The sequence below is a fragment of the Bos javanicus genome, chromosome 7 (genome assembly GCF_032452875.1).
Source record: "Bos javanicus breed banteng chromosome 7, ARS-OSU_banteng_1.0, whole genome shotgun sequence".
Taxonomy (NCBI): Eukaryota; Metazoa; Chordata; class Mammalia; order Artiodactyla; family Bovidae; genus Bos; species Bos javanicus.
The window spans coordinates 61,777,430-61,902,349 of NC_083874.1; the positions used below are offsets into that span (position 1 = coordinate 61,777,430).

At 46.8% G+C, this 124,920-nt stretch overlaps 3 protein-coding genes across 15 annotated transcripts; 1 reads left to right on the forward strand and 2 right to left on the reverse strand.

The window, feature by feature from the left end:
* Positions 1–1,435: 1,435 nt before the first annotated feature.
* ZNF300 (zinc finger protein 300) lies at positions 1,436–30,299 on the reverse strand. Of its 3 annotated transcripts, none has more exons than XM_061424078.1 (8): positions 28,132–30,299; positions 14,818–15,133; positions 10,642–10,906; positions 9,777–9,903; positions 9,098–9,141; positions 4,809–4,935; positions 4,443–4,565; positions 1,436–3,307 (listed from the first exon to the last, which is right to left on the reverse strand). In XM_061424078.1, exons 5-8 carry the CDS (start codon positions 9,107–9,109, stop codon positions 1,728–1,730), a joined length of 1,842 nt encoding a protein of 613 aa, XP_061280062.1. In that variant the 5' UTR covers positions 9,110–9,141; positions 9,777–9,903; positions 10,642–10,906; positions 14,818–15,133; positions 28,132–30,299; the 3' UTR covers positions 1,436–1,727. The 3 variants fall into 3 exon arrangements, with proteins under 3 accessions (XP_061280062.1, XP_061280061.1, XP_061280063.1); XM_061424077.1 differs by having other exon boundaries at positions 10,534–10,906; XM_061424079.1 differs by lacking the exons at positions 9,098–9,141; positions 9,777–9,903; positions 10,642–10,906; positions 14,818–15,133; positions 28,132–30,299 and adding an exon at positions 5,120–6,730.
* A 23,338-nt stretch (positions 30,300–53,637) lies between these two features.
* Positions 53,638–61,815, forward strand: GPX3 (glutathione peroxidase 3). The gene is made up of 5 exons (XM_061424080.1): positions 53,638–53,800; positions 58,319–58,472; positions 59,685–59,802; positions 60,249–60,348; positions 60,772–61,815. The coding sequence occupies exons 1-5, from the start codon at positions 53,714–53,716 to the stop codon at positions 60,991–60,993; spliced, it is 681 nt and encodes a 226-aa protein (XP_061280064.1). The 5' UTR covers positions 53,638–53,713; the 3' UTR covers positions 60,994–61,815.
* Positions 61,816–62,361: 546 nt separating this feature from the next.
* Positions 62,362–113,942, reverse strand: TNIP1 (TNFAIP3 interacting protein 1). Of its 11 annotated transcripts, none has more exons than XM_061424064.1 (19): positions 106,523–106,700; positions 90,787–90,958; positions 89,430–89,564; positions 87,934–88,019; positions 86,297–86,377; positions 83,147–83,338; positions 80,336–80,430; positions 78,711–78,831; positions 76,023–76,082; positions 74,826–74,915; positions 73,098–73,163; positions 72,805–72,936; positions 70,397–70,525; positions 67,850–67,978; positions 66,373–66,498; positions 65,771–65,836; positions 64,933–65,124; positions 64,062–64,152; positions 62,362–62,858 (listed from the first exon to the last, which is right to left on the reverse strand). In XM_061424064.1, the coding sequence occupies exons 2-19, from the start codon at positions 90,920–90,922 to the stop codon at positions 62,824–62,826; spliced, it is 1,962 nt and encodes a 653-aa protein (XP_061280048.1). In that variant the 5' UTR covers positions 90,923–90,958; positions 106,523–106,700; the 3' UTR covers positions 62,362–62,823. The 11 variants fall into 11 exon arrangements, with proteins under 11 accessions (XP_061280048.1, XP_061280049.1, XP_061280054.1 ...); XM_061424065.1 differs by having other exon boundaries at positions 90,787–90,954; positions 106,523–106,687; XM_061424070.1 differs by having other exon boundaries at positions 64,062–64,148; positions 106,523–106,687.
* Positions 113,943–124,920: the final 10,978 nt, after the last annotated feature.

Here is a 124,920-nt window from a genome sequence, read left to right on the forward strand (position 1 = left end):
ATTAAGAATGGCTATGGCTATGTTCAGGAAAAATATTGGCCACTAAGTATTTTCTTGTAATATCTCTGGCTTTAGCATCAAGATAATGGTAGTCTCATAAAGTATGTCAGGGATCCCTCCTCTTTTCTGGAATAGATAATATAGAATTGGCTTTTTTTCTTATTTAGTTGTATTCAAATCTTTTCAATAACTTTAAGTCTCTGTAGAACCTGAATATGCCTATGATTTCTTTTTCTTGCCTAACTGTACTGGCTAGCTCCTCTAGTAAAATGCTGGGGAGAAAAAGAACTGGTAAAGGTTAAACAAGAAGGCAAAATGCTAAATCTGAAATTAGATTTTATAGAAATCTATTATCAGATCAATGAGGCTGCCTGGGCGTTGTGATGGTGGAAGGATCAAACAGGAAGTCTATAAGGTAGGAACCATGCAACTGTTCAAACCTACATAAGGTCCAAAGCTGTCACTATACGAAACACTCTCCTCACCAAATTTCTCTATATTCTCAATATGATCCTTAGTTGTTCTCATGTCTCCATAAGAGCAGTTAGGACATGTTTCAAGAGGAAGTTTCAGAGTAGCTCAATCTTAGACCTTCTATCTAAGATACGAATGGTCAGTTATATCCGATGTCAGTGCTCTCAACTCAGTGCTCATAATGAGATCAGAAATTTGCCCACACAGGCTCCCACATCCCTCTCTGTCAGGCATGTCTTCTCCCCCTGCAGAAATTCTCATCCAGTTTTATAATAGATAATTCAGCCATGCAGGAAACAGATAAGGTGGGCATGAAATGTGAAGGAATCAAGTGGAAACTGACGGACAAAAGATAAAAAGAACTAATGTTAACCGAAAATGTGCTCTACACTGTACTTCTATTTACCAGTAAGAAAAAATATTCAGATAGGTAAAGCAGGCTTGCCTGAAGTCATACAATCTTTTGAGTAGTTGAGCCAGGATTAAAACCCAGACAACGTGGTTCAGTACCAAAGTCTTTCCATGATACCAAATTTTCAGTAAGGAAAAATAAATGTTTCAAGAGGACTAGGAGACATGGTCAAGAAGCATCCGTTTCAAAAGGATTCTTCCAAAGATACAGATCAACTTATATGCTTGAAATGGGAAAATGTGCAACTATCATCTTTGCTGGATCTGATCAACCTATCCTTCCATCTTCGTATAAGAATTTTACATGTATCTTTAGGGGTCATCCTAAGCCCCTCACCCCACTTTTTTTTGGTCGCACTGTGCAACTTGATCTTAGTTCCCTGACCAGGAACTGAACCTGGGCCACAGCAGTGAAATTGTTGAGTCCTATTATTAGGGAACTCCCAAGCCTTTCCTTGTTAATGCAGTTTCTTGGAAATGATTTTTTTTAATCAAGCTTTCTTCATGTCCTTTATAGGGAATTAATGTATATGACCAAAATGATGCCAAGTTAATATTAGCAATTTCACAATGTTTATTGTTATGGGGCATAATAAGGAATATATACTTTGCCAACATTCTATATACATAATTTGTTCTACTAACCATTCAATTCATAACTTTAAAAGCTCTACATGCTATGGTGAAATGGCCTTAATTTATGTAATTATTTTCCATCATGTCTGCTGAGTTAGGTATCACCACATTACAGATATGAATTCTCTTGTAAAATTTTCTCTATAAAGACGCTGTCAAGAAATTTATCAAATTCATCAAGTTCCTGTTATATATTAAGCCTTGAGCTAATACTGAAGGCTTGTCTGTGTTTTTAGTTCACTATGATTTTTACCACTGCTATGAATTCTCTGATGTACAGTGAGTTGTGATTTCTGGATGAAAGCTTTCCCACATACAGCACACCGATAGGGTCTTTCCCCAGTGTGAATTCTCCGATGTAAAACAAGATCTGACTTCTGAGAAAACGCCTTTCCACATTCAGAACATACATATGGTTTCTCTCCTGTATGAATCCTCTGATGACCTGGGAGGTGAGACTTTTGAGAGAAGGCTTTCCCACATTCAGTACAAACAAAAGGTTTTTCTCCTGTGTGTATCCTCTGATGTCCAATGAGATGTGATTTCTGACAGAAGGCTTTTCCACATTCATTGCATTTATAGGGTTTCTCTCCAGTATGCGTTCTCTGATGTATAATGAGCTGTGACTTTCGGGAGAAGGTCTTCCCACAAGCAGTACATTCATAAGGTTTCTCCCCAGTATGAATTAACTGGTGTGTAATGAGTTCTGTCTTTCTGCTGAAGGCTTCCTCACACTGAGCACATTTGTAGGGTTTCTCCCCAGTGTGAATTCTTTTATGTATAATGAGGTGGGACTTCTCACAGAAGGCTTTCCCACATTCAGTACACTCATAGGGCTTCTCTCCAGTATGAGCTCTATGATGTATAATCAGTTGTGACTTCTGGGAGAAGGCCTTACCACACTCTCTACATTCATAAGGTTTCTCTCCAGTGTGAATTCTCTGATGTATAATGAGGGGTGATTTCTGGGAGAAGGCTTTTCCACATTCACTACATTCGTATGGTTTTTCTCCAGTATGAACTCTCTGATGTATAATAAGGGATGATTTTTGAGAGAAGGCTTTTCCACATTCAGAACATTCATAAGGTTTCTCCCCAGTATGAGTTCTCTGATGTACAATGAGGTGAAACTTCTCACTGAAGGCTTTCCCACATGCACCACAATCATATGGTTTTTTCCCAGTATGAATTCGTTGATGTACAATGAGCTGTGACTTCTTAGCAAAGGCTTTTCCACATGTAATACACACACAGGTTTTCTCCTTGGTGTCAACATTCTGATAATGAATAATGGATTGTTTCTTGCTGAAAATATTTCCATGCTCATTACCATTATAGGGAATTACTCCATTGTGAAGCTTCTCAAGGTTAGAATTGGCCACATTGTGGATGAATGATTTTCCACATTCAAAACTTTCATCAAGGTTTGTTCTTGAATTGTTCTTGTTACAACTAGGTAGGTCAATATTAGATTTCGAGTTCTTTTTAAAGGAATCATAGTTATAGGGTCTGTTTCTTGAAGCATCTGACTCTATGCACTCTTTAAATATTTTCCTCAGTGCATCATATCTGTAGTCTGACTCTACAGTCATTGTTTTGTTGTTGATGACTGTTACTTGTCTGGAAAGTCTGTTTTTCTGACATCTCTGTAACTGGCCATCACTTTGACAGACTTTTAAAATGGAGTATAATGAACCATCCTTTATGACTCCTTTCAATATCTTATTATGGAAGGAAACAGACCCCAAAATACATGATTGGGGGTTGTCAAGGTTACTCTTCCTGTCTAAAAAAAAAGGAAAATTAAAAAGTCATAAAGAATAATTAACAGAACACAGAGGAGTATAAAAAATGATTGATCTAATAAAGGTGATGAACCCAAACAGGGACGAGATGCCATTTCAGAAGACAGTAAAACATACACTATGATCAGGGTAATAAATAGACAAAGATGTTAAAGAGAAATATTCATGAAAAAACTAGACCTGAAGGAGACAGAAAACTATCTGAGTTATTATCACTCTAATCTTGGATTACTCTTTTAGAATCTTTTCATTTCTCCTGCTTTCAGAATGTAAATGCTTTTCACCATTCAAATTCATTTATTTTATAAACCATCTGTTATATACTTGGCTAGTATTATCCTGCCACCTCTAGCTGAAGAAACAAGGTCTCTTCTGTACTCAAAATATTTAATCTCCTCTTATTCTACTTTCCTAATTAACAACTAATATAAACAAGAGAAAAACCCAAGATCATGCTGTGGATTCAGTACCAGAGTCACGCCAAGAATCCAAGCTTGAATTCCACTGTTCCTTCTATATATTATCAAATAAAACTAGCAAAGTTCTCCCAGAAAAGCCGTATTTCCCTATCTTCTAGGTTTTGTTCATATATTCTTCTTGCCCACCTTCACCAACAGTTTGCCTTCACCTCCCTTTCTCATCATCATCAATACTCAATTTATCTTTCAAAGCAGCTACAGCTGCATGCTCTGAAAAATGCCTTTTCAAATTCTGTTGTATTTCTTTAGACTCTAATTTTCTCTGAACTTTTAAAAACAGTAGCAGTATTTGACATTTAATTTTGTAATGCAACCTGTGTTTTTAGAAGAAATTTGCCTTCTATTGCCTATTAAGCCTTTTCATAAAATGCCTTAAATATATAAAACAATATACATTTAATACAAAAGATAGAATATATAGAATAGAATCAATAAGAATAGAATATAGAATCAATAAGAAATAGCTATCCCCTATAAAGGTTCACAATTATTTAATTGATTAATTATTTGTTGAGTGCCAACTAAATTTTCAGTACAGGAGCAAAGAGTAAGAGAATTCACTAAGGAGAGAAACATAAGCCTCAGGCATCAATCAACCAAAATAAAAACAAAACAAGCAAACTAATATTTCACTTACCTAGTCGCCCATCTGCCTGACCTTCATATGGACAGATCCAATTTGGTATGTCTCTTTTAATGATCCATGGATCTTCTCCTTGCTCCAACTTGGAAATGACATCTGGTTTGGAAACTGGATGCCCTATTAAATAGAAATCAGAGGAATTGGGATAGACTGCACAGAAGGCAAAAGAGAAGATGCAGTTTAAGGAGGTCTACAATGAAGTAGTTCATTTAACCTTCAGAAAGTAATGACCTCCATTGGGGAAGGTATTAAGATCATCAAAGTCATTATATACACATCAGGAACCACCTAACTATAGTGACTGGTAAGGAAAGGTACTTGACTGGTCAAGTCTGAGTTATATAGGGAAGTCACTCTTACCCATTGAGACTAGGTGGCTATAGTTCTCCAGCATCACATCCCTGTATAGGGTCTTCTGAGCAGAGTCTAGTTGCTGCCACTCCTCCTGGGTGAAATCCACAGCCACATCCTTGAAAGATACTAATCCCTGTAACAGTAATATTCCTGTTCAATCTAAAGTCATCATTCTTATCATTTCTACTATAGCATGCAAAATTATACCTACACTTAGTTTTGTATCAGAGTATTTGGGAGACTCAATGTCAAATCCTGCCTTTAACAAGAGCCAGACAGGACAGGAAAACAAAAGAGGTAAATCATAAAATGCCTACCTAATACAAATGGTAATTTAGTAAGTGATAAAGCAGCATTAAAATAGCTGAAAGAAAGATGTATTAGCCAATGAATAGTACCAAAACAACTGGAAAGTTAACAGGAAAAGAATAATGTTGAATTCGTATCCTAGAAACTGAATTCGTATCCTAGAAACTGAGCTGTATACCCTAGAAATTCATAAGGTGAAGTTCCAACCCCTAGAACATCAGAATGTGACCTTATTTGGAAACAGGGCCTTTGCAAATATAATTAGTTATATGAAGTCATTAGGGTGGACCCTAACCCAATATAACTGGTATCCATATAAAAAGGAGACGTTTGAACAGAGTCACACACACATAGAATGAAGACACCAGAGGAAAAGATAAGTTATCTATAAGCCAAACAGAGAGACTTAGAACAGATCCTTCCCTCGAGCCCTCAGAAGGAACCAACCCTGCTGATAAGCTGAATTTGACTTACAGCCTCCAGAACTGTGAGACAAAAAAATTTCTGTCATTTAATCCATGCAGTTTGTGGTACTCGGCAATGCCAGTTCTAGCTGTCATAACGAAGTATATCAATTATAATACAATGATATCTTATGTCTTAGAAAAAAGAAAAATATATATATTCTGAATGAGGAAAAATTTTAATTTTAAAAATACCCAAAACTATAAAATAATAACAAAACCTGACTGGGAGGATTTTTATTAATAATTATAGAGAAGGATTTTTAAAGTACAACACATAAAAATTTTTTGAGAAGAGCCACATTTAAAGAGTCAGAGAATGTCAGAGTTCTTGAAGACTCTAATCCAATCCCCTCATTTCAGAGCAAAGAAATCTTAGCTTCTTCTAAATCTAACAATTCTCCTACATATATGGAATAGCTAGGAATATAATGAAATACATCAATTATAATAGCAATATTGAAAAAGAATACACTTAAGAAATAAGCAGGAAACATTCATGAAAAAGCCAAAACAAATTATTGACATGACACTGAAATAAAGGACTTGGGTAACTGTAGAGCCATGGACATTTCTGGAGGGTAAACTAATGGTTTTAATCATGTCACCATTATGTATGTTCACAATAGTTGTCACCTAATAGTGGAATCTAAATGATTTGTATTATTTAAAACTATTTTTAAGGGTTTTCCCCTAATTATTCTATTATCAAATGCTTCTTTCAGAATGAAAAAAATTAAATATCAACATTCCCTTGCTTAAAAGATTCCTTTGGTTCCATCTATCTATCTACATATTTATTCTCATCTCAATCATCTCAATCTTAAGGTTTCTCTCATCCCACACCATCAACCTACCACACATTTAGTTTGTTCCCATAACAATCCCTTTAGTTTTCCCACTTTACATATGAGATAACTCTCATGAGAGATAACTCCCATAATACAGTGGTTAAGTCACTTTGTGCCAAAGGTTACACTAAATATATATGACTGGTCAACTGTCAGATTTAAAAGCAGGTATCCTGACTCAATACCTTGGTTTTTTGACCACTGTACTCCACAATGCCTTCCTTGATACTGTAATTAAGACTTTTTTTATTTTATTACATTAATATCACCTTTAGACAAACTTTCCACAAAACACCTCCACTTTATTATTTTTTTTTCCACTTTAGTTTTCCTCAAATTCTCAGCCTTTTCTACTTTTGCAAATGCTGTTACCCATCCTCATCCTACTTCCTTCATGATCCAAAGTTCAATCATTTTTTAAGCCTCTCATTCTTGCTTTCTCTATAAAGCTGGCTGCTCTTCCTTCACCACTATAAAATTTCCTTGCTCTCATGTCTATTATAGAGCTTTTATGTATTTTTGTTAGTTTCCACATCTATTTGCCCCATTTTTCTCTGTATTCTTCCCAAGAAAGAACCATGCCTAAATTTTGAGTTATTTCATAGCTAGCCAGCACCTGTGACATATACTGAATATTCAAGACATGTCTGCTAAAAAGGAAAGAATGAAAATTATAGAGAATAAAGCTCATATTTAATTAAAAATGGTTTTGCACACTTTGAATAATATTCCTGTGATCTAAAGGACAGCAACATGAGAAAGATAATAAATGTAGAAAATAGAGGAAATCCATTCTGATAAGAAAATTCATAAATGTAATGCTGACATTCTAATTTTGCTTTATCAATAACACTAGAATGCTTTAATATACTATATATGTATAAGCTTTGTTAATTTTGAATAAAATACAGCACATTATCAGTGGAAAATTATATTTTTTGTATCAGTTACAAGGAATATTTACAGCTTGAGTGACTGAGAGAATGGAAGAGATGGAGGAGAAGGAAGGGGAATAGGTGTTAGAGGGAGAAAAGATACATGTGTGTGAAAATGATGACTTCTACTTCAGGACTGTATGGAAAAAATACAAATCTTTAATCCTAAAGGAATAAGCAAGTTAATTAGCCATGGTAGTTGAATCTATTGGGCCAATAAAAAATCCATACTTATCTTCAGAACATCAGGAACCCCTGCTTTCCAAAGCTTTGCAAGACAATTATATATTTTTTAAAATTATTTATTTATTAATAGTAATTTTTTAGATTCCATCTATTCATATAAGAAGGTAACCTTCATGTAAGGTTATGATTATCTTTTTTATTGGAGTATAATTGCTTCACAATGTTGTGTCATTTTCTGCTGTACAATGAAGTAAATCAACTATATGTACACATATATTCCCTCCCTCATGAACCTCTTTCCCACTTTCCCCCAATCTGACTGCTCTAGGTCATCACAGAGCACGGAGCTAAGCTCTCTGTGCTATACAGCAACTTCCCACTAGCTGTCTATTTTACACAGTTGTGTATACGTCAATCCTACTCTACCAATTTGTTTCACCCTCCCCTTCCCACCCCATGTCCATTTTCTACATCTGCATCTTATTCCTGTCCTGCAAACAGGCTCATCTGTACCATCTTTCTATTAACAGATTCCATAAAGATGCATTAATATATGATATTTGTTTTTCTCTTTCTGACTTAGTCCTTCCTATGACGGACTCTAGGTCCATCCACATCACTACAAATGACTCAGCTGTGGATCTTAGTTCCTCAACTAGGGATTGAATCTGTGCCCCGTTCAGTGGAAGCCCAGAGCTCTAATCACTGCAAGGGAATTCCTGACAATTATATTTTAAGGACTACTTTTTGAAAGAAATAAATATTTTGGAAGACCATTCAAAACATATCTACTCTGTATTATCTAGACTTTGTTGATAGATAAAACTGGACAACAGGAAGCCTCTATAATCTGTCTAGTCCTTTAAAACAGAGGTCAACAAATTTTTTTCAGCAAAGTAGATATTTTCAGCATTTCAGGCCATATGGTGCTTGTCCAACTCTACCACTGCAGTACAAAAAAAGCCATAGACAATATGTAAACAAATGCCTGGCTTTACATGGCTGTGCTGCCAGTAAAACTTTATTTACAAAAACAGAAAACTGAATTTGCCCCACAGGCAATAGTCTGATGACTCCAGCTCTAAAGGATAAAGTTACAGAGTCAGGCTATGATGCTATGATAACTTGCTTCTAAAAGAAATCACTCTATGATACAGTTACAAATTTATTATTGCATTTACCACAGGAGTGTTGGTGAGAACACTGTATATCCCATTACTGAAAGGAAGATCCAAAACTAAAAGTTGTTTCAGTTTTATACGGCAAGAAATAATTTCTTCCTATGGGAAATGTATCTTCTTTCTCTTTAGAGGACTGCAAATCATGTTAACTGATGATGTCAGCAAAAAGATAAGAAAAACTGTACACCAACTTTTTAAAGTGGTTTCAAGCCAAATTATCTGCATAATTACCTAGCAATTTTTCTAGGTCTGGATCTTTATTTTGGCTATCTTTCCCTGATCTAAATTTTAGCTATCTTCACTTTTCCATTTGATTGTATTTAGAACCAAAAAAGGAAATTAAAAAAATTAAAAATTAAAGCAACTCACCTGGGACTTCATCTTTTTCTGCTCTCCTCTAAAATGGCAGATGCCTAAAAAGGCAAAATTGGTGATTAGAAGGGTATTTTCACAGATCGGATGCAAAATGCAGCTTCTATATTCACCAGTCTAGAAACAACGACCACAGAAGTTAGGGAGACGATAAGCAAACCTGTGAGAGAAGATAGTTTGGTCTTCATGGAAAAATTAGCAAGTATAATGTGAAGTAAGCTCTCTTGTAACTACATACTTTGATCATACAGAACTTGGACAAGGTTTTTTAATTGTATGGATGTGAAGATATGTTTCTTTTTGATTTATTAACAACTTATTTCCCCCCTGCCATTAACCAGCAATTCCATTCGCAGGAGTTCATAAGGCAACACACACACACACACACACATATATACACACACACAAACATACCAAGATAAGTTCCCCAACAGCTAATGAGCAAATCAAAAACTGAGAAATGTATTCCCTTATTCCCTAGAAAGGAATAAGCAGATAAAATCTAATCTCCCAAGAGCTCTTATATTTTCTTTGCAACTCAGCAGACACTTCTGCCAATCAATACGTTTAAACTTTTCTTGTTGATTCCAACAGTATGGATGTCTGCATATAAAAATATTAGTAAGTTGGGACCATTGATACAAGGGAATATACCCTAATACAGGAAGGTACATACCTGGTAAATCCTTCTCAGTCCCACAAGGAGTCAGATAGACAAGATTTAACTGGTTCAGAGGAACTGAGTACTCCAGCCACAGGGATACTGTTTTATATGGGGTATTCTAAGCTTTGTTAAAATAGATCTGTAAGGAAACAATTGGGAGAAATAGTCATACTTACCTCCAGGCACCCAGCAGTTGTTTAGTAAATGTTTCTTGAATAAAATACAAAATGATTTCAATAAATTTAGACAGAGGTAGGACAAAAATCATAATTTTCATAATAATCCTATCCTTTCTGATTTGTTTGTTACTGTTTCAAAATGATCATTTTTGTTAGGGGTACCAGGTTAAGGGCATAGTGATGGGTTGAGAAGGGATGTGACCTGAAAGGTTGCCTATGACCTGTGGAAATTTTAATTTATGTAAACGAAAACTAGGCTATCATCCAGGACACCCTGGTCATTACTTCCTCTTCCAAATCTCTGAATCCTGGGGCCTAGCAATCACATACTCCACAGAACTCCCCCATGCCCACCACATCACTGACTGCCACATGGACGCCCTCATCATTTAGTCCACAGCCTCCTTCATCAATCACTGATTCTTCAGAGTCCCCGAGATTCCTGACCCAGTCAACACCAGTCAGTCCCCCTATACACCATTTCTGATCCCACAGGTAATCCCATCACTGACACACCGTTATCCAATTACTAATCTTATAGCTAACCCCATCCCTGATTCCCAAATAAACCCAACGCTAATCCTACATACCTTCCCTACCAGTGACTTCATCAGTCTCCAATCACTGACACTCACGACCCCTCTTATCCCATTACCAATTCAAAAGACACTCATCACCACACATGTCCGCCTTCCGACCTGCAGTTCCAGAAACGCCCATCACGGCTTAACCCAAGACGGCTGAGTTCTCCCGCTTCCTGTCTGGGTGAGCAAAGCGCGGGGCTCCCCGGCGTGCGCTGTTCCGTACAGTGGAGTTTTGCCCACTCTGCACCCTGGGCGGCTTTGTTCAGGAGGCAATATGGCCACTCCCGTGCTATATGTCTCAATGGGAGCCGCCATCTTGCGAGACTGGTCAGTTCCGTACAAGCAGAGGAATCCAGTTTACTCAGCGCCTGTGTCTGGGCTGTACCACAGAGGCAGCAAGGGGAGGGGGGAAAGATAACATAAAAGCGGATTATACAAACCTGTAACGTAGAAAATTTTGCAGAGAGATTTTACAGGATTGGGTAAGAAGTCTGAGTGATAATGTCCCCCATTAGAAGGCTGCGTTTGGTAAAAGACAAATAATTTGCAATAGTAAAATATTCTCACTGGCGACTTTACTTAAAAGTGTTTGTAATTGGCGCAACCCTATACCAGGAGATTCTACTTGCTGAGAGGGGTGAAAATGTGGAATGGAAATTCCACTGTGCGGGAAATCCGCCAAAGTGGTGGAAGAGTTCACCGAGGAGCAAGGAAATAGGATATACATTAATAATGAAATTTACGTTAAGAACGATTATAAGGAGTTCTCTAGGGTACACTATTACTGCAGTAACTGCAAAGGCCGACTGAAGAAAATAAAAGTGAGAGAAGTTGAAGGGAGAGGAGGCCTCTGTCATAATGAAAAAATAAAAAAGCCATCAGATCAGATCAGATCAGTCACTCAGTCGTGTCCAACTCTTTGCGACCCCATGAATCGCAGCACGCCAGGCCTCCCTGTCCATCACCAACTCCCGGAGTTCACTCAGACTCACGTCCATTGAGTCAGTGATGCCATCCAGCCATCTCATCCTCTGTCATCCCCTTCTCCTCCTGCCCCCAATCCCTCCCAGCATCAGAGTCTTTTCCAATGAGTCAACTCTTCGCAAGAGGTGGCCAAAGTACTGGAGTTTCAGCTTTAGCATCATTCACCCAAAGAAATCCCAGGGCTGATGATCTTCAGAATGGACCGGTTGGATCTCCTTGCAGTCCAAGGGACTCTCAAGAGTCTTCTCCAACACCACAGTTCAAAAGCATCAATTCTTCGGCGCTCAGCCTTCTTCACAGTCCAACTCTCACATCCATACATGACCACAGGAAAAACCATAGCCTTGCCTAGCTGGACCTTTGTTGGCAAAGTAATGTCTCTGCTTTTCAATATGCTATCTAGGTTGGTCATAACTTTCCTTCCAAGGAGTAAGCATCTTTTAATTTCATGGCTGCAGTCACCATCTGTAGTGATTTTGGAGCCCAGAAAAATAAAGTCTGACACTGTTTCCACTGTTTCCCCATCTATTTCCCATGAAGTGGTGGGACTGGATGCCATGATCTTCGTTTTCTGAATGCTGAGCTTTAAGCCAACTTTTTCACTCTCTACTTTCACTTTCATCAAGAGGCTTTTTAGTTCCTCTTCACTTTCTGCCATAAGGGTGGTGTCATCTGCATATCTGAGGTTATTGATATTTCTCCCAGCAATCTTGATTCCAGCTTGTGTTTCTTCCAGTCCAGCGTTTCTCATGATGTACTCTGCATATAAGTTAAATAAACAGGGTGACAATATACAGCCTTGACGAACTCCTTTTCCTATTTGGAACCAGTCTGTTGTTCTATGTCCATAGCGAGATATTATTTCTCTTCTATTACCTTGTTTTTTAAAAACAGTATTTTAAGTTTGGAAATACAGAGTGTTAGTAACAATGCCATGGGAACTTGGAATTCTCATATATTACTAATGGGACAGAAAAATGACATAGCCCTATATAGAGCTGGGCTTCCCTTGTGGCTCAGCTGGTAAAGAATCTGCTCGCAATGCGGGAGACCTAGGTTAGGAGGATCCCCTGGAGAAGGACAAGGCTAACCACTCCAGTCGGAGAAGGCAATGGCACCCCACTCCAGTACTCTTGCCTGGAAAATCCCATGGATGGAGGAGCCTAGTGGGCTACAGTTCATGGGGTCACTAAGAGTCGGACACGACTGAGCGACTTCACTTTCATGCATTGGAGAAGGAAATGGCAACCCACTCCAATACTCTTGCCTGGCGAATCCCAGGGACAGGGGAGCCTGGTGGGCTGCCGTCTATGGGGTCGCACAGAGTCGGACACGACTGAAGCGACTTAGCAGCAGCAACCACTCCAGTATTCTGGTCTGGAAAATTCCATGGTCTGTATATTCTATGGGGTCACAAAGAGTCGGACACAACTGAGGAGTTTCACTTTCACTATATAGAAGACTTGGCAATAGGGTAGCAGCAGTGGTAACGAATCTGCCTGACAATGCAGGAGACCCCAGAGATGCAGGTTTGATTCCTAGGTCAGGAAGATTCCCTGGAGTAGTAAATGGCAACCCAGTCCAGTATTCTTGCCTGGAAAATTCCATAGACAGAGGAGCCTGGCGGGCTACAGTCCATGAGGTCGCAAAGAGTCAGACTGGACTCAACTCATAACTATATGTATTTGTTACCTATTGCTGTGTAACAAGTTACTAGAAAGTAGCAGTTTGAAACTATAAGTGTAGTTAACTGTTTCATTGCTTCTGTGAGTTGAGAATGTAGGAACAGCTGACCTGGGTGGTTCAGATCTAGTCTGTCAAAAGGTTGCTGCACTCAAGCTGTCGTCAGCCAGGGCTGTAGTTATTTCAAGGCTAAATAACTGTAGATGTTTAAACTAAATTTCAAGGTTATGCTTCTAAACTCAATGAAGAAGCTGGTGATAAGCCTCAGAATTTCCATTTCCAGGCTCAATTGCCCATCATAAGGGCATTTCCCTCAGCTACTCAATTATTCTCATGACATGGTGGGTCTTCCCTCTCTCAAGCCTGCCTCATAGTATATAAGCTGGCTTCTATGCAGACCAAATGAGTCAAGGGAAAGACAGTGAGAGAGCACACACAAGATAGATACCATAGTCTTCTTATAACCTATATTAGAAATGACATCTCATTACTTCTGTATCCTATGTGCTGAAAGTGAATCATTAAGGGTGCCCACAAACAAAAGAACGGGAATTAAGCTCTACCTCTTAAAAGGAGGAGTAACAAAGTCTAAAACCACAACACTACATGTAAGTTTTTGCTTCTGAACTCAGAAACTTCATTCCAGGAATATATCCCAAATATACATTGCCCTCCCCCCAAAAATAGGTTACTCATTGAAGTACTATTTTTTTTAATGGTGCAGTACTATTTTTAATACCAAATACAACAATCAACCCAAACATTTGCCAACAGGTCCAGCTATATAAATTATAGTATACATATAAAACGTTAGTATTCAGCTGTAAGAGAGAGACAGAAATATCTGTATGTATTGCTATGGAGGTAAAGAGGATATAATGTTCTATGAGGGGAAAAGGTAGAAAAAATGAGAATAGTTTGTTATTATCATTTAGTTTCTAAAATGTGAATATGTATATAGTTAATTCTTCTTATTCATGGTAGCTATGTTCAATTAAGTTGCTACAAACACAGAACTAGTGAATACTGAACCATACCTCCAAAGGGAAATAAATCAATATAAAACAGATTTCAATCTTAAATTACAACTTTGTATAATTACGATTATAACCTTAAAAAACAACTCATGTTGGTGGATTCTATTGTCTTTATTTTACCAGAAAAAGCAAAGTTCAAAAGAGTTAAGTGATTTGCCTGAGGTCCAATAACAAAGGCCAGAATTATATTCAAACCCTGTCTGGCTGGCCCCAGAGCTGGAGTTTCTTGCACCACATTGCATTGCCCCTACTATCTTCATCATCTGTTCACCTCTGTGTAAGAGCTGGAACAAGAATGCAGAGCATTCCCTTGTTTAAACTCAGCTGGGAATGTGTGCATGGGGCAACTCAAATTTTTGGTACTCTGGGCATGTCTGCCTATGACTGAAAAAACACTGAATTTGGTTTTTGAGGTTACAAATACATTTTAGCAAGTAGGTGAATTTGTAGATACAGAATCTGCGAATAATAAAGATCAACTGTATATGTGTTTACCTTAAAAAGCAAATGATGGAAAAATAAATCACCAAATAAAATATAATCTACAAAAGGTATTATTAGTTATCTTTTGAAATGAGCAACTTACCCCAAAACTTAATGGTTTTAAACAACACACATCTATTGTTTCAAAGCTTCTGTGGGTCAGGAATCTGGACATGGATTATCTGAATCGTCTGCTTTGAGGTCTTCTACAAATCTATAATCAAGGTATTGATCCAGGCTGGGGTCTCTCATCTGAAGACTCAAATGACTCATTTCCAAGCTCAATTACATGATTGTTGGTAGAATTTAATGCCTCAAAGATTGCTGGACTAAGGGCATTCACGTCCTTGCTGATTGTTGTGAGGAAGCCACCCTCAGTATCTTGCCATACAGGACTCTCCAACTTGCAACTTGCTTATCTAGGGAGTCAAGAGAGGAGTCTGTAAGCAAGATGGAAGTCACAATCTTTTATAACCTTATTATATATGTGACATCCCCTCAATGTTCCCATATGCCGTTGGTTAGAAGCTGCTTACTTATGCGGAGTATTTTATCAGGAGGTGGGACTCATTGGTGGCTATCTTAGATACTTCCTACCACGAGAGGAAGGAAATAAGATAGAAGGGACACAGATTGGATCTTATATTCTTTGAATATACCATAGTTCTGTTGATTTGACTATGTAACCATAAAAAAAATTTACATATTTATAAAACAAAATTAAATTTGATAAACCAATTCCAAATTCCTGCTTCTGACCAAAGTGAAGTAATATGGAATGGGTGGGAACATCCACCTGAACCAATGGAAAAACCAGACAAATGCATGAAATAATGATTTTAAAGGTATTAGACATCAGGCTGCGAAGGACAGTGATCCTCGAGAGATGGGAAACAAATTGAGGTGACCCTTCTGATTGCCCAGTTTACTGCCTTGAGAACATTTCCAGGTATGACATGAAAAGTGAGTCCAGGCAGGGGCCAATAGACTTCCAGAGTGGTAGAGAAAGAACTAACAGTACAGAGAGACCAAGGCAGCTATAGTCACAGAGCAGAGATCAAAGAGGAGAAAGCTGCACATAATGACAGCTCAAGAGATTTGCAGAGGGTCCACTTCAAGTATTCAGGAGAGTACTGGTCAGTGCATGTATATAAGGAAAATTAGTGTCTGGGAAAAGAGACACTGGAGAGGAAGGAGGAAACAGTAACTGGAGTTCAAGATTAAGCCAAGATTAATGCCTGTTCCCATCAGCCAGACTGGAAAATTTCACAATTCACTGGGAAGAACACATAGAAAGGTCTTGCCTCAATAGTGGGAAATCATTAGTTCAACCTTTAAATCTTACTCTGATGCCAGTTAACAACTGTTTCCAAGTAACTTAGCTGAAATACAGAAAAAAGCATCAAAATAGGCACTGGAACACTAAAGTATCTATCATCCAACATGATAAAATTTACACTGTCTGCCACCAAATCAAAAATCATCAGGTATGTATAGAAACTGGAAAATGATACTCATAATGAAGAGAAAAATAAACCAAAGGAAAAAAATACAGTTCAGAATTAAAAAGATGTTGGAAATTGTAGAACTAGATATTAAGTTACTATAGATCTTGCACTCATTGAAACAATAATGTGAGAATATTATGAACTTCAGCCTCATAAATTTGGCAAGGTAGAAGAAGTGGATCATTTCTTCAAACACCAAAACTCAACTAAGATTAAAGAGATCATTTGCATGGCTCCATAACTAGAATTCTACAAAAATCTCAGTATTCCAAACCATTTTATCAGGAAATTGTTACCAAAACCATACCAAGGCAGTACAAAAAAAAAAAAAAAAAAACAAACTACAGACCAATGTCTCCCATGAACTTAAAACATAAAAATACTCAATAAAATATTAGCAAACCAAATATAGTAATATAGCAAAAGAATTATACACTATAACCAAGTATAATGTATTTCAAGTATTCAAAGCTAGCTAAAAATTGAAAATTAACCAACAAGATACAAAGAAAAAGTAAATGGTTATGTCAGTTGACAGAGAACTGGCATTTGCTAAAAATCTAGTACACATGCATGATTAAAAACACAAAACAAAAAACCTCTCAGCAAAATAGTAACAGACAAAAATTTTCATAACTTAATAAAGAGCATCTACCAAAAAAAACCCCACAGAAAATATAATACTTAATGATGAAAGACTGAATGATTTCGCTCTTAGACCAGGAACAAGATAATGATGTTTGCTATCACCATTTTACTTCAACATAGTAGTGGAAATTCTACCCACTGAAATAACAAAAGAAAGCAAAATTAGAAGTGTACAGATCAGAAAGTAAAGAAATTAAACTGTCCCTACATAGAGATGACATAAATGATTGTTTATGTAGGCAATCCAAAGGAATTTACCAGTGTTATGCCTAAAACTAGTAAGTGAGTTCAGCAAAGGAACAGGATACAAGATACAAAAGTCAATCACATTTCTATATACTAATAATAAAAACATTAAAACAGAATAAAAACATTAATATCATTTTTAATCACTCCAAAGAAATAGAAACACTTAGACTTATACTTATCAAAACATGTAGAATCTTTGGGAATAAAATCACAAAATGTCGTTAAAAGAAATAAAATAAATAGACATACCATGGTCACTGATTTGAAGACTATAGATAGTAAAGATATTAATTATCCCCAAATTGATCTACAGATTTAAAGCAATTTGTCTTAAAAATTACAGCAAATTATTTTTTGTAGACTTAGACAAAACTATTTATATGGAATTCCTTAAAGAACTAAAAACAGAGTTACCACATGATGCAGCAATCCTACTCCTGGGCATATATCCAAAAAAGATGAAAACTCTAATTTGAAAAGATATATGGACCCTAATGCTCAGAGCAGCACTATTTGCAATAGCCAGTTCATGGAAGCAACCTAAATGTCTGTCAACAGATGAATGGATAAAGAATATATGGCGTGTGTGCGTGTGTGTGTGTGTGTGTGTGTGTGTGTGTAAAATGAATTGGAATATTACTCATCCATTAAAAAGAATGAAATAATGCCACTTGTGGCAACAAGGATGGACCTGGAGATTATCAACTAAGTGAAGTAAGTCAGAGACAAATATCATAGGATATCACTTTTATGTGGAATCTACAAAAAGATACAAATAAACTTATTTATAGAACAGAAAAACTCACAGACATAGAAAACAAACTTAGAGTTACCAAGGGGAAAGAGAGGAAGGAATAAATTAAGAGTTTAGTATTAACAGATAGACACAACTATATATTAAACAGATAAATGAGGACCTAGTGGGAACTAGATTGTCACAGGGAACTAGATTCAATATCATGTCATAACCTATAATGGAAAAGAATCTGAAAAAGAATATATTTAAATATACACATATATAAAAATTAATCACTTTGCTATACAACTGAAACTAACACAACACACAACACTCAACTATACTTCAATAAAAAGTTGGTTTTTGGAAAAAAAAAACTTACATGGACAGGAACAGGCCCTATTATAGCTAAAATAATCTTGAATAAAGTGGAAGGAATTACTCCCACAACTTCTATTAAACATTGTGTTGGAGGGTCTAGTTAGCACAATAAGGCAAAAAATATATTAAAACTATTTGGTTTGGAAAGGAAAGAGTAAAGCCACATTCATTTGTAGATAACATGATCTTCCATGTGGAAAATCTAATGCACTCTACAAAGAAAATGTTACTAGAACTAATCAGTAAACTTAGAAAGGTTGAATATACTAGATCAATATGCAATAATTAATTGTACTCCCATATATAATCAATAAATAATCAGAAATTGTGGGGGGAGGAGAGGGTGAGATGATGGGGACAGTAACATGGAAACTTACATTACCATATGTAAAATAGATAGCCAGTGGGAATCTGCTGTATGACTCAGGAACTCAAACAGGGGCTCTGTATCAACCTAGAAGGGTGGAATGGGGAGGGAAATGGGAAGGAGGTTCAAGAGGAAGCGGACTCATATATACCTACAGCTGATTCATGTTGGTGTTTGACAGAAAACAACAAAATTCTGTAAAGCAATTATCCTTCAATTAAAAAATTAATAAATTTTAAAAAATCAGATAATAACATTTTAAACATCTATGGCAAATTTTTAAATATGAATGATTTGGGGGCATATTTGACAAGAGATGTGAAACACCAATATACCAAAAACTATAAAACAATACTAATAGAAATTAAAGAAGACTTAAAGGAGCTATATGACATTCATGTGTCAGAGCCCCGGTGTTATGTCAAACTCTGCAAATTGAGTTATAGCTTCAGTGCAATCTATTCAAAATGGCAGCAAGCTTTTGAGAAGAAACTGACAAGGAAAGAAATAAAACTGTCCCTATATAAAAAGGACAGTTTTATATTCATATGGAAAGGAAAAGAACCAAGAATTGCCAAAACAGCTTTGAGGAAAAAATTAAGTTTGCAGCTTAACACTACCTGACCTCAAGAGTTATCATACACATGCTACAATAATCAAGAAAGTGTGGTATTGGTGTAAAGATTAAAAAATGTATAAATGAAACAGAGGCTAAAGGATGAAAACAGGGTCTTAATCAGTGATAAGCAAAATTTCCAAACTAAATAAAAAGCAGCAAGTGATGTAATTACACATATTCGGAACCCAGTGGACCATAACTAAAAGTCACTGGAAACTGGGAAGAATCCTTGGAGACTATCATTTTTTAGATATCCTGCCATGTTCTTCAGATATGTAATCAGTAAGCCTTGTTGTTGTTGTTCAGTCACTAAGTCATGTTGGACGCTTTGGGACCTCATGGACTGAAGCACGCCAGGCCTCCCTGTCCTTCACTATCTCCTGGAGCTTGCTCAAACTCATGTCCATTGAGTCAATGATGCCATCCAATCATTTTAACCTCTGTTGTCCCCTTCTTCTTCTGCCTTCAATCTTTCCCAGCATCAGTGTCTTTTCCAATAAGTAGGCTCTTCACATCAGATGTCCAAAGTATTGAAGTTTCAGCTTCAGCACCAGTCCTTCCAATAAGTATTTAGGGTTGATTTCCTTTAGGAGTGATTTGTTTGATCTCCTTGCTGTCCAAGGGACTCTCAAGAGTCTTCTCCAGCACAATTTGAAAGCATCAATTCTTTAGCCCTGTGCTTTCTTTATGGTCCAACTCTCACATCTATACACGACTACTGGAAAAACCATACCTTTGACTACACAGACCTTTGTCGGCAAAGTGATGCCTCTGCTTTTTAAGAGGCTTTTCAACTCTTTCTAGGTTTGTCATAGTTTTTCTTCCAAGGAGCAAGTGCCTTTTAATTTCGTGGTTGCAGTCACCATCCACATTGATTTTGGAGCCCAAGAAAATGAAATCTGACATTATTTCCACTTTTCCCCCATCTATTTGCCATGAAGTGATGGGACCAGATGCCATGATCTTCGTTTTTTGAATGTTGAATTTTAAGTCAGCTTTTTCACTCTCCTCATTCACTTTCATTAAGAGGCTGTTTAATTCCTCTTAACTTTCTGCCATTAGGGTGGTGTCATCTGCATATATGAGGTTATCGATAGTTCTCCCAGAAATCTTGATTTCAGCTTGGGATTCATTCAGCCCAGCATTTTGTATGATGTACTATCAGATCAGTCGCTCAGTCGTGTCCGACACTTCGAGACCCCATGAACCGCAGCACGCCAGGCCTCCCTGTCCGTCACCAACTCCCGGAGTTCACTCAGACTCACGTCCATCGAGTCAGTGATACCATCCAGCCATCTCCTCTGTCATCCCCTTCTCCTCCTGCCCCCAATCCCTCCCAGCATCAGAGTCTTTTCCAATGAGTCAACTCTTCGCAAGAGGTGGCCAAAGTACTGGAGTTTCAGCTTTAGCATCATTCACCCAAAGAAATCCCAGGGCTGATCTCCTTCAGAATGGACCCGTTGGATCGCCTTGCAGTCCAAGGGACTCTCAAGAGTCTTCTCCAACACCACAGTTCAAAAGCATCAATTCTTCGGCGCTCAGCCTTCTTCACAGTCCAACTCTCACATCCATACATGACCACAGGAAAAACCATAGCCTTGCCTAGCTGGACCTTTGTTGGCAAAGTAATGTCTCTGCTTTTCAATATGCTATCTAGGTTGGTCATAACTTTCCTTCCAAGGAGTAAGCGTCTTTTAATTTCATGGCTGCAGTTACCATCTGCAGTGATTTTGGAGCCCAGAAAAATAAAGTCTGACACTGTTTCCACTGTTTCCCCATCTATTTCCCATGAAGTGATGGGACCGGATGCCATGATCTTCGTTTTCTGAATGTTGAGCTTTAAGCCAACTTTTTCACTCTCCACTTTCACTTTCATCAAGAGGCTTTTTAGTTCCTCTTCACTTTCTGCCATAAGGGTGGTGTCATCTGCATATCTGAGGTTATTGATATTTCTCCCGGCAATCTTGATTCCAGTTTATGTTTCTTCCAGTCCGGCATTTCTCATGATGTACTCTGCATAAAATTTAGATAATCAGGGTGACAATATATAGCCTTTTCCAATTTTGAACCAGTCCATTGTTCTATGTCCAACTGCTGCTTCTTGTCCTGCCTACAGGACAAGATAATGTGGTCTGGTATTTCCATCTATTTAAGAATATTTCATGGTTTGTTATGATCCACACAGCCAAAGGCTTTATCATAGTCAATGAAACAGAAGTAGAGGTTTTTTGGAATTCCCTTGCTTTTTCTATGATCCAGCCTAAGCTGTCCATTTGATCTCTGGTTCTTCTGCCTTTTCTAAATCCAGCTTGTACATCTGAAAGTTCTTAGTTCACTTAATGCTGAAGCCTAGTCTGAAGGATTTTGAGCATAATCATGCTAGCCTGTGAAATGAGTGCAACTGTATGGTAATTTGAACATCCTTTGGCATTGCCTTTCTTTGGGATTGGAATGAAAACTGACCTTTTCCAGTCTGAGTTTACAAATTTGCTGGCATAATGAGTGCAGCACTTTAACAGCATCATTTTTTAGAAGGCATAGACTTAGATTACTGTGATGTTGAACAGTTTGCCTTGGAAATGAACTGAGATCATTCTGTCATTTTTGAGACTGCAACCAAGTACTGCATTTCAGACTCTTTTGTCGACTATAGGGTTACTCCATTCCTACTAAGGAATTCTTGCCCACAGAAGTAGATATACAAAATGCATAAGGTGGCCCAAGATATAAGACTGTAAGCAACACTGCTGTCCTCCCAGGTTGATAAGGCAAAGATTTTATGCCTTTCCTGGTCTTTACTATTGCTGTTTCTCCCCCTTGGCTGTTGATTTACAATTAACAAAAATGGCTTACCCATTGTTGCATCACTCTGGAGCAATATAATTTAAGTGTGCAACTTAAGCACACTGTAATCATAAGCTTTAATAATCAGTCTATGGCTTTGTCAGTGGATTAACTTGTGCTTTGTACTGATATAGTAGTAGTTTAATTTCAAACACTGAATATTATGACCATGTTTTCTAAGAGTTCAGATAATGAAAATTTATAATACCGATTTCAGCATGACCCAGACATCACTAAAAAAGACTTTTTATTGGGAGCATGGTTGCCTTATAATGTTGTGTTAGTTTCTGCTGTACAGCAAAGTGAGTCAGTTATACTTACACATATTTTAGTTTTCCTTTCTGATTAGGTCACCACAGATCATTGAGTAGAGTTCCCCATGATATACACAGGTTTTCATTAGCTGTCTATTTTATACATAGTAGTGTACGTATGTCCATCCCAACCTCCCAGTTTGTCCCAACTACCCGCCCTCCCCCACCCCCCACCCCCACCCTTCTCCCCTTGGTAACTATAAGTCTGTTCTCTGTAGCTATGATTCAAAGACTCTTATTTTAATATTTCAATATATAAAAACATATTCACATCTGGATTAGGGAAGTAAATAACTAAAACAGTGCAAACTGCAAAACACGTAAAAAAGAGAATTTGGGGTTGGATATGGTGGAAGAGAAGGAAAGCACATATGAAAAATTAAACTTAAAATTCAAGGATGAGACAGGGAAATACTTCTAAGTAAATAAAAGGATTTTTGGTTTTTGGGTTTTGTTTGTTTGTTTGTTCTGGTCTCCCAAAAAGACACCAATGCTGAGTTGAAAATAGTAGCTATTGAATTAGACAGATCACTCCTAAAAGTAACCTAGGTAGCAGTGAAGAAATCTGTCAATAGGCCCACAGTGTCCTCAACATTAGACACACCTCTCACCTGGTTGGGGTTGCCTACCAGGTGTTTAATAACCGAAATATAGAGGGTTAAAAGGCCCAGAGGCAAATCCACCTACCAGTTCTAAGGCAGAAAGTAGATGGGCCCCCTACCCACCAGGGTAAAGCGATTGGAGATTCATTCCCTATGGATGAAACTCCAAGAAGAGAATAGCAGGACAATCAAGGGAGAAGGCTTGGCCCTGCCCAGATCAATTACTTTCATTCTTGAAGTCAGGACATCTCCCTGACCACAAATGCACAGAAAGGCCCCTTGGGGGCCAAAGGGGAGTTATGTCAAGGGATGTTCTACCAGATGCCTTTCGGTAAAATCCATCTTGGTTAAAAGATGCATGCACACATGGGAGGATCCTGAGATATACCAAATATGGACTGTGAACCAGGCAAATCAAAATGATTGGTCAAAGGAGAACGAAAGAAATGCCCCATAAATATGATTCAAACTGTCACAAGGTCATGACTCAGCAACTCTCTCTCCCTGAGTCTGGCTTTGTGTCTGTCCACATGTACTGTACTCTTTCCTCTTAATAAATACTTCACTTGCTTTACTACTTTCCATTTTTGTAGGAATTCTTTTCTGCAAGGCTGAAGGCCAGGGCCCTTGTCACTGACCACTGATCTAGTGGTTAGGATCTGTTACTTTCACTGCTGCGACCCAGTTTCAATTTCCGGCTAGGAACCCAAGCCCCGCTCCAAGCCATTGCATGTCGAGGCCACCCGAGATCAGTTGTTGCCCTTCAGTGTTAACCAGGTGGGAAGGGAATCTGGACTAAGTGCCCATGGAGATTCTTAACATGGTGAGTAGCCCCCTCCGCCTCCATTAAGGGATAGCAAGTCAAGGAAACTAGTACATGATCAGTGCCACATGTAAACAAGAAGGACACTGGAAAGGAAAATCCCCTCAGCGCCCCCAAAGGGGGATAGAAATGGCAGATCCCAGCCACTACCCTCAAATGCAGGTGGTCCAAATATATGAAGAATGATGGGGCCAGGGGCTCCTAAGTCAGCACTCCAACTGACCCCTTAGAAGCTCCATCTGAGACTGGCCATAGAGGGAAAGTCTGTTGAATTCTTAGTCGATACTGGTGCCACCAGTGTTCTCATGTTTAAACACCAGATAAGGCAAACTCAGTTACAAGAGTTGTACAATTATCAGAGTATCAGGGAAGGCCCAAGAACAGGCTCCCACAGAGTCATTAAAATGCAAACTGGACAAATACACTCTCACCCATTTCTTCCTATACATCCCCAAATGTCCTATATCCCTGATAGGAAGGGAGGTTCACCTAATGGGAGACAAACTGGAGACTGGCATTCCCCTAGACAGTGGGCACAAGATGTAAATGTTAATGGCTGAGGACAAACTTCTCTGGACAGATCTAAACAATTAAATCAAACTGCTAAGGAATGGTCTCTTTGCCTATAGGCAGTAGCAGCTACTGGCTAAAGGAGGTTGAGAAGTTAAATGTTTTGACAGTCAATCATCATATGAAATCCACACTGGTTTCAAGCGTTAATAAGCCCCAAGGGAAAAGAATGGGCTTCCCAAATGGCTCAGTGGCAAAGAATCTACCTGCCAATGCAGGAGACACCCCTGGATCAGGAAGATCCCCTGGAGGAGGAAGTGGTAACCCACTCCAGTATTCATGCTGGTAAAATCCCATGCACAGAGAAGCCTGGTGGGCTACAGTCCATAGGGTTGCAAAAAGTTGAACATGACTGAAATTGTTATTACCCAGAAGGTCAATTCAAGTCCAGGCTACATTTTTGGACAACTCAGTGGTTACTATAAAAACTTGGGAATTCCTTGGCAATCCAGTGGTTACGACTCAGCACTTTCACTGAGGCATGGCGTGGCAGAAAGTAACAAAAATCTGTCAAACTTGCTGTACACTAAATCCTGTCATCTAACCACCTACAGAAATAGGGCCCTTGAACATGAGGCCCTTGAACAGTCTATCCCAATTGCCTTAACCTAGGAAGTGAGTCTCTCCTGAATGCTGAAGAGGATGGGTGTGGAGGGGAAAAGGCTAGTGGGATATGCGGTAACCTCCCAGACCCAAATCATAGAACCAAGAGACCTATGCCCAGGGACTTTGGCCCAAAAGGTGGAGCTGACAGCCCTTACCTAAAACTTAGAGATCAAGACAGAGAAGATCTTAAATATTTACCCAGATTCCTGATATGCATATGCCATCCTACCCAGACATGGAGCTATTTGGAGGAGAAGAGTTACGCTTACTGCAGAGAATAAACAGGCAGTACATGTCTTAAGCATATTAAAGCAGTGAAAAGTGAAAGTGAAAGTATAGTCACTCAGTCGTGTCCGACTCTTTGTGACCCTATCAACTGTAGCCTACAAGGCTCCTCCATCCATGGGATTTTCCAAGTAAGAGTACTGGAGTGGGTTGCCATTTCCTTCTCCAGAGGATCTTCGTGACCCAGGGATCGAACCCAGGTCTCCCACATTGTAGGCAGACGCTTTACTGTCTAAGCCACCAGGGAAGTCCCTATTGAAGCAGTACAGTTCTTATAAGTACAACTCTCATAAGTAGTACAGCTTCCAAAAAAGGTAGCAATGATTCATTGTTGGAGTCACCAAAAGGAGGATGCAGAGGTAATAATGGTGTATATAACAACATGGTAGACATAACTGCCAAAGTGAAAGTCGCTCAGTTGTCTGACTCTTTGTGACCCCATGGACTATACAGTCCATGGAATTCTCCAGACCAGAATACTAGAGTGGGTAGCCTTTCCCTTTTCCAGAACTGCCAAAAAGGGTGGACCTAGAACCAGCAACTTGGCAACTAACCCACATACTTTGAAGGTCAGATCCATTCAATTATTCCCCAATCTACACAGAAAAGAATTACACAAAGCCCCAAAACGGGGCTTCAGTAGGGATTTGGAGAGCCATGGGTGGCTAGTTAATGCCCTAAACTGTAGCTCGCCAAGCCATCAGGGAGGACCATTAAGGATCTCACTATGGGAAGGAAGTCCTGCAGCTGCTGCTGCTAAGTCGCTTCAGTCGTGTCCGACTCTGTGCGACCCCATAGACAGCAGTCCACCAGGCTCCCCCGTCCCTGGGATTCTCCAGGCAAGAACACTAGAGTGGGTTGCCATTTCCTTCAATGCATGAAAGTGAAAAGTGAAAGTGAACTCACTCAGTCGTGTCTGACTCAGCGACCCCATGGACTGCAGCCTACCAGGCTCCTCCGTCCATGGGATTCCCCAGGCAAGAGCACTAGAGTGGGGTCCCATCATCCTCTCCAGAAGGAAGTCCTATATATCAATTATTAGCTGGTTGACATCATGGAGACCCCAGCCATGAAAAACATAATCAGTTGGGTAGTTGACATTTGCCCCATTAGCACAATAAATAACTCCCACACCAGAGGCCCCAGAGGCCCCCAAAGAAGACCTGTTCAAACCAGAGGGACATACCCTAGAGAACACTGGCAGATTGATTTCATTGTCATGCTAAGAGTACCAGGCAATTTCAGATATAAGCATTCCTCTCTAGAACTGAAAGGAAAGCTGAAATGACTAAGGCATTACTAAAATAAAGAATCCCCAGGATTGGGCTCCTAGGAGCCCTACAAAATGATAATAATTCAGCATTTGTGTCTCAAGTGATGAAGGGGATAATGTGATAGTGGACCTTATACTCATCAGGGAAAGCAGAGAGATCCAATCAAACCTTGAAATGGTCCTTAGCAAGCAAACTATGCCAGCAAACTCAAGAAAACTGGATTAAGGCGCTTCTGATTGCTTTGCTCCACATATGGTTAGTTCCAGGTAGGGATAAGTTAAACAAGTGCATTTGAACTCATGTATGATGGACCCATTCCCCAAGTCCAAGAAGGGACACCTAACCCCCTTGGAATGAAACAACTCAAGTTCTCCAGGTAGAAGAAACCATGAAAGGTCTCACAGAATATGGTAACCAGGAGGACCACACACACTGACCTGGCCCTATACCCCTTTGGGCCAGGAAACTGGGTGTACATGGAAAACCAGAAGCCCACAAGAACAGCTCACTCCTAAGTGGAAGGGACCCCAGAGTGATCCTAACCATCCATTCTTCCTTGAAGTTGTAGGGGAATAACTTTGTGGGTACATCACACTTGAATGAAGACGGATCTTGAGCCCCAGCCTCCAGAGAAATAACCCAAGACAACAGAACCAACTGCCCCCACTCCCTCACCCCCAAAAATGACCCTTGTGAACCTCTCTCCAACCTGAAACTCCTTTTCTGAAAAATGGCAAAAGATAAGTTAATCCTATATGCCAAGCAACAGGGATTTTAGGACAACTGGATTGCCCTTGATTATCATTTAGCTGACCAAAGAGTCTGTGAGAGGGTCAAAATGTCATGTTGCTTTTACATCAATATAAGTGGCCTAATCGAAGAAAGTGTAGACAGGCTACTAGAAAACCAACTTGGCTAACAAAAGCCATAGGCTTCCTTGATGGTAAAGAATATGCCTGCTGATGCAGGAGATGAGGGTTCAGTCCCTGGGTTAGGAAGACTTCCTGAAAACCAAAATGGCAATGCACTCCAGTATTCATATCCTGGAAAATTCCATGGACAGGGAAGCTGGGCAGGGAGGGCGGGGAACGGGTGCATGGAGGGAGCTACAGTCCATGGGGTGGCGAAAGAATCAGAGATGACTTAGTGACCAAACAACAGCAACAAAACAAGCCCTCACCTACATTTCCTGGGCCTCTTAATAAACTGTCCTCTTGCTGACATTTGGGCCATCTATTTTAAATTGTCTGCTGTCCTCGGTCTCTAAAAGATTAGAATCTATAAAACTTCAACTGGCGGTCGCTCAGGAATACGAACAGTCAGGGCTGAAGCTCGTTAACAATATGACATATCTCAAGGCAGCACAGATGCTCTGCTCTTCCACACGGAAGACAAAAGCCAAACTCAGCAACAGTTACAGAAATCAGACCATCCATCGCCCCTTAGCTCCCCTCAAGCATGAGGAGAAAGTAAAAAGACAGAGAAGGAATTTACCACCAGTAAAGGCTGCTAGGGTCCCTGGGAAAAATAAAAGAGAATCTAAGCTGTAAGTTCTAACCTCTTCTTTTGTGCTTAATCTAGTTTCCGTTACCTGTATAGGACACTCTGCAGAGGCCTTGCACCGAACCCATCGCATTACAGCTCCTGGTGCGGAACCGCTATGCTGAACCCCAACTCCGCCTGTGGTGAGCAGAAGCCTGCACAGGTCCTGCAACTCAAGATGGCGGCAGCAGCATACAACAGGCCTGCACGTGTCCCCGGAGAACTGCTCCAGACTCGCGAGAACTCACCTAAGCTCCGAGAACACCGCTGGACTGCAGGCCGCCCCTCCCACCACTGACAAGAACCGCAGAAAGCAGCACCATTAATGGCCTTTCCTGGAGAACTGTGCTCCACGTGTGCCCTACAATACCAGGTTGAACCTCTCCATTCTTCCGTGAAAGAATGGAGCGGTGCAACCAGGTGCTTCCTTTACTTCTGAAGTGGACCTTCTTGCTGCTGTCTCCAAAGGACTGGTAACACATCTTGATTAATATTGAACTGCCCTGAAGAGGAAAACTTTCTCCAAGCATTCTCAAATTTTTCTCTTTAAATATTACTCAGGCGAGTTAGCGCTTGGTCATCATATTTGTGTAATCAATATAAATTTGTGTGTGTATGTTCTTAGCGATTATCCCACTCGCTCAGTACTAACTTCAACCATTGTTAGCTTCTATTTGCAGGCATTTTAAGGAAGCCTCTAAAATGTATCTCTCATTTTGTAACTTCATACTCACAGGCCCACAACGAAAGGCCTTGGACTCAAACTCAAATTCCAGAGTTAAGTCCTCAAATTTCTAGTGAAATGTGATCCTTCCGGGAGAATTCTTAAAATAGAGTAAGTCCGCGAGGTTGCCAGGGCACTGCGCGTGTGTCTTGTTCCGGGGAGACTCAGGCGCGGAAGCAGGCTGAAAAGAGACAGAACTAGCCGGGACCACCCCTCAGGCGCCCCCTGGCCTCTTGTTGCGCATGTGCAGCACGGCAGCGCGGGCATTCTGGGAGATGTAGTTTGCAATTGGAGGAAACTTGCTCTAGAGATCCCCGCGCGTGGCGGCTTCTTCTGTGCCTGTGTGCCCTCCAGGTCCTGATGATCGTGGCCCCCAGACAGGACTGAGTCAAGAGGGGTCAAGCTGCTCACTTAGCTGGCCTTCCTCGGGGCTGGAGGTTGAGCTGTGTGGAGAAAGATGGCATGGGTGTGAGGGAGCCGTGGTGAACAATGGGGCTCAGCCAGGCTTTGGGGTAGAGGCATGGACCTGTTGCAGGAAGGGGGACCCCTTCCAGGACCCAAAACTGGGCTCTTGTCTAACACTCGGAAATGAATTGTTCAAAGAGACACATAGGCTGACAAAGCAAGAGATTTTATTGAGAAAGGGCTCCCGGGTGGAGAGCAGTAGTTTAAGGGAACCCATGAGAACAGCTCTGCCATGTGACTCTGCAGTCTCAGGTTTTATGGTGATGGGATTAGTTTCCAGGTTGTCTTTAGCCAATCATTCTAACTCAGAGTCCTTCCTGGTGGTGCAAGCCTTGTTCAGCCAAGATGGGTGCCAGCAAGGATTCTGGGAGGTGGTCGGAACATATGTTGTCTCCTTTTGACCTTTCTTGAACTCTTCCGGTTGGTGGTGGCTTATTAGTTCAGTGTTCATTACCAGGACCTTTCCCAGCCCGAGTTCGTGAGTCCCAGGTGAGTGGGCTCCTGGGATTGGGAGATATGGGAGCTCTGCAGGTGTGGCACCCCAGAGAGCAACCTGTGGTAGCCAGGGCACACAAATGTTTGACTCCATGTTGAGAAGCGCACTCAGGGATGTGAAAAGAAAACCAAGCTTTACTGAATGTCTGAAATGTTGCTGGTGGAGTTGTTCAGTCAGTGAGTCCTACTGGCAAATTTGTCAGTAAGTTAAGACAAATTTGGCCTTGGAGTACAGAATGAAGCAGGGCAATGGCTAATAGAGTTTTGCCAAGAGAACACACTGGTCATAGCAAACACCCTCTTCCAACAACCCAAGAGAAGACTCTACACATGGACATCACCAGATGGTCAATATCAAAATCAGATTGATTATATTCTTTGCAGCCAAAGATGGAGAAGCTCTATACAGTTAGCAAAAATGAGACCGGGAGCTGACTGCGGCTCAGATCTTGAACTCCTTATTGCCAAATTCAGACTTAAATTGAAGAAAGTAGGGAAAACCACTAGACCATTCAGGTATGACCTAAATCAAATCCCTTATGATTATACAGTGGAAGTGACAAATAGATTCAAGGGATTAGATCTGATAGACAGTGCCTGATGAACTATGGACGGAGGTTCATGACATTGTACAGGAGACAGGGATCAAGACCATTCTCAAGAAAAAGAAATGCAAAAAAGCAAAATGGCTGTCTGAGGAGGCCTTCCAAATAGCTGTGAAAAGAAGTGAAGTGAAAAGCAAAGGAGAAAAGGAAATATATACCCATTTGAATGCAGAGTTCCAAAGAATAGCAAGGAGAGATAAGAAAACCTCCCTCAGTGATCAATGCAAAGAAATAGAGGAAAACAATAGAATGAGAAATACTAGAGATCGCTTCAAGAAAATCAGAGATACCATGGGAACATTTCAGGCAAAGATGGGCTGAATAAAGGACAGAAATGGTATGGACCTAACAGAAGCAGAAGATATTAAGAAGAGATGGCAAAAATACACAGAAGAACTATACAAAAAAGATCTTCACAACCCAGATAATCACGATGGTATAATCACTCACCTAGAGCCAGACATCATGGAATGCAAAGTCACGTGGGCCTTAGGAAGCATCACTACGAACAAAGCTAAGGGAGGGGATGGAATTCCAGTGTGCTATTTCAAATCCTGAAATATGATGCTGTGAAAGTGCTGTACTCAATATGCCAGCAAATTTGGAAAACTCAGCAGTGGCCACAGGATGGAAAAGGTCAGTTTTCATTCCAATCCCAAAGAAAGGCAATACCAAAGAATGCTCAGACTACCACACAATTGCATTCATCTCACACCCTAGTAAAATAATGCTTAAAATTCTCCAAGCCAGGCTTCAGCAGTACCTGAACTGTGAACTTCCACATGTTCAAGCTAGTTTTAGAAAAGGCAGAGGAACCAGAGATCAAATTGCCAATATCCACTAGATCATCAAAAAAGCAAGAAAGTTCCAGAAAAACATCTATTTCTGCTTTACTGACTATGCCAAAGCCTTTGACTGTGTGGATCACCACAAACTGTGGAAAATTCTGAAAGAGATGGGAATACCAGACCACCTGACCTGCCTCTTGAGAAATCTGTATGCAGGTTGGGAAGCAATAGTTAGAACTGGACATGGAACAATGGAACAACAGACTGTTTCCAAATAGGGAAAGGAGTACGTTAAGGCCGTATATTGTTACCTTGCTTATTTAACTTGTATGCAGAGTACATCAAGAGAAATGGTGGGCTGGATGAAGCACGAGCTGGAATCAAGATTGCTGGGAGAAATATCAATAACCTCAGATATGCAAATAATACCACCCTTATGGCAGAAAGCAAAAAACTAAAGAGCCTGTTGATGAAAGTGAAAGAGGAGAGTGAAAAAGTTGGCTTAAAGATCAACATTCAGAAAACTAAGACCACAACATCTGGTCCCATCACTTCATGGCAAATAGATGAGGAAACAATGGAAGCAGTGACAGACTTTATTTGGGGGGCAGCTCCAAAATCACTGCAGATGATGACTGCAACCATGAAATTAAAAGATGCTTACTGCTTGGAAGAAAAGCTATGACTGACCTAGACAGCATATTAAAAAGCAGAGACATTACTTTGCCAACAAAGGTCCATCTAGTCAAGGCTATGGTTTTTCCAGTAGTCATGTATGGATGTGAGAGTTGGACTATAAAGAAAGCTGAGCACCAAGAATTGATGCTTTTGAACTGTGATGTTGGAGAAGACTCTTGAGAGTCCCTTGGACTGCAAGGAGATCCAACCAGTCCATCCTAAAGGAAATCAGTCCTGAATATTCATTGGAAGGATGATGCTGAAGCTGAAACTCCAATGCTTTGGCCACCTGATGCAAAGAACTGACTCATTTGAAAAGATCCTGAATTTGGGAAAGATTGAAGGCAGGAGGAGAAGGGGACGATGGAGGATAAGATGGTTGGATGGCATCACCGACTCAGTGGACATGAGTTTAAGTAAACTCCAGGAGTTGGTGATGGACAAGGAGGCCTGGCGTGCTGCAGTCCATGGGTTTGCAAAGAGTCGGACACGACTGAGTAACTGAACTGAACTGAAGTCCTGTTGGATTCTTTGCGACCCCATGGATGCCAAGCTTCCCTGTCCTTCACTATCTCTCAGAGTTTACTCAAACTCTTGTCCACTGAGTCAGTGATGTCATCCAACCATCTCATCCTCTTGCCACCTTCTCCTCCTGCCCTCTATTTTCCCAGCATCAGAGTCTTTTCCAATGAGTCTGCCCTCCCCATCCAGTGGCCAAAGGATTGGAGCTTCAGCATCAGCCTTTCCAGTTAATATTCAGGATTGATTTCCTTTAGAATTGACTAGTTTGATCTCCTTGCTGTGGAAGGGACTCCCAAGAATCTTCTCCAGTACCACAATTCTATTCCATGCTCAGCCTTCTTTATGGTCCAACTTTCATCCATACATGACCACTGGAAAACCATAATTTTGACTAGAGGGACCTTTGTGGCAGAGTGATATCTCTGCTTTTTAATATGCTGTCTAGGCTTGTCATGGCTTTTCTTCCAAGGAGCAAGGGTATTTTAATTTTGTGGCTGCAGTCACAGTCTGCAGTGATTTTGGAGCCCAGGAAAATATTGTTTCCATTTTTTACCCCATCTATTTGCCATGAAGTGATGGGACCAGATACAAGTGGAGTGCTACCTGCCTTACCAATGCTGTCTAGCCTTAACTCCACAGCAACCCGTAAGTCAGTTTTTTAAACTATGGGTTGAAACCCAGTACAACAGTAAGAGGGATGAAATCTTTGTTAAGACTAATATTTTTTATTTGCCAGTTCTTTTTAAAAGTTGGGTTAAAATTTAAATGTAACTCACAGAGAATAAAACGTAAAATTTGTTGTATACCATGCCATCAAAATGCAAGACATTTTAATATCCCCAGAAAGTTCTGCCCCTTTCCAATCAATCCTTTCCCCCACATGCTGAGAAACAACCAATTTTCCAATTTGTATCTTTATAGGTTAATTTTGCCTTTCTGGAACATCATATAAATGGAATCTTGTATGTGACCATTTAAAAAAATAAAATACTGTAAAGTATCACATATGTATCCCATGTGATAAGCATTGTTTTATGAAACATATTGTGTGTGTGAGGTCACTCAGTCGTGTCTGACTCTGCGACCCCGTGGACTGTAGACCACCAGGCTCCTCTGTCCATGGGAGTCTCCAGGCAAGAATACTGGAGTGGGTTGCCATTTTGTTCTCTAGGGGATCTTCCCGACCCAGGTCTCCCGCTTGGCAGGCAGACACTTTAACCTGTGAGCCACCAGAAGATTCATGAAACATATTACAGCTACATATATATTTTTTTCAATGACTAACATCTATGAGCCAAACCCTCTTCCTGGTTCTGGGGATACAACATTAATCAGACAAAAACCCTTACCTTTATGAAATTTTACTTTTAGTAAGTAGTCAATAAACAGTAAGCACAATATGTCAGTAAGTTACATAGTATAGTAGAGGTGATGCATGGTACACAAAGAAAAAGTAGATGGGGTAAGGGAAATGGGGAGAGGGTTAAGTTTAGATTAGGTAGGCAGGGAGGCCTCCTTGATCTTTGAGGAAAGTCTTAATGAAATAGTGGAAGTGTGCTGGGCAGAGGGAACAGTTAGTATGAATGTGTGCACCCACATACATTCCTACTTTAAATTAGGTTGCTTTGTAATGGCACCCCACTCCAGTACTCTTGCCTGGAAAATCCCATGGACGGAGGAGCCTGGTAGGCTGCAGTCCATGGGGTCGCTAGGAGTCGGACACGACTGAGCGACTTCACTTTCACTTTTCATGCATTGGAGAAGGAAATGGCAACCCGCTCCAGTGTTCTTGCCTGGAGAATCCCAGGGATGGGGGTGCCTGGTGGGCTGGCGTCTATGGGGTCACACAGAGTCGGACATGACTGAAGCGACTTAGCAGCAGTAGCAGCAGCATTTGTTACCTTAATTTTTTAAAAGGGGGAAGGGATAAAGTAACTAGTACAACACAGGTATTATTTCCAGTTTTACTGAGGCTCAGTAAGGTGAAGTGACTTGTCCAAGGTCAAATAGCCAGCAGGTAAATCCTAGCCCAGATATTTGTCTTCAACTCTCCTATTTCTTACAACATCTCCCAATCTAAAACACAGCATTTAACTGAACTCTGCTCCTCCTCAGCTGAAACCACAGGGACCTGCACCTCAGTTTTCCTGGGGAACATTCCAGAGAGACTGCTGAATGAGTCTCACCATGGGTACACTGTATTTCCAAGACTACTGATGTCCTTGCCAGTTCCTGGGTCCTGCTGAGAACCTGATATTGTGCATCCTACCTTCAAACTCTAGCCTGTCTCTATTCCTATAGCCCTGGTTAGAGTCCAAAGAAGGCATGACTAGAGGGTCAGAGAAGGTGTACTGATGTTGATGTATACTCAACCACCATTTACATTTTGATAAATATTTGGCAACATCATTTTTGATGATTACAAATTTATTTGGGGGGTATATATCTATTTGTTTAATCAGTTCTTTAATTTGTTCCAACTTTCAGTTTGTTAAAAAGTGCTACAACAAATATTCTTGTAGCTAAATCTTAGTGCAAATCTATGGTTTTCTCTCAGTGAGGTCTGGAGGACCCAGGGGACATTCTCCCACAGTGGCTTCTTCAACCCTGTGTGTGGGTTGTCGTGGTCACCTGTGTCAGGGTTTATTTACTTATCTAGGACATGCTGCATGGCTTGCAGGATCTTAGTTCCCCAGCTAGAGACTGAACTCGGGCCAGAGCAGTGCAAGTGCCGAGTCCTGACCATTGGACTGCCAGGGAATTCCCTATTTTTTTTTTTTCTTTCTTTTAATGAAGTATGAATTGTAATGAAACATAGGCATCCTAAAGAACTCTAAAGTATAAAATAAACTTTTTTCCTGTTATTTTCTTTTGCAAACATAAAGGACTTCTGCTACTTCTTGATCAATGATAGAGTATGTAAATGTATTGTTATTTACATAAAGTATATAAATATGAGATAGATATCATGGGAGAGTGAGCAAAAGAAAACAGCCATGGCCTCTTATAACACTTATTATAATTTAAATAGTTGTTTTGGGGGGCTAAATTACCCACTCTTACAACTGTTAATTGTCCCCCCAAATCCATACGTTGAAGCCCTAACCCCACAGTGCCTCACAATGTGACTGCATATAAAGAACTCCCATTGAAAAGAAAAATAACTCAGTTTAAAAACAGACATAGGATCTGAAGAGACATTATTTCAAACAAAATATACAAATAACAAATAAGCACATGAAAAGATGCTGACCATCATTAGCCATCAGGGAAATACAAATCAAAACCCCAGTGAAATACCATCTCATACCCACAAAGACAGCTGTAATTGGAAAGATGGACAACAGTAACTGTTGGAAAGGATGTATAGACACTGGAAACACTCATACTCTACAATGCTGATAGAAATGCAAAATGGTGCAGCTGCTTTGGAAAACTTTGAAATGTACACTTTAAATAGGTGAATTATATGTATGTGAATTAAATCTCAATAAAGCTGTTATATAAAAACAAAGGCAAGATATGAGCACTGAGTATGCTTGCTGCTATTGGAGTGTCCATTTGTGGCCCTCCCAGCTGAGAGAGCAAAGAAACATATATGTTTATATTAACCCATGCATATAAGCATACCTATACATCTCTCTATATGCACTCATCTGAGTCTGCATTAAGCTAAACATCATTTCATACTGACATCTCCAGATCTAATCCAATATCATGTAGGTCATTCTAGCCGTCCCCACTAGCTTAACAGTAATTTCTCACTCCTGGCTTTCACCATCTGCCCTTCATTTATTTAATTATTCGGTTCCAAAATACATGTGTAGCAGCTTCAGGACGACTAACCTGAATGCCTGTGGAAAGCAAGTTCAGCAACCAGAGTACAGTGCTTGTATGTAGTTTACTTGACTCTAGTCTCACTTCACTCATTTCCCAAGATAACTGGGTCAATCCCTTTTCCTCTCACCTTGTATGGTGAGGTTATTTCATAAATGTATAATACACTATTTTATCAAAGTTTAAATTCCATTATGAGATTCCCTCTACTGCATAAATTATTTCTTTAAATTGAACATAATGTTCAAGGTTTTTGCTGTAAAGTTTCTATGGGTTTTGACAATTTCATAGTGCCATGTATATCCATCATTATAGTATCATGATATTAATATTAAGTATGGTATTAATATAATACATGAATAATTAATAGCATGATACAAAATAGTTTAACACCCTAAAAAACCACTGTGCTTCACCTATTCAACTCTCTCCTCCTCTCTTAACATCCCTGAAAACCACTGATGTTTTTACTCTCTGTATAGTTTTTCCTTTTTCATAATGTCATACAAATGGAATCATGCAGCAGCAAGTTGCCTTTTCAGAATGACTTCTTTCATTTAATAATATGCATTTAAGAGTCATAAGCAATTATCCTTCAATTAAAAAACAAATTTTAAAAAGTCATAAGTTTTTGTGAAAACAAGCTCATTTCTTTTTGTCACTGGATAACACTCCATTGTATGGATGTGCCTGTCATTTTTAATAGACTTGATTCTTTAGACAAATTCAGGTTCACAGCAAAACTGAAAAGAAAGTACAGAGTTTCCCTACATAGGCACAGCATCCAATAGTATTAACATCCTACCAGAGTGGTACATTTATTACAATTGATAAAGCTACATGAACACATTATAATCACTCAAAAGTCCCTAGTTTCTATAATGGTTGACTCTTGCTGCCGTATATTCTACAGGTTTCTACAAATGTATAATGACATGTATCTACCATTACGACATCATACAGAATATATTTACCCACCTATAAAATTGTTTATTCTCTGCCATTGCTTCTCTCCCTCCCTCTAACCCCTTGCAACCACTGATCTTTATTACTGCTTCCATAGTTTCACCTTTTCCAGAATGTTATATAGTTGGAATCATACAGTATATGGGAGAAGGCAATGGCAACCCACTCCAGTGTTCTTGCCTGGAAAATCCCATGGACAGAGGAGCCTGGTGGGGTCGCAGAGTCGGACACAACTGAAGTGACTTAGCAGCATACAGTATATAGCCTTTTCAGATTGGCTTCTTTCACTAAGCAATATACACTGAAGTTCCTTCCATGTCTTTTCAAGACTTGACAGGTCATTTCTTTTTAGAGCTGAATAATATTCCATCATCTGGATGTGCCATTTCTCTTCAGTTCTTAGTTTATTTATCATATATTGGTGTTGAATTTTGTTGAATACATTTTTTGCCTCATATCTTGATCTCATAGTTTTTCTGATTTAGTCTGTTAATAGGATGAATTACATTGATTCATGAATGTTGGACCACCCTTGCATTCTGGGAATGAGCTGTACAAGATTTCCCAGGCTTGCAGATATTATCTTGGTTTCTCAGTGTTTTGGACATAAGCAAAGGGCAGGAGGACACTTTGTCATAAACTCTGGAGAGTAGCCTAACTCTGCTGCTTGTACACGTCTGTGACTTAGAACTCCAAGATCACACTTCCTGTTTAATGGGGAATGAGGTTCTGTTTGCAATGAAGACGCCAAGCACCTACACTTCAGCTTGCCTCGTATTTTCATGGCTCCCTAAATGGCTGTTCTCTTCTAAGTCACTGAATGTAACTGTCAGTTTTGACATTCACTTACCCTCTGGTACTATTGGAATCAGCTTTTATCATTCAAGTTTAAAAGTTTCTGTCTTTGAACAGCCGCGAAGGTAGTATGGCTCAACGGTTAAGAGCACAAGTTTGGTCCTTGCTTCGGATTTTTTCAGGTATATATGTAACAGTGGAATTGTTGGGTCATGTGGTAATTCTGTGTTTCATTTTTTGAGGAACCACCATACCGTTTTCCACAGTAACTGATGACCTACAGTTTTAAGTTCATATTTTTCTAATGTAGCAGAAGGAAAAAGAAAAGAGAACAACCAGAAGTAAAACTGACCTTCCCCCATGGAGCCAGATATATACACTTTGGTTGAAGACTAAAAGTAGTTTTGTCCCTTTCACTGATATAAGAGTATTACTTCCTATATCGTTTAAATTTTAAGTACTAACTAACAAAAAACTTAAAAAGTACAGTCTTCGTATGTTCTGGCTATCCATTAGGTGGTCCTTGGGTGCTGAATCATTGAAAATTCCTGGGTAAAATGCTGAACAAATGTGTATGCAACTTATTTGCAACCTCTTCCAGGAACCTTCCCTGCCCCTGAACCCCTGGGAGGCTCTTTCTGTCCCCGGAGCTCCAAAAGTGCTCCTGGTCTCCAACACTTACCACATCGGTCCCCTTTCACGCTCTGGTGCTCCCCCAGTCTAGACTAGAGCCTCAGAGGATACACTTACTCACCAGTGTCTCCAGCAAGGCCTGGATGGTTTTGGCATTTTGTCTTTGGCTGTATGTCTGGCTGGTGCTGGGAACAAAGGGTCAGTTTCAGGACTTCAGATCAGCCTGGCCAAGAACAGTGGATACACAGCCCCCATCGGCCCACTTCTGAGAGGCTCCCAGAACTCCAGCCTAAGATCCTTTATTCCCCTTGGCTTTCCATTCCACCCTTTCCTGTCTGGGCTGTCTGCATGCCGCAGGCCCAGGGAGCACATATTGATCTGTTTTCATTTATCTTGGGATCCCCTTATCAATGGGTTTCTCTGGTAGCTCAGCTGGTAAAGAGTCTGCCTGCAATGTGGGAGACTTAGTTTGATCCCTTGGTTGAGAAGATCCCCTGGAGAAGGGTTTGGCTACTCACTCCAGTATTCTGGTCAGGAGAATTCCATGGACTGTATAGTCCATGGGGTCGCAGGATTTGGACTTTCACTGCCTCTCAATGGGATTCACATATTTGGGGTTAACTCCAGGTGAACCCCAAGTGAAAAACAACTGAATTTCACTATCCAACATAAGCACTATTAACATTTAATGTATGTGTGTAGACACAAAATTGTACAACGTTTATATGTTAATAATTGGAGTTTTACTTGGAAGTGTCCCCTAGACATCTATTTCATTATATTCAAATGGCTAGATTATTTCCCTTTGTATGGTGTGCGTGCGTGCTAAGTTGCTTCAGTCGTGTCCAACTCTGTGCAGTCCTATGGGCTGTAGCCTTCCAGGCTCCTCTGTCTATGGGATTCTCCAGGCAAGAATACTGGAGTGGGTTGCCATGTCCTTCTCCATGGGATCTTCCCAACCCAGGGGTCAAACCTTGGTCTCTTACATCTCCTGCATTGGCAGGTGGGTTCTTTACCACTAGGGCCACCTCCTATTGGAAGGCCTGGTTGGTTTTCAGGTTTTCAATGATATAAACATTGCTGAGATAAACTCTGGCTCCCAGATTCTTTACAGACTCATAGAATGCAATCTGAATTTTTTCCACAAGGGGGAGGCCAGCTACTCTGAGAAGGCAAACTAAGATTCAAAAAAACAACTAGAAAGTTCTTACTATTTTGCTTTTGGGATGAGTTGGGGGATCTGTGGTTATGTGGTACACAGAAGCTCACCCCAACCTTGTGAGGCTGGTAGTAGTATTTTCCTCATTTTATCCATAAGGAAACTGGGGGATGTGTATGGATTCTCACCAACCAGTGAGTGCCAAGGTGGAATCCAAAGCTGTCTTCTAATTCCATATAAGTGGCTCTCTTTCCTTCTCAGCGCCTCCAAATGGAGAACAGTGTGTTATTCTCCTTACATTCAGTTCAGTTCTAGGCACTGTGCTGGGGACACTCTGAGGCATGCAGAAATAAATTAGCGGATCCCTGACCCTCAGGAGGTCATTATCAAGTGTGAAGACAGACTTAGAAATGGAATGGCTAAATGTCCACTCGAATAGGGAGAGCCCTGGAAGGTGGGAAAGTCCATTTGATGGTGAGACCAAGTACAGCTTTGTAAAAGAAGTGTGATGCCAGTAAGAGCTAAGGTTTATTTAGTATTTATTCTGTAGAACGCACTGTGCTTAGAGCTTCATATGTATCACCTAACTAAAAGTTCCCCATGGACCTGGACAGCATTAATGTTCTTTTTATAGGGAAGAAAATGGACAATTAGAGAGGTTAAGAAATTGGCTACTTGTGTCAGACCCCTGCAACCCAAATCCTTAATATTTATTTGGCAGGACCTAGAAGGATTGATAGACCCTTAATAGCCAGAGCTAGGAAAAAGACTTCTAGGAGAGGAAACAGAGAAACCAAGTCTTGGAGGCAAGAAATACGAGCACATTTGGGAATGCAAAAGGATCGATGTGCCTAGAGTGTGAAAGAGGAGGGATCTGAAGAGATAAAAATTAGAGGGAGAAAACAGCCAGGTTGGAGAAGTCCATAAAGACTTCTTCAGTAGTCCAAGGAGATCCTACTGTGTTTTATACTGGGGGGAACTAACCAAAAGAGAATGACATCAACTGTGCTTTATTAAGATACATATGGTGTATTGCATAAGGGAACAAGGAGACTATTAGGGGATTTTTAAATAATCGTGGCCAAAGGTAACCAGAGGAGAAATGAGAACCAGAAGACATTACTGAGATTAACTCCACAAGATCTGACCTCTTATTAGACACTGGGGAGGAAAGAGAGAACCATGAACACAGTTTCCACCCTTGGACAACCGGGAGAATGTAGCATGTACACCAGCAGGGGCTGCTGTGGGGAGGGAAGGTCCCTTCCTGTATAGGTTTGAGGAACCTGAGGGACCTCTGGGTAGAGGGGAGTTAGGAGCAGGAAGCTGGTGATTTAAATGTGGTACCCGTGGACCAAAAGAAATGACTGGGAGTGGCCAGGGAAAATCCATACTTAAGATTCAGCAGGGGATGTTCATACCCTGATAACCTGCATTTCTACTGTCAGATTTCTGCCATAGAGAAATAAAATCACATGTGCACAAGAAAGTGTATGAAGGATGTTCACAGCATCATTGCTTGTAGCAGTGAAATGTGGAATGAGGGGAGGAATGAGTAAATAAGCCATAAAACAGCCACATTGTACAGTGGTTAAAAATTAAGTAGATAAAAAATGCTAACAAGGACAGATCTCTAGAACATACAGTGGGTGAGAAAAGCAAGTTGTAGCACAATAATAATGTGCAATTCTACTTATGAAAAAAAGAAGAAAAGAAGCCAAACCAAAAAATGTTGCCACATATATTTTAAAAGGTGTGTGGGGGTGTGTGTGCACACAGAGAAAATTCTGGAAGGATAAACATACCGTTAATTAAGCTGTAGGGGAAGAGTCATGATAAAAATGAAAAGCAAAAGGAGTGAAATGGGATTTTCAGCCTTAGTTGCCAAGTTTTAATTTTACAAGAATGCAGTTATAATGACATGAATAAAAATACCCAAACTAGGAAAACAAAATATATATAGATTCAATGGGAATAAGAGAGAATGGAAGAAACAAGGACATAGTCCAAGGCTCTGGATAAAGCAATATTATTGAAAACACCAGGAGAAGTTTCTGAAAGTGCAAAGTGGAGAGGGGATCACGATTCTCACTGACTCTGCAGAGGCAACCGGCAGGATGAGACCTGTGAGGTCAGAGAGTTTTCAACACCTCGCAATTATAACCACAAGTTGCTGTGTCCCTGAAAGGTCACCATGTCCCACCACTAGCCTTGGAATGAGATGGTGTTTGTTCTGTTCTTTCCGGAGCTGTAAATATCCTATGACTTTTCATCCAATTCTTGTGTTTGCACATGCCCTCCCTTTCCCAGAAATTCCAGCATTCTTGGTGTTGTCATTCCAGTCCTCCAAGCTGCCCGTAAAATCCACTTCCTCCCCTTCTGATCCTGGCCAATTCTTGCCTCATCTCTGGTCTCCCATTCAAAAATATTCCCACTCCTGGTTACTTATACGAACACTGTGGGAGGCCTTTTATGGAACTAAGAGTCACCTGGTGATAGATGAAGCTGAACATATAGAGGTGCTAAACTTAATTCCTCCAACAATCTAATAGGTATATATGATTACAACCCTAACTCCTTACTGTGTGGTGGTAAGCATGTGGTGGGTGAGTGTTAAGACAAACTAGTTGAATGGGGGGCATAGAGTTTGGGGGGCTGGAGTGGAAGGGACTGGATGAGAGGATACCTTCTTAGGTGCTAGAGTGGGAGTTGGAGTTCAGTTGGAGGGAGTTCAATTTACCAAGTGCCTTTATAGCCATGATTTCATTTGGTGTCATCACAGTGATCTAATGATGGGGATCATTAGGGGAAATAATGAGTCAAGCTTTAATTCCCTCAAAGTGGCAATCATTGGGTCGAAGCCTTTGGGGGCTTATTAACCCATCATGCTGCCTTGAGTGAGTCTGCAAGGGGGTGGATGCAGACCGAATGGGGGTTCTCCGTGGCTTCTTTTGGTACAGCTCTTCACTGATCATCAGGTTTCTAGCAGCTGCTCCTCCTAGTCTGGAAACATTTGGCCAGGCATCCTCTGCTCTCCAAGCCCGCCCATCCCAGGAGATAAGGCTAAGTGGCAGAAGAGCCAGTTTCCTGGGGTTAATAAATAGGCTGTTTATATCTAGAGGCAGTCACGGGGCAGGCACAGACAGGCTGGAAGGTCATGCTCCGGGTCAACGTGGAGGATTCTGATAAACATTCTCCCAGTGAGCCTTCTGAGATGCAAGAACAGCTCTGGGCTCATTGCCCTTGTAGAGTACCAAGGTCCCCACACCTCGCTCCCTCCTCCTTTATCCTCCCTCTCTTCCTCTTTCCTGTCTTCTGTAATAGAGAGAACACACCCCATAACTTGGGGCAGGTAATCCATCCCTCTGAGTCCCAATTTCCTCCCATGTAATATGAGGGTAATGACAGGGCCTTCCATGTAAGAGGTACGGGAAGGTCCCCAGCCCTGTGTCTGGCACACACAGTGGGTATTTTTCCCCCTGCACCCCATCCTTTCCCCTAATCCTGGCCCCTGCCCTTTTCCCTTTCTAATATATTTTCCTGATTCAGTCCTGCCCTCACCTCCACCCCAGGCACTTCCACCCCCTCTGACTGTGCTTCTGGGTGGATGGGAGAGGCAGCCAAGCTTAGCCCTGAGGAGGGCTGACCACTGTGGGGCCAGTCTGGCCAGGCCAGCCTTGGCACTTACCACAAGGCCACACCCTAGCTTCTCTACTTTTAGTAAATAGCCCACAGGATTTGGGGGTGGAAGAAGGATGTAGAAAAGGAGAGGCCAAGATATTTTCCTCTTCAGCTTATTATTTATTGCCCTTGGTAGACTCTTCCAGTGGCTTAATGGTCAGAAATCATTGAGTAAGCTGCTGTGTGACTTTGAAGTTCCCATTCACTCTCTGGAGTCAGTGCAGTGTTGGGATAAAAGAGGAGAGTATCAGGCCCTGAAGCCAGATTGTCTGAGCTGGACCCTCATCTCCATCACTTACTGGCTTGGGTTACTAACCTCTCTATCCCTCACTTTCCTCGATTTTAAAATGGAATTTATATTATATGTGTTGTATAGGGTTGTTATGAGGATTAAATAAGTTAGTCTGTTTAAAACACTTAGAACAGAGCCTAGCCCATAGAAGGCACTCAGTTAATCTTAGTTCAGCGATTCTGGGTAAATGGGGAAGTAAAACAGGGCTGTGTGCGTGTGGGAAGAGCAGGACACCCTCTCAGGGTATTCCAAAGTCCTGAAACCCCACAGTCCGCCTCTGTGTTGACCTCTGAATAAGAACATTTCAGGAGCTTGTACACAAAGTACTTAACTGTCCCAGAGAGACCCTAGGAAACTGGACAAAGAATTTCAAAGCCAGATGGAGCCCTTAGAGATCATGTGGTCCAGCTTCTAATGGTTCAGAACAGGTAGGGAGGACCAGGGAGACTACAGGGACTGGTCTGAGATCACAGAGCTGTGCTGAGCTGTAGAATTGTGGATGGTGATTTGAGGGGGCAATGGGGTGGTCGGATGCTGAGGGTCAGAACCCCAGCCTCCATGCCCTCAAGGATGCTTGGTTCAGGCATGCACTGCATGGCTGGGATACTTGGGGTCATCACTGGCATCTTTAATAATGATGATAACCATGGGAATGGATCCCACACCCTGCACCAAATGTTTTCTCATGTATTCTCTCATCCACATAAAATCTCCATTTTACAAATGAGGAAAGATGTCTTTCTCAAATAGCTAGAAAAGGGCAGATCTGGGGTTTGAATATGCATTTCTCTGATGCCCAAATCAGCAAGATTCTTCTATGCTTCCCAGTGCCTAATTGGGAGCTTGAACCCACAGCTCCCAAAGACAAGGATCTTTGATTTGTCTGACAGAGCTGGCCAAGCAAATAACAGAAGTGGATGAGCCTGAACTACCAGCCATCTTTTCAGCCCCTGATCCACAAGCCACAAGAGAGCCCAAACCCTGTGTGAGAGAGGTGGATCCTTTCTTTCAGGGGCCCTGCCTTGATGCTGTCTGTTCCCACTAATTTTTTTTTACAACTTTGAAAGGTTATAATATATTCTCTGGAAAACATTCAGCAGTACAAAAGCCCTCCCTAAGCCCTCCTACCCTGTCAGAGGTCCATCACTGGTTGAATGATTCAGAAATTCTAGACCTCTGGAAAGGTCCCTGGTTGGTCCTGAGGGAACACAGGTAGATAGAGGAAAACCCTGCTCAATTAAAGTTCCTGATACCTGGAGAATTTTGAGGGCAGATCACTTCAAACTCAACCACGAGTCTCCCACATTTCCTGGACATTTGGGGGAGAAAGAGCTCTTCTCCAGGAAGTTTCTACTGCATGCCAGGCTTGACATCCTTGAACATGATGGGGAGAAGCAGTAGCTGGTTTTGGAAGAGGTGAGAAAATAGGGCTTAGAACGTGGAGTGAAGCATCAGGACCTGACTCGCCCAGGCTTCATCCAGGGCAGGATTACAAACAGATGGAAAGTGGGAGGAGAAGCAGGCAGTGGGTAGCCTGAAAAAGAACTTCTACCTCTCAAAAACATAAAGTCTATACAGTAGCTGACATGAATTTGTCAATTTAACATTAAGAAGCACAAGAGCAGGGTAGGTGGCAGGGGGAATGTCTGTTAGTAGAGTCTAAGGACCTAAGACACTTGGAGTCCAAGGAACTAGGTGATCCCCAAGGATCCTTCTGGGCTGATAGTCTCATGAGGTTGAGAGATCAAAGCCTGGGAAGTAGGACAAGACCTGATTCTGACCCAGACGCCCTAAAATCTTTTGGAGTTCAATGTGAAGGCCAGGTTATTTCCCATGGATCACAGAGCCTTAAAGAAAAGGAACTTGGTGTCCAGACTTCAGTTAGGCTTTCAGTTTCTGGGTCAACTCACCCTGATCCTTCTCCCTAGCCCTTTTCTCACGCTCACCTGCACTTCACTTCCTGAAAAGACAAAACTTGTTGAGCTGCACCTCTCTCCTGTGGAGGGTGGGGAGGGGAAGCTTTCCCCTAAATAAAGGCAAAGTACAAAGGACACTCCCAAATCTATGTCTCCCCTTTCCTTTTTCTCATTAGTTCATTCATTCACTCATTTGTTCATTCACTCTTAAACAATTATTAATTAAATACCCTCTGTGTGTGCCTGGTACTTTTCTAGGGCTGAAGTTATCGTAGAGAATAAGACATAGTCTCTGATATCATGCTGTTTACATGCTAGGTGGAAGAAGAATGGGATAGACCATAAGTAGGTAGACAAATAAACCAGCGAGAGCATTTAAAATTGTGAAAAGGAATAAAAGAATAGCAAAACATGATGCAGCAGGGAGCTTTCTTCTGTCTACTGTCCTCAAAATAAAGTCCAAGGCTGGAAAGCCCATCTCCATCTGCCCCTGTTTACTTCTCTAGCCTTTTACCTCTTGTCTCTTTTCATCTTGAGCTCTCTGTTTCAGCCATGAAGAACCAGCATATCAAAGTTGGAAGGGGCAAAGTAGCCCCTTGATCTGGTAGTTCTTTTAGCTTCAAACACTGTCTCTTTTCACTGCCTCTCTCATGTCTCTCACCCAGCTAACTCCTGCTCCTTCTTGGCTTATGAGCTACTTCCAGCTGGAAGCTGGTCCTACTCCCACGAATCCAGGTGCAGTGCCTCTCTCTGTGCTGCACTCTCTCCTTCAAGAGCATCCATCGTCCTCTGCAGCCAGTTTGCTGCTTTCTCCACACCAGACTGTGAGCTCCTAGAGGGCAGGAATCATATTTTACTCTCCCTGAATCATAGAAGCCTCAACAGTTGGCACAGTGCACAGTACATAGCAGATGCTTAAGAAACACCTGTTGAATTAATTAACACTTCGTTTAGTACATTTTGTTATTGTTGTTTAGTTGCTAAGTCGTGTCTGACTCTTTTGCGACCCCATGGACTATAGCTAACAGGCTCCTCTGTCCATGGGATTTCCCAGGCAAGAATACTAGAGTGGATTGCCATTTCCTTTGCCAGGGGATCTTTCTGACCCAGAGATTGAACCCAGATCTTCTGTATTGGCAGCAGGATTCTTTACCGCTGAGCCACCAGGGAAACCCTTAGAATGTTTAAAAGCTCAGAAATATGATGAAAAGGCATCAATGAAGTGTGGCTTTGGAGACAAAGAATTAATTGGGGAAAAAATATAACAATTCCTCAGTCCTTTCTTGAGTTCATATTCCAGCCTCTTTCAGCTCAAATACTTTACTAGAGCCTCCTAAAAGGCTGACCAAGCAGGAGGACAGAAATTATTGACCCTACTTAACAGCCAGGGAAGGTCATGTCCAAGAAGGGTGAATGCACTTCCAGCCAGGTGGTGGTAGAGTATATCTGGATAAGGTCGGGGCCCCAGAGACATCATACCCGATCTCTGCATCATGGAGGGAATGTGGATGGAGGTGCTCATAGACAGACTCCGAACTAAGTATCCTGGCTCATCTAAAACTCAAAATAACTGCTTCAGGGTGGCAATGACGGTTGCCACAAGGAGGAGACAATGAGATTGACCCACAGTCTACCCTCATTCTGTAACGCAACTCCAACTAGGCAGGTTCTCCAGGCCACCATTCCATTTGTTCTTAGGGACTCCTCCCTGGGGTCAGTTCATGAGACACTGTACACTCATCGACTGACTAGGATGGAAATTCTAGTCAAAATTCTAACTTCCTCATTTCAGAGTTGGGAGAGTCAGGGTTCAGAGAGATGTGATTAGTCTCTGGCATGGATAAATGTAGGATCAGGAGTCCAGATTATTGGTTCAAAACTTTCTCAAGTATCCCCTTGACATGACCCTCTGTGTTGGGAAAGGGGTGACGGTGCTGTGGACCTGACCTAGCCATTTGTTAGCTGTGGTCATGGTGGGGAAAGAGAGGCAGGAGGGGTGATGGGCTACTCACCCCATCCAGTTGTCCCACTCTAGAGTTTATTCATTCCCCAGTAGTCCTCATTGGTTTTATGCGTTGTCAGTTAACCAGAGGAAGTAGAATATGGGTTGTCCACTGTTTAGTGGCTGTTTATGAAGATCATTATTCCTCCAGGAAATAGTCTCCCAGACAAACAATAACAGAGAGGATGGAGGGCAGGAGGAATGAGGCCAGCGGATAGCATAGGTAGGGCTCCCTGCTACTAAGAATCAGGGAAAAGGCTATATGTATTAGGTTCCACCAACATATAAGAACTTCCCAGAGAAGGGAAACGACATTTTGAAAGTTTCAGACTGTATCCAGCCCAGGTGTGACTCTTTATTTACTATGGGATCCTGGACAAATCATTCGGCCTTTCAGAACCTCAGCCTCTCAAATGAGAGGGTTGAATGAGATGGTTTTTAGGGACTCTTTTCCATAACTCTCCCCACAAATGAAGTGAGTTTTAAAGGAAGTGAGAGTCAGTAACTCCATTTCAGATAAACTCAATAAACCTAGTATTTGTCAGGCCAGGTCCTGTTGAAGTTTAATTGGGAGATCTGAGGAATAGAGTTAACACAGCAGGCCTGAGACTGCTATCCTTAGAAAGATGTTTGCACATTGGCCCTGGGTTGGCATTCCGGAACTTTGATGTCAAAGGATTTCCACAATTCCCAGAACTGATAACGGTGGCTCACTTAAGCCTAGACTATTTGGATAAACAATGTGGCTCCTGCTGAACACCTGTTTTTCTTCTGGGAGTCTGGCATTTTGGTACATGCTAGGCGGAGGATGCCTACAAGGCCAGTCCCCAATAAAAACTGAGCCCTGGACTTCCCTGGTAGTCCAGTGGTTGGGTATCTGCCTGCTAATGCAGAGAACATGTGTTCAAGCCGTAGTCTAGGAGGACTGCCCACGATGAGGGGCAACTGAGCCCACACGCCCCAACTATTGAGCCAGCACTCTAGAGCCCACGAGCTGCAGCTATTGATGCTCAGCACCTAGAGCGCATGCTCTGCAACAAGAAAGCCACCACAGTGAGAAGCCCACGCACCGCAACTTGAGAGTAGCCTCTGCTCACCGCAACTAGAGAAAGCCTGTGCACAGCAACCAAGACCCAGCGCCACCAAAAATAAATAAAACCGATCACTGAGTCTAATGGGGTTCCTCAGAAGACGCTTTACAGGTATTGTCATAGTCTGCTGCTAGAGAATTAAGTGCATCCTGTGTGATTCAACTGGGAGAGGCCTCTCGGAAGTTTGTGCCTGGTTTCCCTCAGTCTTTTTCCCATGCACCTTTTCCTTTTGCTGATTTATTCTGTAACCTTTGCTGTAATAAATCAGAGTGTGAGTATGATTATATGCTGAGTTCTGTGAGTCCTGATAGCAAATCATTGAACTGGTAGGTGGTCTTGGGAACCTCAGACAGGGGATAAGCCTAGATCTCACAGAAACAACCATAATCCTAGCAATCTTTTAGGAATATACAGCTTAAAACTAGCACTATCCAACAGAAATATAGTCTCAGTTGCATGTGTAATTCAAATTTTTCTATCAGTCACATTTTACAAAGTAAAAAGAAACAAGTGAAATTAATTTCAATATAATTTCTTTAACCCAAATATAAAAATATTAAATGTTACCTTGTAATGATATAAAAATTTATTGAGAAATTTTAATTCTTTTTTTTTCTTATTAAGTCTTCAAAAACCAGTGTGTACTTTATACTCACAGCACATCTCCGTTTGGACTAGCCACATTCCAAGTGCTCACTAGTCACACTCAGCTAATGGCTGACAAGTGGAATAGCACAGAGTTAGAGATTAATGACAAGGACTCCAGAGATCAAGATCTTGTCAGAATCTTAGTTTTGCCACCTACCAACTGGATGGCCTTAAGCAAAGCCATTTAATTAATATATTAGTTTCTTCTTCTCTAAAATGGGGATAATGTTAGCTACCTCATGAAGTTATAGGAATTCCAAAAGTATGGGATCGCAAAGAGCTGGACACAACTGAGCGACTGAACTGAACTTAACTGAGTGCCTAGTATGTATAGGATGTTGGGTGAATGCTGACTGTTACTCTTATCATCCAAAAGGTTGGCCTTTGAGGTTAATTTGTTCAACTCCTCATTCCACAGATAAACTGAGGCCCAGAGTTTGGAAGGCACTGATTTCAAAAGCAGAGGCTCCAGCCACCTCTTTTCCTGTCCCCTGGCTAGCTCTAAAGATTGCATCTGCCAATATTTAGGAATCCAACAGCTTTGGGGCCCTACCTGGATTCTGCCATCCCTTCTTGATTATAAAAAAGGGCCACCATTGGAGTTGGCACAAAGTGGTGGGGCCTGGGCCTCCCTTCTGCTACCCGCCCCGATCTGGGTTGGGCTGGCTGACCTCATCACTGACTCCAGCTATTGCTCAGCACTGATAGGGTTGGCTTCCATTGTTTTCACTTTTCACTGCCCTTCTTGTTTATTAACTCATGTTCTATCTCCTTCTAAGACACAGAGCATCAGCACTTTTTAAAAACCTCTTTTTAATCATCTACAGTCCCTCTTCACCCACCAAGCAGGTCAGTAGTGAATGTGCCTAAAAAAGAGAAAGTGAAGAGGGACTTGGTGCTCACTTATCTGAGATGCAGTAGAGCAGCTCCTCAGGCTGGAAACAAAACTGGCTTATGATTCCTCTGCAACATCTGTCTCCACCCTTCCTTTCCTGAAACCCAAATGCAAATCATCTACTCTCCTCTGACAACTTCACTCAGCATAACTCACGTATCTCAAATCTTCCCAGCAGCTGGAATCAGACCAGTTTTGTGGGCTCAGAGCTAGACTAAAATTCTACTTATTCAATTTGCCAAATAGTGTTATTTGGCATTCATTTATTTAATGTTTACTGAGCATCTACTGTGTATTAAGCCCTCTGCAAAGTGGTGAGAATGAGACCTTCGTGGACCTTAAGATTTAGTGTGAAAAGGTGACAAATAAGAAATAATGGTAAAGTAAGTGGTAAACAAAAGGTTAATGTATAAAATGTCAAATGCTCTAGGAGTTATAATAAATCAAGGGGACCTGAACAAAACTCTTTCCTTAAGAAATGACATCTGCACTGAGACCTGAAAATGGTAGGAGAGAACCAGGGAAAGAGAACACAGAGAGTTCCAGGTAGAGGCAACAACATAGCTGGAGGTAAGAGAGAATGGCCTGTTGGAACAACTGGAGAACAGCCCAGTACAGCTGGGTGGTGAGAGCAAGAGGAGAGTGGCAGAGACAAGGAAGCAGCCAGATTTGGAGGATATTGTCCTAAGGGCTAAGGAATTTGGACTTTAACCTGAAGGCCAGGGGAAACAGCCTGGTGCAGAATAACATCTTTCAAAACAGAATTCCAGGGAACAAATCAACCAAATGTGCTAAAAAGGCTGATGGTGAAAAAGTTAGCAAGTATGATATTCATTCTTGTCTTCAAGGTCTTTGTACTGAGGCTCGAACTGTCTTTGAAAGTAGTACACAACAGGAAGGCCCAGTCCACTGGCAGGCTATGCTCCCTAACCTCCCACCCACTGTTCATGAGATCAGTACTTCTAAGTCTGGTTCAGCCCAGGTTTTCCTTAGACCCTTGGAGCTGCAGAGCCCACCATGGAGAGATTGTCAAGGACCCTTGTTTAACAGATGGGCCAGAGAAGGAAAGTCATTTGTCTGTGGCCCTACTGCAAGCCTAAGGTTCTGACTCCTTGTTTTCCCCAAAGAAATTGAACACGAGGGCTAGGATTAGGGTAAGGCAATTCAGGCACTCTGGGTGCACCATATAAGCAGGCACTCACTCACGGGTGCCATCTCTGCACTCGCCTCACCCTAGTCCTGGCTCTGTTGGACTCACTTTGAAGGCAGGGATTGTAACTTCCAGAAAACTCTCTGGCATCTTTCATGGTTTTTGTTTGTTTAACATTTTTTGTTTTGATGTGGACCATTTTTAAAGACTTTATTGAACTTGTTACAGTACTGCTTCTGTTGTTTATCTTCTGGTTTGTGGCTGTGAGGCATGTGGGATCTTAGCTCCCTGACCAGGGATCGAACCCATGCCTTCTGCATTAGAAGGTGAAGTCTTAACCCCTGGACCACCAGGAAAGTCCCCTCTTTCATGGTGTTGACAAGGTGCTAGGCACATATTATGAGGAATTCTAGATACCTACTGATGCAAATGAATAATGGATTTCTGACAAACTATGTATACAGATGTTTGTATCTTTGGGTAAATATGACCTTCAAGATACAACAGAACAAAGTCCAGAGGGCCCAAGAATGTACTCTAGGCTTGGATTCTGGTCCCCTCTTCGCCACCAATTTGCTGTGGGTGAATTGTTCCCCATCTCTAGGCTTCAGCAAAATGAGACAATTGAATAAATAATATTTGTTGACTACATACTCTGTGTCAGACACTGTTCAAATGCTTTTGTGCTTTAACTCATTTAAAGTTAAAGGCCTTCAAGACTCCCTTCACTTCAATAGGCTGTGGTTTGAGGTAAGGAAGGCTTCACAGAGAATGCGGGATCAAGACAGCCCTTCCAAATTCCCACAGGGATCATACCATCTTAAATCATGATAAAGGCATGGTATCTCAAGGCACTTGTCCATCAGAAGACACAGAATCACCTGCCTCAGAGTCAGCTCTGGAACATGGCTGAAGGTGGAATCTCAGCCTTTGCCCCTAGAGATTGTAATGCAGTGATTCTGAAAGGGGACATAGGTATCTGTATGAAAAGCTTCTCAGATGACTTTTTTAGTCTGATTTGTGAAGCACTGACTCCGACACATATCGCTGTCTGTGGATAGAATCATGCATGGACCTTGAACTGCCTGACCTGGTCATCAGCATCTCAAAGCAGAGAAACAAATTCATTGATTTTTTTTTTCATGTGGGATCTTAGTTCCCTGACCAGGGATTGAACCTGCGCCCCCTGCACTGGACACACAGAGTTTAAACCACTGAAAAAGAAACTGTAGTCACTTACTCATGTCCGACTCTTTGCGACCCCATGCACTGTGGCCCACCAGGCTCCTCTGCCCATGGAATTTTCCAGGTCAGAATACTGGATTGTTGCCATTTCCTTCTCCAGGGGATCTTCCCAACTCAGGATCGAACCCGAGTCTCTCGAATTGCAGGCAGATTCTTTACCATCTGAGCCACCAGGGAAGCCTTAAACCACTGAACTATCAGGGAAACCCCCAAATCCGTTGACTAATGCCACAAATACTAAGCACCTGATGTGTCCTAGACCCTGTGCCAGCTGGTGATTATGGTCCCTACTCTCAAGGGACTCCTGGTCTAGGTCCGTCACTTATTTTTAGAAGCAAGTCATCTAGCCTAAGAAGGGCCTTAGACAGCATCAACCAATCCCATCATGCCGTTCTGGGAAACTGAGACCCAGAGAGGGAAAGCAATTTGTTCAAGACTACAGAAGAAATAAATGTATTTTCTGCTCTCAAACCAGCTGAGGAATCCCAATGTTCTTCTAGGGAACGGGGCTGCATTCAAAAATTCTAGAGCAGTCAACTCGTTGCTTTTTAAGCACTAAGCCTACATAGAGTAAATATTCCTGGAGGTCTCACTCCAGATCTTGCTGACATTTTAAGTCCTTGATATCCCTTCTACCAGATTGGAGGCAGGAGGAAACAGGGAACACCAAGGGAAGTTCCATCAGTTCTTCGGTGCCTTTTAAAGTCCTTTCTCTAGCTGGGCTGAGGACACGGTGCTTGCCACTTCCAGCACTTTGGAGTCGAAAGAAGAGGGGGCTGCCTCACGTTCACAAGCACCTGGCTCCCGTCTCTCGGCCCAGACTTGCTTATGTCACTGTCGCCCAGCGGGGGAAGCGGAGGGGAAGTCATGCCCGCCCCTGAAATGCCAGGCGCCTTGCAATTGGCTACAAAGACTCAGGCCCGGCCGCGGATTGGTCATCGCTGAGGGCTTGAAAGGTAGATGAGAGCAGATGACACCTCAGACGGACCGTGGCCCGGGATCAGACAGCGTCTGCGGCGAGCCGAGACGCGCCCCCAGCCCATCATGGCCCGGCTCTTCCGGGCATCCTGCCTTCTCTCCCTGCTCCTGGCCGGCTTCATTCCCCCGAGCCAGGGACAGGAGAAGTCGAAGGTGAGTGAGCCTCGGGGGTGGGGGGCCAGGGGAAAGAACACAGCCCGCAGGTGTCACCATCTCAGTGAGGGCTTCCCTCTAGAAGGGTGATAACCTAGGTGCGAGAGACGCCCTTAACTCCCGTTGCCTCCGTCTTTGGCGCACTCAGACTGTCGTCAGACTCTTCGCAGTTTCATCTGCTGGAGACCTGGGTGCTCCTGGTGGGCGGAATGAATTAGGGACGAAGGTTTGTCTCTCCAGAGTTCACACTTTCTTCCCCCACGGCTACATCCGGGCCACCTTGCTACATCCAAACCACCGTCTGTTTCTGAGACCCTTCCCTTCCAGTGGACCCTGAAGGGGGAGGGGGGCCCAGAAAATGGCGTGGAGACTCGGGGTCTGGGTGGCTGCAGAGTTCCCAGGGAGACTGGCAGGCAATGTGTGGTGCCCAAATGGCCCAAGCATAAATGCAGGCAGGATGCTGGGATACTGGTAAAAGGGGCTGACAGAACGAGCTCTGGGTTGGCAGCAAAGAACGCCCAGGACGCTGACTAGACCTCTCATCCTTTGCGGACCTCAATTTCTCCATCCACTGGAGGTAAGAGCACAGGGCACAAAGAGGCTGAAGACTTCAGAGGGGATGCTTGGAGAAGCTACAAAATCCACACACCATTCTCTGGAGGGTTTCCTGTTTGGGGCAGCCTCAGTACCCACCAGCCACAGCCCTTATTGGCCTGCCAGCTCCGTAGGAGAGGCAGAATTCTCTTGAGCCTTAGTCTACCCTCAGTAGAGCGTGTGGTCCTTAGCTAGAGTGGGGATGCTGAGGTCAGGAGCAGGGGTGACCTGACATGCTTAGACCTCTCCTCTTCCCCGGGGTGGGGAGTCAGGAGCCAGGCATATACCCAAAGAGAGAGATTTTGTTTCCAGCCTCCCAATACATACACACAGCGACACACACACACTGGCACACACACACTGGCACACACACCAGCACACACCCCTCACCTGTATAAAATCAAGAAGCTTTGTGCGTCTGTGTTTCTCAAATCTTCCATTCTAAGGTCTTATGACTCCACAATTCCATTTCCGTAATCCTATCTATTGTTCAGGAAGCCCATTAAAAATGCAAGGTTACTTCTGCTTGTTTCTATCCCGTCCTGTCAGCCTAAATTCTAATCAGTCTGCCTCTCCTGGGAGTCAGCCTAGAGACTGGATGGTTATGGGGCCACTTCCTCCTAGCCTCTGGCTTTGTATCCAGTCTTGTTCATAACCTCCAATTCAGAAGGTATTTTCCAGGGCAGGGATGGGTCTGAGTTTTGATATTAGGGTGTGGAACTGAAGTGAGGGCAGGCCATGGGTAGGGCAGCATCATGGAGTCAGTCCTATAACCTCAGTTTGGGGAGAAGCAGAGACGGGAAGATGGGGCCCTGTTTCAAGAAGGTGGAGGTAAGAACATGGATCCCATGAATAGCTCATCATAGCCATGAGTTCTCTGTAGAACTCTGGGGAGGAATAGATGGATTCAGAGAAAACAGGATGGGTATGGTCTAGAAAAGCCTTAGAGTGGGGTGTGATCATATCAGATGCCACCCGCTAGGATTTGCTAGCCCATGACAGTCTGGTCCTGCCCCATCTTTCCTCCCAGGTCTTGAGAGGGTTGAAATGTCATAGCCTCCGTTTCTAGGACTCAATCACTGCTTATCTTACCCCCAGCTCCAGGGCCAAGGCAGGGGGCCAGGGGCAAGTAGAGGAAAGGATGTGACAGCCCCAGAGGGATATTTGCCTCCACTCAATTCAAAGGGAGGGGCTGGGGAACAAAGCCTTTTCTCGCTGTCACCTCTCCAGTCCATCTTAAGGCTGCCCAGGCTCCCTGTCCTTCCCCTACAAAAGGACTTCACAGAGGCTAGAAAGAATAACAGCTGCTGACGTGCATGGGCTCCTAGTAACCGCTGGTTTCTAGGTGACTAAATCAGGCAGATAGAATGAAGCACTGGCTGACAGTCAGAGCTGAAGAGCCCTCTAGACAGCCCTGAATCTGACCCCATCTCATAATCAAGGAGCCAGAGCCCCAGAGAAGAGACAGGAGTAGTCACATGTAGTTGCATGGGAGGCCTGGCCAGGCCTAGAACTCAGGTCTCCTGCCCCCAGTCCAGCTCTCCTCTCATACCTTCACACTGTTGGGAGTGGTAAGATGAGTGAGGAGAGAGACACAGGACCAGCAATGCAAGCCAGCCGGGGTCCTGGCAGGGTCTCCCCTCCCACTCTCAAGCCCTCTGAACTCTCCTGTCTTGTGCAATTGTGGGAGGATTGAGGTAACTTCCCCCCCGCCCCACCCCCATCTCCTCTGACCTCCTGGTTAAGGTGCAGGGGTCTGGGACTTCAGGGACCCACAAGAGGAGGGGCGGGGCCTATAAGGAGGTGGGGCGCATGCTTAGTATTGAGAGCCGGCTGTGGCTCTTTCCCCTACCATTGTCACTCTCTGACCCCTCTCCATCTGAACCCACAGCACCAGTGTTGCAGGCCCAGTAGAAAGCAGGAGGTTTTGTCACAGGTCCCTTTTCCTGCAAATACTCTGCCCAGTGCATCAGCTTCCTCATACCAACTGGGGAACATTCCAGTCTTCTTCACAGTAACACAGCAATGTCAGTGCCCTTTACCCTACCCCTTGATGAGGGGACAGGGGCTGGGTTTCTTTCCAAGGGGCTTTCAAGATGGTTTTAATCTACTAGCAAATTCCCACAGCCATTTTGGGAGACAGGTGGTTTTTCCTTCGCCCATCAACAGATGGAAACTCAGATTGAAAGTGACTTGCTCAGGGACACACAGCCAGCAAGACTCAAATCTAATGAGAGGAGATTCCCCTTGCCCCACCCCACCCTGAAAATGGGCTTAAAAGCTGATCCTCCTGCTGTTTTCAAGCTTCCCTTATTTAGACAACTCTTGGCTTTTTTTTTTCCTCCCCATTTCACAGTTTGTTTTTTGGCCAGGGTGGAGTAGAGAGGCAGGCAGGAGGCCTGGCTAGGGTGTGTTTGTTGTGTCCTGGCTGTTTGCACTTGGAGCTGGAGCTGAGCTGGAGCTGAGACCCAGGGGCTGGAGGAATGTCAAGCTTAGGTCTCAGGCCTGTCTCTGGCACCCACCAGAAGTCACGGGGCACGGAATATTAGATTCACGTGAAGCAGGGAATTCGTACCAGAGCCAAGAACACTTGCAGCAGTCAGGGAATGACCATGTGGAAGGAGTCCAGGTCCCCCAGCTCACAGGCCTACGGAGTCTCCAAGACAGAGTGGCTTTCTTACACCCACCCAGGGCTACGCCCTGCCAGCCCAGACGGCTCTCTTCACTCGGCTGGGCCCAGGTGCACCTCACCTTAACAGCAAGTCTTCCAGGACTGGCCAGAACAGAGTGCGTGAATCTGCTTCTCTTAACTCCAACCACCTGCCTCTGGTCTATAATACTAGCTTGCATTCAGTTTGTTTATTGTCTTCCTGCCTCTCCTCAGATGTCCAGGCCAGGACTGCCAGCCCACCTGCTAATTGTGGTAGTGATGCCATGATGCTCTCTCAAGACTAAACCCAGATTTTTGTAGTCTGCATCAAAAAATGGTAGAGATGAGATGAGGATAGAGTTGGGGGTGGGGTGGGTGTAAATTCCACATCCCACTTGCTGGCAGTAATCCATTCCCTCTTCTCCCACCGAAAGCAATGCTGTCAAGCCATCGTGGTTCAGAACAGCTGGTCCAGTTCAAGGTTCTCACTTTATAAATGAGGAAACTGAGGCCCAGAGAAGAGAAAGGACAAGTCCAAGACCACACAGGGAGTTAGAGGCAGAGCTGGTTCCCCAACTCACAGCCCATTGTTCACTGACTCTACTAGTCTGGAGGCGGACTGTGGAGCAACAGTTGGGCAAAGAGAAAGGCCTCAAGGTTGTTGTCACACTGCTCAATGCAGGGAACATCGGATCTATGCCAGGCACTGGGCTTTATCCTGACCATCCCATTTAATCCTCCCAGCAGGCCTGGCCCCATTTCTGGCCCCTATCCTACTTCCCTATTTTTGAACAACAGCCTCAGCTTTCCAGTTCTCCAGATTGGAAACGTCTGAATCACCATTTTCCACACTGTCGTTTCCTTGTTTCTGTTCAGCTCTTCCTTCACGACGGTCTACTTCTGGCTCTCATCACCACTTGCCTGCGTTATTCTAACAGCTTCCAGTCTCCACCATCCCATCCAGTAACACCGGCATGGCGGTAGTCTCCCTCACAGCCTGCCTGGTGGCTGTCTAAACTGACAAGTGATGCAGAAGTAATGACCATAGTTATTTCTCCAAGTTTCCATAGCACTCACCAGCTTGTTCAATGCTTTTAATATTATTATCTTGTGCAATGCATTAGGAGACTTCAGTTCTAGTCCAGTTTGAATTCTTGGGCAAGTCAAGACCACGTGGGCAAATGTGTTCTGCCACTCCCTGGTATCTTGAAAATGGTGGAGTCCAAGTTCCCTTCAGGCTCTAACCGCTCCCTGGTGCTGGTCTTTTCTTGCAGACGGACTGCCACGCTGGTGTGGGTGGCACCATCTATGAGTACGGGGCCCTCACCATCGATGGGGAGGAGTACATCCCCTTTAAGCAGTACGCTGGCAAATACATCCTCTTCGTCAACGTGGCCAGCTACTGAGGCCTGACGGGCCAGTACGTTGGTAAGAGCCACCCGCTCTTCCCCTGATGTGTTTGGGGATGTTTTTGCCAGTTGGGCACATTCCAATCACAGGAGCTTTTCTGGTGCAAGGAGAATGGGGGTGATGGTCATCATGAGATTTCAAACCCTGTACCTGAATCCTACTGTGTTCTGTGGTTCTGTGAAAATAATTATATAACCTGAGGTCTGATCCCCTATAAACACGTTCTAGAAGATTCTCAGTTGTCCTTCATCCCTGGGTATCTCAATTGCCCTAAAAGAAGAAGGATGGAGGAGACTGGGTTTGTGCCTGGAACTTCCTTTCATTGGAGTAAGAAACAGTAGCTTCCTCTTGCTGAGAAATTCTCCCCTGTCCTCAGCCCATCTGCCTCAGTGCTTCTCTTGGCCCCTGGCCTGAGTCCCCAGAGTTTGTGTGTTAGTGACAGAACCAGGTTTCATGATCCCTGGTACCCCCTACTTCTTTCTCCTTAGCTGGGTCAGAGTCAAAAGCCAGGGCACAGGCAAGCCAAAGGCATCTGACAACACCCACCAGAAAATGCTTTGGGGGTGTGGGAGGGAGGCAAAGACAATCTAACTTAGAATGTTCTGCCTGAGAGTCATGGGCAGATTCCTGGAAGTGCAATGACAGTGAACTGGATGGCCCAGTGGGTAGTGAGTGCTCTGTCTAGAATGCTTCCATGTAGCCCTTGGAATAGAGCACAGTGCATTTGGGCAAGAGGTGGGCTGACCATGGATGCTGCACAAGAGACCAGGAGGCACCGAGAGGAGTGAGAGCTGGGCCAGGCTTTCCCCTGGGCCCCTGAATACCCAAAGTATAGGAGGGGTGTGAGGGCTCGATCCCACCCCAGGGAAGTCATCTGCCTTCTGCCCAGGGATGGATGGTTCTCACTCCAGGAAACTCAGTCCTGAGAGTCCTGAAGGAGCCCACAGCCTACAGGCCCAGGTGGTGGGTTTAGGCAGTGGGTGTCTGTTTACTAATTTGAGAAAGCACATTGCTCTCTTCTCCCCCAGACCTCCAACCCATCTAGGTTGGACTCCATAGGATGGGGCTTGAATGCCAGCAATGCCACACTCAATGAATTATCTTGGGCAAGTCCCTTCCCATCAGGCCTCAGTGATTTCAGCTATACAATGGGGTGGGGAGGTGGATGGTACACAGGAGGTGGGACTCCTCACCAGGGCTATCTCCATCTCTGCTCTCTCCCTGTTCCAGAACTGAATGCACTGCAGGAAGAGCTTGAACCATTTGGTCTGGTCATTCTGGGCTTCCCCTGCAACCAATTTGGAAAACAAGAACCAGGAGAGAACTCGGAGATCCTAGCCACCCTCAAGTGAGTGCTGACTCAGTGTCCTGAGAAAGCTCCTCTAACACATCCCTCCCACCCTGTGCCCCAGCCCAGGCTCCAGGCATCTTTTATGCTGGCCCCTACTCACGATGGATATTTATCAGCCACCAAGAACTACTCTCTCCTTCCAGGAACTCTGTTTAGTGGAACAAGTGGAAGAGGTACCAGGAGAGAGACAGGGTCAGGGATGGTGGCTGTCAGCCATGTTGGGGTAAGGGAAGGACAGGTTGAGGGCAGCGGTTATTGAGCAGTTACCAAATTGAAGGAAGACTGCTGACCCACATTATACCTGTGCCCATTTAACAGTCACTGGCTCCCACTGCCCATTATAGCATAAAATCCAGATTCCCAACCCCCCTTCCCCAGTTCTGTCCCCTCGTCTTATTTCTGAGCCCATGTATCTGGGACCCACACAAAAATATTCCTCTTAGGTATGTTCGACCAGGTGGGGGCTTCACCCCCAATTTCCAACTGTTTGAGAAAGGCGATGTGAATGGGGAGAAAGAGCAGAAGTTCTACACGTTCCTGAAGGTGAGTACACAGCCAAGCCACATTCCTGAAGAGCCTCTCTCCCTGGCTGATGCTGGCTCCGGACGGGGCTGCAGCCGCTCCTGGCCCCAGGCCACGTAGACTAGGCCCGTGCCACCCTCCTTTGTTCCTGGGCTCTTGCGGAGTTTCCTGGCATCTGATTATTATTCCAACTAGAGGGCTTTGTAGACCCTAGGGGCTCACCAACTCATTTTACAGATAGGCCCCAGAAGGGACAAGCTTAGGGTCTCACAATCTGCTAGAACCAAAGTTGGTGCTGGGATTCAGTTTTCTAACTCCCAACCTGGTGCTCTTTTCTCAATGCCCGGCTATTCTCCTTCCCCCGAGAAGTCCTGGGAAGGAGGAGGGATAAGAGGGTGGGAAGGGCCCCAGGCAGAGTTGACACTTCTCTCGTCTGTGCTCCAGAACTCCTGTCCTCCTACCTCGGAGCTCCTAGGCTCACCTGACCGCCTTTTCTGGGAACCCATGAAGGTCCATGACATCCGGTGGAACTTTGAGAAGTTCCTGGTGGGGCCAGACGGCATCCCCATCATGCGCTGGTACCACCGCACCACGGTCAACTCTGTCAAGATGGACATCCTGACCTACATGCGGCGGCGGGCGGTCTGGGAGGCCAAGGGGAAGTAACTGAGGTCCACCGCCCCTCCCCCCAAGTCCACCACATGGGCTAGGGAGGACTCTGTTCAGGAAGGAACCCATTTCTCCAACTACGCCACACTCCCATGCTAGACCCTTTACTGTTACACAAGGCCCCAGCCTGAGATGAACGTTTGTGTCCGTACTGCTCTGCACATGGGCGTTTGCACACATGCCTACAGGCGTGTGTACACACGAGTACAGGGCCACATGTGTCAACCTGCACAAGTGTATATGTGGCAACAGCTGTGTGCCGTGAAGAATGCCAGAGAGGAACTTCCCTTTCCTTCCAGTTCTCTGTTCCAGTGATAACCATCCACTTTCAGCTGAGTCCAAACTGAAAAACCAGCTCTAGATTCAATTGTTCTGCTTTAACCAGGACCTCACCCTACCGGGCTGGCATCTCTTACTGCCTCCAAACACCACCCAGAAGTGCCTGGAAGTTTCTGGGTCCGCCGCACTGCCTGACCCCCTCCTTCTCCACCACACAGCCTCGCTCCTTCCTGAGGGCCCTCCCCTGCCCCCCACCCCACCACCCCCACAGCGTTCCCTGAGAGTTGCCAAGGCAGACGTGAGAGCAGGGGCCACGTTCCCCGTGTCAGGGGGCAGCATCGCCATGAAGGAGGGGCCCGAAGCCCGCGTGGGCGGGCCTCCCTTGAGCCTGTCTGAGGGGCCAGCCTTTAGTGCATTCAGGCTGAGGCCCCCGGCCAGGGATGCCACCCCACTCCCTCGGGGGGTGTGTCCTCTCCCCTCACCCTGACCCACTGGCATGAGACTCACCCCTGTCTGCCTAGTAAAGGCCTTTCTGCAGCAGCTGAGCCTACTGTCATGCTTCTTCCATGGGGCTGCCCCAGCACGGGGGCAGGAAAGCTGGAGGTGGGAGGAAGGAATGAACTGAGGGCTTCAGGTCCTTGCTTTTTGGTTTCCACCTAGGCCCGCTCTGCTGCCTCACTCAGCATCTGGAGTCTATAAAACCAGCTCACATCTACGGTCACCCCACAGTTCTCTCTAAGGCAGCTAGCACTGAGATGAGCTGTTCCATTCGACAGATGAGGAAACTAAGGCTCTGGGAAGGGCCAGGCCTTGCCCAGTGTCTCCTGACAAGTGAGGGGCAGGACTGGAGTGTAAACTCAGGTCACCTGACCCCCAGCTCCTGGATGCTCCACCCTCATAGAAGCTCTGAGCAGGATCCCAGGGGATACCTGCCAAGAGTAATGGTGGTGCTCTTGTGGGGGCGGATGGGGGGTTGCGTCTGGGAGGCAAAGGGCACAGAGGGAAGGGGGGCCAGGAAAGCAGCACTCTGGTTGACAAGGAGGAGCACATTAGCCAGGGCATAAAAGAAATCCAGTCACAAAATGCTCATCTCTAGCTTGGATTTATGTCCAAGATTCGTGCAAACAGCTGTCCAGGGATCAAGAGCCACCCCAGTCCAGGCCTCCACACCACAAGGCTCCAGCTGAGGGCCTGGCGGCTCCAGGCTGGGGCCCCTCGGCCGATGGGCGTCTCTCAACTGGAGATCGGCATCTGCCAGCAGTGTCCGCAGAGGATGGCAGGTCCAGGCCGATGGCACCTCTCTCCACTTGAGGGCACAGTAGTAGGCTTTTCCCAGTCACTCCAAAGGAGAGGCCCAGATGGACGCCTTCTGGATGGAGCCTCTCCAGTTTGCAGACCGTCCAGGTTTGGGCCAGGGCTCAAGCTGGCCATCCATCTCAGCCTCCCGAGTGGCTGCAGCTCTGGCCACACAGAGCCTGTGGCCTCTAGCTTTCCAGTCATCTGAAGTCAGCTGGCTCTGTGAGACGAGGTGGAGCCAAGGGACTGGTTTCACTGAGGTCCTTCACGGTCATTTTTGGTGGACTCTAAATAAACAAATTTAGGACTTAAAGATGAGGTGGTACAGTAGGTTTCAAAGTCCTATGGAAACAAATACAGTGAGAGTGGGGAAAAAACCAGGGTTGTTGGGTGTTAATGAGTGCCAGGCCATGGTCGAAGCACCTTAGGTACATTTGTCATTCAATCCTTGCCCAGACCTAGGAAGCAGGCAGATTATTACCCCTTTATGGGGGAGAGAAATGGGGCACAGGGGAGTTTTTAAAAACTTGCTCAAGGTCCCAGGTCTAGGAAGTGTTGGCACCCAGTCAGTCTGGTTCCAGATCCCAGAAATGGAGTAGTTCTGGGAGAAGGGACAGTCCTGTCCATTTGGCCACCCTCTGCCCTCATCAAAACAGACTCCTATGGCTCCACAGAACCCCTAGGGCTCCACGGGAAAACATGAGAAAGTGACTGACCACCTCAACGCCTCCTCCTCCCAACCACGAGATCCTCCAAACCACACTCCCTCCGAGTTGCCCTGCAGCCTCTGCCCACACTATTGCAGGGGGGCCCTCGACCACCAGGCATGGCAGGCTCCATTTCTGCACAGCTTCGACCTTTAGAAAACTCCCCTTTGTGCTGAGATGGACTTGGCCTCCCCATGGCTCCCACTAGTTGCGATTCTATTCCCAGAAGCCCCCACAGGCAAGATCCCAAGAAAGCCTCACAGAAAGCAAGGGAGAGACTAAGGGCCCAGAGTCCTTTGGCAACCAGCAAACAGACCATTTTAAAATGTCCAAGGCCTGCAGGCTATCCTTAGGATAAAGACCAGCCCTCCTGCTGGGGCTTACAAGGCCCTTGTGGTGGGACCTACCAACCTTGCTGACCTTGCCTTGCCTGCCTCCCTTTTCCATCTTGTTCCTGGCTCTAGCCAAGCCAGACTTCTGTCGATCCTCAAGTCAGCCACAGTTCTTCACTCCCTCCCACCAAGGCCTTTGCACTTGTCTTGGCCTCCCCAGCATCTTACACAGAGCATGGCACTTAGAACATTAAACTATAATCAATGGAAGGAATCAACTCCTTCATGATGCAGTCACCACCCCTTTCTTCACAACACTATTGGAGAAACTTGGGCCTCTCCTCCACTGAGATCAGCAGGTAGCAAGACTGCCCCCAAACTGGGACAATCCTGGCAGATTAAAAAATTATCTTTTTATAAATCAAGACCCATTACCAGGAGTCACACTTACCTGGTTCCGTAGGCCTGGCAGTAGGTAAGTCCATCACTTGGGAGCTCTGATTACGTACCCCTCCACAGGGCAGCCGCCAGGTGTATTCTGGCTGCAACAAAACTGGTGCTTAGTAATCAATAACCATAGTAGCAGCTACTGTGCCAGAATAGTACTAAGTTCATATTAATCAACTGTAACTGAATCCTTACAACAACCCAGGTTACCAACTCCATTTTACAGGTTGGCAAACTGAGGCTCAAAGGGGTGGAGTACCTTGTCAAAGGTCATCCATCTTGGCAAGTGGTCAAGCTTTGATTTGAATCCAAGGCTCTACAGTCCCACAGTACACTCCAGGGTTTAAAGATGCATGTAAGGAATGGTCATGGGGGAGAAGTGCATGGGATAGGGGGCAGCTGGCACTGACCAGGTTGAGGGAGGGATGCCTGAGGGGCTGTGGCAGGGGCACTGCAGAGAATGAGAAAGCAGTCAGCAACTCTGGAGACAGAATGATAAGGAAAAAAAAGGAGGAAAACAGAAAAGGTAAACTGAGAAGGAAAAGAAGAAAAAGCGAAGGGAGAGAAAGCATGGTGAAGACTTTATACCTGCTGACATGTGGAGGTCATGAAAAAGGTCAAACTTCTGGCCTGGCTGGCAGGAGAGAGCCCTCCTGCTGGCCCTGCTTCCTTACCCAGCCTTTTCTGTCCCATACTGGGGCCCTTGAGCAACCCTGAGCTGGAAGGTCCTGCCCCGGGGATGGCAGGCTGCACATCAGTCTGTTCTCAAGGGGCCAAGGATGCAGCTTCTGACCCTCTCTGTTGACCTTGCCCTTGGCATGTGTCTGGCTGGCCTGTGTGTGTGTCCTGGAGTGAGGGAGGAGGCACAGACTCACCAGACGGAAGAGGCGTGAGTTGGGAAGTGGGGGCGGGTGCTCCATGGCCGTGGGGGGTGGTGGGTAGCGGATCTGGGACCAGTCCTCAAAGCCAGGGGGTGGCCCAATGGGGGGCATGGGTGGGTAGGCATAGGGGCAGGCCCCGCAGAGGTGCTCCGGGTGTGGCTCCAGGTGGTAGCGGTCTGCCGAGGTCTGCAAGAAAGGTGGCATCTGGCTCTGGTCTGTGGCAGGCTGCATGGGCCACCTCAGTGACATTCATCCCATCCCCCATTCTCCACTTAGAGTCTCAGCTCTCTGAAGACTGGCACGTGGCCATGGAAGGCTACACATGGGCCCAGAATATCACCTATCATGACAGCTGGTATGCCCTGAGCACTTGTTCTCTGCCATATACTGTTCTAAATGCTCTAGCTGCGTTTTTTGTTTTGTTTGTAAAGCACTTAGCACCACGCCCTAAATAAAGGGACAGAGGACCTAACGTGTAGTCGAGCTCATAATTCATTCTGTCATTTGCTGGGTGTGTGTGTGCTCAGTCACTCAATCATGTCCGACTTTTTGTGACCCCATGGACTGTGGCCCAGCCTCCTCTGTCCACGGAATTTTCCAGGCAAGAATACTGGATCAGGTTGCCATTTCCTTCTCCAGGGGATCTTCCCGACCCAGGGATCGATCCCAAGTCTCTTGTGTCTCCTGCATTGGCAGACAGATTCTTCCCCACTGTGCCACCTGGGGCCTCGTTAGCTGGACACCTGAGCAACCAACGCCTCCCATGTCAGACTGCGGCTCCCTGAAGGAGGTAAAATACGTAAGTACTGCTTCCTCCCTCAAGCCTGCTCACCTTTGCTTTCCTCTTCTGCTGTCTCAGGGCATCTTTCGCCTTTTCCTCATCTTTGAAGGCTTTTAGCTGAGAGAAAGAGGGAGGGAGAGAAGTCTGTCAAGCAGAGGTGCTTCCTGGCCAGGCCTGGATCCAGGGCCTAAGCAGGGTGGACTGGCCAACGCATGAGGCCGCCACTCTGGGTCGTCCTGCCTGGCCCAGTGGTGGGAAAGGGCCCTAGGGGGCAGAGCGTGGCCCAGGACAGGGACCGCAGGTGAGGCCTGCTCACCATGGGTAGTCTGAACACAGGTCAGGACGGCGGCAGGAGCCTCACCGCTGCTGTGCTTCCGCATTCACACCTTTTAGCTTCAGTGTGGCAAAGAGTGCATGGCTCAGAGCTAATTCCTACTTATGCTCTTTACAGGCATCAAAACTGATTGTGGAAAATCAGGGCTAGGAGAAGTTGAGAAGGGAGAGGACTTTCTGAGGGCCACAGAAATGTATCAGCAGAGCTGGAAGGAGAATCGGTGAGTGTCCTGCCAGCCAGAGTCACCAGGGCCCTCCAACCCATGCACCCTCCCCATGGGCACAGCCAGCTGCCCTCTCCTGGGTCCCACTCTTCTCACCTGGGCATGGGACAGGGTGACCTGGGCTTGCAGTTTCTCCACCTGCTTCTTCAGCTCTTCCTTCTCTTCATTCATGCGCTCCCGGTCACTACGCTCCCTCTGGAAGTCCTCCTCAAAGATCTTCACCTAGAGGGGAGGTGGAGGGGAAGGGAGGAGGGGGTGAGGGAGGAGGGACAGCTCTGAGTGGGGGCTCAGACCTGCTCAGACCCAGAATCCTGGGCCTCTGATAGGAGTCAGACATCAGAGCTGGTTTTACCCTGTCTTGAAAATGCCTATGGGGACAGGAAAAGGTGTACCTCTGGCCCCAACCCCAACTACAAACAGAGTATAGTTCTGGGTCCCTCGATCTTATATTTTGGGCTTCAACCTAGGGCTTTATTTGAAAAAAGGATCCATGGCTAAAAAACACAAAACTGGTCAACGGCCATCAAAACTAGTCCCATCCTTCCATTCTGCCAAGACCCATAGAGAGGTGGAGGCCACAGAAACAGTCTGAGTGGAGGAGTGGAGTTCAGGCCTCCTGGTGCCAAGAGCAGGGGGCCTACAAACCTCTCCCAAGGCTCTGGGGTGGGAGCTGGCGCCCTGGCAGGGCAGGGGCGTGTGGGGCCCTGTCTCTGCAGTGTCACATCCTCACTGCACATCAGTGAGAAGCTGACCAGGCTCGGGACGCTTTAGAAGGATCTGAAGCACGACAGCAAATAGCACAGAAGCATGTGCGAGAACCAAAGCCTTCTCAACGTTCTTTAGTATTAATTAGTATTAATTTCCCTTAAATAAAGGGACAGAGGACTCAAGCACAAAGCCATGATCAGGCAGAAGTATCTAGCTAAAGTTTAACAACACAGTTTTGCCTTTACTGTATTGATTGCTTATAGTTACTTTCTAATTATGACAAATAAAAAATGGTTTTCCCATTTGCAGGAGAAATCTAAAGTTCCCTTTTAAATATATTTATTGAGTTTATTTAAACATATGCTTTCATGACATACACACTACTGTACATAAAGAGATAACTAATAAGGATCTACTGTACAGCACAGGGAACTCTACTCAATACTACACAATGACCTATATGGAAAAGAACCTGAAAAAGAGTGGATATATGTATATGTATAACTGATTCACTTTTCTGTACAACAGAAATTAACAGAATATAGTAAATCAAATATAGTCCAGTAACAGTTCATTTTTAAAACATAAATTTAAAAAATTTTGCTTTCAAAATATTGGGGAAATAATAGCAGAGCTGGGGCATAGAAATGTTTCAATCATGACAGTGGTAGAGGAATGACCTAGATAGGGATACACTGCTGGCAAGGATAAACCTATACCAGACAGGAGTCCTGGCCAATGGCCAGACAGGGGACTGCAGATTACAGCTTGCATGACTCAAGGTCCGTCCTAGGCCCTCAGGGATTCTCCAACTCCCCAGCTCCAACTGGGCACCACCTACCAAACCCGTTCCGCTCAACCTCACCTGCTGTTTCAGCAATTCGTTCTGCGTGAGCAGCTCCTGTTTCCTTAGCAGGCCTCCAGCTCCTTCTGGGCTCCCGAATGCTGTTGGAGAGGACGGGGAGGCCTGAATGCTCAGTGCTTCCTCCAGGGCCTGGAATCAGGAAGAAAGGAGATGGGCCCATCAGCAGAAGCCCTGGGAAGTCAGGTCCCATTGAAAGGGTCAGGCCCCACTGAAAGACCCCGATCATGATAAGGATAATAATAATAACCACCACTATTTAATAAATGCCATCTTATAGATGAACACTATACACACATCATTTTACTGAATCCTCTCCATAGTCCTATGAAGAAAAATTGTGACCTTCACCCTCATTTCATGGATGTGAAAACTGAGGTTCAGAGACTTGAAGGGATTTGTCCAAAGTCAGACAGCTAGTAAGTGGCAAAGCAGGCATTCAAAGCCAGTATGTGCTCTTAACCAGCAGCCTAAACTGTGGTCTTTATGTAGAAGGGAGAAATCTCTCTTTCCCTGTGGTTAAGTGGCTCAATTCTTAGCACCCAGACCTAGAAAGAACACGAAGTCCTTTAGGGGAAGAAGCTCAATCTCCTGGACCTGCCCAGAGATTCTCCAGCTTCCATAACTCATTCCCACCAAGCCAATTCCTCCATCCCCAAGTCTTCTGTAGTTAGATTAGCCTGGATTTTAATTTTGATGTAACTAATATTTTACCTTTCCAACCCTGAAAATGGGCTGAAACATCACCAAATAATATTTTGAGGTTTTTTTGTAAAAGCCCTGTTTTACTACCTTCACAGAATACTTTTCCTTGCATAAACAGTGTGCTCACATTCTCTTGAAAGTTATGCATTAACTGGTTTTCTCCTTCCACCCTGTTAACATGTTGCTTGAGAACTTTGGAACACCTCTCAAGACTGGCCATCCTCATCACAAGCTAGACTTTAGCGCCCTGGACAGCAGGGCCTCTGTTGGCCATGTGACAGCACTGCTCACAGCGCCTCCCTGGACCCTGGGGAAACCTTGCCCAACTTGGACTCAGGCCCCTCTTTGTCTCCTTGACTCCCCCCAGAAACAAGAGGAAATTGCAAAGCTAGGAGTAAATTCAAGGGACTTTCCTGGTCCAGCAGCCAAGACTCCAAGCTCCCAATGCAGGGGGCCTGGGTTCGATCCCTAGTCAGGACACTAGATCCCACATGCTGCAACTCAGAGTTCATATGCCACAACTAAAGATCCCACATGCTGCAACTAAGACATGCAGGCAAAGAAAATAAAATTTACGTACATGTATTTAAAGCGTAAATTCAGAATGCTCGAGGGAAGGCTATGACTGCACCTCCTCCTCCATCTGTCCCATTTTTCAGATGAGCAGACTGAGGTCCAGGGACAGGGAGAGCCTTGCGTTAGTCATCCTTACAAGTTTCTGTCCCCAGCTACAGCACAGAAACCTGGAGGGCAGTGATCCTGCCTGGGTCATCTCTACAACCAGCACCACATATAACATTCTGCCTGGATTTAGAGCCCCAAGTCCCCCAGCTTGGGCTAGATCATTCTTTTTAATGAGAACAAGTCCCAAAGCCCCACACTTGGCATCATCAATGCTTATCCAACACCAAAACCAAGCAGAGTCACCCCAGCAGGGCTGAGACCCAGTGAATACAAACTCACAACAGAGTCTACTGTGAGCAGAAAGAGCAGGCAGACAGAACAGGAGGAAAATCTGAGCCTTCGAGAAAGTTTCCTTTCAAAGCCTCTCCATCAGCTCACTCCTTTAACTCCTGCACTAGAAGGTGGACAGGGCTAGCATGATTCCAGCCAGGGTTCAGATGGCAAAACTGAGACTCGGATAGGTTACAGGGGCTATAACTGGGACTAGAACCATCCCCCAGCCCAGGCCACTGCCCCTCACCTTGGCTCAGAGCAGAGGGATTCCTTTACCTGGGCTCCCCTAGCCCTAGCCCAACCCCTGCCCCAGGCCGCATCTCCTTGGATCCCCCTTCTCGAGGGTAGGAACTCAGGCCAGAGCTCACTCCCTTCAGTGAGTTTTTCCTGAACACATGTTTGGTGCCAGGCGCTGGGGGTATGTGCCCTGGTGAAGAAGCACACCTCCCAACACTGGATAGGAGGGTGGCTGTCAGTAAGTAATCACAAGAAAATGCCAGAAGGGTTTGAAAGAAGCTGCTGGTGCTTTAGCTATAGAACAGAGAAACTCCAAAGGCTTTAGCTATAGAACAGGGAAACTCGAAGGAGACTCGGGAAGGCCTTCCTGGGAAGCAGTGTTAGAGCTAAACCTGAACGATGAGTGAGTGCACTGTGTGAGCAGTCAGCACATCCCAGGGCCTGCCCAGCTCATCCAGCAGGGCACTCAGCATGCGGGGAGCGGGGCAGAGGCAGTAGAAACCCTGGGGCAGCACCTAGGCCCTCAGCACCCTTACCCTGACCCAGGAGTCACCCCTCCTGAGCTGAGGATTGAGGGTACCGGCCATGGGGTGGGCTCTGCAGCAGGGCTCCGGGAAGCCCTGCCCACCCCCGGCCCTTGGCTGCACCCACCTTGTTGAGCCGCTGGATCTCCTTTTCCTGGTACTCCCGCTGCCGGGTGAGTGGGCTCAGCTGGTCCTGCAGGTACTTGACCTTCTGGCGCAGCTCCTTGGCCTCTGCTGTCAGATGCTCCCTGTCGGTCTGCAGGGGACACAGGGCTGGTGAGCAGGGAGCCTCTGCAGGAGGCCCGGACCCCCTGACTGCCTGCCTCGTCCCCGGGTGACCGCACCTCCCTCCCTCGCTCTCACTCCACAGCCCCACGATGCTCATGCACAAGCCCTGTGCAAGACACCCCCGTGAGAGTAGTAATGTCCACATGGTCCTGTCCTCAAGGATAGAGCAGCCCAGTTGAGTGGAAGGCCCCGGGTTCCATCACTACCTCCTCCAACAGCGAGGTGAACCCTTGGGCATTGTCACAGCCTTCTCTGGTCTAAGCTCATCTATCCACCATGGATAAGGGGTTCATAACAGGAGTCACAGATGGGCTTCAGGAGGTCCATGAGCCCCCACACTGAGTGCAAAATTTTGACTTCAATTTATAGAGAGAAAAGCCACAGTTTCTACCAGGCTCACACAGGGGTCTTCCACAATGCACAGAAAGTGATGTGATTCAGAGTCTCCAAAGGACCTCTCAGCTCTTACAGTCTCTAAGTCTAGTGGAGAAAAGACCCTCAAAGAGATAAACACAGCATGAGGCGGAAAGGCGTCCTCCACAGAGAAATAAAGTTCTGTGAGGTTAAAGAAAGAACACTCCTGCCAAAAAGAAACCAGGGAAGGCTTTAAGGTAGAAGCCCTGCTTCCATACATACTATGGAACAATCCAGGTTCTTTACCACAAACAGTCACAGCTGGAAAGGCCCTCAGAGAGCAAGTCCTAGCTCCTTTATAGGACTATCCAGAGGGGACTTACCCAAGACTACACTGAGCTAGAGCTAGACAAGAATCCAGGTCTCCTAATTCTGGTGTTCTTTGTCCCCTTGCAAGCCAAGGGGAGGGTTTAAAATAGAAGAGGGAAGTATGGAGCAAAGGCCAGGCGTACCCACATGAAACTATTTCTCTGTGTTTATGTGTACTAAGAGGTCTGGAAAAATACACCCAAGTGGAAACAGTGATGACCACTGGGGAGGGCCTGGAATTGGGGGTGGGGTGGTAAGGAGAGATGGTCTGGGGAAACGCCCAACTGTAACTGTTGTGTGAACATGCCAATATTCTACAAACTAGCTGGTGAGATGCTTTCAGCCGGCAGTGACAGAGAGCAGCCTTGGCTGGGTCTTGTGAGAATTGTTACAGGCTCCCATGTAAGAGGCTCTGGGTCCACATGGCCTGTATGGCCCCGTGTCCCTATCCACAGGGCCACAGAAGCTTTGTTCTGAAAATTCCACCTTTCCCCCAGCTGACCAGGAAGAGCGTCAGATGCCAGGAACTTAGCCCACCCGCTGACGGGAGCCAGGGCCAGGCCGACTGCCCCAGCTGTGACTGTGCTCTCATGAGAAAAGACTGGCAGTGTCCCCCATAACACACATCCCCAGGGACAGGGCGGTCACCAGGGCAGGCTGACTGCTTGGAGAAGGCCCCTGCTGATGGGAGAGAACTCTGAAATGCAAACCATGTTGGAAATGGCCATTTCTAAGTCAGGCAAAAGCAGCCTCTGCCTAGTTCTCATGAAGTTGAAAACATGGTGATACAAAATCTCCAAGGAGCCTGGGTGTCAAATGGCCTTTCCTCTTGAAGATGCCCTAGGATCAAGGCCTTGGCTGGTGTCAGTCACACACACACGGGTCAGATGCTCCTTCTTCAGGGGACTGTTTCTGCTCCCCAGCACACACCCCCCGAATGAACCTGATCTCCCTTCATGTTCTCTCCCTGTACCTTCTGTGTTGTACTTAACACACGTTTACTCATTCACTTCTGTAATTAGATGTTCTATGTCTCTTCCCCCAGGGGCGGGGTTGGCCGTTCACTGCTGACTCTGTTTACCCAGCTGCGCCTGGCGCATCGCTGTTGAATAGTGACCGGATGAAGGACTAAAGGAAGCTCTAATGCTGGAGCCCCTCCCCGACAACAGCCATCACCACTGTGCAGGTTCCACGGCACCCACCCCCATCGAGTGTACTAGCAGGCCTGGGGAATCTTTTCACGTTTTGTGCTTCCCTGTACAGTTCCCTAGACCATGAGACTTTAACAAAAAGCTCTCCGTATGAAAAAAGAAAAAAATGAAAAACATACCTAATCCAATCTCAATTTTCAGATGGGAAACTGAGGCAGAGCTCAGGAAAGCGCTTTTGCCTTAGGCCACACAGTCCTTGAGTACCAGAGTCAGAGAGGGAACTGGGTCTCCCAACCCCCACCCCAGCTCCTGGCTGATGGGGAGGAGAGCAGGCCTCTGGAGCTGAGTTTGCGAGACCCACAGTCATACTTGCCTCCTCCATTTCTATCTTGGACTTGGCCAGGAGCAGCTTGCGGTCAAAGTCACGCTGCTTCTGCTCCCGCTCAGCCTCCAGGTCAGTCACCTGCTTCTGCAGGTCCGCCAGCTTCTGTCGCAACTCCGTGATCTGGGAGCAGAGGCAGGAGAGAGGGAGGGTATGAGGGCCAGGGTGGACACATACAGACCAAGGCTGTGGCGAGGCAGCAGCATGCGTGGCGCTGAGGATGCCCTGAGAGACCAGTGGAGAAGCAGGGGTGCGGCCTGGAGTTCCCATCACCCTCACAATACCTTCTGCTCGTACTGCTGCTTCATGGACCGGAAATGCTGGTCCCATTGCTTGTTCACTTCCAGCAGCTGTGGGGGAGAGACCGGGGTTATCAGGAGATTAGCAGAGGAGGACCAAAGAGAGCCAACGCCACCACCACCAGCTTTGCAGGCACACCGTGCAGCGTGTGTGGGTGGTGGGTCCACACGCTGCCTTGATCCTGTGCTTCTCACAACTTTTCCTCAAAGTGAGTCAGCTTTATCAACTGCCACATTTTACCCTCACCAGGAAAGCAAGACTAACACCAAGACACAGAAACAGTACATAATTCTGGTATAGAATTATACCAGAATTATACCATGGGTGTGGGACCCACACCCATGCAGAGGGCAATTCGGGACTATGTATTAACTTCAAGTTCTCTTTAGCCACATAATTCCACTCTGAAAGAGGTAGCCAAGAGAAGCACTTGCACAAGTGTGTAAAAAATATGTGTATTAGTGATCATCTCAACAGCATTTATATTGCAAAAAAAAAGATCGAGGCAAACCTGAGCATGGAAAGTAGGCTAAGGAAATGGTAGAATTAAACAGAAAATGGAGCACAGCACAGCTACTCAGAAAGCTGGGTGCCTGATACATTGCCTATGTTCTGAGATGACACTAATTACTTGCCATAATTTTGATATATCAACAATTCTTCAGTGAAGGAAAACAATCCATCATTAAATTAATAAAACAATGGAAAGGGCATCCTTTCCAATTCCAAAAACATTAAAATATGATAAAAAGTACTCAGAATTAGAGAATCACAGAGTATACTTTTACATATAAATATAATAAATACCCTCAAAGATACAGCTAATTTTAAGAAAGGAAAAAAGCAATCTGCAATGTGGTATTTTGATATCATTTTTAAAAACATCATACATCAGTAAGTACACAGACAAAATTCAGGAATATGCAAAGAACTGTTATCAACTGTGGTCATTTCCAGGAGGTGAGACACTCCATCTTTTCATGATGAGTATTTTTTTATATTATCTTTGTAATAAAAAATATATATATCTTACAGCAATACAGAAAGAAAACTAAAATGAATATGTGCCTAAACAAAAGACCAGTGGAGCCTAACTTTCAAATGTGCTGGAGGACAAGGGAGGGCAGAGAGGCCCAGGGATTGAGACAAGGGCCTGAACTGCGTGGAAAGGAGAGGCTCAGTCAACGGAGAAGATCAGGCTCCCACCTCTGGTCCAGAGACATCAGGGCAGAACACGCATGAGACACAAGGAAGAGCCTCCATTTCTGGAGACTCTCGGCTGATGGGGAGCAGTGCTACAAGCAGGTAAGGGGTCTCTCCTTCTGTGACAGACCCTTCCTGAACCAGCTGCATGGTGACAGGTGACAGGCTCCCCATTCCTGATGCTGCACTTGCCTCCTATCACAACCTCTCGCCACCACTCAAGGTTCACCATGGGAGCCTTTCTAAACTAAGCCCCCTTCAACAATGATAGGCCATGCCCTGAATGCCATGTCCTCAGAGCGACTCCTATGGGCAGGGGGACTGATCAGGAGACAAGAGCCCAGGGCAAGGCAGCATGTCTCATCCTTGGGCAGATGGTTCAGTGGTCACCATGACAGCTCATCACAGAGACCAGTCAGAGCCAGGGGCCAGGAAGGGCCTTTGTCCTGCTGGCCCCGGAAGGGGGAAAGGATCTTCCCTGACCCCCACCACCCCCTCCAGCCACTTACCTCTGTGCGCTGCTGCTCCAGCATCCTCACCTTCTTCTCAGCCGCACCCAGGGCCCCCACCTCTGGGATTTTACTTGTCGTCACACCAGCCTGAGGAGGAACACAGAGGGGCCTGCAGCAGAGCCTCACACAGCAATTCTCTCGCCCACTCAGTGCTCCTCCAAGGCTACTCACCCCTGAGACCCAGCCTCCTGTCTCCTGCCCCTCTACCCTCTCACCCACCAGTCCCAGCCATAACTGAGCCTCTTACATCCACACAGACCATTATTCCCCTTCCCCAATCCTCAGTGGCTCCGAGGCCCTTTTTACCCCCACCCCCCTCCCCACAGACACTTCTTTCCCTGTTCAGGCTCTATCTCTATGGCACTGCCAGCTGCCCTCCCCTCCTCCATGCATCAGCCAAAAGTCCTCTGAAGGCAAGAGTTAACTATTTTTAAAAATACTTTATAAAGTGTTTATTTTTAAAATGTTTTATTTAAAAATATACAAGTAATGACATGTGTGCATGTGTGATCAGTACATGTATTTCCTTGCTCTGGCCTCTGAGGGCCTAAAGCAGTGTCACTCAGGTAACAATGAGCACAGATCTTGGTTTCTAAATAGCATTCTCCAACAAAAAGAAACAGGGCTCCTTGGAGAAGTGGTTAACGTCATGGCTGGGGCAGAGAAAATATAAGGTGAGTATGGAGCAACTTGTGACACTATAGAAAGTAAGGAAGTGTTCAATCATCATCATCAGAAGAAAGGCATGTCAAATGGGCATAGGAGACAACTTGGAAGAACTTCCTATGACCAAAGCAGGAAGAATTTGAACAAGAAAATAAATCACGGCGGTGTTGGGTTATAAGCCAAAGGATAAAATATCCTTGAGTCCACATTAATAGAAACAGATGAATAAAAAAATAAATGGGGGAGAAGGGACAAGAAGAATTCCAATTAGTAAACAGAGAAGGAATGAGGGAAATCCAAAATCACCATAAGAAGGCTGTAGTGATAATCACGGCAGTCAAGATCTGCCAGTGTTTACTAAAATAAGTATAAAGAGAAACAGCGCATTCGCAGTCTCAAGTATACCCTGGAAAATAAATATTAATTACAAAAGAAAAATTAGTCCCTTTATTATGGAGAAACCTGACAGACAGACCCTTAGCCAAATGGTCAAGACTGGGTGTAAATGGACATACTGACGTCACGTACCCTTGACGTGTTACAAGATGTCACTCCTGTGGTCTTCTTGTCCAAATCCACAACATCAGTCTAATTATAAGAAAACACCAGAGGAGCCCAAATTGAGGGACATTCTACAAAATAGCTGAAAGCCTCAAGCTCATGAAAGACAAGAACCACTGGAGCTGTCACAGGCAGAGGAGACTAAAGAGTTGGTACAACTAAATACAATGTGAGATCCTGGATTTGATCCTAGTACAGAAAAAGGGCACGAATGAGAAACAGGTGAAATCTGAACCAAGTCTGCAGTTTAGCTAATAGTATCGTGGCAATGGTCATTTCCTGGTGTTGATCACTGAACCATGGGTACATAAGATGTCAAGGCAATCGGGAGATGGGCACACTCTGCACTATTCTGCTACTCTTCTGCACATCTACAGTTACACCAAAATAAAAAGTTTAAAAAAAAACTTTTTAAAAATATGAAGCGTTGAGGTGAAACAGCAGGAGGATGTCATCAATTCAGAAATTGAACACCAAAAAAAAGAAAAGGAAAGAAACTGAACAGCAGTTCTACCTCTAAGGCCCTGCATGATGTAGGCCAAGGTCCACACTCTCAGTACAAGATCAAACAGGACAGGCCCCAACCTTTGACATCCTGTAGGCCTGACAGCATTTGTCCTGGAGTCACTGTCCACATTCTCTCCACTCCTTACCCTCCCACTGCCCCCCCATCACACACACACGCACACACACACACACACACACACTCCCCTGTGACTTGGCAGGGTTGTCCCGAATGAACTGGTGAGGCTCAAGCGCTCCTGCAGGCTAAGGTCTATAAGTACACCACAGAACCCAGAAGGAAGGGGAGAGGGCTAGGGGAGTTCTCCAGGGACGCCACCTGCTTTAAGAAAAGTGAGAGATGGGCCTGCCCCTAGAAGCCTGATGCCTCCTGGAGGGGAGCTGTGCTTAACATTACTGGGGAAGGAAGAAGAGGGGGGTGCTCCTGGAGATGCACCCTTAAGCTACACAGAGAATGAGTGAGTGTGAATGAAAGTCGCTCTGTCGTGTCCGACTCTGTGACATCATGGACTGGACTCCAGGCCAGAATACTGTGTGGGTCCCCTTCTCCAGGGGATCTCCCCAACCCAGGGGTCAAACCCAGGTCTCTGGCATTGGAGGTGGATTCTTTACTAGCTGAGCCACCAGGGAAGCCCCTGTCCACAGAGAAGAGAGACCAAATCTGTCACTAAAAGTGACCGTCAGTGTTCAGTTTACCACTTGCCAAGTGCTAAATCTACTTCACAGGCATCACATCACTGAACTCTCCAATCATCCTCTGAGGTAGGTGTTATTATCTCCATCTCACAGAGGAGGAAACCGAGATCAGAAAGTTCATGTAACCTGTCCAAGGTGGCAGCGCTGACAAGAGGTGGGTTGAACCTGCATTTAACCCACATGTAACTGCAAGGCACAGGCTTCACCAACACCTGCTATGCAAGCCTCTTATGGCACCTTCCTCCCTGGCAAGGCAGTAAGAGCATCTGGCCTTCCTAGACACCAGTGATGTCAAGGGCTTTGGAAAAGTGAAGAGGGCTGCCTATACACCACTGTGAATCCAGAGGAGATCAGGAGAATCCACAAGGCACTCCCACAGGAGGACAGACAAGGCAGGCCCTGATGTGAGGCATAAGCAGAAGAAGAGAGGGGCTTCATGAGCTGTGAATCAGAAGGCCATTCATCAGCATGTCATCCTGTCACCCCACGTCTGCCTGATAGCAGCAGGTGGATACAGGAATCTGGACAGTGTGATGTCACACGGCCTCTCCAAACCTCCTGCCATAAACAGCCATGGCAGTCTCATGGATTAAGAGTCCCTGCCTTGCCTCCCTGACATGTAGAGAGGAAGTCCAAACCAGATAATGAATTTGCAAATCCTGGGTTAATTCTACCTTGTCACATAGTAATAAGGAATTAAGTTATTAGGATAATTATTGCTATTTCACAAGTGTGGGGATTGTTAAAGACACTGATGGCTGTGCAGCCATTAAACCTCATTAGAGAAGAAAAATATGTCAGTAAAAAGCTGCTACTCAGCTCTGCAGGAAGACACAGACCAGGCGAGGGGCCAGCCAGCTCCCATGCAGGAACTGGATGTGACCCAGCACTGGGAGCAGCAGTGGGGAGGAGGCAAGTGGGCCCAGGGTATTCGAAGGCCTTGCTGAGTCAGCCCACACCCTCTTCTCTGCATGTCAGAGGCTCCCGGAGCACGACCACAGGAGCTTAACACAGTCCCCTCAGGGGCTCTCTCAACCTAACCTCCTAATTCCACTAGGAGTATCTGAGACATTAAACTGATTCTGGGAGCCACCCTATAAGAGAGACTGACAAACTGGAATGAGTTTAGGGGAGATGCCCAGACAGCACAAATGACTGAAGGAGTTGCAGCTATTCAGCCTGGAGAAGGTATGGGGACCCCACAGAACCACAGTCACAGCCCACAGGCCAAGCGTATGTTCCAGGGAATGGGACGCTCCCTGTGGCTGGCAGCAGAATATGGGCTGAGAAGTGGAAGCTCCAGGGAGGTGGACTGTCAGAACAAGCCAAGGAAATGCTGTCTAACAACTAGAACCTTCCAGCAGTGGGACTGGCTCGCTGCCCCGGAGGCTGGGCACTGGCCATCAGGCTCTGGGGAAGGAGTTTCTGACCACATACCTGCTGCGGTGCCGCCGCCCCCTTCTTGCCTGCGCCTTCCATCTTTGGTGAGCCTGGCCGCCCGGAGGCACCGTCTTTACTGCTGCTCATCAACAACTTCCTAAGTTCCAGGTTTTCCTCCCTGGGTTGGAGGCAAACAGAGAGGTCATACTGCCGGCCCCAGGTAAAGGAGACAGGGCGTCTCAGACATCTCACTTGTCTGAATTGAAGCTGAGTCCTGGGGAGTAAGGAGAGTCCTTGAGACCTGCCCTCAGGTGGAACTACAAATGGCATCCTCACGCCACTCTGCAGGACCTCTCTGGAATTCTCTGATCGTCACCAACAATCCATCCCCAACTATGGGATGTCTGTATACGTGAGATCTTCAGGATACACCCACACTGCATTAAATAACCCTGGACTGGGACATCCTGGTGGTCCAGTGGTTAAGACTCCAGGCTTCCACTGCGGGGTGTGGGCTTGATCCCTGGTCAGGGAACTTAAGATCCTGCATGCTGCATGGTGTGGCCAAATAAAGAAATAATTCTGGATCACACTCCCTGAGAAACTTCCACCCTTTCCAATTATCCTCAGACATCCTGCACAGGGTAAGTCTCAGTTTGGTGCTCAGGTCCTGAGCGCCTCTCCAGCGCTTGCAAATGTCCCGTGTTGACTGAGAAAGAGCAGCCTTCAAGGTTCAGAGCCTTTAGTGGGCAATTCACCAGAATTAATCGTCTTTCCATTTTTGTTGTATTTATTGTTGGAGGCATCTTCTATTTATTCCAAGTAATGTTGTTTTCCAGTTACTCTAGTGTAAGTTTTCTTTATAATAATCTTCAGTAAAAACATGATGCAAATTAAATTATTAAGTAAATAATAAAGTAGGTGATAAAAGATACAAGACAAACGGTGATGTGGATTCATGCATGACTGAAATATGGATTTCTTCGTATTCTGTTTGCCAGCTGGGTTTCATGTGAAAATAGCCTCAGTTTCCCTCTGCAGGGTGAGGGGTTTGGCCCACATGATCTCAAAGGGCTGAGCTCTGATGGTCAAGACCAGTGTTTCTCTGGGGTGATCCTTGACCCACTTATATACTCCAACTACAGAAGATGTGCTTATGGGCCCACTGGAAAATGCAGACACCGAGGTCTCGCCCCAGACCCACTGAATCAGAATCTCAGCACAGGAGAGAGGGTGGAGAGTGCAAACTTGCAATGCCTTTCCTGACCCTTGGTGATTCTGACGCACAACTAAGTCTGAGACCAGGAGCCAGCCCAGAAGAGCATTCCCTGACAGTTCTCAGGAAACAGAGCAGGACAGGATGGTGACCAGCAGAGGGCAGCAGAGTCCAGAGCTCCGTCTCCAACAGCCAGCAAGCTGTTGCTAACAGGCAGGTTCCCAAGGTAGGAGTGCACTTTCGTCCAGACCTTCTGAAGCTCTGAAGGCACTTTATACACAAACACTCCTCACGGTATTAAATGGACCAGAGAGGAAATACTTGACGAGGAGGACCAAGACACCTGACATCCAAAGCAGAGCTGGGCACAGGACTCAGCGCTCTCAACCCAGAAATCAGTTCCACACACCACTGCCCGCCTCTCCCACCCAGCTCCTCACACCTTCTCTGTGGAGCCTGGACTTACCGCAGCCTCTCAGCAGCCTGATCCCGCTGTTCCAGGCCCTTATCCAGCTTGGACTTCAGGGCCTCATTCTCTTTCCGAAGCTGCTCACAGAGCGTCTGCAAGGCAGAGAGAGGGAGATGGGGGCAAAGTAAGGGAAGGAGTGCACCCCAAATGCAGAATGATGCTGGAGGTCGGGGGAGGCACTATAACCACACCACGTCCCAACACGATATCCCCATTGCATGGCCTCACCCAATTCCTCTTGGGACAGCAGGAGTCAAGCCAAAGTCCCACCCAGGCTCCTCTTGGCATCAGCTCCCTCAGGAGCCAGCCATGAGGAGGCCTGACCAAGAGTCAGCCACAAGGCCTTCTGGTCCTCCAAGGTCATCCCTCCCCCTCTGTTCCCACAGCCTAAAATGCTCTTCCACACCAGCTGTCCCCTGGCTGACTTCTACTCCTGCTTCCGGCCTTGGCCTAGATGTCAAACCTCCTCCGAGAAGTCCTCCTTGACTCCCACATCTCAGGTAAGCCAGGTCACCTCCGTTATCCTTGCCCACAGTCTCCTGCCCTCACCCTCCTGGTACCTGTGACAATTACAGCCACAGAATCATCAGTGTCACTACTTTCTTTGTGTCCACCCACCCCACCCCTACTAGTCCACAAGCTTCCAGAAGGCTGGGGTCCCCTCACCACTCTCTTGTCCCCTGCAGGACCCCCACCTAGCCCAGGGTCCAGCTCAGCTCAACACTCAATCCCGCTGAAGGAACATACAACCGAATGACTGAACTGCCAAATTAATGAAGGACCGTGAAGATCTGAGTCCTAAGAGACCTAGAGCTTAGGCGATTTGGAGAATGAATGAGGCATCAGAGGGGGGCCGGTTGTGAGGTTGTCAGCTGGCAAGTGGGAAGACAGGGTATCGGGTCAAGACCTCACCAATTTCCAGTGTGGCTCAGGATTCCCTCACTTTTGAGGCACATTTCCTTCCCTTACAAAGTGGAGAAACTGCACCTCTCCTGCCTCCCTTACAGGGCTGCTATGAGGACCTACAAGACTGGGAGAACACAACAGCCTCGTCAGCTGCCAGGCCCTCGATAACCTTTGAGGATGCGTGTTTGAAGTGCTGTGAGGTGGGGGACGTGGAAGACAGGCAGCCAGATTCAGGGCCTCACAGATGGAAGGAAGGGAGTGGCTAACGAGTAACGGTGACACACCAGGTCAGGATGAAACGACTCAATCTTTCAACAGATATCTAGTGAGCACCTAACCTGTGACCCATACACAGTGGGGTGCTCTGCCACTCACCACCTCAGTGGAGCCTCACAGCTTTCCCAAAGCTACACAATTCAGCTTACAAAGCAGAAACAAGCCCCTGCCACACAGAACAGGAGGAAAATGTTTATAGTATGCAGGGAGATTTCAGAGCTGCTTGTTTCCACAGCCAAATCCAGCCCCTGTGACAGCCTGGAACTCGACGGTGATCAGACGTGAAGGAGCAGAAAACCATTATGTCTGACTGCAATGCCCAGCAGAGGCCTCATGCCATGCCTGGCCTTGGAAATGCTGAGGGAACCAAGAAACGAATCAATGAAAGAATGAGGAGGGACCTGATTAATCTACCTCCACCCACAGGCTGGGAAAATACACAGGATGCCACGGCCCTGGGTGGGGCCTCCAGGGAACAGAACATCCTGCTTTGGGCACTAAGAGGTCAGGACGAGGCCTCACGTGCTATCCTTCTGGGCAAGAGGCAAATACCCTGGGCACAAAGCAGATCGAGAGAGGTCATCATGAAGGTCACTATCTTCCCTCAAAGTGGCTAAGAGAGCTCATGTGTGAGTCCATCTGTTCGTTCATTCATTCATTTACCAAATGCACATCCCGCACCAGGAAGTGCCAGACAGGAGCAGTGGTGGACATATCCAAGGCGCTGCCCCTTTTGTGAGGCCTACATTCTAGCAGGGAGCATAGGGAAAACAAATACAAAGAAACCACTTAATAAAACTATTACAAACTATGCTAAGAGCTAAGAAGGAAACAAACAGGAACCTGACAGGAAAATAAGGGATGGGGCTTCCTGGAGGCCCAGTGAGTAAGACTCTGTGCTTCCAGAGCAGGGGCATGGGTTCGATCACTGGTCGGGGAACTAAGATCCTGCATGCCGCACAGCATGGCCAAAAAAAAATCTGAAAAAGAATATGTGTGTGGGTCTGTGTGTGTGACAATCACTCTGCTGTACACCTGGCCTAGGAAGGAAATATAACTTCATTCTCACAGCACAGGGAAGGTTATGAAGGGGAAGCCTCCTCCACTGGGGAGGCAGGCTGGGACGGTAGTTAAGAGCATGGACTTTGGAATAAGACATAGAGGTTCAAATTCTAGCTGTACCATCTACTAACTGGGGGATCTTAGGCAAAAAAAAAAAAAAAAATCACCTCTCAAGGGCTACAGCCCCCCCTGTGAGGTGGGGATAATGATGCTCCTGCTTCAGGGGGCAGGGCAGTAACATACAAGGGGCCTGTCCCCTCCCTGTCCACACCTGTATGTGAAGAACAAAAGCAAGGATGCTGCCAACCTGCCGCATCCACTGCCTCCACAGTCACCCCCACCATGAAATGTGCATCACCCACCCCACCATTTCCCAATTTCCTTCCTCGTCCCCTCACACAAGTTCCTTACCCCGCTCACCACCTTGAACAAGAAGCCCGAGACGGGTCCCCAGCCATGCCCTCGGAAGTCCCTGTGGTCCCCTGGATGCCCCAGGAGAGCTGGAGGAAGCAGAGGGGGACCACACGGCCAATCCCGGGCCGCCCGCCCCGGGCCCGGCCTCACCTGCAGGATGGAGGTGCGCTGCTCGTTCTTGTGCACCTTGGAGGCCAGCCGGTTGAACTCGAGGGCCATGCGGCCCAGGTGCGTGAAGAGCTGGCTGTGGTCGGGCTCCTCGGCGCACACGCTCAGGGTGGTCTCCAGGCGCTGCAGGTGCAGCATCAGGGTGCTGTCCTCCTGGGGCAGGGGGCCCAGCTCCTGGGGGTGGAGGGTGGGGGCGGACCGCTCTTCACCACGGTCTGAGCAGGCCTCTCCAGCCTTTCTCCCTCTGCTTCCCCATTCCTCATGACTCAGTTTCCCCCTCTGATCCCAGCTCAGCCTGGGGAAATTCTCCAGTTACCCAGGTTCCCTGTCTGGGGCTGACTCACAGGGCAGGCCCCAGGACTCCCGGGCCACTGGCTGTCTCACCAGTAATGGAGCCGCGTTCCTCCCACACTCTGGCCTCGCCAAGGGCCTCTGGGTCAGTCACGTGTTTATGGGGCCTCAGAATCCTCATCTCCTGCACGCACACCCACCCTTTCTCCCCTTCCGCCCTACAGGGTCCCCTGGAGGTGAACTGACTGACACATGAAAGCAGCAAGCCCAGGGAACAATATCCCTCTGTCTACAGCACTGCTGCTTCCACTCAGCAAGGCTCGGCCAGCAGACATCGAGACTGTCCGTCATGTCTGTACCAGCGTCTTCTGGGCAATGGTCCAAGCATTCACCAACTTCTCAAGGGACCCGAGACTCAAAACACACTAAGAAGCATAGCTCTAGAACCTCCCTGGTGGTCCAGTGGTTAAGAGCCCATCTGCCAATACACAGGACTCAGGTTTGGTCCCTGGTCTGGGAAGACCCCACACGTTGCAGGGCAACTAAATCCATCTGAGCCCATACTCTAGACCCCATTAGCCGCATCTATTGAAGACTGCATGCTGACAGCCCATGCTGTGCAACGAGAAGCTACAGCAATAAGAAGTCTGTGCACCACAACAAGCGCTTAGCACCACAACAAGCGCTTAGTTCCTGCTAACCACAACTAGAAAAGCCCGTGCGCAGCGACAAAGACCCAGCACAGCCAAAAATTATTAATTAATTTAAAAAAGAGAGAATCATAGCTCTATATAGTTCAAAGATACCCAGTCTAGGAGAGAATTAAGATAGGAAGGAAACTATGGGCAAGATAGTCCAGTCTCAGAACCGGTCACTCTCTCTCTCTCCTCTGTCTAGAACACAGACTGCCTTAGCTATGCCAACACCATGTCCAAGGATCCACAGGGGTACCTGACAGCTGACTGTCTTAAGCCCCCAGATCCCCAGCCAGGCACCTGAGTGCCCACCCTCCCCTGCCTGAGCCCCCAGGCCCCACATCTCCTCAGCCTTCATTCCCCTGGTGTCCCCTCTGTTCATCCTTCCTGGCCCTGCCTGCTGTAAGCGGCTCTAGCAGGCCCTCCATCACACTGATGCGAGTCACAGGACGTCAGAGCTACATGAAGCCTCAAGGTTCGGGTCTAGAAACCAAAGTGTGGGGAGAAGAAGGCTGCCCAAAGAAGGCTGCACATGAGTCACTGGCAGAGCCAGGGCCAGACCGTGGGCTCCCTGATACTCCATCTGCAGCGACTTCCCTCGTCTGAACTCTGCAGCAGTGGAAATGCCCTGAGGGTCACAGCACGGTGTCCAGTGAATGGCTCCCTCGTACTGTCAGCACCTCACTCTAACAGGTGCTGCTGCTGCTTCAATTCTGCCTTCATTCCCGCACTGCCTCTTTCCACACAGGGTCTGAGGCGGCCAATGGTACTCTTTTTAAAGCTGGTGACCTGTGTCATCTCTCAGACCTCTCCGACTAGCCTGCAAGCTCCCAGAGGACAGGGAGGCTGTCTTGTCTTTGCTCAGCACAGACTAAGCTCACGGTGGGGCGAAGGACGAACCTACTGAGGAGATGAAGTTCAGGGTCATAGAGTGAAATGCTTCCAGAGCAGGCGGTAGGGGGCGGGGTAGGGGCAGGGGAATCGTGCCTCCTTGGCCAGCTTCTCAGAACCCTCAGGGACACAACAGGACCAGGGGCTGACATTCCCAGAGGATGAAACACAGAACCTTCCCGATACCCAGAGCTGCCCTGTGTCCCCAAAGCCTCGCTAGTGTAAGCTGTGTGGGCCTGATGGAGACCTCACCCCGGGGACTGACACATACAAGAGACAATCAGTGAACCAAAGAGCAACCTTTTTGTATCTTGCCTTGCTAATTCAATATTTTTAATTTTTATATGTTAATGTATTTTCCGGCATTTAACTTGAAATTTTAACATTTTAATCAACTGTTCACAGCTTAAAGAGTCACATTGTTCTCCAAGGTTTGTAATGGGAACCGTAGTTTCTGCCTCACTTCCCTCCGCTCCCCAGTTCCCACTTCCCAAAGCCTTTCACTTTAAAGAGCAACATTCGTACCCAAAATAAGGCAGCGGAAACCAAGGCATCAGTGAAGGGTTAGACGACCTGCTGCCTGTATAACAATCAAAATATCTCCAAGGGAGGAGGGAGGGAGAAGGAGGAGAGGGTGAGAAGTGGAAGATTTCTAAAGAATGTTCCATGCCTTTCTCAATGGTTCTCCAGTAAGTCTGCCATTTTGAGAGAGAGCAGGGCGACATAGTTGGAATAAAGGCAGCAAAGTAGGGTAAAGTGGGGACCAGGTAGACACCTCAGAGCTGGTGGACTGTGTATGCTTGTGTGTGTGTGAGCACAAGGTTTAACCTCCTACCTACATGCCCCAAAGGGGAGCCTGGGGGGACCCAAGAGCCTGCACAAATTGCCAATCACCTGCCTCAAGCTGCTCTGGGTTCCTCTGACCCTTTCTACTCTACCCGGGCTACAAGCCTACAGGCCCAAAGGCTGAGTCATAGTGTGCAGAGGTGCTGGGCGCTTGGCGGAGGCAGCAGGGTTGGCAACGTGCCTGGACTTTCACAATGGTTGGTACTCGTGTGGCCCACGGGGAAGTCACCAGTCACGTATTTGCATATGTGAGCGAGAAACACCCCCCGGCGCTGGCCGCTCGAGCCTATCCCAAGTGACTCCGAGTTGCCCAGGGGATGTGAGCGTGTCCTGTGCCTCTCACCCGGGGCCAGGTGACTGAAACAGAGAGGAGATGCAGGATGTTCCCAGGGACCTGCCATCCACTCACCATTGTATTTCTGGTGTGGCCGCTGCTCTCCGGTGAAGAAGGCCCCTCGGCGGGGACCACTTCAAATTCAGAGGAGGTGTTCTGTATAGAAAAAGGGAGTCAGGGGACGCCTGGGAGAAAACCCCTCGCCCCTCCTCTATGGACCTTATAGCTGAGACTATGGAGGGGGCAGAGAATGGAGGGACAAAAATCCCTTCTCACATCCAAGTCCTCTGGGCAGCTCCTCCTTGTGGGAGGAGCCAGCCCAGGCTGAGCTTACAAACCACGAAGCAGGAATAAATCCCAGCAAGTCTGCTGGGCAGCCCACTGTGTGACTTGAGGTCACATCCTCCATGGCCAGTTTCCTCATGTGTAAAACAGGGATACTGGGCTAGCTGACCTTCAAAGTACTTAGCATTTTAGGATCTTATCTTTTTTAAATGGCCATGCACTTATAAAGTGTTTTCATGACTTCCCTGGTGGTCCAGTGGTCAGGACTCTGTGCAGGGGGGACAGGTTCTTGGGAACTAACATCCCACATGCTGTGCAGCACAGCCAAAAAAAGAATAAAAATAAAATTCTTTCATGAACTCCATTTTTTCTCCAAGCAACCTGCGAGAGTGGTCAGAAGTTTATATCCCCATTGGACAGAGGAGAAAACTGAGGGCCTCCCACCAATAAATGCAAAAGTAGGACTGCATTTCAAGGACCACAAATCCAACATCCCTGTGATGGCACCTGAGCCATGTCCCAGACCCGGGAGTCTCCGACTGGTCATCTGGGAAACACAGGCAGCAGTCAGCGTGGCCACGGCCACAGCAGTCCTGTGCCCGCCTTGCCAACCCAGTTCCAGAGATCCCAGGGGAGGTAAGTCTTATGAGAAACTGGCAAACTTAGAGAGACTTTTGCAGGACACATGCAAATCTAGGGTGAACCAGGACTCCAGACTTTGCCATGTCTCCCAGCCACTCCAAGTAGCAGATACTGGTTGTGCAACCAACCGATGGGCTGCTGGACCAACAGCTGGCTCTGGGACTGCTGCTAAACCTGGTTGAACAAAGGTTAATTCAGCCTTCCCTTGTCCCAGGAAAGGGCAGGGATCGAGGGATCTCTGTGCTCAGCTTCTGCTGAGCCCCCAGCCTCCAACTTTCTGGGCCTCGGCACTGCCCCAGAAAGTTTCCCTTTCCCTTCTACTCTTCCTCAGCTGTCCTATATGACCTAGGAAAACATTCTTCTCTCTTTGAATCTCCTCTGTGGGATGGAGACTCTAAATGATATGACCACCTGAGTGCCTTCCAGTCCTAGGATACCAAGTCGACCTTCTCAAGGCAAATCTGCAGAAGACAGTTTTGGAGCCCCTGTTGAGAAGGTGAGCTACCTGTCACATCTGCCTACTTTCCGAGCACTGTGCAGTCGATACGTGCTTAACATTACACAACCAGGCAGATGGGAGGAACTCCTTGTGCATATCAGGGTTTTCCTGGTCAGACTGAACTCTGACCTTCATTTGCAAATGAGGAAACCAAGGCCCCAGAGAGACTGAAATCAACTCGTCAATAAGTCGGAGGTATCCTGACCCCAAACATCTCTCTTCCTATTCTGCCAACGGGAACTTGAGATCTATGCAACTTTCTGTCATGACTCCAAATGCAACTTACACTGGATGGAGGTTTGGGGACTGGCTCTGGCTTGTCGCTTGGGTGTGCCGGGTCAGCAGGAGTTGCTGGGACAGCTGTGTCTTTTCCTGGAGAAATGAGAAAACATGTGTGAGAAGCAGAGAAAGAGGAAAAGCCCAGATGCCACCCCCTTAAGAATGGCCTTGGCACGGAGAGTTCTCAGAGTTCCTTCCATGAGTCTGGGGAGATGGGAGGTGGTCCTGGGATGATGGCCCTGGAACAACAGGGCAGAACCTGGGCAGAGACCATCTTGCCTGCTCTCACTGGGAAAATCCCAAGGTGATCATTGCTCCTTGCTACTTTGGACCTACCTCAATAATGACACGGATGACAATTTACAATTAACAAAGTGTTTTTATATTTACTATCCTGGCCAATTCTCAAGACAGCTTTGTATCCCCATTTTAAAGGTAAGAAAACAGGCACAGAAAGGTCACCCATTGACCCCGCTGGCAACTGCAGAACTGAGATCTCCGTCCCTGAATTCCTAGGGCTCTTGCCCCAGGGAGCCCCTTGAGGGTAGCTGCATGGTTCCTTCCTGAGGTGAGCCTGGCATCCATCCAGGACTCCGAAAATACTACTGAATATAGTAGAATTATATGTAACCTTGTTTTGTATTTTCCTAGTCTCCTGTAAATGTGTTATCATACTTTCATAATTTTTTAAAAAAAGAAAATACTATTGAATGGACAAGTGGAAGCTGGCAGTGCCCACTGCCTGCAGCACAGCAGACTCTGAAATCACCATCTCCTCCACGTGTCCATTCAGTAAATGTCACCAGCAGCAGAACGGAAGGTTGGCATACTGGCCTGGGCTGAGGCCGCAGGTTGGGCTGCAGCAGGAACCATCTGAGTCCTTTTCTTCCCTAGTTTCAGACCGTGCCCTGGATACAGAGACATCCCGGAGGAATGCACGTGATCACACACAGGACTTTAACCCTAAGTCACAGTCGGCGCTTTCCCTTATAGGTGGTCTGTGGACCTGACATCTGAAAGGTGCTGCTGCAGGCCGAGAGGCAAAGCCGGTTCTGCCTCAGCCTCCCCACCTGTAAAATGGAAGCGGGGCAAGGCAGACCAGAAAGCTTCTGACTCAGATGCCAAGTCTAGAGACCCGAAGGTGTTGCCTGGAGCGCGATCCTGGCATATAGTAACTGCTCATCAAATATGCGCTAAGTAAGTTATATTGATAAAGATCCTGAGCCCACATCCTGGAAGGAGCAGATTGTTGCTATCCATTTCTAATATCTGCCAGGGTCTCAGGACTGCTGAGTCACCAGCCATTTTTGGACAAGATTATTTTGAGGTCCTTTCCAAATCTGACCTTCTGGGGGATGCTGTAGCCAGAACATGATTGGGAGGACAGCCTGCAGCCTAAGGATAAACGAAGGAGCGGCGGATTTCTGACTCAGAAGGGAGTGCTCGGTTAAGGGCCTAGAGAGTGAGGTTATGGGCAGAGGACTGCCTGGGCTCCCCTCGTACCTGCGAGCTCAGCCAGGTCATTGAAGGAGGCCAAAGAGGGAGATGATGGTGGCAGTGGCTCACTGTCCTTGACCAGCTCCTCTGCCTTCTGCCGCAGCCTGGACGCTTCCATCTGGGACTCTTCCAAAAGTTCCCCTGGGGAGACAACGGGGGAAGGAGGAGCAATATTACTCAGTTAAGCATGCCGGCTCTCCCACCCTGATCCCCTATGCCTGCTTCTGCCTGGGTTTGGTGCTCCAGGTCCTGGGCTTCACTCCCTATATCACCTCGTGGGCTCAGTGGGACACATATCATTCCAGCTCATGGCCAGAAATAGCCTGATAAGGAAGAGGCCCTGCAACCAGGGGGAAAGGAGCAGAGGGGAATCTGGAACAAACTTCTGGCCTCCAGCACCCTCTTCCTGCCCCATTCCTGCCACACCTGACTGAGGACTCCACAAAGCCAGGGGCTCTTTCAGGCCCACCATCATGGTCCCAAGGGGGGCTACCCACAGCCTACAGACTGCAGTCAGGGGCTCCCTGAAGAGAGGAGACCTTCCATAACATCAACCACCCACCACCCCTCTGGGCCTTGTTTGCCTTCTTGTATAAGTGGAGACAGGGAAACACCATCCCTCCTTCACCAATCTGCCATTCCTAGGAGAGATCTGCCATTCCTAGGAGAGATCTGCCAAGCAGGGAGAAAGCATTTGGGAAATTGGGAGCTATACTAAACTCCCAAAGCCCAAGGCCAGAGAAGTGGACAGTGAGGTGAAGGAAGAGCTTTAGGAATCTGGAGGAAAGGGTCCCCTCTGCATGGGGAAATCAGTGAACACCTCGCATGGAGGAAGAGTCAGCATCTGAGCTGGGTGCTGACAGACGGGGACCGGTCAGCCATGTGGAGGGAAGCGGGCTGGTCCTGGGCAGTGGTGACAGCTTGGGTGAGAGCCAGGAAGCAAGGGGTCTCCTCCTGCCCTGCTTCAAGCCAAGCTGGACTCCCTGCTCTAACACTTGGGGACTGGCCCGTGGTTGCCCTGGTGATGCCAGTTCTCCCCACTTTTGGTACTTCTGGTAGATGGCCTATTCATGGCTATTCCCCTTGTCTGCCAACTGAGCCTGCCAGCTCCCTCTCCGCCACCCCACGCCTCCTTCTCAGTCCCTCACAGTGTTCTGAGTCTGGTCATCAGGGTCCTGGGGTGCTGGGGACGCAGGGCTGGGAAGACTGCCACCTTGCTAGAGGAGTGCACAGAGACACAGCTGTAAGGCAGGAGCCGATGCTGGGCCGGGAGGGAGAGAGGGGGCCTGGGCAGAAGCATGCGCCAGTCAGCACTGCAGGCTGAGGGAGGAGCTCTGCAGGGAGAGGGCAGGGTCTGCTTTACCTAACATCTTTATCCCTTGCATTTTTTCCTTCAGTCGGGAATTCTCCTCCACTAGGCGCTCAAAAGCTGAGGACGCCTCTCCCAGAGGCACGCCGCCCCCAGGGTCGTAGATCCGGTATGGTCCTCGCCCTTCCATGAGGGTGGCTCAGCCCCTGCCGTGGTACCCGCCTGGCTGGAAGGACAACAGCAGTAGGTCAGGGGGCTGGCCGAGCCACTGAAGCATCCTAGACAATCAAAGCCCTGGAAGGCAGTCCCCAGAACCCAGAAGAGGACACAGCATCACAGGCTGGTCTGCCCATGGTACAGCAGGGCAGGACAGTCACTTCCTTTGATCTGGACACTCTGCCTCTATGCATGTGACCTAAGAACACCGTCAGTTTCTTTTAGCAGCCTCATTGCGCCACCAGTTCATTTGGAACAGCAGTCAACTGTGAGGTGCAATGTAGAGTAAAAGAAAAAGCACTGGCCTGGGAGTCAAAACACATGAGCTTCATGTCCTACTGATGGGGTCCAGAAGAAGCGGGACCCTGAATCATTGCATCCCCAGCGCCCAGCAGGGTATTAGCTCTGATGGGAATGTCCAGTAAACACTTATCAAATGAATAAATAGTCTAACTATTAACTCACTGTGGGATCGTGGGCAGTCCCTTCCCCTCTCTGCGGAGGGGAAATGAAAGTCTTACACTAAATCAGTGATCTTTAAAGTGAAATGTTGTGCCCAAAGGGATAAGCAAGTCATCCAATCCGAAGTTCCATTTATATGTACGCTAGCTTTCTAAAAGAAAGAAGAAAAAGAAAACCCCCTGACTAATATTTAATATACAAACTGACACTGTCACCTTCCTCCTTCCAGTTCTAATGAACAGATGTACTTTCCATCAAAGCACCATCTGCTTGCGCAGCAAGTGCTCTGCATTACTCTGTTCGATTTCACTGGCTTTATTTCATCTGAAACCTCTGTGCAAAATGATTTCAGGAATCTGACTTTTGTGACTTAGTTGAGCATCTGTTCTGTGCTGGATGCTAGTCTAGGTGCTAGGTAATTATCAGCAAACAAAACAGACCAAAAAAAAAAAAAAAATCCTTTTGGAGCTTACATGGTAGTGGTGGAAGAAGCCAGACAATGAGAGAGATGAGCACAATATTAGGGGCAATGGAAATATCTACGGACAAAAATTAAGCAGGAAGTACGAGGTAGGGCCTTAATTTTAAATGAAGGTGTCAGGAAAGGGCTCACAGGGAAGGAGGGCTCGCCTTCAGGGCTCACCTGAAGGAGGTAAGGGAACTAGCCATGCAGATATCTGGGGGAATATCATTTCAGGCAGAGAGAACAGTAAGTGCAAAGGCCCTGAGGCTGAAAACCTGATTCAGCCTCCAGCCCTACAAAGAGCTTACCAACCACAGGAGAGCTCCAAAGGTTTCCACCACCAGGGGCTCCAGAAGGACTTGGAGCCCCGATACCTCCCTCCCAAGATCACCACCCCCAGGGCCAAAATGATTCCAGTCACAAGTCCTCAAAGATCCTTTGAGCACCCACAAGTGCTTTGCTAAAAGAGTATAAAAAAAAAAAAAAAGACTAATAATAACAGCTCATTCATTAACCTACTTGCCAGGCACTGCATTAAATCCTTCGGCTGCATTATCTCAGTTAAGCTGTACAACAGCCCGAAAATACATAGTATTATCCTCACTTTATAATGGAGGCTCAGTGAGGTTAGGAAACTCAGCCAGGATTACACAGCCAGCAAGTGAGGCGAGATGCAGATCCAGTTCCACCTAAGAAAGCTGAGTCGAACGCCTGCTATTCTCACACAGCTCCCTCCAACAAGACTCAGGCCAGAGGGGCAACAGGCAAGTTCAAGCCTGTTTGCAAGATAACATGGAGCTATCTGTCCAGTCACTCTGGGCTGTTTCCCTTGCCCTACAGCACAAGACATAACAAGGATTTTGGCCACAGGGTCCCCATTACCCTGGGATGCCACGAGCCAAAAAGAAAAACAAAGTTCTGGTGAGTGAGACCCCCGTCCCCCAAAGACTGACAAGAGAAACACACATTTGCGAGCCACCCACACCCACTGAGCCTAGAGGCACAGGACAGCTGCTCACACACCCAACATAGAAGTCACCAGCTTATGGGAGACTTATTTTTAACTCAAAAGATCAACATTACACAGCAGAGCAAAGAAAGCTCTGAAGTGTTCACTGAATTAGAAGACAGTGTGGGTGAGGCACCTGGCAGTGACTGGCATGGAGCAAGGAGCTCCAAACGTTGGCAGATGTTGGGGGGTTCCTACTTCTGCACTCCCCGTTCTCCTGTGTGCCTCTCCAGCAGGCCCTTACGCCCAGAATGGGATACGTATGACTGGGGTAAGTCTTTATGTATCTGACTGAAAATCTCCTGGAGGCGGGAGCATGCTCTCCTCATCTGTGGTGCCAGTGCAGGCCTGGCACTTGGAAAGCGAGAGGTGACTGACACTGCATGGAGTCCACAGATGGGAAGACTGAGACCTGAAAGGAACCCTAAGCACCTCTGGTGATAAGTGACAGCAGGTGTCTGGATTCCTGCTCACCACTCCACACTCACCCTACATGGAACTCACAGTTGACAATAGGTGATAATTTGGGAATATTTTTACTCCACATCTGGCTTGCCCAATAGATTAGAAGCTCCAGGAGAGCAGGCGCTGAGTCCAACTGGTCTACCAAGGTATTGTCAGAGTGGTTCAAAACAGAGCCCCAGGAAATCTCTAATCAGAGCAGAGAGACGGAAAGGACCAGAGGCACCCTTAATCCTACACCTGCCTCCTGAGAAGCCATGTGCAAACATCCTGAGAGCCTGACTGTGATCCACTGACCAGAGACACCGGGACAGCCATACACATCTAGAAGTGAGCCTGGCACAACTAAGCTCCCTTGGAGATGCCCAGATGTAACACCAAGCAACAGAGCAGGATGCAGGACCCAGGAACTGAAATCCCACCTTCACATTCTCCAAACCATGCATGCTCTCCCTCAGCACTGGGGAGCCTCCAGGGAAGGGGGCTCAGGGGAAGCAGCTGAGGGGCAAGCAGGCTTATTCTCTCGACTCCAGCCTGGGTTGGCAGAGCTGGGCGCAGGGGGACAGTACAGGCTGCGGGAGCCCAGACCAAATAGCCTACTGTGAGAAAGTCCTCTCTGGAGACCAGAAGAGCTACCCAAAGGATGGCTTGGACTTCTGGAGGCAAGAAACACAAAGAGGGGAACAGGGAATTTCCATATCCCGCTGACCTCATGCCCAGATGGTCAGCAGCAGTTTCAGGATGACTTTCGGGCAGATGGGAACTCTCCTCCTGGTCTGTGTGGTTCTGAGATCTTTCTTAGAGAGGGGACTCATTCCCCGGATGACAAAGCTGGACAGGAATTTCCAAGGACAACGAGGCCAAGTCCATTACCAGGCGCCCCAAGGCTCCTGGAATGAGGGCCTGCGTCACCATCCTGTCTCCCACGCTGATGGTACATTTCCCTGCATCACAGACCAAGGGATGGGTGTGGACAGGGGAAAAGAGGCACTGACCCCACCCCCACGCCTCACTTGGGGCAGTACTGGAGCTCAGCACCTAGGCATCCTGGGACACGAGCTCATTTGACCCTCACTCAGGGTGTGAGGGCAGCAGGCAGGCCCTGGAGCATGAAGACCAAGGTCACACACGATGTCAGGATGGAGCTGGAAGGGCCCCTGCTCTCTCTCCAGTCTGCCACTGCCCCATCTCCATTTCTGCTCCTGCACTTACTCACTGCACTGCAGACCCCCCCTCTCCGGGTTCTTGCCAAGTCCAGCATGGACTCTGTGTCCACATGGGCCTGGGTGTAGCAGCTACAGATCAGGTGACCCACCAGCAGGAGTTACCAACCCACTGTGCAAAAACAGCAACAGCTGGGGGTGAAGACACAGGCAGCTCAGATCTTCTTCCAAAACAAGATCCTGGTTTAAGTCCCCACAGCCCACCCCGAAAAACCTGGGGGCACCCACTGGAACCAGAAAGGCCTGGTTTGGGGGCAGAAAAGGGCCCAGACAGATGACAGGTCAGGCAGTGACCACAGAGTGTAAAGATGGAGATGATGCTATTGAAACTGAAGGAGCCAGAAGAGAAGGAGGAGACAGCATCGAGGGGATGGAGGTGGGGTGAGGAGGGAGGGGTGGGTAGGGGTCAGAGGGTGGGGATCGGAGGATGGGAAGGAGTCGGGGTGGGGAGGGTGGGTGAGGAGACGTGAGGGGGCATGGGCCCAGATGGTAACCTCCACCCAAGACAAAGGTTGAAAAAGGCTAAATTGAAAATGAAGCCTCTGCACTGAGACACTTCAGCCCATTAGAGGCTGTCTTTCAATTAGCTGTGTGCTGCTGCTAGGAGTAGGGGCTCCCAGAGTCCCCAAATGATATGAATTTGCTTAGTAACATTTGCAAAATCGCTATGATTTCTCAAGCATGTTTTTCCACTGGATTGTCACGAGAACCTGGGAAGGAGGCAGGGCTGACATCTGTTCCACAGGTGAGGAAACTAAGGCCCACTTGGGAGCTTCGCCTGATCTAATGCCACTGGGCACTGGCTGCATCCTGAGGCCAGCCAGACCCTGCGGCTCTGGGGGAAGTGAAGTTCTCGCTAGCCCAGAGAAGACAGCCTGAGTAGATCTCTGGCACTGGGAACTGGGAGGACACAGCGGCCACAAGCGACCTCCCCAGGGAACAGCAGGGGTTGCCAGGGATGCTGGTGGGTGCAGGGGACAGTGTGGCAAAGGGAAGGGTCTCCAGAAAGAAGGCAAGGACAGAAAGTCAGAAGTCCTGGCACCTACTCTACTGCACACTCTGATGGCCATGGGCAAGCTGTCCATTCTGTGGACCTCAACTCCCTCATGGGCACAGAAGAGGAGCCTGGACTAGAGAGAAACTGGGTGACGTCTTCATGCTGGCCTAAGGATCCACGGAGACCCAAACTCTGGCAGCCAGCCACAAGGCAAGAAAGAGGAGGGGACCCAGCACACACACAGAAGATAGTACAGCCCTGGATCAGGATGAAAGGGTCCCAACAGGGCAGGATCAGAGACGGAAGCAGATGGGGCAGGCAGGGTGCAACAAAGAAGGGGGAGCCCAAGAGCAGGATGAGACCCTGAGCCGGAAGCCTTCTCACACGTTGCCCCAGGGCCTTGCCCTGGTCCCAGCTTTGCCCACCCCTGCAGGCTGGGTGACACTGACCATCCCCTCACCTTTTCTGAGCCTCATCTGCAAAACAGAAAAAAAAACCAGAAGCCATGGACGTCAGATTAAAGAAACTAAATGAAACAATATGCGTACAATTGGAAGGGCGTTCTCACTTATTTCCTAATTATTTGATTTATTTAATAAAGAAATGTATTCATTTTGTAATAAGATTTCCTAAATGATAATAATTATAATACCTCACAAAGTACCTGGCACTTAGTAGGTTCTTACTAAAAGGCTGAGGCAGCCCCTAACAGCCCAGCTGATGGGTTGTAGCATCCACTTGGTTCTTGTGAATTGCAAATAACTGTAAGCAGGAACACTGGGACAACACCATAGCTGGTGAAACTGAAGCTATGAGAAGCCCTTGGACCAAGGCCACGTTCACGAAAGATCAGGAATCATCTGAGCCTCAATTTCCTCAACAGTAAATGGGAATATCCTGCAAGTCCCCCAAGGGCTGACAGGAAGTGAGGCATTATGAAACATCTTGCAAACTAAAACAAAAATCTTCCCACTTCCACACTTCACGATGACCTCCAGACCACTCCACCCATTTCACAATCAGGGAAACTGTGGCTCCAGGTCCATCCATCAAAGAGCGGGCCGAGTCCTCCTGATGACTGTCAGCAGAGACACTGCACCTACTTTAGACAGGGTGTACCCAAGGAGCCCACCCCAGCATCTCACCAGTGAGAAGCCAAGGATTTAATCAGTCTTTCCAAACAATTCAGTAAGAAAGAGGCTACAGGCACACAGTGTAATATGAGGAATGGGTGGGGCTCAGGAATCATGGGATCTAGTGGAGGCTGTTGTTGTAGTCGCTAAGTCATGTCTGACTCTTTGTGAACCCATGGACTATAGCCCTCCAGGCTCCTCTGTCCATGGGATTTCCCAGGCAAGAATCCTGGAGTGGGTTGTCATTTCCTCCAAGGGATCTTCCCAACCCAGGGATCGAACCCACGTCTCCTGCATTGGCAGGCAGATTCTTTACCACTGACCCACCAGGGAAGCCTTCTAGTCTAGATACACCATGGCAAACATTTTCCATCACCTGGCCTCAGTTTTCTAAAAGGAGGGGTTGTTGACAATAGCAATAATACAATATAAGGGGGCAGACTAGACAATTTTTAAGGCCTCTTCTAGTTCTAACATTCCAGAACTTACAATATATTGCCATCTGTTTCTAAAGTCTTCTGATCTTAAAAAGGCTACTCTCCCCAGCTCAGAAGCTTCCCAGGTGGTTCTGTGGTAAAGAATCCACCTGTCAATGCAGGAGATGCAGGAGACAGGGATTCGATCGCTGGAGTAGGAAATGGCAACCCATTTCAGTATTCTTGCCTGGAAAATCCCATGCACAGAGGAGCCTGATGGGTTACAGTCCATGGGGTTGCAAAGAGTAGGGCATGACTGAGCACGCACACACATGCACCCTAGCTCCCATCCCTCCCAATGCCCAAGTGGATGTCCTGCCTCACGAACCCTCCTGCAGTGCTCTCAGGGGTGTGTCGCCTTCCCAAGAGCAGTTGGAAACCCCCAGACGATGTCTGCAGCCCTTCCCCGGGTCCTGCCCTCCTCCCTGGTCTGCATCCAGGCTCCAGGTCAGCCTGAGTGTCATGTCTCTCAAGCACAGCTGGCATCTCCCATGTCCCTCCCCACTCCCATCCACTGACTCACCCCCAGAAAGAGCCCCACTGTCCCTACTTAGCCTCCAAGATCCAAGCTCTACACTACCAGCCTAGGCACAGTGGGGAGGACCAGGCCCTTAGTTGGCTGAAAACTGCATAAGAGGACCAAGGAGCATCTAACTAAAGCTGGGATAGGCCCTGACAGCTCTGTGCTCCCATATGCCAGGCACTGTGCTGCGTCATTATGCACAGGATTCCCTTATTTTCTTCTTACCACACAGAGATGAACATTCTTATCCCTATTTTCCAGCAAGGAAACCAATCCTCTTGGCTGGATGGCATCATCTCTATTTTTCAGATGAGGAGGCAGACTCAGATAAGTCACTTGCTTGAGGAAACACAGCTGGTTAGTGGCAGAACAAAGAACCCAACCTCATTCTATCAGACTCCACACCAGTGCCTTTCCACTGGCCTGCGCTGACAGAGAGGCACAGGCTGAAGCTCAGGGGGAGGACACCAGTCCTGTCGTTCCACTACCTGAAACACGCCCAGGTTCCCAGCCGCTGCCTCTGTGTGTCACTAACTTTGCATGAGATCAGGTGTCAGTCTGCCCTTGACTGCCAGCAGTCACCAGGGCTTAGCGCCTCAGGTTGAATGGAAGCTCAGGGGAGATTCAGACCCATGCTTATCCAGTCCGCAGGAGAGCCAGGGGACTCTGGTTGACCATCTTTAGTGACCCAGACCAACTTCCTCCCCAAGGAGCACCCCCCGGGGCAGCCAGCACTAACTGCAGTGAAGCTACTCCCAGTTCTGCTTCCACTGCCCCTGCTCTGCCCTCTGGGGTCCTTGAGAATAAGGAACAAGATGCCCCTCTCCTCCATCTCAGCCCTGAGCAGATTCGGAACCTGCAGCACTCAAGAAGCAGACTAGCCCTTGTTCCCTGCACTGTTCTCCGCAGGGACAGGTTTCTGGACCCCTCCCCACCCCGTCCCCTCCACTCCCACCCTATCTGTATCTGACCTTGAAAATGGACAACACTCCAGATGTGGCTTGCCTGACCAAACAGAGGAACTTTCATCTCCACCCTTTTAGGTATTATGTTTCTACTGATGTAGTGAACATTTGCTTTTCTTATACCTGGGTCACCCACGGTAAAGAATGTCCTTTCTCAATTATGTCAACAATCAGGCTCGGTAAAGCAAGTATACTTCAATAAAAATTAATTTTAAAAAATCAGGTTTGTATGGCTGAGATGAAAGTTATCTTGTAAAAAAGTATGCTTGACGAAGTTTCAATTATTTAAAGGGCCAGAGGTAACTCATTCAGTGACCACCTATTTAAGAAGCTAGAAATCTCTGTATCACTGTACAGAGACTGGACAAAGATGCGCACTGACACATGGTTTCTAATAGCAAAAATGGCCTGAACGTTCGTCAAGACGGGGCTAGTTTAATAAACTGTGGTGCATTCATTCAATGGAATAGTACACAGACATCAAAAAGAATGGGCAGCCTGCTTTGCAATGACAGAAAGGCGCCCATAAAATACTGTTAAGTAAAAAAGCAAAGTATTGATGTTTAATAAGGTATTATTTATCCTGTTACACACATTCGTACACACACAACTATGTGTGTGAGTGTATGCGTGTATGTGTGTGTGTGTGTGTGTGTGTGTGTTTAGTTGCTCAGTCGAGTCTGACTCTTTGCAAACCCATGGACTGTAGCCCGCCAGGCTCCTCTGTCTATGGTATTTCCCAGGCAAGAATAATGGAGTGGGTAGCTATTCCCTTCTCCGGGGGATCTTCCCGACCCAGGGATCAAAACCAGGTCTCCTTCATTGCAGCCAGAGAGCTTCACCATTTCACCCACCAAGGGAAGCCCTGTATGTGTGCATAAACATATACATATACAATAAAATCTTACATATGCATAAGAAAAGGTGGAAAGATACACACCAAACCGCTGCTAGTAGTCAGCTCTAGAGAAGGACTTGGGCTAGGGGATTGGAATCAAAGGAAACCTTTATTTTAAAACAGATTTTTTAACTCTTTACAAGAGAAATCTAGCCTGTTCTATTTTTAAAATTGATTTTAAAAAACAGGTGGAAGAGAAGAAGGAGAAAAAAAGACAACTTTCATTTTCTACTTTATACCTTTGGCATCCCTTGAGTTTTTGGAGTTTTTTTTCTCCAATGAGCACATGTTATTTTGTAACTCTTTTAAAGGGGGAGTTGACTTTGTTTTTAAGTTGCTTGACAAAGTCAGAACAATAAGGAAGGGCTATTGTTCTCGCACCAAATGAGGCTGGTTGGCAGAGGGCAGGGATGAGAGCCTCCTTATTATGAATCTGCTTCCTATGCACAGACAGGCTATAGGGACTAGTTCACAAATCAGGAGGGACTTCATCACCTGAACCAAAGAACTTATTCATTAGTAAAATCAATATTTCTATGGTCTTTCTCAATTCTAACAGTCTGTGATGTATATTGTTTCATGATAAATAATTTACATATATGCAGGAAATTCCTGTCCTCTAATTTCATTCTGGGAAATATTTGACCCAAGTGAAATTAATAGAGAAAAAAATGTAGATGACTAGTTATCATATAAAGACTTAAAAAGCAGTGAACAGAATGTTTAAAAAAAAAATCAAGAGGTAAACTCCAGGGTTGAGTTTTCTAGTCAAGGAATTTTGCAGATGAAGAGTTGGCAACTGTAGATTGTTTCAACCTGGAACCTTCCAGAAAGGATCTAGCTTAAGGAAGGTCAAGGCTGGGTCTGAGGCGACAAAGGTGGGAGGAAAAGCACCAGACTTTGGTGTGGGAACAAAGGTGAAGCTTCCCGTCCACTGCCCGTGGGCCCTCCCATGGGGCCTTATACCTGCTTTGCTGGAGAGGAAGCCGAGTCCAGACAGGTGCAGAGCTGGGCTCGAAGTGGCCCAGTTCCCAAGGACCAAGCAGAATGCCCCCTCTTGATCATCAGTCCCCAGCCTGTATTCACCACTGCCAATGCCCCCTAAGAAGGGCTGAGAAGGCAGCCCAGGCACCTCCAGCCTGCTAGCCTTCGCCTCCTCACAGCTCCTGGGATCCACTGGTGCACCTGCGCCGTGCCTAGAAGCCTGGCCTCCCCACCCACCCACCCCCCAACCCAGCAGCTGGCACCACTGACCCAGGAGGAGCCCCTCGCCTATCAGCTATAGGGTCAAAGGGCACTAGGCCAACCCTGGGCCTAAAGGGAAGGGAGACTCAACTGTCCTCCTGTGTACTGGTGCCCCAAATGCCCAAAGCTGGTTCCAACAAAGGCTTTCTCCAACCCTGTAACTTTTCTCCATGGGGGAAGATGACAACTTTTGAGAATTCCCCTCATACCAAATATGGTGAAAAGAGGTTTCTGTGAAACCAGGGTTCAGATCCTGGTACCGCTCCCTCACCAAGTGACCCTGAGCAGACCTCACTTTCCTGGTTTCTTCTCCCCAAGGAAATGCTGTGAGGACCAACGAGGATCCCCAGATCTCCCTGAAGACCTTGAAGGGCTAACCCAACAGGAGCCACAATGGCTAGGAAGGGAATAGCTTCCAGGGACCACCAACCAGATAAAAGCCATAGATGTCCCGTTTCAACAGTGAAGACTGGAAATAAGCTAACGAAGAAGAAAATGAATAAAGACATTGGGGCCACTTCATACCAGTGAATGTTAGTACCATGCTGTTTAGGCACTAAGTCGTGTCTGACTCTTTGTGACCCCATGGACTCTAGTCTTCCAGGCTCCTCTGTCCATGAGACTTTTCAGGCAAGAATGTTGGAGTGGGGTGCCATTTCCTTCTCCTAGGTATCTTCCCAACCCAGGGATCAAATCCACATCTCCTGTTTGACAGGCAGATTCTTTCCCACTGAGCCACTAGGGAAGCCCCTATTAATACTATACAGTTGTGAGAAACAAATAGGCCAGAGCTAGAGATCCAAACAGGAATGAATCTCTCAGGCATAATAAGAAGCAAAACAAGCAAGCTGCAGAAGAACACAGTTGGAAACATTTAAGTAACATCTTAAAACATACAAAACAATATTACATATTGTTTAGGGATGTATATATTTATAATATCAATAAAACTGTAGAGAAATACAAGAGAATAAACTCTAAATTTATAACCCTTGCTACTTCTGGAAGAGTGGGGAAGGAGATGATCAGGGAGAAATTTCAAATGAACAGAATATGTTATTTCTTAATGTGAATGGTGGCTCTCCCAAGTGTCTGCATGTTACTCTCTGCGTCTGAAAGATTCCTTTGCATTTTCTAAAAGTTAATGCTGCCATCTTCAGACCCCTGTTCCTCTTCCCAGAGATTGGGATCAGGGTGGGGGGCTGCACCCCAGAGGCAGAAGTGGGGCTGTGGCAAGACCAGCGTTCCTCAGACCACAGAGATGAAGCTGACCAGGATCATGGTCTGCTAGCCAGCCAAGAGTGGTGTAAGCCTCCTCCACTGTGGGTGGAGACCAAACCAAGGGCCCCTGACTCATGGGACACCCCCACGCCCGCCCTAAAAATACCAGCTCTGACCGCTGAGTAGGACGCCTTGGGTGACATGACTCCTATAGCATCCCCAGCCCTCCCTCACTACCCCCTCCCCCCCACACACACACCCCTGCCTGGGCCACCGGCCTGTCCACCAGCAGGTGCTCAGGGACACAAGGAACAGCCTCAGGGTGAGGTCCCTGGGAAGACAAGAGTTCAGCCCTGCCTGGGGACAGCCTTTGGACAAAAAGCCACCGTTCCTCAGCCCAGTCATCCGTTCCTATCAGAAGAGTGACTGACTGTCCTGGGCTGATCATGGGGGGAGCGCAGATAAAAACTTCCTGCCAGCGGCCAGGCCGTGGTGGCTGTACCTTCCTTCTGGCAACACTTCACAGAGCTGCTGACACTCTCCAAAGAGGAGTAGGATAAAGGAGGGAAGGGCAGGGGGGCAGCAGCAAGAAGCCAGGAGGTGGGGCACAGAAAGGCCTGGCCCAGCAGCAGAACTCAGAAATCGCCGGGGAAGAGAAGGCAGCCCGGTCACTGGGCCACGGCCCTGAGACACCTGTCAGTGCAAGTCCCTCGCTCTCCAGCTGGGACACCAAAGCCGGCCAAGGGAGGGAGACTCGCCCACGGCTGCAGGGGACAGTGGAGACAGAGAGGCGAGGAAACCCGGATCCTCTGTTGGCCAGCTGTCCACTCTTTTTGCCATACATCCTACTCCTCCCTCTCCCCCGCTCCCTCCTCTCCCTCCAAGGGGTCAAGTGAGCCATGAGCAGAGAGGAAAACAAGGGGGCAAGAGAGGAGGTGGGCCTGCCGCAGCGAGCCACCTGTAACAGCACTGGAAGGGGCCGCCCACAGAGCGCTCCCTGATGCTGTGCTGCGGTCCAGGGGAGGCTGGCTCATCCCTGTGGCCCGCCCACGTATACAGTTCCACTGTTCCAAACAGGGATGGAAGGACGTCTGAGATACCACAAAGGACGATCCATCCAGAGAGGACACAGAATGGTCCAGAGGTGGCAGAGGATGAAGGGCAAGTTATGCCCAAGCCTGGAACATCTGACCTTCCTCATCATCTCCTCCTGAAATCCCTTCAACATCCTCAAGATCAGCATTGTTAATAAGACTGAATGAGGCTCAGCAGCCGGCAGCGACGGGTCACTTACACCACACCAGCCCCACGCCAGCCCTGCGCTGAGTGCTTGACAGGCACTGTCTCATTCATGTGCACCCCTCTGGAGGCAGCACTTACGTCACAGAATCTTACAGATGAGGAAGCAGGCGCAGCCCCCGTCCTGGTGTGCTAACTCTAAATCAGGCACGCCACACCATGGGTTCTCAAAGAGCAGCTGGTCTGGCGGCCCCAGCACCGCTGCCACCAGCTGGCTGAGCCGCTATGGGGACGCAGCCCTGCAGTCTGTCTAACAAGCCACCCAGGGGATTCTGATGCATGCTCAGGTTTACCAACCAGCTGCTCTGATCACTTCCCAGTGCTGCCGACGGAGCAGGGAAAAACTGACACTTCTCTGCCTGGCAGTCAAGACTTTAGGGTTTTTCCTAGCCCAGCTGGTCAGCTCCCCCAACCCAGGAGAGCCTTACCCCAAATCCTCTGCCCAGTTTCCTAAGTTCCAGAAGGAGCTCAGGCCTAGCTCTGTACCTCCTCATCTTGGCTGGGACTGGCCTTGAAGTCACTTCCCTACAGAAGCCCCCTGACCACCTGGCACCCCCAAAATTGCATCACACCCCACCCAGACTCAGTGCCAGGCAACTGCTGGCACACTATGCCTTCCAGCTAGCACTCGGGGCACATTTCTGCCCAGTCTACAACATGTTCCTGGAGGACAGAGAACCATGAGCACCATGCCGCTCCACACAGCACCACACCAGAGGACTGGCAGGATCCGTTTCCTGACTATCAGGAGGGAAAAATAATGTTGTGGGAAGCAACTTCTGGCTCTCACCCCAACTCTGCCACTAATTCTCTGGGACATGGGCCTTCCTTCCCATCTCTAGGTCTCAATTTTCTTATCTGTGAAATGCACCATTATTCTAGTTTCTTCTACTCTACTCATCCTTTGAACAAACCCAGCAGTCTTACCCCAGACACTCTTATCTAGTAACAGAAATGCACATGTGAACACTAAAGAGGTCGTTGCTCTCACCCTTTCACTCCAGGAAAAGAGAAAGACAACAAACAAGCAAACACTAAAAATTACTGTTTCCCAGACATATACAGTGTCTCTACACACACTTTCTCATTTGCAGATAAGCACGGTCATTTCAAGGCATGATGAATGTATCAAAAATATATATAATAGTAATATGACAGAAAGTGAAAAAATGAGTTACTTTGCATAGAAAGGTCAGGGAAGGCCCCTCTGAGGAGGTGACATTTGAGCCGAGACTTGACAGATAAGGAAGAACCAGCGTGGAAAGAGCTGGGGAAAGGTGTTCCAGGCAGAAGCAACAATATCCACAAAGGCCTCAAGCAAGAATAAACTTGCCATGTTGAACGTGGAGAAAAAAGCAGGCTGCTGTGGTTAAATCACAGTGAGTGTGAGAGTAAAACAGTACCCAGGAGCACCCAGAGAGGGAGGCCAATAGCCAACCTCTTACAATTCTGAGGTGTTCAAATCAGGTCGGCCAACCCAACCCAGGACATCCGGGCCCAAGTCACAGGCAGGACTGGGGGGTAAGGGTATGAGTCAGACCCCATGGCTTCCTGGGGCCCCAAAGGCCCTGGTGTGGGAATAAGGGCAGGCAGCAACCCTCAGCAGGAGTCCCATGCCATACCCACGGATGCCCATGGGTGGGGGAAACAGATTCACCTAAGTATGTAGAACACAGGACACTCAGGGCTGCTGTCTCCAGAGGGACATGATCAGGTGCTTCCATGAAGTGCCAGACCCTGATCATATTATTTTTCCAGGACACAGCCAGGATAGTGGAAAGGAAATAGTGCTCAGGGTTCAAGGCTTACTAGTATCGGGCAAGTCTTAACCTTTTGGGGACTCCGTTTCCTCATCTGAAAATTAAGGCTACTAAGAGTGACTCTCTCCGAGGGTTGTTGAAAGCTTAAAAGAGATACTAAACGTAAAGCACTGTGCCTGGCACATGGTAAGTGCTGATAAATGTAAGCTGTTACTATCACCATTATTGGTTTTTCACTACTTTAGTTCTCTCTGCTGTAAAACAAGGATATTAATACATCATAGGATTGCTATGAGCCTGTGCTAATAAATATTCCAGCCTCCTAATGCAGTATACATTGTCAGGAATGGGGAAAAAAAAAAAGAGACAGTTCTCTTTCCGGATCTCTCATCAGGTGCTGAATTCCCCTCTACCATACCACATTGTTTGGAAAATGAGTAAGAGCTGATTAAATTACATTTTGACAATACTGTGAAATAAAAATGATGCATTAGGAATCCACAGATTTCTCTGTACTGTCATTCTGCAAGGGGGTGGGGATAAACATTGCTGATTTTTCTGCATCACCCATAAAAGTCCCCCCTCAACCAAAACAGTCTCACGCAGTCGCACAAAATTCCCACCCACAAAATTCCCATACAATTAATGAATGTATAATACAATCACTTTCATGTACACACAACCTCGCGCTCTCCTGCAGATAAATATTCTACAGCGCAAAACTCACACATGTAGAAACTCCACACCCAAAAATCCCTCCCCCAAACTCACTACAGCTGCCCTGCAAATGCACCCAAATGTTGCCTCCAACAGAGGGCAAAATATTTTCAACAGAAACAGTAAGTACAGAACGAAATCTGGAATCAAACGCTAGAGTTCAAATCCTAATTGTGCAACTCTCTAACTGTATGACCCCAATCTCCAAATGCCTCAGTTTCCTAAACTGTAAAATACGGATAATAATAATCAAATTCACTTTGAGGGTGACAGTGACAAATGAGTTTAATACATGTAACGAGTTAAAATCAGCACTTGGAAAGCGCCCAATGAGCTATTTTCCTCTTCATTACGTGTGCACACTGCTTCCAAAACTGGTCTCCCATACTGTAAACAGATCCACGCCCGCACACACACGCACACACACACCCCGACGGTCTGCACGCCTTGCACACGGACTGCACGCTGGTCCCAGACACGGTCGCCCACTCAGTGCGCACGCGCGCCCACCACCCTCCGCGCGGGTCAGGGATTCCCCATTCGGCCGGACCTCGCCACCCTCGGAGGCGCCGCGTGCCTCGAGGCTAGCCCTTGAGCCAAGAAGCCAGGCCACCAGGCCGGGCCTGACCTCCCCGCGCCACGCCCGGTCACTGCCGAGACTCGGAACGGCCGGGTCTCGGGTTCCCTTCCGTTCCATTCCCGCTCCGCCCAACTGGCTTACCTGAGGGTGGGGACCCTGAGAGACAGCGCCCCGTTCTCGGCGTCCAGTCCCGAGTCCAGAGACAGGGTAGAGGCCCGCGCCAGGCTCTGGCCTCACAGCACTCAGCAGGATCCCAGCTCCTGGCTGGGGGACCTGGCCAGGGACTAGGAAGTGCTGGGGGCCGGGCCGCCCCACCCCTGGGAAAGTCCCCAGCGATTGACAGGCCGCTTGCCCAATCACGCGGCGCCGTCTGGGCTGGCCCGCAGCCGCCGGGGTGGGACGCAGCGAAGTAAACAGCAGCCACCGGAGGTCAGGGGGCCGGAGACAGTCTGCAGATTGGCCGCAAGAGTCCCGTCCCGCAGGCCGGCCCCTAGGTAGCCTCCGGGCCACCCCTCGCGGCACTCCCAGCTGCGGAAACTCCGGGCGCCAGAAAGGGGCCACCCCGAAAGCCGGAATTTCAGAGCAGAGAGGAGCCGCAGAGACCACCCACCCCTTCCTTGGGCCGAGGGGCACGCGGACCAGAGCGCGGGGAGGGGATTTGCCAAAAGGCAGTAAGCATTTGTAGCTGAGCCAAAGCTAGAGCTCCGGGTCCTAGAGTGCGGTCCAGGGCGATCCCGAGACTTCTTACAGAGCTCACGGAAATTCTGAGCTGAAAGTACCCTTAAAGAATCTTATTGTCACAGTTGACGTTTTTTGCGCCCTTACTGCTCCAGACTTGGTAAGCTTTATTTAATTTGCTCAGCCACCCTAGTGAGATGGTTTTCTATCCCCAGCCCCCACTTTTATTTTTAACCATAAATTAAGATACAAGGGACAGGGAGATTAGAAGACCTCAGTAAGTGGCTGAACGAAAATTCAAACCCAAGTGGGCAAATCCGGAGCCCACCTCCTACCGTCTACCTATACCTGGGTCAGATCATGCAGACAGGTTGTGAGAGTCCCCAGACCTGGCAGGAGCAGTAACATGGTGAAGGTTGGGAACACTTGTTTTTTTAAGCCCATCATTTTATTTAAAAGAGGGTAGGAGGGAGGAGGGTTCAGGATGGGGAACACATGTATACCTGTGGCGGATTCATTTTGATATTTGGCAAAACTAATACAATTATGTAAAGTTTAAAAATAAAATAAAATTAGAAAAAAGAAAAGACGGTAAATTTTAATTTCAAAAAGTGGAAGGGCCTGGACTTCCCTGGCAGTCCAATGGTTAAGACTCAGAGCTTCCATTGCAGGGGGCACAGGTTCCATCCCTGGTAGGGGAATTGAGATCTCACACACTGGCCAAAAAAAAAATTTTTTTAAGTAAAATTAAAAAAAAAAAAAAAGTGGAAAGGCCTTGTAATAAAGAACAGCTTGGATAAAGAACAGCTTTATAACAGGAATAAAGAACAGCTCTTTAAATTGAGGTAATACAGCTTTATGAAAAACTTATTCTAAAAGATTCATTTCACTGGAACTATAGAAAATTTAGTGATTGACAGGCCCTCATCCTCGGAAAGGATCTGGGGACCTATTCCATACAGGCCCTCATTTTACAGGAAAACTCTGTAAATTAACTGTGACTGTACATGAACACACACACACACACACCCCTACCCAAGTACTCTCAGGCTTTGTGACATCCTGTGATGCTTTTAGTTACTTCAAAGGGGTTATCAAATTCTCAAAACAATATTAATTCTAGTTCATCTTAATTGCAAAAATAAATTGAAGACAGGGAGGGAGAGAGGGATGTGAACACCAAACAAAGCACCATTGAGTGAGACCAATTCGGAAGGGTACTGGGAGATTACGGTCTTGGGCTGATTCATACTGCAGCTCTCAGGCATCCCCTCGCCCATTAGGATCCCCCAGTCTAGTTTTTGTTCTGCTCTTGTCTGTAATTCCCAATTTGCCTCTTCCTAAAAGGCAACTTGGGTTGGGCAACCCAAGTCTTCTCATGAACACTGAAATTTACTTTAAAAAATGAAGAGTCTCCAATTATTTGCGTCTTGTTTCCAAACTACTTCAGCTGTTTTTCTAAATGTCTGACCTTAGAGAATTAGGTGAATTGTTTCATTCCACAAAGTGCAGGATGACTCCTAGAGGTGGGCTTGTTAGACAGTGCTCTAGAATGGCATAAAAAGGTCACACAGTCATCTTTTTGCCTGATTCCCTACTTTTGGATAATTTTTCTTAACATTTACAATGTGTGAGAAGAGTCATCTCTTCAAAGTGATGACTACATGCCGGGAGCCAGCATGGGAGTCCCCACCCCATGACAAGGCTTGTGGGAGAGATCTGGTGGGCACAGCAAGCCAGAACTCAAGGGGTGCCCCTCTGAGCCTGCCTGAGCGTCTACCCCAAAAACCTGAGCCTGTCTCTTTTACTGCTTCATGACTTCCACCAACTCCTCTGACAGTCATGAGGGGCTATCCCCAACCACTCTTATCTATAAGAAAGCAATTTAGAGCTCTAGTTTATAAGTCTCCAGGGTATAATAAGGTGTGTTCCAATTGTGATCCCCTCAGAAAGCCTTCTAACCAACCTAACAGGTTTCCGGACTCCTACAGCTATGGATGTGATTGTTTACGGCCTCCCAGCCATATGAGGCACAAGGAGACTTAGTTATTCTAACAATGCAGAGCCTCTCGGGGAGTTAGAAATTGTTAAAATAGAACTAATAGAAGAAATCTTTATCGAGTAAATGCCTGCTGCCAAGTTTCCATATTTCTCACCCACTGTGTTCCTGGGAGTGTATTGATTAATATAGTTGATATATAAGAAATATAAGTAGAAGCTCTAATGTTAATAATAACCTTAGACCCCTAAGCTAATAAATTCTTCCCTTAATTACCCCCACAGCACCCTTGCCCTATAGGAATGCAACTCTGTTTAGTGCTTTCGGGGAGTAGTACTAAACTCTAAGAAAAGTCACCTTTGGAGAAAATAAGTTTTTCTGGTTGACTAATTCTTATCAGAAGAAAAATGTTAGCAGGTCTCCTGACCAGAAGATGATGTAAATCACCCAAAGCCTTTGTATTTGCGATAATGATTAAGGTCTGCTGACCTTACATGACTTTGCATCCCCCATTATCTTCTATGTACAACTTGAGGTATAAAAGTCCCTGCTAAAAATAAAGCTACAGGCTTTGCTCACCGAAGTTTGGTCTCCCCATGTCGTTCTTTCTCTTTCCTTTTCCTTTTCAGGCTGATTTCCCTGGAGCGCAGAGGCCCTCTGTGTTCACTTTCCTGCCTGGGCTTCTAAGACCCACTCGAGAAGGTGCCTAAGGTGGGGCACCTTTCGCGATTCGAGAGGGTGCCTGCGGCCTATGTGAACAGAGCAAGTCCCGTGCTGGGGCTTTATTGGCTTTCTGCGTAAAGCAAGGAATATCAGCCTCTTTTCTCTCCTCTGTTTCCTTAACTGAGAAATTCTTTCCTTATCTCTTTCTCTATTTCTTTAAATCGCCAATGCCGTCCTCCTGAGGGAATCCCTGAATCCAACCGGGGCTGGACCCCGGTAACTACACTCACCCCTTTCGTCCTTTCCAGTCTGACTATCAAACATTCCACCATGTTAAAGGCCATAGGAATATTGATCATAATCCCCTCTTTGGCAGATCAGTAAACTGAGTCTTCCATGTAATAAAAGCAGGGGTCCCACATCTTCAGAATCTAATGCCTAATGATCTGAAGTGGAGCTGATGTAATAATAATAGAAATAAATGTAACACTCTTGAATCATCCCAAAACCATGCCTTCTACCCCAGTCCATGGAAAAACTGTCTTCCACGAATCCCGTTCTTGGTGCCAAAGAGGTTGGGGACTGATGTAGTAAGGATTGACTTAAGGCCACACACATTGAGTGATATAACCAGGGTTGAAACCCAGGACCTTGGCTCCAAGTCATATATACTCTTTCCACTGCATTATGTGCCCTAATTTTTCTTACTTTCTTACAGAAACTCAACACTCATGATGATCACAGACTATGGACCTAACTAATGGGCTTGTAACCACTCAAACACTGATTTCCTGGGTGGCCTCTCTAAGCCTCTGTTCCTCTCTAAAAAGTGGAGATGTGATTACCTACCCCTTAGGTGATCATGATAAATGAGATCATATAAGTCAAGCCCAGAGCTTGGCACACAGTAGGCATTCAAGAAAAGATAGTGGTTTATAGATGTGAATCACATGCATTGAGTAGAACTTCAGTGTTAAACCCAGGAATGCAGCCTCCCTAGGTTCCATCCCACTATCCACAAACTCTATGGGACCCTTAACTCTGAGGGCTCGGTGGGATGAGAGACAGGCCCCCTAGATTGGTACCCTCTGCTCCCTCCAGACCTGAAAGGAACTTGCCAAACTGGGAAGCTGAGTCTGACACTGAGAACCGAGTGACTCAGGCCACTGGGAACCTCTTGCTCTTCCAGAGTGAGGACAGGCACCTACGCAAAACCCCACCTGGGAGGAGAATCAAAAGACCTGTGTGTGGTTTCATTTTGTTTTGTTTCAAGGCATGCAGTGACCCAGTCTCCTTTCTACCACCAGCCCCTTTCTATCACCTCCATCAAGGCTGCTCCAAAGTCACACCTAAATCCACGTTTGAGAGAAATAAAATACATGCCCAAAACTATCAACCTGTGAGTGGTTAAGCTCTAAATCAAGTGCCTAAAGAGGAGTGAAGGCTGAGTATTAAAGACACGAGGAGGTTAACATCAATGAAATATTTGCTGAGTGCTAGGTCTGCACTTTCACATAATGTATCTCCCAACCAGACTCTGAGGTCAGAACCATTATAACCCCCACTTCACAGATGAAACCGGGGCTCTGAGGTGTTAGGTGGCTTCTACTGCCACAAGTCACTGGAACATGAAGATTCTGGCTCTTAAAGTCTTAACACTCTTGAGCATTAGGCTGTAGAGTCTTGCCAGCTTGCAGGGCACAGCACTCAACATGCCAGTCCTTAAAGGGTCCTGAGAAGGGGCCCTTTTCTATAGGGATGAAACCAGTGCCTGAGGGCCAGCATGGGCCAGGGACTTGTCAGAAGTCTTACAGCAAGTTTGGAATAGTACGTAAGTCTCCTGCTGCCAGAGCGATGCTATTTCCACACCTCAGTGATGGGAACAGAGCTGCTAAAGCAAGCAGCACCTGCCTCACTCCTGGAGGCTAATTAATGAGTCAGAGCCTTGGATAGGAGTGATGAGCAACCAATGAACTAAAAAAACATCAGTCCTGGGTCCGGGTACCTCTTTAGATCCAGTCCCACGTCTCCATAGCTTGGGGACAATCTCAGGAATGGAAAACCCTGTGATAGATTCTAGGTGCTTTTTGGTGTTGGGTGTGTGCGTATGAGAGGGAGATTTCAGTGATAAGTGAGAAATGCATGTCAAGCGCATGGTGTCAGCTGTAGTCATATGAGGTGATCATATTTGGGAGTAAAGACTAAATCAGTGAGCAGAATCTATGGCCCCTGCTTCCCACCCTCAGCCTGAAAAGGTGTTTTTAATTCTGTTTATTTCCCAAATAACCACATGAGAGGATGGATACGATGGTGCTAAGAAAGCCATAACTTTGCACATATACTCAGCACTTTAAGATGAGTTAAACCATTTCATAGTCACAGTTTGCTGCACTTTCAAGAGGCATGTCACGCAAGGGTGAGAAGGTGGGTGCTGGGGTTACACAGACCTGGCACTTCCACCTCGTGAGGACTCTCCCCCAGGGTCCTCATCAATAACAGGAAGGTTAGAACAGTGCACGGAGTAGAAAGACTGGAACACCACAGAGCGTGACATCAGAGAGAGGCGACAATGATAATCATGACCCAGTCCACAGGGCGGGCAGGGATCGTTCCTCTCCTTCCAGTGAGGACCTCAGAGCCCAGAGCTGTGGAGGAACTTGCCGTAGACCGCACAAAATTTCTCGGAAACAAGGCATTTCTCCAGACTGTTCCTCCAGTGTCTTTCCTATTTTTCTTTTTTGTTCCAACTGTTTCCACTGCATCCCTGGGCCTGCCTTTTACTCTGTGTTTTCTGGGCACTGCTGGAGGAGAAGCAAGGGCAAAGTGACACTGCGGGGAATTCCCAGCCGTGGCCTGTAGCAGATGTGGCCAAGCCAGGCCCCTCCCACAGTTCCTAGGAGCCCCAGGCCTCCCTTCCTCCAGGCTCTCTCGCTCTGGCCTCCCGTATCTGCAGCTCAGAATGTCAAGTGGATCTGGGTTTGGAGCCAATCTTGCCCCTTGTCAGTCTCCTGGAAGTTGGCAAAGGTCAGCCAGGCTCCTCCCAGCCCCTGAAGGAAGCAGACCCGAGGGAACCAGAGCATTTCCTAATCCTGGGAAGCCCTGACAGGGCCCTGAGAACAATCCTCCTTCAGCCTCACCCCAAGGCCTCTGCTATGCACCCTCTTCTGGGCCACTCCCACTTCTCCCTTCATTCTTCTCCAGCCCAGAAGCCACTGTGACAGTGACTTGGCCTCCACTCCTTGCCCCTCCTAGCCAGGGACTTCCCTGGGCTGGGCCTCTGACCGGCTCTGGAAAATCTGGACTGTTTGTGATCAAAGAGGAGGCTGCATCACCACTGTCTGCCAGCCGTCACCCACACCTACTGCCTTGGGGTCTCTCTGTTACGAGCTCAGCCATAGAAAGGGCCAGCTGGCCCCGGAGGAGAGCAGGTGGGGGAGCCCCCTGCAGGCCCTTTTGCCCCCTGTTAAGGAGGGCACCAGCCTTCCACCGTGTTCCCAAGGGAGGCAGGGCAGACTCCCACCAGACTCTCTTCCTGTCTAGCTTTAGATCACTGAAGTGCCTCACACACGCCCACATACCCTCAAAAACTCACCGACACACAATCATATAATGACCCAGACATTCAGAGACACATTCACACAAATACATAAACATGCTCACACGCGCTGCCTCACACGGTCATCCACATAAGCATCTTGGAGATCTGACACACGCTCCTGAACATAGACACACATTCTTACCCCTGCTCGTGCACACACACACACACACACACACACACACACACACACAGACACCTGCCTTCATACTTATGAACCTGCTCCCTTCTCTTGGGAAAAGGATAAGACAAAAGCAGATCTTTCTTTTCCTTCCCTTTGGAAAAACTGCTGGCGACTAGAGAGAAAATGACTGGCTGAGAAGGCAAGGAGAGGAAGGCAGGAAGAGGAAATAAGAAATGGAGGGAGAGAGGCAAGAAGAGAATGAGGGCAGGCCAGGAGGTAGAGGTGCAGAGCCCAGAGCCCGGGGTCAGGGCAGCCACAGACACTAGCTGGCAGAAAAACCGGGCGCCAGGTGGCTTGTGGCCCAGAGCCAGAGGGTCTGGTGGCCCCACAGCCTTGTGTGGTGAACCTTGGCCCGTCCTGGCTTACCACCCTGGGCAGGTCACTCACCTGGGGAAGGGCAGGAGAAGATGATAGGGTCTATGCAGCGGGGGCTGCCGCCTGAGAAGGCGCCTCGGCTCACTGTGCTTCTGCAGGAAGGGGAGCTGGGCCGGGCTGACTTTTAGGCAGGAGGGGAATTCCCCGAGATGGAGGCGAAGGCAGCCCCACAAACTCAGCTGAGGCCCCATCCCGCCCCCTGGCAGAGCACAGGGCCCTCCTTTGTCAGTTCCCCACCTGTCACTTCCCAGACTGGCTGTCACTTGCTGTGAATTCCAGGGTGGGGAGGGGGCTCCGGGGGAGTGCCGGAAGCCTGATGATTCTGTGGCTGGGCCAGGAACAAGCATGGGGGCAGAGGCCACCGGGCTGGCCCACCCCGCCCCACCCCTGGGTTCTCCCAAGGATCTCAGTCTCTTCCTTTGCCTAAAATGGGGGATTCCAGTGCCCAGGGTCCTGAGGAAATCACCAGACACTCGACCCACATCCTCCTACCCACCCCCCAGCTCCCATCATCCCATCTGTTTCCACTCAGTTTCTGTGGCTTCTCCACAGGGAAGGGAAAAGCCCACTCCTTCCCTCTGGGCTGGATCTCACTGGGATGCTAAGTGGGGCCTTAGAGATCTACCCACTGATGAGCAGCCCAGCTCTGCACTCAGTCATGAGACTCACTTCCCCATCTTGAGCCTCAGTGATCCTCTGCTATAAAACAGGATAATGAGTCCTGCTTTGCCAGCCTCCTGCAATGGTAATTAAAATGAGAGTTTACAGACATTCTTTGTAAACTGTTGACTACTTTACAAACACCACCCTTATGACAGAAAGTGAAGAAAAACTAAAGAGTCTCTTGATGAAAGTGAAAGAGAAGAGTGAAAAAGTTGGCTTAAAACTCAACATGCAGAAAACTAAGATCATGGCATCCGGTCCCATCACTTCATGGCAAATAGATGGGGAAACAATGGAAACAGTGACAGAGTTTATTTTGGGGGGCTCCAAAATCCCTGCAGATGGTGACTGCAGCCATGAAATTAAAAGATGCTTGCTCCTTGGAAGAAAAGATATGACCGACCTAGATAGCATATTAAAAAGCAGAGACATTACTTGGCCAACAAAGGTCTGTCTAGTCAAAGCTCTGGTTTTTCCAGTAGTCATGTATGGATATGAGAGTTGAACTATAAAGAAAACTGAGCACTGAAGAATTGATGCTTTTGAACTGTGGTTTTGGAGAAGACTCTTGAGAGTCTCTTGGATTACAAGGAGATCCAACCAGTCAATCCTAAAGGAAATCAGTCCTGAATATTCATTGGAAGGACCGATGCTGAAGCTGAAACTCCAATACTTTGGCCACCTGATGCAAAGAACCGACTCATTGGAAAAGACCCTGATGCTGGGAAAGATTGAAGGCGGGAGGAGAAGGGGATGACAGAGGATGAGATGGCTGGATGGCATCACTGACTCTATGGACATGATTTTGAGTAAGTTCCAGGAGTTGGTGATGGACAGGGAAGCCTGGTGTGCTGAAGTCCATGGGGTCTCAAGGAACTGGACATGACTGAACTGAACTTTACAAACAGAACGTCTCAGCTAATTATCTACTGAAAAGATGCCTGAGTGGGGGGATATTTGGGGACTGTCTGGATGAACTGACTTTTCTCCAAGTTCTGGAGTTTCTTCATTCTTACACAATATTCTAGACCACTGAAGACATAGGAATGGACAAGTCAGACCCACTTCCTGCCCACTCAGAGCTCACAGACTCTGGGCTGGCTGCCCTGTCCAGTACAATTGCCATTAACCATGCATGGCTGTTTAAATATAAATTAGTTGAAATTAATAAAATTAATAATTCAGTTCCTGCAATGTAGCACCAGCCACATTGCAGGTGTTCAGTAGCCATATGTGGCCCCCACCTTAGACTGCACACGTATAGAACATTTCCATCATCGTACAAAGTTCTACTGGATAGCACTGCTCTAGGGGCTGTAGGCAAATTAATAGGTAATTACAGTCAAGTGTGGTAGAGATGTATGTTGACAGGAGAAATACAGGGAGCTATAGGAGCCTGGACAGTGGAGCATCTGGTCAGGATTTGGCATCTGGGAGGTCTTCTCAAAGGAAGGGACACCTTGGCTGAGACCTAGAAGTAGCCAAGCAAGAGTATAAGGAAGGGTATTCTCAGCAAAGAGAACAGAATATGCAAAGAGAAGAAAGAGAGTACCTTCAGGGAACTGAAAATTGTTCACTCTCAGTGGAGTGAACCATTGTTGAAACCATGGAATCTGAAGCATGCAAGGGGGATGTCACAGAGGTGGGTCTGGAGAAACACACAGGGCTGGATATCAGGGGGCCATGTCAGCCCTGGGAAGGGCACGGGGAGATGGGGGACAGGGTGTGATGGAGTGGAGAGTCCACTGACTCTGATCCTCTACTGCTTCTGTGCCACTCAGATTGGGACTGCCCAGGGAATGCCAGAGAGAACTCCTGGCCCAACAGCCTCACTTTATAGACGTGGAAGTAAAGAACAGACAAGGGGAAGTGATTTTCCATGTGAGTAAATCGAGGGACTTCCTGACTCCTAGTCCAGGACTCTTTCCCATACCACACTCAGGCTCCCACTTGCACAGGCCACGTTTTAAATATTTCAATAGCCACAGGTGGCAAGCCGCTACACTGACGAACCTCACAGAAAGTTCTACAGAATGAATGACACCAGTCCCTGAGCTAGGCTAGGCGCAAAGGATAATACGCTTCTTTGAACATGAACTCTTTTCTCTTTGGGGAATAAAAATATACATTCTCACGCCCTTGCTGTCAGATGCTCCATCTTTTCCCTCTGATACCAGATGCCAAGGCCTCCCTTACGTCCCCAACAGCTCAGGAACAAGCATTTGGGATGATGGCAGGACTCAGCATCAGGGAGAGAGATCTCCCTCGTGGCCCCCTTTATGAAGCCTGCTAGCGGCCCCGCATAAATCCCCTGAGTCAGCCAGAGCCTTCTGGGAACTTAGAGAATGTCCCTTCATCAAGGAAACGGAGTTTCAGATTCCTCATCAGGAGATTGTATAATCCGCCCTGATTCCTAGATTCTGATACTTCCCCGCTACATGGGATGTCCTCTCCGAGGCCACAAAAATCATAGATCCTCTATGAATTTGCCCACCCAGGACTGGTTGGAGGGAACTTAAAGAGCTAACAAGGCTCAAGGAGCTAGACCCACCTGAGCTGGAATCTCCAATTTGAACACTTGGTTTTCACACCCTGTGGGAAGATTAGCTCTTGGCTTTCCCTGCTGAAATGCTGAAAGCAATCAGCTCCTCTCACCTTCTCTTCCCCATCTTCCTTCTTCCAGCTGTAGATATCCTGAAATTGCCTTCTCTGTTTGGGTTAAGGGATAGACATTAAGGAAGAAGAGGCCCTGGGACTGGGCATCAGAAGACTTGAGTTTGAGTCGTGGCTCTGCTATGTGGCTTTGGGCAAATTCCATCACCTCTCTGGTCCTCAGCTTCCCCTTTCATAACAGGAAGGAATCAGATAGATGATCACTAAGGGATCTTCCATTCTGATACTGTAAAGAAAGCTTAAAGTTCAGAGGAAGAAGAAATCAGAGCAGGCCAAGATAGTCAGGAAATAATAACACTAATTGCTAATACTTCAGATTAATGTGTACAGGCATGGTACTGCTGCTGCTGCTAAATCGGTTCAGTCGTGTCCAACTCTGTGTGACCCCATAGACAGCAGCCCACCAGGCTCCCCCGTCCCTGGGATTCTCCAGGCAAGAGCACTGGAGTGGGTTGCCATTTCCTTCTCCAATGCATGAAAGTGAAAAGTGAAAGTGAAGTCGCTCAGTCGTGTCCGACTCCTAGCGACCCCATGGACTGCAGCCCACCAGGCTCTCAGTCCATGGGATTTGCCAGGCAAGAGTACTGGAGTGGGTTGCCATTGCCTTCTCCGAGGCATGGTACTAAGTGTTCTTAAATGCATTCCTCATCAGAACCCTGTGAGATTGGTACTGCTGTTTTACAAATGAGGAAACCGAGGCTTACAGTGGTCTAAGCCAACAGCTACTACATGGCATAGCTGGAGTTCAAACTCAGGTAATGAACGTCTCCAGAGTTCACCTGAGGGAAATGAGACCTTTGCTGAACTTCAAAAGATGAGTGAAATGTGGGTATACAGGGGGAGGCTGTCACAGAATAGGACGAATGACTTTGCTACTTAATTATCCCATGCCTCCCTCCTTAACTTCCTCTCCCACCCTGACGTCTCTGGTCTTGTTGCTAATGTTGTGGGAATAGCATTGAGTCAGCCTCATACTTGTCAATCAGTATTTATTTAGAGAATGAATGGATTTGACTCTGTGGGTTTCCTGATTCACCAATTCTGTTGAAAGTTACCCCAATGCCATTGGAACCTAGCCCAGGACTTGGGGCAGATTTCTGGATCCCGCCACGAACCTAAGATATCAGCCTCTCTGGGGGCTAGGGCCCTAGAGATGGCACTTTAAATAAGCTTTCAGGGGTGATCTTGGAACTTAGTGGAGTTTGAGAAGCCCAAGTTCCCTAAACTGGATCTTCCAACTCTGAAATGAGAATTGCCTGCTCAAATACAGGCAGCCAAGGAGAACTCACTGTCACAAACTACTGGGAGGTACCGAGTGTGGGAGCACTTCTCTGGGTCACCCAGATGTCAAATCCATGACTTCTGCAAAAATACTTTGAGTCCAGGGGTGCTCGGCATGGGCCTAGGATGCCAGGGGCGCTAGGCACCCACTAGGTACTGAGCCCATTGCTGCTGCTGACTCGCTGTGTGACTGCAGCAGACATTTCCTCTCTCTGTCTCTCACCTTCCTCATCTGGGAAAAGGAATCAATTCTCTTTGTCCACCTGTAACCCTGGGAAGAGCTGTGTGTATAGAAGGGGTGTCCATTAGGAGGATTTCATAAAGAATATCATAGGTCAGGGGTTCGTCAACTTGAGTGTCCGTCAGAATTATTTGGCCCATTTGGTCTTGGATGGGGGCTTCAGATCAGTGACTCTCAATCCAGGCAGTACATCAGAATCACCTTAGGAGCTTTGTGGAATACAGATGTCCAGGCCCCACTCTACAGTAATAATAGAATCTCAGGGGGCAGGGTATGGCCTGGGATTGGTATTTTAATAGCTCCCCAGGTTAATCAAAGTCACAAGTTTGCCCACTGCTTTCAAGGGTCTTTTTTTTTTTTTTTTTAATATTCATTTATTTGGCTGTGGCTGTGTTTTTTTAAACATTCATTTATTTGGCTGCACCAGGTCTTAGCTGCAGCAGGCAGGATCTTCCATCTTTGTTGCAGCATGTGAGATCTAGTTCCCTTCACCAGGGATCAAACCCAGGCCCCCTGCACTGGGAGCATGGAGTCTTAGCCACAGGACCCCCAGGGAAGTCCCTCAAAGTTCTTTTCTAATGGTTGGTTCTGATGCAGGTGGTCGCAGGACCTCACTATTCCCCTTTCATGTATCAGGGAAGGTGTCTTTTCAGTGCCAGGGGGAGAGACCACAAGGAGGACGGATCTGGAAGCTCTATTCCACTTTTGTGGGTCTCAGGACATCATACATGGTGAATGTGAAAGGAAACATTAAAACTCAAGCCAAGTCGGGGGAAGGAGGTGCATAGAATTCTGTAAATGTCTGAAAAATGGAATGTAGGGGTGTGTTTTGCAAAATTGTGTTTCCCAAGGAAACAGATACAGGGCAGAGTGTTGCAAGATTCAAGTCAAAGGAGGAAGATCCAAGGACAAATGTTGCAAGACTGTGCTGCTAAAGGAAGTGGCTTCTTAGCCTATCAGCTCTGGAACGAAGCTTTGAGATTATTCAGACCAACCCCCTGGCCGGAGAGAAGGAGAAACTAAGCCCCAGATAGGGGAAGGCTTATGCCCAAAGTCACGTTAGCATTACAGTCCAGGTTTCCAGAATACCTCCTGCCTTTTGCCTTTTCCTGTATCCCTTGTAACTTGTTTTCATTCCAGATACCCAGCCCACCCTCTGCCCTCACACCCTCTTGGACACCACCCAGAATGAAAGGATGGGACTAAATCTGTGAGCCTGGATCTACAGCAGCCAGATAGAAGGGACCAAAGCCATCAGGAGGCTGGGGAGAGCCAGAGAGGAAGGAGCGGGGTCTGATGATGTGGCCTGACCTCAGAAAGGAAGCCTGGTCACCAGGGGAATTTCCCCGGTGTTAGGTCTCATGTCTATGCAAATATTGCACTCCCATTAACCTGGACCCCAGGATGGGAGAAGGCCAGGGCAAGAGAAGGGACCCTGGGAGAGGCAGGGAATTGGGAAGGCAGGTAATAGGGCCTGACCGTCCTGGGTACCTAGGCATTGTGCTAGGATCTGCGTGTGCTTAATCTCATTTAGTTCCTGAAACATCCTCCTGAGGTCAGGAACCTGAGACCCAGCAGGGGAAGTCACAAGCGCACTTTCCAACCCCAGGAGGAGAGCAGGCTTCAGGCAGAGGGCACGATCATGGTGGATCTGGTACTGCAGCTGTTGACAAGGGTGACAGTAATGGGGCCCCAGGCCGGGAAGTCTGGCAAAGTTTCATTTTAGGTTTCCATCTCACTCACCTGGGGAGTTTTATCCTGGGAACAGCGAGAGGCATCAGGGCAAATCCCAGTGCTCAGGTTTTCCCAGGCCCAAGAGAAGGAGGTTGGGGAAGGGGGCGAGGGGCAGGTGGTCCTGTTAACCCTTTCACCACCAGCTTCTTCTAGAGCAGGCTAAGAAAAGTGAAGAACAGGATGAAGACTTTTTAAAGGAAACTCTCTCTTCCTTCTGCAGCTTTATATTTCACTCACCTTGAGCCTCACTTCCTCTGGGAAACCTTCCCTGGGGTTCTCCTTCATTGCAAGGCCGATCCCCTTCCTCCAGGGAGCTCATCTTGCCTCCCCAGAGCTCAAGGCAGGGTGCTGTTAGGCCCAAAGTCTGTCCCCCAGACAGCCTGGCTGTTTCTCCTCCTATGGAGGAGTCTGTCCCTCAGACAGCCTGGCTGTTTCTCCTCCTATGGAGGAACAGAACAAAGAACATACACAGGAACAAGCAGGTCACAGGTTCCTAGAGTTGTGTGCTTTACACACAGGCTGGGTGCCAAGAAAAGTGTGAACTCATCTGTGCCCTAGCGAGTGTGTGTGAAAAGCAAGTGTGCCCACGTGCGTGAGGCCCTTCCCGTGTGGCCACCAGTGCATCTATGGGCAGCGATGTCTGTCTTTCTGTTTGTGATCCTCTGTGTATTTGAGACCTAATCATTTTTCTCTCTGTGGTCAAGAATATGCATTTCTGAGTCTGGGTATACAGAGTGTGCACACCATGCGGCTATGCGTGGCTATGGTTTGGAACTGTGGTGGGGGGGGTGGTTAGTAGTACTTATGAGCTTTGAGTAGATGCCAGATGTAAGGGCAAGTGGAAGTGGAGATGGCTGGCCCAGCACAGGCTTGAGATTTCTGTGTCAGCCCCCACCCTCCTTGCTCTCCTGTCAAGGCCCTCCCCTCCCTGCCCATGGCTTTCTCCAGGTCAAGGTCCATGGCATCTCAGTGGAGTAGCCCTTCAGGGGTTCTGGTTACAGCTGGCAGCGTTGAGGGCAGGTGGTAGCCGGAGGAAGGAGTGGGATTATCCCACAGATGGAAGGAAGGGCCCGTTGCCAGATGGCTCTGGTCGAGGGCCTCTTCGGGCCTCACCTAGCTGAGAAGAGGGTGAAGGGATGGCTACACCAGGGTCCTTGGCTTCTTCTTGCCTTTAAAACACTTCCTGCTGCCTCTGGCTCCCAGGTGATGATGCCTGGCTTCACCTTGGCCTCCCTTTCTTGCTCCCCATAGCAGTTAGGGCAGTTTCCTTGGTTTCTTGCTCCCCCATGCATCCTTCTTTTCTCCATCTCTGCTTCCCCAACCCTGACTCGCATCCTCATCCCTCCACATCTGGGGAATTGCAAGCCCGTCCAGTGGTCTCCCAGCTGCCGGGCTGGTCTCCTCCTCCACGCTGATCCCCAGAAACAGTTTTCTAAGGATGTCTCTGATCTTACTACTCCCATCCCCAGCACCTTCAAGGGCTGACCAGGGCCCAGAGGGTACAGGCCAGACTCCAACCTGGAATCTCCATGACCCTCTTGAATGGTGTCCTCGTGCTGGGCGTGGGGCCAGGGCCCTCAGGAGCACACCCTACTGCCTCCACTTCCCACCTCTGTATCTTACCTCAAAGGACTCTCTCCTTCCTTCAATATCTTTTCTACCCATCTCTCCTGACCCCACCCCACCCCCTGCCCCCCTAAATCCCAGCCATGCTACTTGGCTTTCAGGATGTTAGTTCCCCCGACCGGCAAGCAAAGCTGCACCCCTTGCAGTGAAAGCTCAGCATCTGAATCACTGAACAGCCAGGGAATTCCCTCTCTATCCATCTTTTGAGGTGCTTCTCACATATCCACTTTCCAGGGAGTCTTTTTCTGGCCTGTCAGTGGTTCATCTGTGGCCTCTTGGTATCCCTTGCTACTGTGTGCCTGGTTGAATTCTTCATATAAAATTTCCCACTTAGCTTTCTCTGAGAGTAAGGAGCACAGTTGCAGGGACTCAGTGAATCATCAGAGGCTCTTGAAAGAGACTCCTTCTCTGTCTTTCTCTGCTCTGAAATGGAATCCAGCCTATTGATTAATAACAAAGAGCTGATATTTATTGAGTCCTTGCTGTGTCCCAGATAGTGTGCTCAGACATGCATTGCCTTATTTCATCTTCACAACAACCCTGTGAGATAGAAATCTTGGTCATTCCCATTTTACAGATGAGGACGTCAAGGCATAGAGAGGCCAAGTGACCTATCTACTTCCCAGTGGTTGGATGGCATTCGAATCCAGGCCGAACTGCCTGCCTCCATCCATAGACCTGACTACTGAGTGGTGGACTCAGCAGAACCAGCATTTCCCACTCGTCTAAGTGCTGCTGTGAAGTGGGGGAAGTCTGACCTGGGAAACCTGAGGTCTGAAGGGTGTGGAGAGGCCCGTTGGAGTGGTGATTTACCGCTCTGGGTTCTGAACTGTGGGCCAGTCAACTCAACACTTCCCCATCTTGTTCTCAGCTCTGCTGTCAGCAGGAAGGGGAGTGTGTCAGCAGAGAGAAGAGCCGGAATCAGGACAACTGTGCGCTGGTCACAGGGGTCACCCCAGGGCCGCAGTCCAGCTCTGGGGCCTCCATTTCCCAACTTGGGAAACAGGAGGGTTGGTTCGGATGACCTCGCAGACCATTTCCAGTTCAGTCCATCCATGATGCGTTGCCTGTCTTCAGATAATTTGCATCAGCACTTGGACTCCCGGTTAGTAGCATAGTTAGCCGTCTCCTTTGCCTAACAGCAGAGGACGACTTGGGGGGGGGGCTTCTCCAGTGGGATCACTCTGGCGGTGACTTGGCTCTCAGCAAAGCCGGCCACAGCAAATATCGGGGTCTTGTAAATAGCCCGCACTTCCCACGGAGCTCTTCAACAGCAGGAAATAGGACAGTGGCAATCCCCAAGTCGTCACTCTCGGCTCAGGTCGAAAGGGCAATCTCCTGCCAACCAGCCACTTCCTTCACACACTTCCTCGTGGCCGTAAAGACCCGAGCGCACCCCAGACCAGAACTGCTGGGAAGTGTTTCTCTTGAGGGAAAAGGCAGGGGTCAGGCCTGGAGGGGACCATTTGGGAGCTGGAGGGAGGCTGACTTTGGGCTGAAGCCCTCTAGGGAAGACTGAAGGAAGTGGAAGGACCTGCGGGGGTGTTGATAAGTGCTGGACTGGGGTCAGGATGTGCAGTTCCGGTTGTCTGCCACTGAAAGGCTCTGTGACCAAGGGCCTGTGAAGTGTCAGCTGTCTGTCTGGCTGAGAGGGAGGTGAGAATTTCTGAGGGCCCCTCCCACACTTAGGATGTCACGACCATCCTCTCGTGCTCCCACTTTGAGACAGCAGCGGTCTGGGTTCCGCTTTCTCTTTCCTTTCGTTTTTAATTTAGACCCCACCGCTTCTCTCTGTTGAACTTTGGCCACAGAAACAAGCTCCAGTGTCGTGTGATACTGTGTTTTGGAGAGAGGTGGGTGGGAGGGACACTGGAACAGAATCTCTTAAGGATGGGGAACACAAAGGTCTAACTTTTTTTATATCTTTAGTATCTTGCAAGTGGCATGGCACATAGGAGGCATTCGTAAGCACAAGCTGCATGAGTGGATGGTTGGAGGAATGAGGTGTCTTGGATTCAGAACAGCGGTGACTCCTTCCTTCGTCACAGATCCGAGGAAAAAGCATGGTTTCTTCTGCAGGCACCCGGGACTTAGTGGGACTATTTTAATAGCCTTCCAACTGGTCTCTCTTCCTTCATAGCCTCTCCTTTTTAAAAAAAAAATTTTTTTTTTGGCATGCTGTATGGCATGTGGGATCTTAGTTTCCCGAGCAGGGATCGAACCCCTGCCCCCAACAGTGGAAGCACGGAGTCGTAACCACTGGACCACCAGAGAAGTCTCCCATAGGTTTTCCAAAGAACCGCCAAAGGCCAACCCTGGGTTATGATATAATCCTGATTTACAATCTCCTCTAATTGGATGCCAATTCCCATTTCTAATCATGTCTGCTGCTGCTGCTAAGTCACTTCAGTTGTGTCCGACTCTGTGCGACCCCATAGACGGCAGCCCACCAGGCTCCCTCGTCCCTGGGACTCTCCAGGCAAGAACACTAGAGCGGGTTGCCATTTCCTTCTCCAATGTATGAAAGTGAAAAGTGAAAGTGAAGTGGCTTAGGCGTGTCCGACTCTGGGCGACCCCATGGACTGCAGCCTTCCCGGCTCCTCCATCCATGGGATTTTCCAGGCAAGAGTACTGGAGTGGGGTGCCATTGCCTTCTTCCCTCAAAACACTGAGAGGGGACTTTACTGATGGTCCAGTGGCTAAGACTCTGAAATCCCAATGCAGGGGGCCTGGGTTCTATTCCTTGTCAGGGAACTAGCTTCCACAAGCTGACAACTAAGACCCTTTGCAGCCAAATAAATAAAACAAAAACAGCTGAGGGTCTCCC

Excerpts from the sequence above, each read along its gene's own strand:
- TNIP1 (XM_061424064.1), bottom strand. The coding sequence starts at position 90,922 with ATGGAAGGGCGAGGACCATACCGGATCTACGACCCTGGGGGCGGCGTG. Across the intron at positions 80,431-83,146 it reads AGCGCACCTCCATCCTGCAG|ACGCTCTGTGAGCAGCTTCG; the intron begins GTGAGGCCGGGC and ends TCTGCCTTGCAG. Across the intron at positions 65,837-66,372 it reads TCACCCTGTCCCATGCCCAG|CTAAAAGCCTTCAAAGATGA; the intron begins GTGAGAAGAGTG and ends TCTTTCTCTCAG.
- ZNF300 (XM_061424078.1), bottom strand. Across the intron at positions 4,566-4,808 it reads TAGCCACCTAGTCTCAATGG|GGCATCCAGTTTCCAAACCA; the intron begins GTAAGAGTGACT and ends TCTATTTAATAG. Across the intron at positions 3,308-4,442 it reads TCAGGCAGATGGGCGACTAG|ACAGGAAGAGTAACCTTGAC; the intron begins GTAAGTGAAATA and ends CTTTTTTTTTAG.